The sequence below is a fragment of the Ptiloglossa arizonensis genome, chromosome 2 (genome assembly GCF_051014685.1).
Source record: "Ptiloglossa arizonensis isolate GNS036 chromosome 2, iyPtiAriz1_principal, whole genome shotgun sequence".
NCBI lineage: Eukaryota > Metazoa > Arthropoda > Insecta > Hymenoptera > Colletidae > Ptiloglossa > Ptiloglossa arizonensis.
In genome coordinates this window covers 31,015,468-31,155,256 of record NC_135049.1, presented here as the reverse complement: position 1 = coordinate 31,155,256, position 139,789 = coordinate 31,015,468, and the positions used below count along the sequence as shown (strand labels likewise).

General features: G+C 49.5%; 8 protein-coding genes and 1 long non-coding RNA gene across 17 annotated transcripts; 3 read left to right on the top strand and 6 right to left on the bottom strand.

The window, feature by feature from the left end:
• Window positions 1-4,049: 4,049 nt before the first annotated feature.
• Window positions 4,050-13,933, bottom strand: Net (atonal bHLH transcription factor 8-like protein net). Of its 2 annotated transcripts, none has more exons than XM_076305248.1 (2): window positions 13,060-13,933; window positions 4,050-5,849 (listed from the first exon to the last, which is right to left on the bottom strand). In XM_076305248.1, the coding sequence occupies exons 1-2, from the start codon at window positions 13,109-13,111 to the stop codon at window positions 4,519-4,521; spliced, it is 1,383 nt and encodes a 460-aa protein (XP_076161363.1). In that variant the 5' UTR covers window positions 13,112-13,933; the 3' UTR covers window positions 4,050-4,518. The 2 variants fall into 2 exon arrangements, with proteins under 2 accessions (XP_076161363.1, XP_076161364.1); XM_076305249.1 differs by lacking the exon at window positions 13,060-13,933 and adding an exon at window positions 5,928-7,734.
• On the bottom strand, window positions 7,781-10,175 carry LOC143143585 (uncharacterized). Its single transcript, XM_076304975.1, has 3 exons — window positions 10,092-10,175; window positions 9,383-10,046; window positions 7,781-8,766 (listed from the first exon to the last, which is right to left on the bottom strand). Exons 1-3 carry the CDS (start codon window positions 10,173-10,175, stop codon window positions 8,648-8,650), a joined length of 867 nt encoding a protein of 288 aa, XP_076161090.1. The 3' UTR covers window positions 7,781-8,647.
• A 20,558-nt stretch (window positions 13,934-34,491) lies between the features above and the next one.
• Window positions 34,492-43,054, bottom strand: LOC143143685 (putative inorganic phosphate cotransporter). Of its 2 annotated transcripts, none has more exons than XM_076305246.1 (8): window positions 42,719-43,054; window positions 39,463-39,725; window positions 38,560-38,805; window positions 38,378-38,462; window positions 37,935-38,152; window positions 37,699-37,848; window positions 35,184-35,316; window positions 34,492-35,078 (listed from the first exon to the last, which is right to left on the bottom strand). In XM_076305246.1, the coding sequence occupies exons 1-8, from the start codon at window positions 42,741-42,743 to the stop codon at window positions 34,633-34,635; spliced, it is 1,566 nt and encodes a 521-aa protein (XP_076161361.1). In that variant the 5' UTR covers window positions 42,744-43,054; the 3' UTR covers window positions 34,492-34,632. The 2 variants fall into 2 exon arrangements, with proteins under 2 accessions (XP_076161361.1, XP_076161360.1); XM_076305245.1 differs by lacking the exon at window positions 42,719-43,054 and adding an exon at window positions 40,476-42,230.
• A 640-nt stretch (window positions 43,055-43,694) lies between these two features.
• Window positions 43,695-53,733, bottom strand: F (espin protein forked). Of its 5 annotated transcripts, none has more exons than XM_076305242.1 (12): window positions 53,532-53,733; window positions 50,465-50,590; window positions 49,673-49,916; window positions 48,487-48,697; window positions 47,674-47,849; window positions 47,487-47,556; window positions 46,348-46,529; window positions 45,510-45,753; window positions 45,032-45,429; window positions 44,746-44,921; window positions 44,498-44,688; window positions 43,695-44,406 (listed from the first exon to the last, which is right to left on the bottom strand). In XM_076305242.1, the coding sequence occupies exons 2-12, from the start codon at window positions 50,549-50,551 to the stop codon at window positions 44,154-44,156; spliced, it is 2,232 nt and encodes a 743-aa protein (XP_076161357.1). In that variant the 5' UTR covers window positions 50,552-50,590; window positions 53,532-53,733; the 3' UTR covers window positions 43,695-44,153. The 5 variants fall into 5 exon arrangements, with proteins under 5 accessions (XP_076161357.1, XP_076161355.1, XP_076161356.1 ...); XM_076305240.1 differs by lacking the exon at window positions 53,532-53,733 and adding an exon at window positions 53,006-53,503; XM_076305241.1 differs by lacking the exon at window positions 53,532-53,733 and adding an exon at window positions 53,006-53,502 and having other exon boundaries at window positions 48,487-48,676.
• On the top strand, window positions 52,460-55,561 carry LOC143143688 (uncharacterized). The gene is made up of 2 exons (XR_012991218.1): window positions 52,460-55,079; window positions 55,185-55,561. It is a non-coding gene; the product is annotated as an uncharacterized LOC143143688 (long non-coding RNA).
• Window positions 55,562-55,864: 303 nt separating this feature from the next.
• Hgo (homogentisate 1,2-dioxygenase) lies at window positions 55,865-59,159 on the top strand. Its single transcript, XM_076327686.1, has 8 exons — window positions 55,865-56,002; window positions 56,069-56,204; window positions 56,800-56,936; window positions 57,005-57,191; window positions 57,289-57,468; window positions 57,542-57,765; window positions 57,834-57,960; window positions 58,589-59,159. The coding sequence occupies exons 1-8, from the start codon at window positions 55,985-55,987 to the stop codon at window positions 58,918-58,920; spliced, it is 1,341 nt and encodes a 446-aa protein (XP_076183801.1). The 5' UTR covers window positions 55,865-55,984; the 3' UTR covers window positions 58,921-59,159.
• Window positions 59,160-59,305: 146 nt separating this feature from the next.
• Window positions 59,306-62,440, top strand: LOC143155222 (uncharacterized). Its single transcript, XM_076327685.1, has 9 exons — window positions 59,306-59,742; window positions 59,930-59,990; window positions 60,106-60,252; window positions 60,329-60,559; window positions 60,646-60,939; window positions 61,045-61,146; window positions 61,231-61,379; window positions 61,465-61,861; window positions 61,944-62,440. The coding sequence occupies exons 1-9, from the start codon at window positions 59,575-59,577 to the stop codon at window positions 62,153-62,155; spliced, it is 1,761 nt and encodes a 586-aa protein (XP_076183800.1). The 5' UTR covers window positions 59,306-59,574; the 3' UTR covers window positions 62,156-62,440.
• Ret (protein kinase receptor Ret oncogene) lies at window positions 61,788-87,754 on the bottom strand. 3 transcript variants are annotated; one of them, XM_076327683.1, is made up of 19 exons: window positions 87,067-87,754; window positions 74,908-75,108; window positions 74,710-74,840; window positions 74,491-74,626; window positions 73,899-74,152; window positions 72,864-73,035; window positions 72,124-72,221; window positions 70,590-70,870; window positions 70,340-70,534; window positions 69,857-70,035; window positions 69,226-69,435; window positions 69,045-69,147; window positions 67,491-67,662; window positions 65,786-66,090; window positions 65,286-65,475; window positions 64,881-65,010; window positions 64,444-64,645; window positions 64,014-64,192; window positions 61,788-63,935 (listed from the first exon to the last, which is right to left on the bottom strand). In XM_076327683.1, the coding sequence occupies exons 1-19, from the start codon at window positions 87,116-87,118 to the stop codon at window positions 63,514-63,516; spliced, it is 3,612 nt and encodes a 1,203-aa protein (XP_076183798.1). In that variant the 5' UTR covers window positions 87,119-87,754; the 3' UTR covers window positions 61,788-63,513. The 3 variants fall into 3 exon arrangements, with proteins under 3 accessions (XP_076183798.1, XP_076183797.1, XP_076183799.1); XM_076327682.1 differs by lacking the exon at window positions 87,067-87,754 and adding an exon at window positions 86,254-86,795; XM_076327684.1 differs by lacking the exon at window positions 87,067-87,754 and adding an exon at window positions 86,254-86,795 and having other exon boundaries at window positions 61,788-63,911.
• A 20,842-nt stretch (window positions 87,755-108,596) lies between these two features.
• On the bottom strand, window positions 108,597-137,450 carry LOC143155197 (ras-related protein Rap-2a). The gene is made up of 4 exons (XM_076327639.1): window positions 137,173-137,450; window positions 111,287-111,397; window positions 109,728-110,151; window positions 108,597-108,923 (listed from the first exon to the last, which is right to left on the bottom strand). Exons 2-4 carry the CDS (start codon window positions 111,379-111,381, stop codon window positions 108,624-108,626), a joined length of 819 nt encoding a protein of 272 aa, XP_076183754.1. The 5' UTR covers window positions 111,382-111,397; window positions 137,173-137,450; the 3' UTR covers window positions 108,597-108,623.
• Between the last annotated feature and the right edge of the window lie 2,339 nt (window positions 137,451-139,789).

Genomic DNA, 139,789 nt, shown 5'->3' with positions numbered 1-139,789 from the left:
ACATCGTAATCTCGAGGGATTGGCGCGCGTTACACCCCCTCCGTTCCCCCACCACTTCTCTCTTTCTCTCTCTCTCTGTTCTCGTGGTTCGTAACGTATCTACCGGGGCCACGTGTGTTTCGTATCGCGACGAAAACCATGCATCGACGACGTAAGAATCTTCGAGGGAGGGGGCGAAGGAATCGAATCGACGACGACGACGACGACGACGACGACGACGACGACGACGACGACGACGACGACGACGAGTCGAGTCGAGCCGAGCCGAGCGTCTCTCTCGGTGGAGATTGTTTTGCGCTCGGCTGTATACCGCGAATCACGCTTACCGGGAGACTGGGAACAAGGTCCGGGAGTAGAAGCAAGCGTGTACGCACGCATTCGCGTAGGTCGTTCGACGTAGCGGCCGGCGACCGGCGACCGTCGACCGGCGACCGGGGGACGGTCAGCTGGCGCCAACGCTCTGGCAACCTCCCACCGGACAGTATTTCGCCTCGTTAATCTTGCTTTATGGTCACCGCTCTACCTAAATTCCGCGACTGTTTTCGTCCGCGGTGTGTGTTCCGCGCGATTCGCGACTCGTAACTCAAGACCCGGTACGTATTTACGCGCATCTCTATCCCCGTCTGGTTTTCGTACATCTTTTTCATCGACGATGAAGACGAGAGCACGTCGAACGACTCCGTGTCCCGCGATAAAGATAATCGTCGCGACAAGGGGTGGGTCTTTCTTCTCCCGTGGAATCGACCAGTCGGGATTCATCGTCGTCGATGTCGTTGTCGATATCGTCGCGAGTACGAACCAGCCACGGGTCAATCTCGTTCGTCGTTCTTTGTGCGCAAATGGCTCCGGCCGCGTACTGGCTCGATCCGAGCGGTCGATTATTATTCGCGGCGTGTAACCGCCGAAAATTAAGCGATGCTCATGAAAGCGGGTAAACGCAGCTGCGCACCGCGGCAGGTGTCGGCGCGCAATTTCTCGCCGTGTCGGATCTACTCGATGCGGTGTGAATGGCCACGAGTAGACGCTGCAGGCTGTACATCGCGGCCCGTTTTTTCGTTTCCGATTCCCTCGCGTCTCGAACGTTCGCGTGCGTCTCGTTCGCGCGCCTCAAGGCCGAACAAACGGGCGAAATATTTTTTCGGCAATTATTTTTCTTTCTCGTGCCAGCCAGCCAGCGAAAAGTAAGTAAAAGTTTTCACTCGAACTTCTTTCTCTCTTCTTTGGAAAAAGAAAAGTCACGAGCACGGAACCGCGTTCGATCGAAAGTTACTCGCGAAGATATTACGCGAGTCTTTCGACCACGTGACGCGACCATCGGATCGCGTGCGAGCAAGGTGGGAACACGCTTCGAGAAGCTGATCTAATCGACCCAACCGTGGAACAATGACACGGTATTTTATTCGCGCGTTAAAGGGGAAAAATGGATAATGTTCGAGTTGCTTTTTGCCCGTGGCGTGAAAAGTACGCGTCAAATTGAAACTCGTTGGATCGAAGTACTTACGTAGAAATTGAACCTACTTTTTAACCGTACGGCGATAACTCGAGAGTACGAGTAAGGTGGACCGCGGGTCGCGTTTCGCGAAAGGCCGATCCAATCGGTCCAACTACCGTGGTACGACGAGCGCGACGAAACGTCGCGATTACGATAGGAGCGTTGACAGGAAGAGGAAACGAATCGGACGAGGCAAGGGAAACGACAATCGCGAAAGCCGGGAAGAAAAACGAGACCACCGGGAACCGAAGGGCTGCGATGCGTTTTTGCGTTCGCGACTCCTCTCTCTCTTTATCTTTCTTTCTCTGTCTCTCTCCTGGCGCGGCGCTACACGATGCCCATGTTAGGGATACCCTTGTGCCCGTCGCGTAGTCGATCGAGCGCATGCAGCGTCCGCGCGACGCCGTGGCACGGACGAGTAGGCCGCGAGACGCGACGAAATGCGACGAGACGCGGAGAAACGCGGGGCCGACCGAACCGATACGATGGCCAAGCATCCGAGGCCGGTTTTCGAGCAGGTAGCTCCACGCGAGTCGACGTCATTGCCACCTGCTTCGCAGGATGGTCTCGGGGACGAAGCAACGGGCGAGCAAGCTGCTAGGAATGACTGCAATCCCGCCAGCCCGGAAGGACGGAGAACAAAAATCGAACAAGAACCCCCTTACTCAATTTTCGAACGAAAGTTCGCGATCCTTTCGTACCACCGTACGAACACCGGGTCCCGACACCGAGATCGCGCGCCACTCGACCGGGACGACGATCGCGAACGTAATTGCGGTTATCGAGCCGGTAACTCGCCACGTTTCGCTCCGCGGAGACTCTCGAGAGTTACGTTCGATTATTACACGATAGGACTGGAGATAGAAAAGGGATTTCCAAGTTTGGAAATTATCCAACGATATTATCGTTCTCCGATCCACGTTCAACGAGACTTTTTCGATCGATTCGGCGGACGTTGGTCTATCGGAATGTTACGAATCCTTCTTCCTCTTCACCCTGTACAGGTGTATTAATAAGATCGTTTCGTCGATCGTTTGTAAATTTAGCTCTCGCAACGTCGCAGCAGGAAATACGAGACGATCGATGACGAGCAGTCGTCTTTAATTAGCGGGTGATTTTATCCTCAAAAAATAGACGAGGGACGCGATTGGGAAAGTTTGACGGGAAAAATCGGTGAAATTTCCTACCGAGTATGAGTTTCTTTTTTTTTTCTTTTTTCGTAGGACAAACCGTCTCTGGACGCGTAGTTCGCCGATCGATCGACGCTCGTGGATTCGACGCGCACGGTTTTTCACGGCTGTCGCGTTTTCGCGCGCTCTTATCGTCGCGCATTAGGCGTTATTCCGTCGCGGTACTGATAACGAACGCGATTTCGCGCAGGTAGAGGTTACACTCGAAGAATCTGGCCGCAACCGGTTGCAACCACCGACAGACGGGTCGGGATCGAGCCAGCTTCGTCGCGCAACCGTATCTTTCGTCCCGCGAGTAAGATCGCTCGGATTCGACGTTGGAAAATTCGTCGTGTCATTGTTGTGGACATGGATGAGGTATTATTTGTGTGTTTTTTTTTTGTTTTTTTTTATCGTCGCTAGTAAGACAGGTACAACAGTGTTTTGCGTTCGTCTTTCGTTTTATTTCGTCGAACTATGCTGGAAGTGGGCACGCGCGCCCTTAAAATCGTTTTACAACTTAGAAGGATACACTTGAGCGCGCAACGTGCTCGGTCGATGCGCGAATCGAAAGCAGACGCGCTGCTAGCCCGATGCGTGCGAACATACATACATACATGCATACATTCTCTCGTAGCGTTCGCGAGCGCTATAATCCTCGACTTGCCCGCGATAGAACGATTTTCGGGAGAAGAGGGGAGGAATTTATTTTTCTTTTCTTTTTTTTTCGGTAAAACGTATTCTCGAGTTCGGAGATGAAAAATCAGAGAAAACGTTGCCCGATGGGAAACGCGTGCTTTAATTTTGTAAACGCGGAAGATGTTCCGCGCGCTAGACACCGAGAAACGTTAGCTAGAGTTCTAGATCGACGCCACGTGGCTTTGGTTTCGAGATATCCCGTATTTTGCGTATTTTTCCAGGTAAAATGTCCGTAAATGTATCAATCAAGTTCACTTTCCTTGGTCGTCGACCCCCGTATCGAATCTCGACGCTTTCTCTGAAAATAAGTATTTTTCGATATTCCTCGTTCTCTCCCAATAGTCTTCGTACGTAGTTACCGCGTTGAAACCGATTCCACCCGAGATACTTTCTTATTTACGCGTTCAGGTGTATCGGCGTATCGGTCGATTGGCAACGCGAGAGATCGCGCGCATTCCAAAGGCTGGGGAGACATCGGATAAAGTGCAACGATAGTTGACCGGGTATCGGTAATTGACACTTGCCGAAGAAGCTCTGAAAATTAATATTCCTAGCGACGATACTCTCGAAACGTCGAAACAATCTCCGATCCAAACATTCCCTTAAAAGTATCCATTTGTGTTCTTAATCGCGTTCGTGTAACATTTTCCTCTTAAAAGTAACATTTACGAGTTCATCCATCTAAACACTTTTACAAAGTTTTCGATATTGCTTCTTTCGACAGGTGTATCGACTACTGGAACATTCAACGATGTTACGATAAACAAACGGTTGGGTTTCACGAAGAACCAAAGAGAAATGAAAATTTTCGCTAAAATACTCTTTCGAACGGTCAACCACCGGTACACTTACCTCGCTTGCTCGCGAAAGCTCAGAAATTCTTCAATATATATATACATATATATTTCTTGGAATTGCAAAGTGGGCGCGATAATTGAACCGTCGTCGGTCGTCGAAAATGAAAAAGACCGATCGGATCGAGGGCCTCGGTACGATAGCTGGTAACGCGAGGTAAATCGAGGATAAGCTATCCGACACTCGTTTTGTCGCGGATCGGTGGGTTTAGAGGATACTGCTGCGACAGCGTTGGCGGTGCGCGTTAATTTGTACGTTGCAGTCGCCGGGCGATTATCTCCCGGCCAGCGTGGGCGGACGGTTTCAGTCTTCCTTCCTCTTTCGGAGCTTGCCCTCCGTTTGGATAGTTCTCGATACGAGATCCACGCAGGCACCCAACGACGCGCCGTTGGTCGGTTCACCCTCGGGCGTGTTTACTATCTTGCCGAGGGTCATGATGTAACTGCAGGCGATCCTGAGCACGGAGAGTTTCGAGAGCTTCTGATTGTGAGAGTAGGCGGGAATCGCGCGCCTCAGTGTGTCGAAAGCGGCGCTTATCGTGTGCACCCTCGTTCTTTCCCTCGCGTTCGCTTCTATTCTCCTCTCGCGGGTCATGTTCTTGTAGTTCCTTTGTTGGCCCGCGGTCGGGTGTTGCCTCGGATGACCGGTCTGGGGATTCGACGTGGTCGTCGTCGTTGTCGTGGTGGTCATCGTCTGGGCGGAATCGCAACCGTTCGCACCGGACCGATGATTCTCCGGACGATTGAGCAGCAACGACGACGAGGCGAACGAGGAGGAGGACGAAGACGAGGAGGAGGAAGCGGACGACGAGGCGGACGATACGTTTGCGCGTTCGACGGAGTAGGAGCAGGCTCTCTCGTAACTGCCGTTCACGGCCGGATGGGAGGGTACCCTGGTGGCGATCTCTCCCCTGAGGACGAGCGCCAGGGGTTCCTCTTGCAATCTAGGATGCGTGGCGGGGAGCACCGCGGGTGTCGATATCAGAGACAACGCGGAATTCTCGGTCGTCGTCGAAGCAACGACCAATGGGTCCTTGGTCGAGTCGAAATTTTTCGATTCTCGCCTCTCGGCGCGCGGTTGACGATTTTGTCCGGATTGTCGCAATCTCGGGGGTAGATCCTCGCGATGTTGGCTCTCGTACTCCTCCGTTTGGATGTTTCTGTCTCCGTTCTCGACGCGGTCGAGATCGTCCTCGTGGTTCTCGTGGATTCGACTCGAGAGACTCGGTCCAGCGGCCGGTAACGCGCTCGACGACAACGAGGACGCGGTCGTCGATTGCGCGGACACCGTGGTCTGCTCGGCTCGAATCGGTTCCGAGATTTTTGGATCGGTGCTCTTTCGCGAGCTGCTCCACGGTCTGAACGGGCTCGGCGATCGTGCCGTTCTTGATTCCTCTTCGTCCGGCACGATCGCTTCCTCGACCCGCTCGAACCTTCTCTTTTTCAACGGCGCCGTGCACGGTTCCTGGATCTTCCTAGGTTCGGCCAGTTTCCTCTTGTTTCGCAACGAGATCGGCGTCACCTGCACCTCGACGCTGTCCTCCGAGGCGCTCGGCGAATGGAGCCCCGACATGTCGTCCTCGTCTCCGCCGCTGCAGAAACCGGCATCCCTTTCGGAACCAGCCATGACACCGGCTGAAATTCAAACAAATACGAGCGTTCGTGAGTGCCAGGTAGTCCACGAGTCGATATTCTAGCGTCGGATAGACCTACGATATTCAACGACTCGCGATCGTCGACGTCGTTAGACCCGATCATGGAACGGACAAGGGAGGAGAATCATTTCCGGGTGGTTTTTTCGTCGGTGAAAATTTTATCCGTAAAGACGCTCCGAAATAGTCGTTGACGAGTTCTCCGCTCTTTGGACTCGAGTTTCGGTATTACGAGGAGAACGCGAAACTTTGTACGATCGTATCGACGTAGTACGAGTTCCCTCTCTTTGACTCGCGATTCTTCAACGACCGGTTGCGAACGACAGATAACGCGAGCGTGTAAAAATTCGATCGACGATGAAAAAAAAAAAAAGAAAACGTTGTTCGTTTCCGGTGTATTCGGTGCCAAGGCAGATCTATTGCGAGCAGCGCGCGCGGCGGTGCTATCTTCGATGCGATTCCGTGGACGAGATGATTTCGTCTCGTCTCGTCTCGTCTCGTCTCGTCTCGTCTCGCCTCGTCTCGCTTCGTCTCGCCTCGTATCGCCGAGGAGACAGGATGTTTTCAGGTTCGGTGCGTCATCCAACTGGTACCATCTGGCGCACAGGTCTGGCCCGAGATTATAATACGCGTAACCCTCTTCTCTTTCCGCGTCCCTCGCTCCGTCTTCCTCCCTCTCTTTTATCCGTGTTATCGGTTTCGCTCCCTTCGTCGGATAGACCGCGCGTTTGTTCGTCTATTTGTCGCTCGCGCGCAATCTCTTTCGTTCGTTCGTATCGCGCGACTCGATTGGTCGAAATCGATGAAAAAAGAAAAAAAAAAAAAAAAGAAAATATTCGCACTTCGCCTACCGGAAACTCGCGCGCCGTTCGCACCGATTTGTAACACTCGACTCGAGGAAACGCGAGCCCGTACACTCGTGCGATCTACTCCTCGATGTAAACAAAATACAACGAAATATACAATCGGGACGTATTTACGACCGTTTCTTGCGCGCCGAGTAGAGGCGAGAGAGATCATTCCCTCTCTCGATAGTAACATAAATATTCCTGTCGTCGGCGCATGGTAGAAAATCATCGCTCAAAGTAGCGTCGGAAATATCGTTAACGAATAGGTTAAAGGTCGCGCGACGCCACAGAGAGTCGACTTCGATCCGGATTAGTACGAATCGACTCCGTTCCGACACTGGCCCGGACGTGCGTCGCGAATCGAGTACCGTCGCTCGAGGATTCACCGATCGTCGAACGTTCGTCGCTAATTAACCGCGAAGATGAAAGAAACACGAGAAACGATCGCGTATCGAAAAGATCGACAGGTATCCGTCGCACGGTGATCTCGAGAGGCACGAGTCGTCTCTCCCGTGGCTTTTTCGCGCGCGATTCCGTCTCGCGGAATTTTACGAAAGATCGGATTCGTTCCTGGTGCGATAAGCTCCTGATCGTTGCGGCGCATTTGTATCCGTACGGGCCGCGTCGGTGCGGCGTTAAATTCGCGAGAGCGCGGTGCACTCGAGGCGTCCCAGTTCCTCGATCGGAATCGAAGAGAGAGGAGGAACGTTTATCCGTTGACCCGTAGTCGTCGCGTCGCGCAGCGTGCGTCGTCTTGGAAGTGTAAGTAGCGGCGGCGGCGGCGGTCTATCTCGATTCGTCCCCGTCCATTTAAACGATAGGAGAAGCGAAGCGCGGAGGGGAACCAAGACCACATGGCGCTGGCGCCAACCGCCGCTCGAGCCTCGTTGTTCTCGTTTTGTTGCCTTTTGCGGAGTCGGACGGACGCGGGGACGCCGCGCGTCTACGATTCTTAGGCTCGGGATACGTTCTCCTCCCAACCGGCTGCATCGATGCCAACGTGCCTCTCGACCTCGACGTGCCGCGATATCCCGTCGACGATTCGATGATCCTCGAGCGTTCCTCCTCGTCGCGCGTCGTCGTCTTCCGAGCGCGAGGAACACGGTGAACCTCCGCTTCGAACCGGCCCGCGCGAACCTTCCTTCCATAGAAGGAAAGTTTGTCCATCGAGGCTACGGACGAACCGCGAACTGGAATCGGGTCCAGTGTTCAAGATCGATGCCCGTTCTCCTAATAGAAATTCGCGAACGAAGCTGCGAACGACGCCGCGACCGCGCACGGGACTGGAATTGGGCCGAACGTTCGTCGAAATCGACGCCCCGATCTTCCTCGTATGGAAACTCGCGAGCGTTTGATATCCGCGACACGTCCGGATCACCGAGGATCGTGCGCGAACGGCGTGTTCAGCATCTACGAAACGTGGGATCGGTGACGGGGTCGGTTACGGCGCGGTTTCGGGGACTTGTCGCGAATCGATCGAAATCGGTTTACATAGCTCGGGAAAAGAGGCGCGATACCGGAGGGACTGCGTCGAAAGATAACGAGCCGCGCACCTGGCGACAACGTGGGCCGCGCGTCTACGGAACAACGCTTATCGAGGCAGCGATAAGCGGTTCTCCGCCTTCGATATCGAGCATCTGCTCGAAACTCTCGCGCCGTGGAAATCGGTGGGAAGCGAGTCGCCCGCGCGTGTACCTGTATGCGCGAATCATCGTTCCCTTTTCACGCTCGAAACCCGCGGGTGGAGAGTTTCGCGACCGAGAGAAAAGATTATCGCGCGTTACCAGAAGGGACGTTTGTCCCGAAAATACAATGTCGGCGGTACGCGAAACGAGTGGATGGAAAAGTGAAACGACGAAGGAAAGTAACTAGAAAATGCACGACGTACGTTGGTAACCGCACCGCTACTGGTACTTCGACCACGGTGCATAAATTAGCGTACAAGGAACAACGTATCGTATCTCTTCGAAACCTCGAGAGCAATTCCCAACAGCTCGTTAGTCGTCTCGTCGACAATTAACAGCTGCCCGTCTCCATTTATCGACGCACCCGCTGGAACACCGATACGAACGTGATAAATCATTGTAACGCGTTTAGCAATATTACGGGGATACGCGCGAGCCGTACGAAACGCGTGCCGCGGAAATACCGTTCCGAAGAAAACAATTTTTTCAATCCCTACCGAACGTAGCTAAGACGATCCAATCGTATCGTTGGAATTCCCTCGATACCGAACAACATCGTCGACTCGTCCTTGCGAGCTGTTTGCGATTATCGGTGTCTCGTTTTCGTTTTCACGTACCGAACTTTGTCGATGGAAAACGGTTTTACACGGGGGGACACGGGGTGGATCTGGAAACTACGAAACGAACAATATTTCGATCGATTCGCGGCCGTTTCGTAGAGTTCGTGCTACTCGTCGCGAACGACGAGTAGATAGAAACTCGTCGACGAAATCGAGGAACGACGTCTGTAATCGTGCGTGGCCGCGTCGGTGTCTGGCCGTGGCTCGAACGCGCGAAATGTCGGTTACGTCGTGGGAGAAAACCGGTCTATTTCCACGGGATCCGGCCGAAGCTGATCGAAAGGACACGTGTCTCTGGATTACGGCTCGCGAATATCTCGCCCGCCACCTTTGTCGTCCCGTTCGGCAATTGTTCAAACAAACCGAAATAACCGTGAACATCTGTGTAAACTCGCGCGAAGCTGCGCATCGTCCGACCGCGCGCGGTTGGATATCTCTCGATCGTTTCGTCTGGAAAACGAAGCAACGGATACCCGTGACAGACGCCATACGTTCGCGGTTGCGTTCCTTCGTTTCGACGCGGCCGCGCGCTCGCTTCTACGTCTAAGCTCTCGCACCGTGTCTCGTCCACGCTCGATCGTAATCGCGCGAAACGTTCACCGAGTAGCCCCGTGAAATCTCGTCGACGATCGAGCGAACACACCAACCAGGGAAAGTTCGAGTCGGCGATAAGTTTCGAGAAAGCGTCGGATCGCGGATGACGTTGTTTCGTCGCGGTCGGTATCGCGAGAATCCGACAATGGGACGTTTCGCGAGGTCGAGAAACGATTCTCGAGTCGCGAAAGGGTGGGGGGAGTTCGACGAGCGTACGACGTAGGAGTACTCGTCGATACCGATCGGCGTTCGCGAGCACCGATTGCGTCGTAATAAGCCGGCTCGCGTAGACAAACTCCGTCGCGCCGCGGAAGCTGTCAACACCCGTTTCCCTTTCTTCGGTACGTTGCGTCCTTACGCTCCAGAAATAGTCGAATGTAGCGTTTGTGGATTCAACTGTCTCGAAATAAGAAGGAGATGGAACCGCGGCCAACTTTCGCGGTGATTATAAATAAACGACGTCGATCGGCCGGCTGGCCGGTCGCGGGAACGAGACGCAGGCGAGGAAGAAGTCGCGACCGTAGTCGCGTCTAGACGCGTAGACGCATACGGCGAATGCCATTCTCTCATCCACCCCCACTTTCCGCTCCGTAATCGAGAGAAACATCGCGATATCGATCGGTTGGCGCCGACACCTGGCCGTGCGTGTATCGAAATCGGTGAAACCATCGACGAAAAGTCCGAACGGAGTCGTTTCGCAGGCGTGCGCGCGCGAGCGCGAGCGTTCGCACTCGCGGAAGAGGAAAACGAGGAGCAACGGAGCGCATCGCGTCGCGTCGCGTCGTATCGCTTTGACCCCGAGGAGGAAGAGTCGGCCCCGATGAAAAGCGGAGGCGGAGGGCGAAAGACGAGAGAACGGACGAGAGGAGAGACGCCGCTAGCCAGATGGTCCACGCGCGAGTTTAAATCGATATCGTTGGTTGCGACAGCGGCCCGAGACTACCACGTTCGGGCTTTTCACGACCCGATTCGTCTACTCGAACCGCGCGCGGCGATTCGCGCGTCGAACCTACCGAAACTCGTCGTCGTCGTCGTTGATCGCGAGCGGATTTAGAATTCGACGTCGTCGGGTTTTCGTGTACCGTGCAAGGTCGCGTAGACACTCGGTGCGACGCCGGCGCGTTCGAATGGTTGCCCTATCTCTCGAAAATAAGATCTCGAGGCGCGCGCGAGCCGTACAAATATTTGCTTTCCCGAGCGAACGATCTAGCCGCGAAACACGAACGAACGACGGTCGCGCCCCGCGTTCCGAGAATATCGATAGCGCGCGGCTGTGACCGCGACGCGCGAGATATCGACCGGTCGCGATACGCCTGAACCGATCCGGGCGCGCGCGTACCGCTTCTGAATGAACCCGAAGAGTGCGCGCGTACCGATAACTCACGGCCAGCAGCAGCAGCGGGAGATGCGAATCGCTCGCCAAAAGATAACCAGAGCCACCGAATGGTCTCCTCTCGCCTCAGCCGCGACCTTGTCTCTCGATCTTTCCCAACGATCGGTTGTTTCTTTTTTTTTTTTTTTCACGGATCGAACGCAACCGTTTACAAACTTTTCCGCCTCGTCGTCGAAAAGAAGCGGGAGAAGACCAACGAACCAACGGAACGAGCGAGTGCGCGCGCGCGTGTGACCATCGAGATGGGAAAAAAATTAAGGAAAGGAAGGTGGCTGCGAAGAAGGTTGGCCGCGAAAGACTACAGGTCCAACGGAAGAGGTCCGGTTCAGGTAGCAGGTGCGACTTTGCGCACAGGTGGGTGGAAGGTTCGGCGCTTACCGCAGGCACCCTTCGTCCCTCCCTCCCCGCTCCAACCCTCCTCTCACCGCTTCGTTCCTCCCGTGGCGGTCTTCCTACCTGTGCGTACCTGTGCCACGCACAATAGGGTATCGATTACGTTCGAGAGACCGGTGACGGTAAAATCTGGTTTAACTGGTAATCGCATTCCTGGAACTATCTTAATTCCGGCGTACCGAGGACCGATTTCGAGGGTTACCCGCTCGAGAAACGCTCCTTCTCTCCTCGTCCTTGGAGATCTTTCCTTTGTTTATTCGTCCCCGATCGATCGTACCGATAAGCGATTTTTCTTCGCGGGGAACGATCGCGGCGACGATTCTCGTTCGTTCGCGATCGGCCACGGCGTCGATAAACGTTCACCGTCGACGACGACGCTCGAATCGATCGTCGCGGAAATCGAATCGCTTAGTCATTGTTCTCATACTATTTAATCGAAGGCCAAAGGTGTTCGGTTGCATCGCGAAACTTTTTTCCGTTTATCACCGGATGCGATGGCGACGATCGTTCGAATTACGAGAAACGGCGCGCGTCACCGCCGCGAAGAAGAACGAAAACAAAAAGGAAAAAGAAAACGCGATCGGAGAAAGACGTTTTTCCGCGGTGCAAGGTCGAAGCGCGACGACGACGTATCGCTCTCGTCGATATCGCGCGGAAGAACGGATCGAGCGTAAAAGAAAGAAAAGGAAAAAAAAATAGAAGAAAGAAAGTTCGCGAGAAACGTGGAACACGGTGAACGGGCGATTAGACGGTGAGTTTCGAGTTTGGTCAAGGGGTCGTTTGTTCCGTGCGAGTCGGTTCGCCTGCTGGCTCGTCTGTGCGGCAACCCACGCTGGCGCCGCCGCGCCCTATCTCTCTCTCTCGCATCCTCCTTCTCCATCAGCCGTCACTCCTCTCTCCTCCCTCGACTTACCATTCCTTACCGTCCGCGGTCTCCCTCTCAGCTTCTCGGACGTAGGTATATCTGCTGACGCACACACGTACACACGCGCAATTTCTTTCTCTCCCTTTCTCTCTCTCTCTCTCTCTCTCTCTCTTTCTCACATTCGCTCTCTCTCTGTCTCGCGCGCGCGCTCTCGCTCGCTCTCTCTTTCTCCGTCCGTCTAGGAGACTCCGCGCCCGTCTGTTTCGCAGCCGCGCGACTCCGTTCCTCCGTGCTGCTGAACCAGTCGATCTCTCGCTCGGGGACGGCTGGCGCCGTTCATAACAATAATTATCGTTCTTCGCGACTCCCACCAGACGGACTATCAATCGACCGAACGGCGATTCTATCGCGCCTAACGTTTACGGTCCTCGCTGGCGATCACCAACGATCGACGAACTACGAATCTCTCGGTTTTCGATCGTTCGCGAAACGAGACCAACTTTTCGCGCGATTCTCGTCGAAAATTCGCGTACATGTAACAGCGATCGGTTTCGTGTTCGAAAAATCGTCGCGATCGATCGACCGACCGGTGGTCAAAGACCACGAGGTCGTCGGAGAGGTAAACGATTTTAGAGAATCGAGAGATCGCGTCGAGGTTTCGTCCAGCGAACGTTAATCGATTCCCCGATGCAACGCGAATACGATATCGTACGGGAAGAGATCCCGTCCGCGCGCGCGAGAGAGAGACAGAGAGATCTTTCGTTCGTCGATTGGATCTTTTGTTCGAATATTCACCTTTTATCAAAGCGGACAGCTCGGAGGTAGACTCTACCACGTGATGGGTCATTTTCGTAGTCGATTTGCGTGCGCGAGCGCGCACCAACGACGCTGGTTTAAACACCGTCTTCTATTCTTGATCACTACACACGCACTGCTACGGTGATGCACCAGTTTCGCAGGATGAATCCCATGGACACGTGCAGCGGACAGGTTTACGAGCGGTCGACGCGTCTGCCGCGTTGGCGTGTCCGAAAACCCCCCTGTGTCTCTCGGTGTTTTCCGTCCAAGCGCGGTTGTGCGGGTTTCGATCCTTGGGACGGGTAATCCAAAATATTCAGAGTAGTCACTGAGAGAACTAATCGCGACCGACGATGTTGGCTCGTGTCCAAAGACTGGAGAAGTCGAGGATCGCGGAAGTGCAACGGGTTCCTCGCTCGATCGCGGTCGACGATGTACTGACTCGCCTCGTGCGTTCGAGCCTCTTTCATCGGATACGCGTGCGAGGGAGTCCCGACTGGCCTGCGACTTTGCTGCCTCTAACGTTACCACTACCAACGCTACCCGCGCTGCCGACGTTGGCGCTGTGTCGGCTGCTACCCGCGTACGGCCCGACGACCACTACCAATGCAATGACCGTCGTTTCTTTTACCGGCCACGGGACCACTACCGAGAACGATGTAGCTCAGCGTTAGCCTTACTACGTACCTACTACATACTACGATAAGGCACGGGGCAGCGGAACATCGTTGTATCGTCGTGGTCGCCGTCGTCGTTGTTGTCGTCGACGTTGTCGTTGTCGTAGTCGTTGTCGTCGCCGTCGTCTCTGTACACACGGAAACTCGATCGGCCTAGCGCGACACGGAGGAGCCTCGAGCGTGTTGTCCGGTCCATGATTCAACGGGACGAGGTTCGTTAGAAAGGATCCCACGAGAGCGGTGTCGTCGTCGATGATGGCGCGCGGACGCGGTGTTGGTGGTGGTGGTAGTGGTAGGTCGCGTCGGTGTTGGTGTTGGCGTTGACGGTGGTGACGGTGGCAGGCCAAGGGGTCGGGAACGGGGGAGAGGTGTGCGGCGCGCATTGTTGGCGGCAAGAGGCAGCGGGGGCCGCCAGAACGGCGCCAGCCGGCCGAGAGTTTGACTCGGCTTCTCCGAGGCGTTCATCTTTCTCCCTCCCTCTTATCGTTCCCGTCCTCCCGGTGTCTTTCCTCCTGCTTTCTCGGCTCTCCCTCTACCCTCCCCCGCACCGTTTGCCGCTACGAGTGTCTTAAACGTTCTCGATTCGATTTCGAGTCGGCAGCCACCCGCGGCGGATCGTAACGCGCGGGACTCTGCCGCGTCGCATCCTCGTCTCGTCACCGATAGAGGCCTACGCGCGTGGAAGAAGCGCGAGTTTACGGGACACGCATCGACCACCGTGCGAGAATCCCTCTTTGGTCAACGAGGCCGTTTACCCATGCCGTTCCACCGGAATTTCCAAACGGTTTCTCGTTGCTCCTTTTGCCCATTGTTTTTCTCCCACCGACGGGTGAACCCTCGTACATATTTCGGCTTCGCTCGACCACGAACCAAACGAAACGGAGAAACTTTCCGTTTCCATCGTACGATCGACTCCCGATCGTAGGTGGTTAAAACGTCCCCGTACCACCCGGGGGCCTCCCTTTTGCCAGTACCTCCTCCTCCCTCTCCACTCTCTCTCTCTTTCTCTCTCTCTGTTTCTCGGACCGGCGGATGGTTTTTACGGCCGCCGCGTCACGTGTACTTGCCCACAGGGACGACAAAGGGTCGTCGTCTCTTTTCTACCCCCGCTGGACTATTTACGACCCGAAAAATCCTTCGAACGGTCCTGGTTTCTCGATCGTGGTGCGCCTCGCGCTGCGTATGTTCGACATCTGCCGGAGACTTAGCTATCGTACTTAATCCTCGCCTCGAACCGGTCGGATCAACGGTGACGCGCTTCGCTCTAATCCGATCTGTTAATCGTACCTTCGTAATCTTACGTTCGCCGAGGTTTCTTCCGACCTGAATTTACGGCCAAATTCTTACACATTTCTCGACACCTGGATCTGGGCGAGTTTCGTCGATTCCACGAATCGTGAACGCGTCTTCCGAGGAACGGTCGGTTTCTCGGGCGAACCTCGAGGAATTCGCGATTATTCGATTCGTATCGAGTTGGTACGGAGAAAGGTCCATCGAAACGACGAATATCGAACATCTTCGCAACGTTGTAATCGCACGGGTACTTTAAGAGTACGCGCGTCGAGTAAGGTAGCGAATTACAGTGGTATTTCCCAAAGAGTTTTCTACGAATTTCGATCGTCGAGATCGATACACTCGATAAGGTAACACGTTCGAGTGATATCGCGCTCGCTATCGATCGTGCAACTGTCCTCGGTACGGGATCGGGTAATAGTTTGCTATCGCGACGCGCTCGCTCGTCACGACCGCAAACGATTGCGTTACTTCGATATCTTTTTTTTTTCGTCAAAAGCTGACGAGTGACAGTGACCGGCGGCGTTCGCGTGTCACGGTTCGCGGAACGCGTGCTTCCGTCCCCGACGATTCGTTCTCGAAAATCGAGAATAACTTTCCGCCTCGTTTCTCAAAAGTATCGGGGGGATTACGCGCGGAATTATAATTAGAACGTCCACGGCTCGGTACGATTCGCCGCGCGAGCCGGTGGCCGAAAAATTCGTGACAAAAACAACCGCGTTACCCAATCGATCGGTCGCCTTTATTAAAAAATACCGATAAGAAAATATACGTCGAACTTTGGTGAAAATTCCGAGAACGTTCGAACGGGATTCCTTTCCAATCTAATCGGTTGGTTGGTTGGTGATCGACCCGATTTTTGTCGGGCGATTAACCCTAATGCGTTTCTCCTCCTTTTCTATAATTAAAGTTACAATAATAGATACGACCGGATGCTCGTGTTTCTTTCCTTGGTCCCCGCGTTGCATTACAAACTTAAAAACTTGCAATATTCGATCGAAACGCGGATGCACGATAAAACGTTCGTTATTCTGCACAAATTTATTGCGAGCGATCGCGACAAGTGCAATATCCGCGATCGATACCAATATGCAAAGTTCGGTTATAAATGGATTATTTTTAACTAATTTTATACAGAGTATTTCGGGATCGATTGATTACGATAATAGCCGATTGATAACATTATCCGCGATTATAGTAACCGGATTTCGTCGTATCTGGGCCATTTTTGCCTCGTAAATCTCGAGCGCGTAATCGAAGAGATGATCGGTTCGAGATTAAGTTTCGTGTTTTTTTTTTGGCGAAGTTTGGTCCGTCGTTCAAAAATTCTCCTCGTTACGACGAAATCGTGCACGAACGTGAACGAAAAACAACGAGGAAGATGGCTCGCGTTCGCAGGGACCAAGAACCCCTGGTGCGAACGCGTTCGTCCGGTATCTGCGAAGCATATGCGCGGATAGGGGTGCGTTAAGGGTATTAAAGAGAAAAGGCGAGCTGGCAGGCCATCGGATTTGTCGGGATGCGTGTTGGCCAGATGCGACTAAACGGCCCAAGGAAATTCCCAAGGGCACCGACCGACCGCCCTCGCGGCCCGAACGTATTTCGGAAACTCCAACCGGTCGGTATTTCCGCATTCTTACTGAATATTTACTAATTGCCGCGATTCACTTTCGCCTCCATCTGCGACCTAGAACAACGACAGCTCCGTATACGGAGAAAACCCGGGCCAATAAACGCCCATATGGTCGCGGTGGAACGACGGGGCAATAACAACGAGACAAACGAGTTTTCGTAAATCCGTCGCCGGGCCTCGAGGAATAAGAAGAGGAGTAATAACTTGTACCGTCGTAAACGTTTACAATATCGCGGTGCCTCGCGCAGCTGTTCGTTAGAAGCGGATCGATCTTTTCCCAAGTCGAGCACGCCGCAACGATCTCGTGACTCGTACGTTCGATCGTTGAACGAATATTTTTATTCTGGTACCGAACTGTCCCGTTATTTACATCGGTGTCCGGGTGGTTCGTTGGCGATGGACGATCTTTCGTGAAATTCTTTCGGCGAGGAATCAAAGATAAATCACTCCGAAAAGGATCGCCCCGAACGGGGATACTCGTTCACGAGTCGACCGAGGGGTATTTAACTCGTCCGTAGCTCGTCGATCTCCTCGCGAAACGACGTATCGCCGTTTACAAAGTACGGGCGTACGACGCGTTCGACGAGTCCGATTCGTCGCATCTATCGTGCGTGAATCTCGCGCGATAAGCATTCTGGCAGGAAGATGCTCGCGATGCTCGGACGCGATCGGTGTTCCGCGTACGTGTACGCGGTAGTAACCTGTCCGGCAAGTTTGGCAAGGGTCCTCGGTTCTCCGAGGGCGTTGCGATTTGTCAGTCTCCCCACTGTCGTAACTAGCGGCACACGCACCTGCCGTTGCCTCTTGGCTGCCAGTCGCGCGCTAATAAATCTTATTCCTCGGCCCTTTTCGACCGAGTCGTCCCCCGTCCATTTAATTGCTCTATCGCACGGGATCCGAGAGACGAGAGAAGCGAACAACGAGCACCGCGCGAAAACTTTATCGATTCCCTCGGAGCTCCGCTCGATTCGGGCTCGGCTCGAGCTAGGTTAGGCTAGGCTAGGCTAGGCCAGGCTAGGCCAGGCGCGTGTTTCTTTCCGTTCGCGAGGCGATTAGCGGTAGTCGCGCGTGCGCCCGATGCACGTTTACGTGGATACGCGCGAACTACGTCACGAGCGGCATGTGCGTACTTTATAATCTCTAAATATTTGATGGGCGGACCGCGCGGCTGCGTTCGCATCTGCGCCAGTGTCAGCTTCAATTATTAAAGCTTTGCCATATGTCCCTCTCCTCTTCGTTCGATACATACGCGCTCCCCTTCGCCGTGCACGTCCCGTTTCGTTTCGTCTTCCTTCTCCCTCGATCCCTACGACCGATAGCCGCCGCCGCCACCGCCGCCGTTTTCTCGTTAACTCGATTGCCACGCAATTCGCCACCGGTGCCGCGCGCAGCAGCGGTTCCGTCGAGGTAAGGATTCCTCGACGCTCTCCTCGTTTCCCGCGATCTTTTCCGCGAGGTTCTCGACAGACCGAGTCGTCCGTACGGCCGAGATTGTTTCCATCGGCCGCCTACTCGAGATCTCCACGCCGCCTATTAAACCGAGTCCAATGTATTCGCGGCGACTATTATATTTCGATCTCCCCTATCTTATTATATCGCGCTCGTACTTGTACCTCGTTATCTTTAAGCGTTAATACCCCTACAAACATCTCTATTTGCATACTTGCAGCCTCTCTTGTACGCGCTCGATTCGGTTACCGGGCGATAATGCTGTTGCGTTACCACGCCTCGAATACGGCTCGGTTATCTGGTCTCGGTGTATCGTTAAATATCGAAACCAAAACTCGCACCGACCGACCGTGGACTTACCCAGATCGGTTATCTCGCGCCAAATTCGGTTCGAGGATCGTCGTACGTTTCGAAATTTTACCGAGCGTCGCTCCGCGATCTCGCGACTCTTTCTCCTTTCCCTCGACTCTACCCGGATGCGATGGCGTTCGGTTCGTTCCTCTTTTACAGAGTTCCGACAAGCCGATCGTGCACGCACATTTCTCATCGCGGTGCGTTTGGTCGAAACGCGTCGAGAACCGGACGCGTATCGACCGCGGAACGAATAAACGGAGGGAAACGAGCGTTGCCGCGAGTTCCTCGAAGGGAAACGGATCGGTCGCGAGTTTCGTTGCTTCCGCAGCTGAGGTTTCGCACAAATTGGACGGCGTCGCGTCGCGTCGCGGGCCAGACGGCGTCCGATAACGCGACGATTGTTCCACCATCGGCTCGCCTTCTGTCTCCGCTGGACACGAGGGCGTTCTTTCAATTACCGCGACCGGATGGTAGGTCGACATCGCCTGCCAAGGGGGACAGTTGGATACGCGCGCGGATAGATCGACAGATATACGCGCGCGTTGCATCTGTGCTAAAAATGCTCGGCCTAAACGCGAACAGGAGAAGAGAGATACGGGGGAAGCGGCCCGCGTCTCGACCGAGCGGAGAACGAGAGAGCGAGCAAACGAGCGAGCGGGAGAACCCGCCTGTACGGAATTTGCTCGTGAAATTCGATCGGTTTCGGGACATCGTGGAACAGATCGGCCCGATCGTCAGGGAACCAACGAACGAACGAACGCGCGACAGTATCCGCGACCGAGTTTCTTCCGATGGTTGTCCCCTTACCGAGGAAGGCGAGTTTCTCTTCGAGTCAAGGTTGGCCATATTTACGCGATTACGGTCGATGGCTGTGAAGCAGGCAGGTGGCGAAGGCAAACGCGAAACCGAGAGAACGTGCGTGCGTGTCATCGAGACGGCCGAATTATTTCGCGTGGATCGCGAGTCTCTTCGCACCTGCCGTTGTCAAAAACGACCAGCCTTCCGGCCGCTGTCGACTCGGATCTCCTCGCGGTTCCGCTCGATACCGATCGATCGTCCCTGCTTCCGACGAATTCTTTCACTCGCTCTCGCTCGCATAGTTTTCAACTTCGCGCGAATCTCGAGAGAAGTTTGTCTCTCGCGCCTCCGTTGTAGCTTCGACGTTACGACTCCCGAGCGTTTCTGTTTGCAGCCTCTTAGGCTCGGTTAATCGACGCTGTTACGAACGCTCTACGGTTGTTTAAAATGAAGGAGTGAAGGAGTTCCGTGGTCGATTAGCTGGTGGTCGTTTTCCAGCGTTAAGGAGCGATAACTTTCCAACTTTTTTCCACGCTTCCTTTTTTTTTCTCTCGGTTTATTTTTTTCCACGTCGCGATCGACGGATAACAACGAACGAACCCTTTTCGATAACCGGGTGTAGCTCGTTCGATGCGTTGACAAGCGCGTTCACGACGCGAGAACGCGCTCCGCGAAGGTTCGCACAGACACGTTCGAGGCGGGCAGAGTGCGGCGCGGACCGACCGGTGTCTCGAAGCGTCTTCGTTCATCCTTGGAATTCGAGGAGGTGTACGCGTGTGCTTTCGAGGGCTTTGGCCCGTAGGGAGCTAGCATTAAAAGTTTATAGTAGTAATTTGTAGCCGTTCAAGCCCAGGGAGAGATCGGCGAAGGCTCCCACGCTTTGCCACGCAGCTATGCGATAATGGAACGAAGGAATCTCGGTATCGTTCGGTAGTCGACGGAGGCGATCGGCGCCCGTTTTCTCGGTGTGTGTCTCTCCCTCTTTTTCGTGCGGCGTCCCCGTCGTCGTCCTCGTCCTCGTCGCGTACCCGATCGATCGGGGGATCCCCCATCGCGACTGAGTTCGCGTCGTGGAATCGCCGGAGATCGCGAAAAAATCGACGAGTAACGATCCGTCCACGGTCGTCGACGAGCGGTGGGGCCAAACGGGGGACCGGGCGGGAGCCCGCCGGGCCCTCCTCCTCTTATCGATCTCGCGCGTCCCGACGTTCGACGTTTCGTCCGTCCGTCCGCGGCTCGTCGTGTTTTTCTACGAAATTTACACCGACGAACCGTGGGAAACGTTACGGGACGAGAGTAGTGTACACCGCTCCTCGAGCGGTCCGTGAGTACCCACGACGCGTTTAAGCGGACAAACAACCCGATACCTCGTCTTCTATTTATCGCTTACGTACTCGACCCTCGGGAGTACCATTTACCGACTACCGTGGTACACGCTCCGCCACGGATTTTTCCGTTCGCGCGTACACGAGGTATACTCGACCGTTATACCGCGTCGAACTGGCTGCCACGCTTTTCGTCCCTTTCGGATTTTCCTCGACCCTGTTTACCGCCGAGCGGAACCGGATTCGCGCGACTTCCAAACGATCGATCCACGGTTCTATTCAATTTACTTCTTTCGATCGACGTTCCTCGATATCTTTACGCGTTCGTTACAACATCGAAAATACCACATTTCCCCATCGAACGTATAACGCATTGCGTACGGCGCACGAGAGTTTCGAGCAATGTGCTCAAAAAATTTACCCATACGGACAAAGACTTCAACCTTCCCGCGTTCTTCCACGGTTACCGTGCGCTGAACCGTCAACCGGAAGAAAAATGTCCCGAAAGTAACGGAATCTCTGCTTTGCTCCAACTCCGGAGAATAGCGGAGCATCCGGTACCATTCGAGGGCTTTGACTAGGGAAAAACGGGACCGCGTTGATTCCGTGTGCACGGTCTCTCCGCGGTGTGTTCGTGTAGGGGAGGGGACGACGATCGATCTCGCTCGATGGGATCCCCGAAGACAAAGTCCCCTCGGGTACGGAGCAAAACTCTGGATCGCCTCGATGGCGGTATAGACGGCGAAAGAAGAACGTCGCGACGGCGTCGGCGACGCGACGGAGGGAACGAGCCTCGCCGGGACTCAACAGGTGGGTCGATCGGGAGCGGGACTAGGGGGAGAGAGAGAGAGAGCGAAAGAGAGCGAAAGAGAGCGAAAGAGAGCGCGAGAGAGAGGGCGGGAGAGTGGAACGGCCTAAGAGCATTCTTAAACGACTTTTCTCCGAGCGCAGCCGTACCGCGCTCGTATTTCATCTCGCGCGTATACGGCGTCGTTTATTTCTCACGTTCTCGAAGCTCGAGGGCTTCGGCTTCCTGACTTACGGTCCTTGAAATATCGCGCGCCAATTACCTCCTACCGGCGGGTAGGAGCGAATGTAGGCGCTCTCGGGCCGTCGAACCAGTTTCCTTAATTTCTCGCGTTTACCATTATCGCGAGGTCTCCGTGTGTCCCGGCGAGTCGCGACGTTCGCGATCGTAACGTATTTCGCTCACCTCGATTCCTCTCGCGGATCGATCTTACCGTTCGTCTATCGTTCCAGGTGCACGTTCGGTCCGTAGCTCGTGTACGCGACGGAAGCGATTCGAAACGAGGAGAGGTAGAGACCAACGACGACGACGACGACGACGACGCCCGTGAGCCCTTTCGAGCCCGACTCCTCACGGTCCAAGTTACAGGTTACAGGTGCACGGAGCCTGGGACCGGGCCACTCGTTAAACACGCCACGATGCACCTGCCGCGCGGCATCATTCATTGCCTTTATTTCTCTACCCTCCGCCGCACCCTTCGCCGCCGCCACCACCGCCACCGTCGACCCTTCTCCACTGTACACCCTTAGCCCTGCCTCTGTCCGTCGCTTTGCATTCTCCATTCTGCGTCCTGTACCCTCGGTCGTCCAACCTGTCTCCGCCATACTCCGAATCCCCGTGTTCGATTTGTCCTCTTTGGGAAACGATTCGCGCTTCCAATCCGAACCGTTCGCGTTTCTACACGGTGGGCTCCTCTCGGCCGTCTTCCATCCTCGAATCCGATACTCCGTGGCGTCTCCGTGGCGTCTCAGCGGCGTCTCCGCGTCGTGTCTCGTTGCCCGCCCGAGGATGGGTTATTTCGGATTGGCGGTCGTTTAACCGTGCCCGTCACCGAACGGGGAATTCGCGAGTCTTTCTTTCCCTTGGACGAGAGGGACCCGTGAAAACGATCTTCGAATCATTTCCAACGGAACCGACGGTGCCGCCGTGGCCCTCGTCGAATTATTTTTAACGCGCTGAAACCGTTCGACGACGCATCGAATGCTCCGCGACGACCGACTTTCCCGCGAAGCAACGATGTTTGCCGCACCTCGTCGTCGTGGTCTTCGTCGTCGTGGTCGTCGTCGTTGTCTCGAGCCTCGGATGGGACCGTAAGTACGGTGCCGGGAGATTCGTCTCGGTCGAGACCGCTAAGGCGTAGACGACTCGGACAGGTGTACGGGAAAATACGAATAGAGGTTTAGGGTATCGGTTACAAAGCTCGGCGAGCGGCCGACCCTTTATAGTCCCGGTCGCATCAGGACCGTATTGTTCGACGAGGAAAATTTACGAATGCCAAGCGTGCGGGTGGTGCGAGAGTACGCGAGCGTAACGAGTCCCCGGGCGCAGGTCTGATTTATGCGAGGCCGCAAGGAAAGAAACCCAGCCAGCCCCTCACCTGCCCGAGAGAATATCTTTTTGCTCGGGACTCTACCTACGTCCCTGCTAGGCACGTCCTCTTCTCGTCGAGCGGATTTTCTCGTCGAGAGTGTCGTCGACTCGATGTCCCGAGGAATCTTTCGTTCGTCTTCCTATCGACTCGTTACCGGCATCGAGACCGTCATCGTCCGCTCGATGTCGCTGAGAACGATCGACTCGATGTTGCGAAGAATCGTTTGCTCGAGAACAGTCGTCTCGACGTCGCTGGAAATCGTCGACTCGATGTCGCTGAGAACAGTCGACTCGATGTTGCGAATAATCATTGACTCGATGTCGCTGAGAACAGTCGACTCGATGTTGCGAGGAATCGTTGACTCGACGTCGACGAGAACAGTCGACTCGATGTTGCGAATAATCGTTGACTCGACATCGCTGAGAACAGTCGACTCGATGTTGCAAAGAATAGTTGACTCGATGTCGTCGAGAACAGTCGACTCGATGTTGCAAAGAATCGTTGACTCGATATCGTCGAGAACAGTCGACTCGATGTTACGAAGAATCGTCCACTGGTCCCTTTGACCCGTTTCGGTCGTTCGGGTGAAACGAGGGAACACCGCGCGAGATTCGTCGCTCGGAGGACGACCGCGCTTGTCAGGGACAAAACGTGTCCAGGTGCCCAGGGTGCTCGAGGTAATAATGGCGGTGTCCGAACGACGGTTCGATGACCCAGGTGGTAAAGGAATTGTATACGGTGTCACCGATACCCCAAATACGGCCGGCGGAGTCATTGTTCGCGGTGTAACCGATACCCTCTGGTTCCGAGAACAGACCGATCTTCTACCTGTATCTCTGTCCGCATAATTGCCCGGTCTTTGCGCACCTTGCCCTTTGTGTCGCGATTCGTCCGTCGGGTTGCACCCCACGAACGACGGACGGATTTCCTCGTACACCGAGACATCGTCTTGTCCCGATTCGTTTCGAACAGATTCGGGGAAAACTTATTTGCGTTGCCTTTGCGACCAACGAAGGAAAATAAACGAAGCTCCAGTCTAACGATGTTTATCCGACCTGGCAACTCGGTCGTTCCGACGTGACGTAGGACGAGGAAAGGACCCCGAGTGGTAGACTTTGATCGTACTTTTTGTCGGATAATGTTGCATAGATCCCTAACGATACGCGAAAGATATTGAGTAGAGTTGTATAGAAGGCACAAACGATTAAAAGTCGTTCGAGGTGACGTGGAACAAGGAAAGGACCTCGAGTGGTAGCGCGATACGCGCAAAGTATGGGGTAGAGTCGTATCGAAGGTACGAACGATTAAAAGTCTTTCGAGGTTTGCGAGTGCGAGGCGAAACGAACGAGTGGAAAGGGCATTTCGCCCCCGGGGAAATGTACGTAATGTCGTTGCAGGGTTTTGAAAGCAGCAGATGGGACGATAGGAAGTTTTCCAAACGATTGCTCGGTGTTTAGAAAACCCAACGTGTTCGTTCGCGAGAGGATCGCGCAAGATCGACCGGACTCGTCGAACCTGGAGGACCGTTTCTCCTCGCTGGTCGAGCTCGGTTCTACTCGCCGAGATTTCGGAGCAACCGATTCGCATCGTTCGCGTCGAATTCGCGGCTCGTAGCTGGGAAGAGACGGCGATCGAATTCGCGAGGCAGTCGCGCGTAAAATGTTGCCCTTATTGTTGCGACTATGAAACACGATACGACCGGCTGGCGCGGAGCGGGTATGGTACTGCGTTCTCGAATGCTTGCCAGCGCACGGGACGGAGCGAGACGGAGCGAACGTGCGCGAAACAGGGCGCGAGAGAGAAGGGTGCGAACGTGGGGAGGGCGAAGTTTGGTCTAAAGATTACGAGGCGCGACATCTGGCGCCACATGCACATTTAAAAGGAGCCGCGTACGTGTGATCGGACGATGGCTAAGAATCGCTCGCGACGTCCTCGCGAATACGCGTTCCCATTCTCGAGAGGAATCTCTCTCGTAAAGAGATCTCTGATACTTCGAGAACCGAAAGAATTCGACGGTGTCGCGAATTGCAACGGTAAACGAGCGACAGGTACGCGCGATATTTCGCGAAACGAGTCTCGAGTTCTAGAGACGATCGAGTCCGTTGCTCGTCCATCGAATCGCGCGCGAGTACGCTCGGACACGAGGGCACGAGCGCGTGCAACCGCGCGTAACCCGCGATACTCGGTCCATTTCTATTTCACCCGCGAAACACCTGGCGATAGAGCCGGTTACCCGAGCGAAACAAAGAATTAGCGACACCCGCGAGAGAGACGGGACGCACGTGCCCACACGGATTCTAACTGGAGAGATTTCGACCGGTTTCACCGATCCGAGCCACGATCTTACCGTTCGTAATCTCGATGAGATTGGGAAACGAGATCGAAAGCCCTCGATCGTGTATTATCGTTGCTACAAAGGTCGACGCGATAGATATACCCGGTAGCTATATTGACGCGTAGATGTAGAACTTGCTCACGCTGTACGTACGTGTTTCGATTTCTGCGTTGCGACGGGTGTTCGATTTTTGTCGATGTCAAGGATTTTCGAAAGGTAGATCCACGACACCGTCGAACGTGCAACCTTTCGCGCGATACTTTGATAGTTCGTTTCGTTTGCGTCTCTAGGTGGAAAATGTTATCGCGTCCCCCTTGCCCTCGTAGCAACCGCGACGATCGGTGTCTCGCGAAACAAGGACGCGTTGCGCGCCACGCGCCATGCGACGCACGACGTCGCGGCGCCGACGCCCAGCTGGCATTTTCGCCGAAAATTCTGGACGCGCGTCGGGCCCCTCGTCGAAACGGTCTCGCTTCGAAACGATCGTTTTTCTCCTCGCGTCGCCTTTTATCCGAGATCGGAGTGGCGAACTCCGTTTTTCGAACTTGACGATCACACGAAACGCGACACACGTTGAATAACGTTCGAAACTCGACCGAAGTAAAAGAGAACCTCGACGAGTGGACATTAATTCCGACGAAGATTTATTCCGATACCTCTTCGAGGCCTCAACGTTTCGGGAATCGATACGGATCCGGATTTGCTTCAGAGTTTCCCCAATCGGTGGCTTCGATCTCCGTCTTTGTAAATTAAATTCGGAGGGAAATTTACAAACATCTGCATATTCAAAATTCGAAGCAAATCCACCGAGGGGAAGTTCGTGAGAGGTTCGTTCGGGAACCGGTGGGACAGCGTCTACTCGCCAGGGTTGGAGAAAATCGGTGAAAGCCGAGGGAAAACGCATACTTACATCGACGCGATCAAAATGCGTTCCACGATTACGCCGCGCTCGAGTTGGCCGATTCCGTCCTCTGTGAGGTCGACGGAAAATTGACATTGCGTAGATCTATGTGGAAAATGTGATGCCTACTTGTCACAAGGACCATCTTGTTGTTTTCGACTACAGCTAATTCGGTGATCGATAAAGGAGGATCTGTCGGTCAGGGATCGGGAAAATCGGTGAAAATCGAGGGAAAGTACGATGTATCGAGGCGATCGAGACACGTTCCAAGGTTCTCCACGATTCTTCACGATTATCCACGCTCAATTTAGCCGGTTTCGTCCTCTGTGAAGTATACAGAAAATAGACAAACGATAATCGATCGCTACATACGTAGATCTATGTGGAAAACTTGACTTCTACTTATCACAAGGACGATCTTGTTGTTTTCGACTACAGCTCTTTCGATAATTGATAAAGGAGGGTCTGTCGATCAAGGATCGGGAAAATCGATGAAAATGGAATGAAAGTACGATGTATCGAGGCGATCGAGACGCATTCCACGATTCTCCACGCTCATTTTAGCCGGTTTCGTCCTCTCTAAAGTGTACAGTAAATAGACAAACGATAATCGATCGCTACATACGTAGATCTATGTGGAAAACTTGAATTCTACTTATCACAAGGACGATCTTGTTGTTTTTGACTACAACTCTTTCGATAATTGATAAAGGAGGGTCTGTCGATCAAGGATCGGGAAAATCGTTGAAAATTGAGGGAAAGTACGATGTATCGAGGCGATCGAGACGCGTTCTACAATTCTCCACTCTCGATTTGTCCGGTTTTGTTCTCTCTGAAGTGTACAGAAAATTGACAAACGATAATCGATCGCTACATACGTAGATCTATGTGGAAAATGTGACTTCTACTTATCACAAGAACGATCTTGTTGTTTTCGACTACAGCTCTTTCGATGATCGATAAAGGATCTGTCGGTCAAGGATCAGGAAAATCGGTGAAAATTGAGGGAAACTGCGATGGATAGAAGCAATCGAGACGCGTTCTACAATTCTCCACTCTCGATTTGTCCGGTTTTGTTCTCTCTGAAGTGTACAGAAAATTGACAAACGATAATCAATCGCTACATACGTAGATCTATGTGGGAAATGTGACTTCTACTTATCACAAGAACGATCTTGTTGTTTTCGACTACAGCTCTTTCGATGATCGATAAAGGATCTGTCGGTCAAGGATCGGGAAAATCGGTGAAAATGGAGGGAAAGTACGATGTATCGAGGCGATCGAGACGCGTTCCACGATTCCTGTACGCTCGATTTGGCCGGTTTCGTCTCCTTTTCCCGGCTTCCTCGGAACGTTCTAATTTCGTGCCGGACACGTGCCCGGATGGAAACAGATGTATACCTCTCGCGCGTCGTATAAATACATCGGTGCTCTACTCGCTCGGTGCTTGACTAACCGGCCGGCCCAGCCGAATATCCTCGTCAGGGACTCTGGTGCACGAGTCGACAGCCGTGCCTTCGAATCGATATAAAGTTACCGTCACGGCTGGCGCCAGCGTGACTGCGAGATTCCAGCGACTTGGATCGCGTCGTCGCGCTTTCTTTCGCGCATCGTTCTTCACGGTACGAACGCGCTCGAGACACTTGCTATCGACTGGAGAGAGCACCTTTCGAGAATCGGGACCTCTACTTTTCTCGCGTATCGCATCGTCGAACGGAAACACCACCGATCGCGCTGGGTTCATTTCAATTTCGACGATGTACAGCTGGACTGCTCGAAAAAGAACCCCGAGGGCGTGGTCCGACGCCGTGACGAGCGAGCGGTGGGGAGTCGAAGCGCAGTTCCGCGCGATTCCCCTACGAAGTACACGAATACCGGAACCTTGCATAACTCCTAAGTAATAGCCACCTGTGATCCGCCTATATCAATTTGGAAGCGGTAGCCTCCACCGGACAGGTGCACCTGTTTTCAGGTGCACCGAGAAATTAACCTTTCGAATTTAATCAGAATACGCGCGCACCGAAGAAGCGCGCATCGAGCGTCCGGTTCTCGAAGCGTTGCTTCGTGACCGTCAAAATTGAATTCTCCTCGTTTCGTAGATAACGCGGTAGCTCGAGAGTCGAACGAATTTTTTGTCCCTCTCGACTCTCGCTCTTAGATCGTAATCGTAAGTTTGTCGCGTGTTTGAACTTTTCCGAGCTGGAACGAGAAATTAATTTCCCGGTGGTCGAAGCGTTAATTGGACGCGTTAAATCCCGCGTACGGATTGAACGCGACGCAATAGTCGAGAGGTGCGTGCCACTCGAGAAGGGCAATGGATCCCGGACGCGGGCATACGATCGACCGAGTACACTCGTCGTAAAGTTTCCAAGAAACTTTACGCCTACGTACCGCGTTCGCGAGCTCGGGCTCGCACTCGCGGGCGCAAGAAAACCTGCCACGAGCGTCCCTCGTTTCGTTTTTCCTTCACTTCGGATCTCGTGACGAGCATCGACGTGCCCCGCGTTTCCGTTTCCAACCGCGCGCCGATGGAAAAACTCGCGCACGGTGGTTCCGGCTGCGAGCCGCGGTTGTTAGGCTTATCGCTCGCGTTTGAAAAAAGGGAAACGGAAGGGGGGTGGTAGACGGTATACCCGTTTACGGGCTCGAGGCGATTCATCGCTGCGCGTTAAAATCACGAAAACTCCGAACGGGGTGCAGGCAGCGTAACGCGAACCGCGGATGGTGTTTCCTGGGTGCAGGTGCACGGGCCCCGTAGACGCGCGTCGATGCATCCGAAGTCTTAATTAGTTTCGGGGCCCGAACGAGCTGGATCGCGTTCGCGCGATAAGTTTCGCGTTTTTGTTCCCGTGAGCGAATCGCGAACGGTAAGCGCTTTAAAATTGTGCACGTCGAGCGGGCAGGTGATGCCGAGAGAGCGCATCGACGCGACTAGGGAGTGTCAGGTGTTTGCGGCGCGTTCGTGAGCGCGCAGTACGTACCCCGATCGTGTAACGGGTGTCCCTAATTTCGCGAAATGAATTGTACCGGCACGGTTGCCGGGCATCGACGATCGTAATCGCGATCGAGGCTCACCCTCGTCCACGGTGACCACCCGTTGCGCGCACTGGAATCTCCCCTCGTTCCGCGAGGGGACCCCGCTAGGACCGAGTTCGCTTTTCGCGATTCGCGAGAGAAATATTCTCGTACCGCGTTAACGATCGAACGAGCGAGAGTTCGATTCCGTTGGTAGCTCGAGGAAAGCTGCGAGCTCGTGGAACCGAGAGCACGTTTCTTTTCGTCGAATCATTTGTCGGTCGTTGTGCAAGGGAAGTGGTCTCAATTCGCGACCATTAACGTCCTTATCCGCCGGGACGATCTCAACGAAGGGGCTGCTCGTCGCGTCAGGTGCAAATTTCGATAGAGGCTGAGCCAGCAACCGGCCGGCCGGCCGGCCGACCGGTCGTTCGAAGCGAGGAGGAAATTTCAAAGACGAGCGTTGCGACAGGTGGGACGAGAGAGTGTTGTACATCGACTCGCCGCGTCCGTCCCGCGCGGCCCGGGCCCCGTAAAACCGGAAGTTGCTCGAGCACGCGAGCATCGCCGTGGATCGACGTACACCGGCACGCGTCCTCGCCCCGTGAAATTGCCACGAATACTAATTCGACGGCCGGAACCGAACGGAACCGAACCAACGACGAAGCGCTCGCTCGCTCGCTCGCTCGCTCGCGTTTCGCGGATCGATCGTCGCTGGAAAATTGCGTGCGAAATCGAATCGCGCGCTCGCCTTCCACCGGATGTGGCTACGCTCCCGATCCGCCCGACCCCCGTAATGGTTACGGTATCGGAGCGCGTGTGCGAGCACGCACTCGCGCGTGCGAACACCGCTCGCTGGAACCTCGAGCCCCGGGGGCGAACCGTGACACCGATGCTTTAGCGTCGGCCACCGTGGAAACGCGTGAAAACGCGAACGAACCTTTACGATCCAATCGCGGACAGGATTCTCTCCGGTGGTAAACGTTTCGCGTTCGATTCACGAGGACGATTCAATCCGAATGTATTAACACGGTGTAGAGAGCTACAATCGAGAGACAAGGTTTGGAATTCTTTTTTAAAGAAATTGCATCGATTGACTCGCGAAAACGTTACGCCGGATTCGTGTCATTTATTCCGGTGGTAAAGATTGCTGGTTGCTCGTCTCGAGCTTGTTTCGCTACGATACGATCTTTCGCGACTCGTTTACCGTATTAGCGAGCGATTTCCCTCGCGACGAACTGGTCGCACGGGTTGCCTATCGTTGGGCGCAGCTCGGTCACCGACTGGCGCCCGTGGCGCGAGCTCGGGTAGCGAACACCGGAGAATGCCGATACTCGACGCGTCCCTCCCACTCTTTTTCTCTTTCTCTCTCTCGTGGATACCGAACGATCGAACGAGCGCGAGAGAAACGCGCGCGTTCGAGGTTGCTTCTGTCTCCTCGCTTGGGAGAAAACGGTTCGCGTGACGACGGCGTGTGCCCGCGGGGGCGTTCGTTCGTTCGTTCGTTCGTTCGTTCGTTCGTTCGGTCGCTCGATCCTCTCTCGAGTTCCCCGAATCGCGTGCGGAGCCGCGAACGCCGAGCGAAGACGTAGGTACCAGGAGGCGATTCCGAGGAAGTTGCCGCGGCAGCGGGCGGCAGTCGCTTTTACCACGCTCGCTCGAGAGCCACGGGGCGAGTACGGGGCGGAAGAGTGCGCGGCTTAAACGTGGGCGGATCGAGCAGCCAGTCGCCCCGGGTGTTTCTCACCCGCATACCTCGCATACGTGCCGCTCATCTTCGGCCCTTTTCTCTTTCCCCTTCGTTCCTTCCCCCCCGACCCTGACCCCGAACCCGAACTCAACTCCACCTTCACCACCGACTCGCTACCGCCTCCCGCTCGATTCCCTTCCCACCGCCGCGTTATTCCCTTTCCTCCCTTTGTTCCTCTGTGATCGCTTTCTCGGGATCCATTCCTACGGTTCGCCTTTTTTGCATATCTTCCTCCGCCCGCGGCTCTGCTTCTGCTTCTACGCTTACTCCTCCCTCCACTTTCAGCGGTGGTTCGCGTTCGCGTTCCTACTCGCCTGTCCTTTTCCCGTATAGTCCGTTGTCGCGAAACGCGATCCCGTATCGTTAGTCTCGACGCGTTCTCGCTCGAGTGCAAATTGCGCTTGCTCGCTCGTCGCGAAGCTCGCACGATTTCGTCCCGAATATCCCGGAATTGCCGGCGCATTCTTCCGAAATTACTGGCCGGTAGATTGCTCCAAGTTCGGGTTACGCACGATTCCGTTTCCAAATCGAAATCGAAGATGGAGAGAGAGAGAGAGAGAGAGAGAGAGAGAGAGAGAGATAGAGAGCGGGAGAGAGATGATGATGATGACGAAGAGAGAGCGAGAGGAAGGTAACAACGGCGATGGAAGCAGAAGACGGGTCGAACGTTGGGCCAGTATCGCCCCGAGGATGTTCCCATGAGTCGGGGGCGGCCAGGGCAGCAGTTCGCTGCGCTGAAAGTTGTTCTTTGGCCACTCGAGGGCATCGGCGTCCCTCGAGATCGGTGCGTGCAACCGGCCATTCTCGAGCGCGTTATTACGAGAATCCTTAATAATCCCCCTGAACCCGCTCTTCTTCGTGTTCCTGCGTTCCGCGCGGAACTACTGAGCCAATTGCTTCGAATAAATTGCGCAATTCATCGTCGCGACGGCCAGCCGATTTTCTACTCCGGTCTTTCGCGGTCGAGGCGTAGAAATTGCTAATTTTCATTTTAAATGTTCGGTACGCTGTTCTTGATAAAACGACGAAACAACTCGGTGGTTTTCGTTTTTAAATAAAACGGTAAAATTTACGAAACTGTCGCACTTTTTTTGCTCAACGACGGGGACTACCTTCCGAACATCGTGACAAAATTAGGGGGTAAATTAGTCCCGGCGTTCCCCCTCGTTAGTCGAACGAAAGGGAGTGGTCGTGCTAATTTCGTCGCATTCCTTGTCGAGAATCAAAATGCAACGGGGGACCGGCCGCCTCTTTCCCTCGGCGATTGTCGCGACGAAAGTCGAAGCAAACCGACCGACTCTGTCACGGTGGCGTCACGTGAAACGTTTCTCAAGCTACACGGCGTGAATTCGTAGGAAAACGTTTCGTTGTCGAAACATCTGCGACCGATGCGATCAGGATCGCATGTAGCCGAGCAATCGTGGCAGCTGGCGCGACGGTGGCAACGCGAACGTCGCTGCGACGTTCGGTGGGAAAGGTAGAGAGCTGAAACTCGCCGCTCACGTTCCATTTACTATTAGAGAAACGAGCACGAGTTCGACGCATCCGAGTGTTTTGGCTATCGAGCAGCGTGGAAAGATAGCCGTGGATTATCATGCATGTGCATGTTGACAAAAGAAGTTTAGCTTGTAAAGCTGATTAAACCTTAGTTAATCACAGCAAAGCAGGACAGCATTGGGTCGGAGGAGGCAGCGTGACGAGCGTTGACCAACTCGTTCTCGTGTTTCCTTGGTAAACGCTCGATCTAGCGGGCGGTCCCGCGCGGCAAATTCTCGTCGAGGTTACCTTCGTTGCTCGTCTACTCCCCGGTTCTCTTCGACATAGCGATTGAATTCGGTACTACAGTCCGCGAATTCCACGCATTCTACCCTTCCCACCTGACAAGTCGCCCGGCTTTCCGTCCAATCTCTTTCCCTCCGACCGGCGTTGATACGATCCCCGTGGTGGTTGGTCGGTTTCGACACGGGGCTTCTCTTCGCGTCATGTTTCCTGGATGTCCCGCGCGCACGCAACATCCACCGACGAGGACGTTGCGCCATTCGTCTTGACTCTCGTCTGCTTTCGCCGTTTTCCTTCGTTCCGTTACTCGTGTTTCTTTTCGCCTGGTCGAACGATGTCTTCGTTTCGAATGCTTTTAATTTAATCGCGACTACGTTTGTTTCTTCAAACCTTGTACTTATTGACTGAAAACCGCCGACTCGGTAAGCGTTTGTATACTTTCTTCTTCCAGATATTAACTCGAACGCCTGAACCTAACCTAATCTACTCTATACCGTTTTAAACAATTCTGTCCTTACGCATGGAATGCGTCACCGCTAAGTCGTAGTAGCGGTGAACGTTAAAAACGTATATATTCTCGGTAGAATATATATCGATTTGCAAGACCTTTTTGTTTACGTACAAGTGTAAATAAATATTTATACAATTATGGAAATATATATTCATTCTACTCGGGATACGTTTCAATAATTTCGATAAAATGTGGAAAGATTTTCGTATCGAGCGATAAGATTAGTTTAGAAGAGTTCAATTGCGAATTATTCAAATCCATCTGTCTGGCTCGACGGCTGAAACATTAAAACGATTGCGCACGCGACTCGGAGTGTCGACCAGCGATGCAAAATAGCTCTCGGTTTCTCCTTCTCGATCCCTTTGCGACGCGTTTTCTCTGGACCGCACTACCGAGAGACGTTTGTAACGTCAGAGAACAGAATGGAAGACATCGCCTGTCCGAAACTGAACTGTAAGGAGACGAGCAAACAGGCGGACTCGACGTGGAGCGAAGAAGAGAGGTGGAGGTAGACGCCTTCGGTGCGCAAACGCGCTTGGTTCTTCGTTCAGCTGTTCTCCTGGCACGTCGGTGGAGCGCCGCAGCGCCACGCGTCACGGCGAACATCACCGCAACGCGCGGCGCCCCTACGCCGGTCATCGCGACGCGGATGCGCCGTCGTGTGCTTTCTCCGCCTTCCATTCTCCATCCTGCGGTAGCCGGGCGGCGTCTCGCCTGTCTCGTTTCACCGGCCCTTATTACTATATACGCACGGTCTCACCTTGTCGCTGGTTCTTCCGATCGTTGCTATATCGATCACCGAAATTACGATAGATGAAAAAGAATAGTCGGGCAATGGTCCAACGATGTTACATAAAATTGAAACAGTAACGAGTAAGAAGGGACAGGCAGCTGGCACATACGAGATCCCGTTCGTGCAAGAGGTATTCGATTGTTGCGTTGATACGGACATAATTTGCTAAATTCAATGATAACTCGATGAGAAAGTTTATCGTTAACGATATTATCGGCTCTGGGTAAGTGAATTCAGCGACTGCAGATGGAATTATAAGTTGCCCCGTTCGTCAGGGCGCTGCTGATCAGCGATACGAACGATGTACAGCCGCAGTTTTAATAGGTTAGTGTCGTTGCTTCCGCACATCGTAGGTAAGACAGGAAAGAAAATTACTCTTTCATTTGGATAACGATCATTTATAAATTACGAACGCCGTTTCGCATCTGTACGAAAGAGGAACATTTTATAATACAGTTACAATTGTCTCGCTTTAAATTACCTAATGTTTTATTAACGTGGATATGGATACCTTTGTTATCGAAAGAAAAGATCAATGGTGCGTTTGCGATTGTTGCGTTAGGAAATAGTTTTGTCTTTCAAAGGTTCGGACTCTTCGCGATCGTGAGCACTTTCGACGTTTGCCCTCTTTTGGTCCTCCCCCTCTAGGGGATTGTTCCACTTCTGTAATTCTCCGGTGCCGAAAATTGCAAACGTAAGAGCCCCGAAACAATACGTGCACGCTAGGATCCAAAAGATGATGGTCCATTGGGCATAAGTCTGATTCTTGTATGTTATAGTGCCAACCATGCAGCTACTCAAGAAGCCGCCTAGAGAGCTGAACGTATTCGCCATGCCGAAAATAGTTCCGGAGAAGTTTGGCGCGATGTCCAAACCGTTTCCCAGATAACCCGCCGTCACGGCGCCGTTGATGGTCAGGGCGATGGTAAAGATCGCCACCGATGCTACGCGATCGCATCCCTGATAAGCTTGTACGATCATCAACAGTCCTGGGGTTATCACAGCTGCGAAATACGAGCAACAGAGCATGGAAAGGTTATCGTTGAAAGGCGGTCGTCTAAAATTTCCCGGGACAATGTATCCGAGGTATTTATTACATATATACATACCAATGGTGGTAAAAAGTTTTCGAATCGCCGTCACAGAGAGCTTCTTCTTTTTGAGCAGATAATCGGCCAGCGAGGACATTGCTACGGCAAAAATGTATTTGCCGAGGTAGGGCAACGAAGACAGCAATCCATTCTGTAGAGAAGTAACGGAGACGTATGAAATTTACTTCTCGACAACAAATATCATTTTAATACATTTGACTACATAAAAAGAATATTAGTTTAATATTTTGTATACGTTATTTAAATAAAATATGATAAATGTTTTTCATATGAGTTGGAATTTATTCTTAAAACCTAATAAAATATATTTCATAGATAATATTTTAATTCTTGAATCGATAACCTGTTTTAAACTATAAATATACATAACAAAGCGATACACTGAAATTTGTCTTTGTAACGCCAATCAAATTATTTCATAAATAATAGTTTGATGCTTGGTTTCGTAATCTACTCTCAAATTAATTATCATCAAGGATATGCAAGTTTGTATTTATTCATAAATATGGACAGTGTAGTCATCTAGCGGTGAACGAATCGAACTAATTTTTTATCTACGTTCAGCACCCTGGCGTCAAAACGCTCAAGCTTGTCGAGAAATAATTCCTACTTTTGATTTCTAGATGGCACCACGTAATAGTGTTACAGATTCCTATTCATTTTATTTTTTATTAAACATATAAACAGTTTTAAACATTTGAAACGTATACTATATTAACCAAAGCTCGTACTTGGACCTTTTTATGGTTAGTTTTGTTTAAAATCATATTTTCTTTTTTCAAAAAGGAAGTACCGTTGACAGAAATACGATATTAATTTCTCCACGCTAGACGATGCCATCAGTTTATGACTAACCAGGCTACGGAAAAAAAGAAAGTAAAATATTTGTCGGACTTAAATTTAATATTACGGTGCTTGCATTATTAATGTAAATGTATTATTAATAGTAATTATTATTAAGGATATGTCAAACCATTCTTGGAAAATAGAATTGGTGTTCCATCTAGCGGTGAACGAATAGAACTAATTTTGTATCAAAATCCCCCTGGCGTGAAAACACCCAAGTTTGTCGGGAAATAGTTTTTGTTTCCAATGTTAGATGACGCCACGCATCTATGACCAGTTAATTTTTTTAATTATTATTTAACATGGTTCTCGTGTTATTACACTTTCATTAATACACTTAAATTAACAATGAAACCATTATAATATTAAATTTAAGCCGAAAGAGTATATTACGTTCTTTTTTTCTATAGAGGGATTTGACATAAACTGGTGGCATCATCTAACACGAAGAACTCAATACCGTACTTCTCTCAACGGTACTTTCCTTTTTGTTAAAAAAAATAAGATTTTAAACAAACTTACTCGCGAAGCCGAGGCTCAAATCAGAACTCAGGTTAACGTAGCATACGCTCGAAACGTTGTAAAATTATCTACGTGTGTAATAAAGAATAAAATCGGTGAACAGAAATCTGTAACACTATTGTGTGGCGCTATCTAAAAGTCAAAAGTAGGAACTATTCCTCGACAAACTTGGGCGTTTTCACGCCAGGGTGATTTAGATACAAAATTAGTTCTATTCGTTCACCGCTAGATGGAACACCAATTCTATTTTCCAAGACAAATTCTATTTGTCAAATCCAAGAATGGTTTGACAAATCCTTAATAATAATTACTTTTAATAATACATTTACATTAATAATGCAAGCATCATCATATTAAATTTAAGTTCGACAAGTATTTTACTTTCTTTATTTTCGTAGCGTGGTTTGCCATAAATTGATGACATCGTCTAGCGTGGAGAAATTAATATCGTACTTCTTTCGACGATACTTTCTTTTTTGAAAAAAAAATAAGATTAATTATAAGAGGTTAATCATATAGAGGCCCAAGTACGAGCTTAGGTTAATATAGTATATATTAACCAACGCTTCAAACGTTTAAAACAATTTATATGTTTAATAAAAAATAAAATGAACAGGAATCTGTAACACTATTACGTGGTGCCATCTAGAAATCAAAAGTAGGAATTATTTCTCGACAAACTTGAGCGTTTTGACGCCAGGGTGCTGAACGTAGATAAAAAATTAGTTCGATTGAATGACCGGTAGATGGCTGTACCATTACCATTTGTTTTGTAAATAGATGAAAGATTATTACTCATTAAATATATATTATTGCATTTTTCGAACGAATTTCAGCATCTCCTCAGAATGTTAACGCATACATCGTTTCAAAAATTAGCCCCGAACCACGTAGCAATATTCAACGTATTTCTACTCGAACAATAGGTACACGAAGGCGTCGAGAAAACCCAACGATACGTATCGAATAAGTAATTATAAATCTTAAATGACGACTTCGATCGAACTTCAAAGCAAAGAAGAAGGGGACGTGTTCGACGTGCTGCAATCGCCTCGAGCGCGACGTATGAATGGACTTTGCGCGCACGTGTATTTTAGTACACGTTCAAGGCCAATGTCTTTAACAGGAACGTTTATGCACCAACCTGTTTAATGTTAAAGTTCAAGATGTATTTCATGTAGGTCGGCAGTTGATTGACAACGGTGAAATAACCGAACACGCTGCACGCGTGAGTCACTATGATTGCCCAAACTGGTGCCGAGAGCAAAATAGACTTCCAGGGGACGGGTAGTCGCTAGGATCGAAAACAAAAGGAAACGAAAACGATGCATTGATTATACCGGCCGATAACACCGACCGATCGAGGCTTCGTTCGTGTACCTTGATGGTGGTGGTCGAGCCGATCGCTTCCTCGATGTATCGACGTTCCTCGACGGAGATCCTCGGATGTTGAGCCGGCGAATCGTACACCAGCGGGATCCATGCGATGTTCCAGATGAGACCGATCGATCCGGTTACGTAGAAAACGGATTCCCATCCCCACGAGGCGATCAAGAATCCGCAAATCGGCATGGTTATCGCCGCACCGAGCGACGAAGCTGCAACAACGGGCGATCGATTCATCGGGAGTCATCAATTCGAAGGAAACGACTCGAGAGTGATCAATCTAGATCTCTGGCTCTTCTCTGAGCGATTTCTCGCGTCGTCTCGATATTACGTAGCAACCCCTCGTTAAAGCGTCGCATTCGTACCTCGATGAAACGTCAAAGTCTTCGAATGTACGTTTCAAGGAGGTGTGGCGATAAAGACACGTGACGTCTTACCCATCATGTTGGAGACGAACTTGCTGCGCTCGGTGGGTGGTATCCATCGGGCGGTCATGGGTTGCATGGCGGGCCAGGTAGCACCCTGTGTTTTCGAACCATGATTTCGGAGTCGTTTGATACTTTCGCGTGAACGAGCACGGCGCTAATCTCGACGAAAGGCGATACGAAGGGAAACGTACCAGCATGAATCCGAGAATCGTTCTCAAAGCGGCGACCATGATGTAACCGTACGTCGCGGCCACTGGGGTGAACAAGGTTATGACACTGGACACCAGCATGCTGTACCCGAACACCCTCTTCGGGCCCACGATCTCCGCGAGTCTACCGCCAGGCAGCTCCGTGCAGATGTAACCCCAAAAGAAGCTACCCAATATGAAGTTGACCTCGTATTCGTTCCAAGGATATCTCGTCTGGTGTATGTCTTCCTACGATAAGGTGGATTCGTTATCGCACGGGGCAGAAGGATTAGGCATGTGTCTCGTGAAGTCGATGGAACAGACATCTGGTAAAAATTTGGTAACAAGGTATTGTATATTTCCTAATCCTGGGAATCCCGCGCGACTCTCGGGAGCTCGAGGTTAGATCCGGGTTATCCCGCGCGACTCCTGACCTCCCTCGAGAGATCAAAGAGGTCTTTGGAAAATTCCCCTCGGGCTCTAACAATTTTTCTCGGAGCATCGACCTACACCTCTCACGAAAATTATTTCAACAATTCCCCGAAAGGATTACCCTGCGAGTGATTATCCCGAGCGTAACGGTGAGACGGAGAGAATAACATTCTTACGTTCGAAGTCTCTTTTTCGAGAATGCAAGATACTCTCGAGTACACTGTATCCCTAAGTTAGTCGCATTTAGGTGCACTCGCGCGAGAATCGTCCAGGTGGAGAATCGTCCTCGGACGAAAAAATGTTATTCTTTCTTCTCGACCGATTTTGCATTTACTCGAGCATTTACTCTCTAGAATTTTCCAATTTTTTATTCCGACCGAATAATTCGTTGGAATGATCTCCCGGTAGCAGCGGGGTTGGGTCTCGTCCCGTGTTTACGATACATTCGTTCCATCGACCGTAACCGTGGCGTACGTGTTTCGGCGACGGCGACGAGTCGTTCCCGTTAACGGCGTCGACGACGGTGACGATCGACGTCGATCCTCCGGTAATCGTGTCATTATCGAGCGTAGCGATCGAGCACTCGCTCGAGCCGCTCGGTCCACTGGTATGCGAGCTATGGTTAGCGGGTATCACCATCGACACGATCGCGATGGTCAGGTTCACGCGTAGCATGTAGTTCAGCATGAAGCCCAGGATCACCATGATGTTCAGGACTTGTCTGCACGTCAGCCATTCTGAAAGTGAAATCACGGTAACGCGACATTGCGAACGAGTACGATTCAATTTCTAAATCGTGCCCCGTTTTCTCATTCGTGCTACGAAATCGTCAACGTGCGTCTCGGTTGGTTCACCGGTTTCCACGTGTCGCGTAACGCGATCGCGTGTACGCGCACGCGCACGTTCGGATCACCGCGGCGGTAAACAATGTTTACGTAAGCGGTCTATCTTCGTCTTTGGTCGCTGGACGTACGATTTTTCGTCCCAACTTCCGCGCGAGACTCGCGTTCGCGCCGCGACGGAACTTTTACGAAACGCGAACACGGTTTCCACGGGCGATTATTAATAAACAACTTTAACCTTGTCGCTCGTTATCGGTTACGACCGCGTCAATGGGAGCAACTCGAAAGGTGAACGAGAGGACGTTTTCCACGACGAATCGACCGCGATTCGTCGCGCGTGATACCACCGGGCGTTACTAAAAGTGCTTCTTGGATATCCGTTCAGCTGCAACGATCGACAATCTTTCGGAAACATCGTTTCGCGTTGTTAGCAGAGATTTAATCGACGTTGGTACCACGATAACTCGATGAAATTTTTATTCGTTTAGAAATCCTCTTCACGGGGTAGAAGAAAAGCTTCAAGTGTGATTTATCGGGAAGAAGAGACGCATTTCGAGGAGAACGTTGTTCGCAGCGATAGATCTGTTCTCCTTGCAAGAATATGGAAAACGATCGCACGATCGTTCGTAATTGGTCGATACGTACCTGAATCGTTCGAGAACGCGTTCGATCGGTGACTTCGACGAGCGATACGAGCGACGACATGGTCCGTGGAGTTAGGCGACCAACGTTCCAACCCGAACGCGACCATACGATCGAATACGTTGCGTTCGTTGATGTAACGCAATTGGCCGGAAGGTCGAGCAGGTATTCGCGGGATTAAATATGCTTTATGTTACATTACGAAAGACGCGTGACGCATGATAGAATCGCGGAGAATCAATTACGACGATGCACTCGTAATCGACGAATCGCGGCAAGGGTGCGTACTCGTTCGTAGATATCGCCTCGAATCGACGACAGAGAGGCGTTTCGAGTCGAGTGATTTATCGTTGGTCGAGCGTGAAACTTGAAAAATATCGTTTTGCGTTGGAGTATCTATGCAGTTACGGTTTCGAAGTCTGCGCATCGTTGTCGATCTTTTTTCAACAAGCTCTACGCAAAACTTTAATCGTCAATATCGTACCTCTTCTGTTTCCTTCGGCGAGGAAATTCGAAACGATTGTTTTTCTTCTCGATTTTCTTAAATACGAGACGATAACTGTATTCCCAAGCAGGACCTTTTCCAGATAGAAGAACGTTCCTCTTAGGTTACCGGACTGATCGTAAGTACGGTTGAAACCATTTCTCTGAGAACTACGCGTTTCGAAACGAAACGTATCCGAATTTTGCGTTGTTCGAAGATTCGTTGATAAAGGAAATAAAACATTTAACGAAATTGAAACGCGAATCGATGCGCGCGCAGAGTATACGAAGTGTAAAGTTTACTCGTGATAGAAAAGAAATGACAATGTCTAGAAAACCATCGCGAACCAACGAAACGCGAGGTTGGTATCGACGGTTACGAGTCGATCGAGTGTCCCGCGGCTCATGGAACACGGAAGCGAGCACCGAGCGATTGCGTAGGGTCTTGATCACGCCATTCATTAGATTACGGAGTCCGCGAGTCAAGAGTTCTCGCTATCTAGAACGGATGTTCGTTGTCGAGAGACGGGGTGGCCGCGTGAAACCCTCGACGCGATCCATCGTCTTACCGAATTTAATTCTCGCCGACACCGATAAGAGGAAGACTACCGTCTCGTTACCTCGTACAGAGAGAGCAACAGATTTAGAACCTTCTTTCCGCTTTAAAGTTGCGCATTAATTTTATCGTTCCGCGCCATTTGTCGATTTCAATTCTCGCGCCTCACTCTCTTCGTTCCTTTTGCAATTCCCCCGATTTAGAAATCCTCTCTCGAGATAAAACACTAATCTTTTAATTACAGACAGATTTCGAACCTTCTTTCCGCTTAAAATTTGCGCACCAATTTAATCGTTCCGCGCGATTTGTCGATTTCAATTCTCTCGCGCCTCGTTCTCCAAATCTCCGACTTAGAAATCCGCTCTCGAGATAAAACACAAATCTTTTAATTGCAGCCAGATTTCGAACCTTCTTTCCGCTCAAAAGTAGCGCACAACGTAATCGTTCCGCGCGATTTGTCGATTTCAATTCTCGCGTCTCGCTCCCCTCGTCCTCCGGGCAATTCTCCGACTTAGAAATCCGCTCTCGAGATAAACCACTAATCTTTTAATTGCAGATAGATATCTCTCCTCGAGTTGCGCTCTGGTTCGTTATCGTGGCCGTTTCTTTCGAGTCGAATATTCATTAGCGCAGCGAGCGACAACTCGTTGATTTTCACGAGACGTCGAAGACCATCGGCCGCGAATCGTTCTTACGCGACTTTGAAAATTCATCGCGGGCGACCTTCACCTAGAACTCGCGTTCGCCGCTTCCTGGCCCGCTATTTATACGCGTTGGCGAGCGAGCGAGCTAGCGCACGTCGTCGTGGTCGTTGTGGTCGTAGTCGCGCCACGCGGTCGTTTCGAGCGTAACGCCGCGCGGTGGACCGGTGGAGCACGCGCGCGACCAACGACGCTTCGTCTCGAAAGCGACGCGCTGGCACGTAGCATCGCACGCGATTCGATCAGGGTCGGAGCGCTCGAAAATCGTCCGCACGCACCTCTTTATCGAGCGTAGGACGCGCTTCCGTGAACTGTGAACCGTGCGCGATAATTTCCACTTTTAACAACTGCTGCCCTCCTCGAGAGCGAGGTTGAATCGAAAGCCGAGCAAAGTCCTGTTCGATTCGGCGCGCGTGAAAACAGCGCACTCGCGCGCTTGGACGTTCGAGAACGAGGGTCAAGAAGGGGGTTGTCGATCGAAGGAAAAGCGGAAGGCGATCTCTTACCTCGTTCGTTCCGATCGGTCGCCATCCTCGAGGATCCGGAGAGAGAGAGGGTGGTTGGCTCGTTGGAACCCCTTGGCGAACAATCGACTCGCGCGAACGATCGACCGGCGAGGAGAGAAAGAGCGTCGCGAACGTTTCGGGGAGGAGTCACGGGTAGAACGAGTCTCGATTACCGTCGAGAATCGACGAGAATCGGCTCGTCTATCGTCACTGCGAAATGTTACTCTCGGTCCAAGATCGCCACCGCGTACGAATCGTGGCGCGATGCTGGCAACTGTCCGCTCCAACTGCGCGACGAAGCTCGCAGTGCCAACGGCTTGCCGCCCGATTACGACAGCGCCGATTACCTCGACGTACTACCGAGCGGCTACTCGTAACCACGCGTCCACCGTCGCCTCGTGTCGGTGTTCCTATTTGCTAGCCGCGGGCTGTAGTGGTAACGCGTGTTCTCTTCTCTTTCACGATCACCCACGCAACGCTCGAACGCTACCGCGAACACCGTATGCACACCGTCGCACCGTTTTCTTCTGCGTAGCGAAGCGGTCGTCGTAGCGTTTCGTCGCTCGAGACCGAGAAAACGCACCGCGACGCGTACCACGATAGAACGTGCGCATCGAACGTGCGTGTCGCTCGCGTCCCCGTTTACTTCTAGACCAGTAGGGAAGCCCTGCTTCGGCGAACCACCGTGGGACTCGTACGAGGTACCGCACGAACCTTGGGCCCTCCTAGGTACCGTTGCAGCGCACCAGACGGTTTACGGTTGCGTATACCTGCTCGGAAAATCCCGATCGTCGATTCGTAACCCTCGTACGCTCCGATTCGTTCCGTTCTCGATGCGTCGTCTACGCGTCGAAAGAAAGGCGGGGCGACCCAGAGGGGGCCGTTCACGAATTTTCCGAGCCGAGAGGGGGTGGGGGAACACGCGCGCCCACGATATTTCTTCGCGTTCGGAATGTAACGCGGGAAAGACCAGAGATTCACGATACAAATTTTACTCGACTCTATGTACATGTTGGGTTTCAGTTTCTCGTTGAGGAAAGATGCGCGCGCATCCGCAACGAAAACGCACATTTTTCCTCGGCGGGTGCGCACCGTGCGACGCGTCGTGACGTTTCCTTCGGGCGGCGCGCGGCTCAACGGGTTTTAATAAGATCCCCGAGCGCGTGGTGGGGATGCGGGCGATCGGACCATGGCCTAGACTCGCGGGCCAGCCATGCGGGTTGTCATCCGATACCTCTCGAAAGAGACGAGACTATGGAAGGACGACGAGGACCGATGTGTTCGAACCTCGTGCGATCTTACCCGAGTCGTCGAGCCGCGCGCCCCGTCTCTATACAAAAGTGGCAAGAAGTCGCGGTCGCGCCGACGACAGCGTCGCAAGCTCAACCGTCGCGATTACAAAGTTCGAGTCGCGCGTTTCCGCGAACGGAAGGGATCAGTCCAAGATGTTCAGTTTGCTGTTCGTTTTTCGTAGTTGGGCACGCCACGGTATGATCGGCGCGACGTCCTCCTCCTCGATTTCGCTCGCGTTTCCCGTTCGATTTCCGAGGCTCGTGTCGCATCTCTTCTCCTCGGGTTCCGGTTTCTCCTCGAGTTGATTCGCTCGCTGTGGACTCGGCGAGACGTCCCGTTTCTGCGATCCAGCGGCGTCCACCTTCACCGCCGGCGGACCGAGTACCTGGTTCAGTCTGCGACCGAGAGAACACGGTGAGATCAGTCGCGCGATAAATAAAAAAAAGAAAAAAAGAAGAAGAATAAATCCCGCGCGACTCGTCCCACCTTTTTTCCTCGTGGTCCTTTTTGGCGAGGAGCTGCCTCTTCCACGCGGGGATCGCCTTTTGCCGTCTCTCCTCGTTCTCCCTGGCTATCTGCTCCTCCAGCTCCTTCTTGGCTCGCTCGGCTGCCTTGCGAGCCAACATTTGCCGTTTCCATATCGGTATCGCGTTCCCGGAACTGTCCTTCTCCGGAATCTGTCGAGAGAGCGGGTTAACCCGGACAACGTTGCAAAAGATCGCGTTCTCGGTTACCTGGTCGACGAAGTTCGAGACGCTGAACGCCTTGCTGATCTCCGACATGAGATTCTGTTCCTGCGTTTTCTCGACCTGGGCCATCTCCACCTTGAGTTTCTTAATGCCGGGTATGTCCTTGGTCCGCTTCAGTTCCGCGATCAAATCCGTCTTCTGGACGAAGAACGGCTCTGAAACTGAACAGGGGAAAGAAAAATCGGGGGTACTTCCTTCGACGAACGGTTCGCGTTCTCGCGCGATAGATTCCCGTTCGTTTCCCTGTAAACGGGGACGGTGTTGAACTCACCGTTGGTCATGGACGCGCTGCGAGGCGGCGGCGCGGAGAACGTTTTGGTAGCGTTCATTTTAACGGTGGTGCGTCGCAGCTGAATGCTCGTCAGGTCTTGGATGCTGATGGTGGCGAGTGGTTGGGGAGTTTTCGACATCGAGTGCTCGGCGTCGGTGGATCCACCGACGCCGGCGCCGCCGCTGGCACCAGCACCGACGTCCTCGCCGATCCTTCGAGATCTCTGCAACGGAGACAACGGCGGCGGCGGAGGACCGACGTTACCTTCTTTCTCCTCGTCCCCCTCCCCCTGGTGGCGTTCCTCCCCCTTCTCCTCGTCCTCGTCCTCCTCCTCCTCCCCGGTGACGATTTCCCGGCGGTAAACGCTTCTGCTCTGTATGTCCAAGTTGTCCACCGACCTACGGACGCGTACACCTTGAACGTGGACGCTCGACGTATCGCGCGTACCGCTCGTGGCGAACGACGCGTTCTCACCGACCTTGCCTTCGAGAGACTGTTCTTCGACGATGCCTTGCAGATGCTCTTCAGGTACTCGGACGGCTTGAGCAGAGTGTTCGAGTCCGCGTTCGCGAACTTTGGCGGTATGAACGGCAGCACCATGTGCCTGTTGACCAGGTGGGACGTTTGACTCGCCTTAATTTCCTCGGTGTCCGCCGGTGAACTGGCAGGAGGTACTTCCGGCTCTTGATGCTCGCCGCAGGATACGTCGGACTTGTTGGTCGCTGTTCCGAAACAGAAGCGGGTAGGGAGAACGAATCGTTGGTACGTCGGGGCAAGTGAAATCTAGGTAAGTGTATTATATGCCCGATGAGCGCTATGGTCTAGTAAGCTATATGCCCGGTCTTCGCGATCCACCGACCCCCGCTTAATTGTTAAGGCGCGCCGAGTACGTTAATTCGGCCGATCGTCCGAGCCGATTAATTCCGTGGCCCGTTCCCGATGAAAATTTCATCAGGAACCGACCACCCGAATCTACTGTTTCGCGAACGACCTCGCTCACGGCGTAAACCGTTTTACCAACGCGGAATCTTCTTCGAGACACTGCGCGCGCGCGGAGTACCTCTTTTCGATATTTCGAAATTTTCAGAAACTCTTAGAAGGACTTACCTTTTTTCGGGCGACTTTAGAGGACGAGCTTTGAAATTCTTAAACACTAGTTATACGTTGCTCGAGTCTGCAAATTTTCGTAGAAATCGGAGGAAGGTCCGTTTCGCGTGTGTTCCTCGTTAGCGCGTCACAGTGGGACCGCGTCGTCGTAATTAATCGTAGTTTTAATTCAATTTCGTCGCACGACTCCATGCGACGTAATTGCTCACCTGGTGATACGGGAGGTCCGTTCTCCGTCCTTCCATCCCGATTCGTCTCGCCAGGAACAGCGTCCTTCTTCTCGTCCCGGGCGATCGCCTCCGTGTTCTGCTTGGCGTTCACCAGGAGCACCACGACGTCCTCCCTATCCGGCGGTGGGGGTGGCGGTGGTGGCGGCGGTGGCTTCGCGAAACTGAGAAAGACGCGCGATGGAAGGGAAACGGAGTACCGTAAGCTCGATTTTTGCTAATACCCGTACGCGCCAATCCGTTGCGAACGGAACGGTGTCCGCGCGAGAGCCATCGAACCCTCGACCGACCGCGCGTTTCGGACCTCGCTCGATCCTCGCGATCGATCGTGGTAACGGCCGTTCTGAACTTTCTTTCGTGCAAACTATCGAGAAACATTCGTCCTTCGAGAAGGGATCTCTCCGATCGATCGTGGCGTTGAAAACTTTCTTTGGAGCAAACTAGCGAGAAATAGTCATCCTTCGAGAAGGGATCTCTCCGATCGATCGTGGCGTTGAAAAGTTTCTTTGGAGCAAACTATAGAGAAATATTCGTTCTACGAGAAAGGATTTCTCCGATCGATCGTGGTATTGAAAGGTTTCGTTGGAGCAAATTATCGAGAAATGTTCGTCCTTTGAGAAGGGATCTCTCCGATCGATGCGTACCGATCTCACGATCGATCGTGGCGATGAAAAGTTTCTTTGTAGCTAACTATCGAGAAATATTCGTCCTTCGAGAAGGGATCTCTCCGATCGACGCGTACCGATCTCACGATTGATCGTGGCGTTGAAAAGTTTCTTTGGAGCAAACTACCGAAAAGTATTCGTCTTTCGAGAAAGTATCCCTTCGATTGACGCGCACTAATTTCCAGATCGATCGTGGCGTTGAAAACTTTCTTCGAAACAAACTACCGATAGATACTCGTCCTTCGATAAAGGATCCCTCCGATCAAAGCGTACCGATCTCTCGATCGGCCCTGGCGTCGAGCACTGAAAACTTTCGTAGCCACGAACCCTCGAAAAATATTTTCGAGAGGATCCTCCATCTCGACGAACGCGCAACGATCGGTTGGAATTATACGGAACGTTCGATCGTTTCTTATCGATTTTCCGTAGCAGTTGATTATCGTTCGTCCTACTTACCTAGCTCCGGTGCTAGCCGGTTTAATTTCCTTTTCGCTTTCTACTTGCGAGCCGGTCGAGTCTTTTTTCTCTGAAAGTCAATCGCGCAGTCTCGTTAAAAATTTTTCTCCTTTTTTTCATTTCTCGTCGCGCACGTCGCGATCGAGCCCGTTCGAGACGAATCGAGCGTCCCGATCCGGTCACGTACCGTGCGGAAATTCAGCGTTGATCTTCCCGTTCTTGCCGATTCTTTCGTTGCTACTGTTCCGCGAGAGCGTGGGGGTTGACGCGCTCGACGAGAAGCATGGAACCTCGCTGCTCACGTTCGACGACTCGCTCGCGCTACTCGATCTGCTGTATCTCCGATCGGTTTTCTGGGAACGACTGAAATCGGGCCTCGATCGTTTAGCGTTCGTTCACGGACCGCGCTGGAGAACCGCGTCCGTCGCGTTCGACTCGCCTCGACCAACGAAAACCGCTTTCGACGCGGCGACGATCGACAGAGATCCGAACGTGTTACGAATTTCTTTCTTCGCGACGAATCGAACAAGCCTGAAAACACGATCGAACCACCGGAGACGAGTACCGATTCCGTATGAAACGCGAAAAAGTATATTTCCAAACGCAGTCGTGAACTCGAGCCTCGACCGAACCATCGAGTCGCGGTAAAAGCAACGAATATCGATCGAACTTCGATCAAATTGTAATTGGGTATCGCCACATGCCCGGCCTTATCGCGTATTCGATCGCTGGCTGGCTCGTTCGCTCGCTCCGGTTTTCTCGAAGCTAATTAATCGTCGGCGTTACCCGGTACGGCGTTATTTGGACGGAGGGAATGTTCAGCGGCGCGAAAGGAATTTTCGAGTTTGCCGCTTCGATCGGCGGCGAAGTAGAGTTTTCTTGCCGCGTCGGTGCGCGCAATTCGCGACGCGATAACGGCGCGCGCGTTACCATCTCTTAGCGGTATACAACTCGCGAGCGTTTTCAGCGCTTAGACGTGAGCTCGCGCGCGCGAGCGTACCTGCCGTCCGACGCGTTGTCGGGTAGCCTTTTCTGCGCAGCTGTGCCAGTTGCCTCTGGTTCCTGACGCAAGCAGATCTGCTCGTACGCGTGCTCGTACGGCTCGCGAATCGCTTCGGATTTAGCCGCGTAACCGTTTCCACTGGTCGGTCGGTCGAGAACGCCGTTGTTGATGTGCACGTCCACTTTCACTGCAATCGGACGACAGAGGCCTGACCGTTCAAAAGTTTTTCGTGTACTGGCGATTCAACGCGGACAATTGTGTTCCCGCGACGTCCCATCGGGCGGTGGAGTTTCGGCTCGAAGCGTCTCGCCGGTACGAAGAGAACGCCGACCACGGGATACACGAACGCGACGATTAGTCGCGCGAGTCGTACGCGAGCCGCAACGAGTACGCGTTGTTACATCGGCGCGATATCATCGATCGCGTAGATAAATCGACGAACAACAGCCGGAACGATGTATCACTTTGAGATCTCGAGAGCGACTTCTATCGAACGGCTGGTTGCTTCTCCGCTCGACGACTAACAGCTGACCGTCTCCGTTTATCGACGCATCTAGCACGAGCCCCGGGGGCAACGCTGTCCCGTTATTCCTGTTCCGATACGATTAAAAAGGTTTTCAGGCGTTGGTCGTTACAGCGTGCCGTGTCCTTTTCGCGAAAATAGGTTACACGGGATATCCCGATACCGGTAAATAAACAGATTTTTCATGAAACGCGGAAGCAACCGATCGACACGCAGCCCGGGGCTCCGGTTGCCCGTAGCGATGAGCGGTACCGATGGTACAATATTTGTAGCAACTTGTTGCGCGTTGTTTTCCTCGCGGACGTAACAACCTGTTGCACGGTAAATCTTGTCGAAAGTTACGCAACCTCGCGCACGTATCCAAACGCGTTCGTACGGACGTAGCTCGTCGTTGCGCGTATACTGCTCCTGCGGTTCGAGCGATCCTGGTAGGGTTCGGCGCGACACGTTTCTCGTGGTTTCGACGCGAGTTATCGATCCTTCGAGCCGAATCTCCGCGCGAATAAGTATTACAGTTTGCGCATCGCGGATGGTCCGTCGTTGGGAACAACGCGATACGGGTTTAGCGCCATTGGCGCGAGCGAACCGTGTGTATACGTCGATGCGCGACGACGCGTTGAGAGAACGGTGAAGGGGTGATATGTGGGACGTGCCACTTACCAGTCAAAGTCTCGTCTTTCCTCTCGTAGTGGCGATGCTTGCCCGTGTCCGAGAACAGACGCGTTATCCTGGTGTAGACCAGATCGTGGGGACTGTGCAGGTAGAAGGACTCCGTGTCCTTTGGTTTCGCCGACTCGCCGATGTACGCGCTCATGGGATTTATGTAGATACCATCGCGGGGCCGAGAACCTGGCGGATGCAGGAAAAACGGCTCTTGAAACATGCCGCAGCCGCGCAACGAGCACTGAAACCAACAGTACCGGCAACCATTATCGGACACCGCCGCTTGCCACCGCCGTCTCGCATACCTCTCGCACGCTCTTCCGGAAGAGTGATCGCGCGCTCGCTCGAATCAAACATTCGGCTACTGTTCGTACCTTGCTTTCGATCGAACCAGAACCGATCGAACCAGAACCGATCGAACGAGTACCGATCGAACGAGAACCGATCGAACGAGAATAGTTCGAACGAGAATACTTCGAACGAGAACCGATCGAACGAGAATGGTTCGAACGAGAACTGATCGAACGAGAACCGATCGAACGAGAACGGTTCGAACGAGTACCGGTCGAAAGAGAACCGATCGAACGAGTACCGATCGAACGAGAACCGATCGAACGAGAACCGATCGAACGAGAACGGTTCGAACGAGAACGGTTCGAACGAGAACGGTTCGAACGAGAACGGTTCGAACGAGAACCGATCGAACGAGAACCGATCGAACGAGAACAGTTCGCTACGATCTCTCTTCCCGTAAACACTAACGATAGAAATTATACAAACGCTACTAGCCTTGTCGATGGAACTTGTCGTGCAGCTGCAAGTGGTCGCGTCGCTCATGTTCTCCGAATATTCCGAACCAGAACGATCCCTGGCCATTCTGCCGGTGACATTGGTACGATACGCTTCGCTCGTTTCCTGCGGAACACCGCGTTTACCTTCTCTGTTAATTTTGTACGCGTTTTTCCCTTTCGTCTCGATCATTCCCAACCACCGAGCATCGAGTCGAATTTCACCGATTTCGAGCACCACTCGAAGATCGTTCGATCGCCAACGGTGCTTTTACCGTAAGTTTTCCGCGATGATTATTGGAGTGGAGAAGCAATTAAGATAAATTGATTCCCTCTCCGTTGGTAATTTCAAAGATACGTACGCGGTCCGTTTCGTTCAACGACCAGGATCGTACGAATTTAACGATGGATTGAAAAATATGTCACGGATATGACTCCGCGATTGGCGTTTCGTTCTTTTTTCCTTTTTTTTTTTTTTCACGATCGAATACGCGACGGTCTCACGAAGGGAGCGTCACGCGCGTACGCGTCGCGCGGTAACGAACGCGTTAATCTTTACGCGATCGATGCGCGTTACGTCGATCGTTTTCCCGGAAAAGAAATTTTCCTTTTTGTTTTTTCACTCGCTTAAGGGAATGTTCGCGCGTTCAATTTCCCGCCAGGTCGCCACGAATTCCACGCGTTCGGGTTTATTTCTTTTCCGTTTCTCGCGCAAGACCATCTTGGCGAAACGTACGCCACGCAAGACTTCGTCCTTTTTAACGTTCAATCTTACGAAATAATTAGAAAACTGTCGCGACCTTGTGCAACGAACGGGGGACCGAGTCCGCGAAGCAACGAACACCGTTGCGTCGCGCAGCGAGCAAAATGTCGGAAACTTTTGGCACGGTCGAACAGCGAATCGAGCGAACGGCCGATCACCGGCCGTAGATTCGGTACGCGGCAACTTTCTACGCGGAAGAAGGAATTAATCTTTATGCCCCCATCGGCGAGATAAATGCACCGATAAAGCGGCGAACGTAATCGCGATTGCAGGAGGGTTACGGTTATGCGCGGTTACAAATGTTCGCGCGGGATCAAGTATTTCGCGAATCCAGAAGAAACGCGCGTTCTTGTAAATGCAACGTTCCGCGTTACCGTGGGGTTCGTTAACGCGAACAAAAACGATACGTTGAATCGCAGCCACGTTGAACGTCAGCGGTGGGAAAGAAATTCCTTGGAATTATCGAACGTTTGCACAAAACTGTGCAACGATTACGCGACTTGACGCGCAATCGAAAAACAAAGTGCCGGGATATTCGTCCTAGAAAATATTGCGCAATTCAATCGTTTCGCGTTATTTCGAAACCGTTCGTCGAAGCGACCTCCACGAATCGATAAACGGTGAAAATGTATCTTCCTTTTTCGTATCGTTCCCGTAGAGAATTCCTCTCGAGACGAAACCGCGTACCTTTTACCGAGCGTTTCGAGCACGACGCGACGCATCGGAGAAATTACCTTCGGAACGATGACACGAGGATCGCGGTGCTCGAAGTTCTGCTCTCCCGTGTTCGATCGCTCGACGAGTCAAAGTTTCGGAAGAACGCGCGCAACAGTTTCTGGCACGGCTCGATATCAACGACACGACGAGGTTCCTTCGCGGCGACTCTCACGGGACGGCGTAATAATCGCGTCGAGGTTGCGCACGAATAATTCCCCGTTTCCACGTGCCGCCCTTCTTTTTCGACCGGTGGGCCGCTTACGCGGTGAAACCGTGCTCCGCGAGATTATTTACCTTCTCCGGGGACCGTTTCTCGAAACGACGCGGGCAACTACGAGAAGCGAGCGATCGTCGCGGTTACCGCGCGGTACCTGAATCCGGTGGAACAAGATCGCGCGGAACGAGCGCGATGGCAACGAGAAAACGACGAGTCGGTTCGTCCACCTTTCCCGGTAGTATTGCGCGCGCTACACCGCGAATAACGACATGCTGGCTGAATAACCGGGTGAAGGACGCAGGACGAATTCGCGAGTACGGGACGAACGTCGTCGAGCTTTTTTCTCCGTCGAGTCGAGTCGAGTCGAGTCGATCGGCGGGAAATAGCCGAGTTGAGTTGAGTCGAGTCGAGTCGATCTCTCGTGCTCGACCCATATGGAAACCGCGGTGGCGCGATATCGCGCGATTCGCGGCGCACGATCCACTTGGAAATGGAACGGAAACTCTTCCACCGATGACCCGGCTCGAATCGAGTACCATTTCAACGATGGATGGTTCCATCGTGGAAGGTTCCTCGGTCGTTCTAAATATCCTTCTCGCTGGCCTTTCACCGAAATCTCCGCGTTGCGACGGATGAACGCGCTCGCTCGCTGACTCGTTGGTTGGTTGTTCCGCGCGTCGAGGTTCGCGTTTTGTTGGCCGCGCGTAAAAAAAAAAAGGTTTGGACGCACCGCGGTGGCGTTGCGCGATGCATCGAAACGTTACCGTTATCGATTCGCGGAGGGTGACGAGGATCGTCGAAACGGTCACGGATCGTATCTCGTGGCGGCGTTCTGGTTCACTTACGTGTACACCCATGCAAAACCGGGACGGTCGATCGCTGGTACCGCGGGAAGAGATCTCGACGCGGCCCCGATCATTCGTAAGGGACGCGAGGCATTGGAACGCTCCCACGTCGAAATCACGTCGCGGTGTTGGGTTCTTGTTAGTTCTCGCGCGGCTCTCGATTATTCCCCTCGAGCGAGTACGTCGGCGATCTCTCCTCGAACGCGCACTGTTGTTCGCAAAGCGACCACGTCCGCGCGCGAGAGGATGCAAACTCGTGGGCCACGGCGTCGGTCTAACGGTCCGCTCGCCGAGTGGCTTTTATACGCGTACATACGAGTTTTTCGGCCGGCCGAATCGAAGTTTTTCGTTGGCCGAAAGCGAGAACGCGGGAGACCGGTCGTCGGACAACGAACTCGATCCGTGCGCGGTAAGCGGCAGACCGAGACTCTCTCGAACTCGGGCCCACCTGTTCCGAGCGAGAGCCGGCCAACTGGTCGCGGGTTCCCCGCGGAGGTAGGGGTACGCGGCTGGCTCGTCTAGCTACCTAGTTACCACCGATCTTCGAATCGTGCCGTTCCATGCCGTTCCGTGCCACGTCTTGCCGCGCGCCGTTCACCGGTCCGCTCTCCTCTTCTCCTCTCCTCTCCTCTCCTCTTCGTCTTTCCGTTCGCCGCTCTTCGCCGCTCTTCGTATCTCCCGACCGATGCGTTCGGCCGAGGTCCGCTGAGTGCGCTAGACTCGATTCCACGAGCATCCGTGTCGAGCTTTAACCGGAAACGAGCAAACCGGATCGAAAGTTTCCGATCACCGGGACGAGCCGGCGCCTCGCTACCGTAATCATCGTCGACGATTCCCTTCCACGCGGATCGATCGATTTTTTACGATCGAGCCCAACCTCTACCTCTACCGAAAAATCCTCGACCGCGCGTCGGAAAACTGCGCGCCGGATTTCCGTTACTTCTCTACCGAAGTAGGGTGCGGATGGAAGGTTGCTTCGTCGTCGGAGAAAGATTCCTCTCCTCGCGCGTACCACGGTTAACTGTAAACTGCCCCCACCTTGGATTTTTTTTCCCTTCTCCCTCGGATCGTACGCTTCTCTTCGTCGTCGCTCCGCGCCATATCGAAACGCAAACGACTCTTTTAACGCGGCCAATTACGCGCAATTAACTCGGCCCGCTCTGCTCGTCTCCCTGCGAAGAATTCCGATACGCGAATTCACCTCGATGGTACGGTATCGCTCCCGGCGATTACTTACCAACGAGATCGCCGGTTACGACTTTGGTCTCGATTCCGCGAGATCGACGAAACGCCCCGGACGAACGAACCGCATTTGCCTTCGCGGCGCGCGAACGCTCGGACCGTGACACGCTCGAGTTCCATCCAAGGACCAGTTTTCGCGAGCGAAAGGAGCGAGAATCGTTTTGCCACGCCGACACCCAGGGATCACTGTCGCTCTTAATTCGTGATCGTTTTCCCGCGTTCCTCTCCCGTTCGATCATCCTCCGTTTGACTGGACCGCGAACCGACGATTTTGCAATGAAAATCGCGTTTCAATTCGGAGGATCCAAGGACCTCATCGGTCGCGTGTACCAGAGGTTCGTGATCGTTTTCCCGCGTTCCTCTCCCGATCGATTATCCTCCGTTTGACTGGACCCCGAACCGACGATTTTGCAATAAAAATCGCGTTTCAATTCGGAGGGTCCGAGGACCTCATCGGTCGCGTGTACCAGAGGTTCGCGATCGTTGTTGCGACGCGAGATCTTTTGCCGCGCAGATCAACGTGAGTCATTTTCGCGAGGTGTTCTCCTCACGGATCTTTGGAAATTTTCCGATCCGTTCCGATCTCGCGGAAGGCGAACGAGTTTTCTTCGAGCGACTAGCTAGAGCTTCGTTACCTCTGGTCAACGATATCTCTGTGTCGTGCCTCCCCCTCTCGCCAAACAAGAGGGGACGAACGAACACGCATTGTTAGCCTCGAGTCACAGCGGCTAGAAACACCCGATGAATCGATATCGACCCGTACGTCTCGACGATATCAAAGAAGGGGAGACAAACGACCCATTGTTTCCGTTAGGCTCGAGTTACATCGAGCGTGAGTTCCGCGCGTACCGTCCATGGCCAGTATCGCCCTTGGCACTGGGCAAACGGGCCACTTGCCCCGGACGAGCCACTCACGGTTATCCAACTTTTCCCTCAGAATCCCATCGATCAATGATCACCAACTGTACAAGCATCTCCGCCTCGGTGTTTGGGTATCTAACGCTATCGTGGATTGTGACTCGGAATAACCAATCCTTTTGTGTTTTATCAACATCCTTGCCTCCGGTCTCGGGCAACACTCTGGAGTTTAACGTACGATTCTGTCAGGGTTGTGACCTCTGAGACTCTAGTTACAGGGAGAGTGTAACGATTTTTCCTGTAACAATTCGTACGATCGTCCTTTCAACGGTGTTTGGTATCTAACGTTATTGTGGATTGTGACTCGGAATAACCAGTCCTCTTGTGTTGTTTTATCAACATCCTTAACTTTGGTCTCGGGCAACACTCTGGAGTTTAACGTACGATTCTGTCAGGGTTGTGACCTCTGAGAACGTAACGATTTTTCCTGCAACAATTCGTACGATCGTCATTTCAGCGGCGTCGACCATCGAAGAGGAGAATTCAACGTCGCGACGCTATTGATATCGCGAGAAGACGCAAAAAGGCGTCGAGGGGCTCGCCCCGGTAATTAAGAGCGCGAGGATAAATTATCGCGGCGCTTGTGGAATTTCTCGCTCTACAACGAGATGGTTGTCGACGGAACATTTCAACGTGCCGTGCCTTCGTATGCACGGACACGCGATTGGTCGATGCACTTGGTAAACATGTTTTTCCTATGCATAGTAATAATCGTGTCGCGATATTGCATATCGGCTAAGGTCAACTGGTACGGTTCGCGTATAAAAGGGCGCGACAGCGAAAACGAACGTCTATTACTCAAAAGGAGAACGTTACGCGATGAAGGACGACTTGAAGGTAGGAAGACGGTCGTTGGCAGCTGCTGAACATGATTAATCCATTTTTTTTTCCTCTTCGTTTCAGTATCTAACGGGGTTCGACTGCGAGTTTTCGAGCGAGGATGAGCGGTGCCCCGAGGCTCTGCCGGTTGGTCGGAACAATCCTCAAAAGTGTCCTTACGGTTTGTACGCGGAGCAACTGTCCGGTACAGCGTTCACCGGTGAGTGCCGAGTACTTCGTAATGACGGAGAATTTGTACAACGTGCACGGTTGACGAGATGTCCCGCGAAAGGTGTACGACCAAGAAACTAGAGAGACGTATCGAGATTGAGCGAGGGCTTCTTTCCTAACCGTGTACAATACGTGTATATATTTTTCGCGCGACCGTAGCGTTTGCGAGGGATCCGTTCGTAGTCGATCACCGTTTCCTGTAACCTCTTCTCCCTTAAGTTCCACTGTAGACGATCGGAACACTCGTCGTGTGACCTTCCTTCGTTCCAAAGACGATCTCGTTTCTCGAATCTACGAAAAAAATATATACGTATATACAAATTCCCCGTACGAGTGTCATCATCATTTTTTGTTTGCTCACACAGTATGGTCGGTGGAAGTAAGACAGTGGTAAAGCCAAGGCTTTCGAGCGACCTGGTTTCTTCGATTCTCGTTCGTGTTTATAGTGTTCTCCATTCGCGTGCAGGCACCCTTCTTCTTCGCACCTCGCTCGACTTACGTGTTCCACCGACTATATCGAAAAGATCTACTTACATATTTCACGGCTCGTCTAACGTAAACCGATAATGTCCGACGTTTAACAGCCCCTCGTTCGCGGAACAAACGTACTTGGTTCTATCGGATACGACCTTCCGTCGTGCACAAGTCCTTCGTACCGATCGACCACCCGGCTTCTCGTTTGGTCTACGAATGGGACGCGATTCGACCGACACCGAATCAGGTATGCCCAACGAGACTCCTCGTGTTCGTCGACGATCGACTATGGACGCCTCTCTTCGTACATTTCAGTTGAGGTGGAAACCGTTCGACGTGCCGAGCAGACAGACCACGGAAGTGGACTTTGTCGACGGTTTGCATACAATTTGCGGCGCTGGCGATTGTCGTGCGCGCCAGGGCGTCGCGATCCACATGTACCTCTGCAACGCCTCCATGAAGGATAAAGCCTTCTCGAACGCCGACGGAGACTTCCTTATCGGTACGAAGACTGCACGCGTAACGAACTTTGCTTTCAAATATACCAATGAACGCTGTTTACGAATTTTTACGATCTTTCAAACTCTCGTGCATCTCAGTGCCTCAGCTGGGATCGTTACTGATAACCACGGAATTTGGCAAGATTCGTTGCGAACCAAACGAGATATGCGTGATCCAGCAAGGTATGCGATTCAACGTGACGGTATTCGGACCGTCTCGTGGATACATTCTGGAGGTGTTCGACGATCATTTTCAATTACCCGAGTTGGGACCGATAGGTAAACACGAATCGTTACACCATTTCATCGAGCGGAAACGCGCGAGTTACAGCGCACGATCGTTTTCGAACAGGGGCCAACGGTTTGGCGAGCCCGCGGGACTTTCAAACACCGGTCGCCCATTACGAGGACCGTGAAATCGATTACAATATCGTGTGCAAGTACCATGGAAAGCTGTTCGTCGCCCAGCAAGATCACAGTCCGTTCGACGTGGTGGCCTGGCACGGGAATTACGTCCCGTACAAGTACGATCTCGACAGATTCATGGTCGTTAATTCGGTCTCCTTCGATCACTGCGTAAGTACGCGATCAATCGAGTCGAGGACTACGATCGATTAAAGCTGAGTATTTTCTTCCGTCGATAGGATCCTTCCATCTTCACGGTTCTGACCTGCCCCTCGAAGAAACCTGGGACCGCAGCGGCCGATTTCGTGATATTCCCACCCCGTTGGTCCGTACAGGAGCAAACTTTCCGGCCGCCTTATTATCATCGTGAGTAGAAAGTCGCCGAGCGACGCCTCTACTCGAGCGCAAACGCAAAGAGGGAACGAACGAACGAACGGCCGGCCGGTCGGCCGACGGAGAAATTTCGAGAGTGTCCGCTGCGTAAAGCGGTTGTCGGTGCCGTGATCTATAATTGAAATCGAGATCGAGCCCGTCGCCCCACCTCCGTTCCTTTTCTTTTCGCTTTTTCGCTTTCCAGCTGAAACGCAGATAACGACGCCGACCGTCCCCGTCCTTTTGCCTTTCTACGATGATTCGTTGTCAATTGCACGGCTCGGCGACGAGCTTCCCTTCTCGATGCATATCGTCACGCTCGACCGATTCTAAAAATCGGTTAATCGCAAGATACCGGTGAAAACTCGGAATTTTCTCCGCTACCTATATCGACCTTTTTCCTTCGCAACGATAATTCTGCCGTCTCTATCGGCCGGGAGACGTGTAATCTTTTTCTTTTTTTCCTCGCAACGTCCCGTCCCGTTCGCTTGTTTCTCTTCTTCTCGTTTTTGACCGAGCCACTTCGATCGTCGCGGAGAGAATCTCGGCCGGACGAACGTGGACGTCGTTCTGGAAAGGAAACGTGTGTCAATGTATTTATACGAGCGTTCTTGACCATCAGGAAATTGTATGAGCGAGTTCATGGGCCTTGTAAAGGGACGGTACGAAGCTAAAGAGGAAAATTTCCATCCAGGCGGAGGGTCGTTGCATTCTATTATGACGCCTCATGGACCGGATGCGTGTTGTTTCGAGACCGCTTCGAATAGCGAGCTCAAACCCGAACGCATCGCCGATGGGACTCAGGCTTTCATGTTCGAGACTTCGTACAGCATGACGGTCACCGAATGGGCGACAAAGTTGTCCAATAAACTCGACGTCGATTACAACAGGTGCTGGGAAGGACTGAAGAAACACTTTGACCCGAACGCCAAACCTAAAACATCCGTTCCCTGAAAATGAGACTCAATTTCGTAGTTTTAAGCAGTTACGGTGCATGGACGTTATCTAGTTTTTTACTTTATCGTATTCGAGATGACTGGCCTGGGTTTATAATGATTTCTTTCGCAACGGATGATAAAAATACGAACCAATTCGTTGATCCATCTTTTATAATTCTCGTTATTGTAAGCCGATGCTTGCCGATTACGAGCTAAGAAAAATCATTTCAATAAACGATACGGAAAAGAAAACGATATTTACCAAATTAAATTGTACGATTCAAATCCAGCTCGTCAATGAAAATCGAGATTAGCTACATCGCACACGTAACGCTTCCTTTACATTTATGAGAACTTATCGGATCATCTGGACAACGTGAGAAGCTTTCGATAATTGTAATTTTTCCATTTCACAATTGTTTGTCGTGAGAAAAGGTACGCGCCGCTGGATAGCTTATCATGGACAAGCCGACGCTTATCATGGACAAAGGTTAAAACATGCGAGATTGCACTTTTCTACGGTAGAGTGCGTTTTCTTACAAGATCCGTACCAACGAGCGTCCAATGCTCTTTTCTTTCAATTGTGTTGGGGAAATTTGTGTCGAAAAATGTAGACTCTATAGTGTCGTGTTGCTAACGAATCAAAGTATAAAACAACTGTTGATGCTCGATGCAACATAAATATGTTCATGTCTATAAAGTCTACGTTCGGTTACTGTCATTGACTCGTAACTATAACCTTACGATGTGGAGCATCGTCAATTTGGCGATACTTCTTTGTTACTTCGGTAGGAGTGTTGCAGCTTCGTATTGTTATCCAGACTACTGTCAGAACTCGGTAATTTTTATCGTTTTTGTATGCTACTATCTTCCGTTTCCACTTGTTCTAACTTTTTGCAACCGTATCGTATTCGTAAGGTGATATAAAAGATTATATGTTCTCATCTAGAATTCGACGATTTGTATAAATTTTGACTTTAATCGGGCTTGGTATTTTTCTTTAAGCACTTTGTTCATTTTTACAGACGAATTTAGCTCCTATATCCGGTTTCCAGTGTCTACTCACAAAAGTTCATAGGGGTAGAGGTACAGAATTATTATTAAATACGACTGAGCATCGACTATGTGGAATTCGTATAAAAAATCATTTATGCCTAAAGTATAAGGATCGTAGCAGGTAATAACTTCTTTATTTCGCTAGATTGCGCTAATCTTACCTTCGAAGGCTCGAGTCACAGAGCACCGGTAGACGACACAGCCAAATTTAATCTACGTGCTTACGTATTTGAGAAATCTCAAGTCAAAGTCACTGCGTTCAATTTAAGCATTACCAATGCAAATTTTCACAGTAAGAATTTAGAACAGAATAATTATCCTATATGGCTGCAACTCGATACTACATGTAATTTTCTACGACAAAATAGGATTAGCTATACAGTATCGAAATTTACTGAACGAAAGTCAGTTGACTTGTAGACACGTAGAACTTTCGGGGAACAAAACACATCCTGCCCCAAAGGAATTATACGTCTCCTGCCCGTTCTCCGACGATTCTTACGAATCTGTACCATATCGGTTGGATTATTTGGTTATAGGGAAAACATATAACTATAGCAAACAATATATTTTCAATGTACCTGTGCATAAATTTATCGGTGAGTGCTAAAGGCTGAGTTTGGAATAGAAGCTTTTTGCCAGAGGATTGGTATTGTTCGTTCGAATGAAATTTTTTGCTTTGCAGGAGAAAGTGTAAGCATAAAAGAATACACACCCTTTGTATATATAGATGTATCCCACGCGCCTCTTCAGTCGTTACACGTTCAATCACTGCCAGAAATATATAACGTAACAAAGTATAGAATTTGGTTGATAAACAACAACACTGATACAAATGTTTTCTCAACAACGTGCGAACAAAATGTTTCGTACGACTTCACAGGGCATACGGGTGTGTTTTACTTCAAAGTCTCCGCCATACATCCAGACTGTGGGGAAAATGGATGCGCGAATAGTACCACACCTTTTATCATTATACGTAAGTGAAATAAAATTAACTATATAGGCGTACATTAAGTTTTTTCGTTTAAATGTCATAAATTCGTTGAACGTTGCATTACTCGTCAAGCTTTTTATTTTATAGAAGAACCATCCCATCGTCTCCTCATTATGATTATCAGCACTGTATGGATACCACCAGCGATACTGTGCGTGCTTTATCTTCTTTACAAGTGGTACAGAAAGGGTAATGTTGTAATATAGGTTTCTAGAAGACGTTTTTTTTTCTATTATATTTATATTCTTGCATCGCATGCACGTATCATTTTAGGAGGATTAAAGGGGAGAAGAAAAACTAACTGTTTGTTAGTTTATTCACCTACGCGTTTGACACATATCAACGCGATGCTAGAACTAGCCAAATATTTGAGAAATTCTAACATTTCCGTGATGGTCAATGTCACGGATACCACAACGAAAGTTAGTAAGAGAAGCAACAACTATTTATATCTACCGGCAGCTGCCTTCGCGAAGATTTTAATATCACAACTTTGCATTGACGCAGGATACCGAAGATTGGTGCAACGGTGCTTTTCGAAGCGCAGACGTCGTTCTTGTTGCAACTTCTCCACCGCCTAAAAAGCATGCCGTGTCGTTCATTTATCAAAATAACAATGATCATTTTTTACGATTAGTCAAAGAAAATCAATTTCATAAAGGAAAGAAGTATTACGTTGTGCAATTGCCATACTGCACACTGAACGATGTACCCAAGGAAACGAGACACTTGAAGAAATTTTGTTTGCCGAAAGAGCTGCCTAAACTCGTAAAAGTCATTCATAAAATGCAAAACGCGAGAAGGATTTTCGTGTCCGACAAGGAGTTTTTAGATAGCGTGAAGTTAGCGAAATTGGAGATACTCGGGGAAGATACGAATATGACGAAAGAAACACGAGAAACCGGTTAGTTTCTTGTAGATAGGATTAATGTTCGTTCTTTTCTCGCAGCATTGGATTTTAACGTCTTTGCGTGCTACTGTTCCAGAAAATCTTTTAACATCCGAAAGTGGAAAAGTACCAGACACGGGTAATTCCATGGCGACGATGTCGGAAGGTAATTTAATACTTCGGTCTTATGCTACGGATATCAATAACTTGAATTTGTTAGGAGAAAGCGGAGAGGGCGAAGAAATCTTCGCTCGTAAATCCTCGCCGAGCAACACTGGCGCGTTTTGCGTCGACGAATTAAACTTGTGATTTTATATTTTACAGTACCTTCTTTTTTTTAACGCCCGAGAACAAATTTATCTTACGTAAGAGAGATTTTTAAGAAGTAGGATATCTTATACCTGTACCAATTTAATAAACGAGGTAACTTCTCGTCACTATACAGTTCCTTGTGTCCAATTTGTGCAATTACCAAATAACTGTTCTTTTGATGGATTTATTGTGTGTGTGTATATATATTAGGTACAAGAAAATAACGATGGCACGATAACAGTTACGTTCACGGTATGCGTCTTCGCTAAAACTAGTCAACTCTTGAAAAATAATAAGAAGTATAGAACGCGATACAAACTGAACTTGTACGCGTACATTTGCGCGATAAACGATAACTAACTAATGTAATGGAATGCTCTGCTTTATACATAAATACAAAAGGGACGTATTTATTCGACGAGGTATGGAAATGCAGTCTTCTTTGGATATGATTATATCGACCAGCAGTCGTATTTCAATTCGCGCTTCGACAGTTATCGAATCTCTGTCGTTAAATCGTGTTGTTCAACGCCGCGAACACCGTTCTAGCGTGTACGCGAAAGCAGGAAGCACGTGCGTTAAGAAGTGCATTTTATTCAATTGGAAGCTTAAACATTTAATAATTTAAGACGAAACCCTTTGGTTCCTACGAACCCGTTTCTCGATTAAATTTCGTTTGCTTAACGTTCGCTTCTAACGGATCGTTGTACAGCTGTCGAGAATATTGGAAGATGAAGTAACTAACAGAGATGCGTGCAATTCGAAAAAACAATCGTCCGGTGGAACGTTTGACAAGTTCCGATCGCTCGTATAAATTAAACTAGTCGTAAACGACGAAGCGCGGGGAAGATCATCGACGTGGAGTTCGCAAACGATTCGAACATTTCGGACAATTTATCTGCCCAAGTTTAGGTACTTATGCGTTGTTCTACCGTTGCGTGTTTTCGACAGTAAGAGTATCAGAGTACAAAGGCGTGCTGTTTGCATCGAAATGAATCAGATACATCTAAGTAGACGAGATAAGTACTTTTTCCGATATAGTACGATATAGGACCCGATACACTTTATACATAAAAATAGGCTTTTTCGTCGTCGGCTGTTATTCGTATTTAATTATAACGGATCCGTTCGCATGCAACGCGACATCACGATTATTATCCTGCCACTGGTGTACCGTGCTGTTCAGTTCCTTCGAATCGTAAAGTCTGTTCGATGGGAGCACAACGCGGGTTGAAGTAGCTTGACCCGAAAGTAGCTCGGAAGTAACTCGAAGTGGTTTCGTTGCTCGTGGCACGAATACAAGTTTCCTTCGCGAATTCGTCGGTTTTCATCCGTCGAATTTCCTCGCCGATTCTTCAGTTACCTTCGCTTCTCTCGTTGCCGTTTACGTTGGCGAACACGAGAAGATCTTCGGTCTCCGCGGATTTTTTGCCCTCCATGTCGATGTAGGATTGCGGTCGTTCGTTGGTAGGCGTCACCAGATCGTTTTCGCTGTCGCTGGTGACGCTCGCGTTTCGAAATTTGATCGGGCTTTCGTAGTGATTCGCGTGCAAGCTCGGGGGTCGGTCGTTCACGTACGACAACTTGACGGACTCCTCGGGGAAGGAAGCGACCGGTTCTTGCCAGAGGGTGTGAAGCTTGTCGATTTTATCGCACTTGGTGACCGTCTCGGAAGACGGTTTCTCGAGGTAGTTGACAACGTCGGTCCTCAGAGCGGTGATCTCGCAGCCGTCGGTGTCGTCGTTGCCGGAACCTGTGCCAACGAAACATTTGGGAACTATTAAGAGCCTTCTCGGTGCTCGTTAACGGTCAGCGATTTTGGTACGGAAACGACGAGAGAAAGGAGGATACGCACTGCTCGGACTATCCAAGGCATGAAGGGAGGCGAAGTAGGCCTGATTGTGGACGGTTCTCGGATTCAGATCCAAGTATTCTACGCTATCCTCTAACATTCTTTCCCAGTGACTGGTGAGCTCTTTGAAAGACGGCCTCATTCCAGGTTCTTGATGCCAGCAGGAGACCATCAACTTGTACCTACGGTTATCAAAGTTGGATCAAGCTGTCGAAGATTGCACTCGGTTCGCTCGCAAACGATTGTTAAACGGTAACGTCCAAGCATTTGATTATCGAACATTGAAATTTATTTCGATCCATAGGTTTACTTTACGATACCGGAGCAACGTTATCTGTAATTGCCGAGGAGGATCGATAATAAACGATCGTTCAAATCCTTGGAAGGACATTAACCGTTTTCACAATTATTTTCCACCGAGTAATCCACTTACAACTGTTGCGAGCAATTCGCTGGCCTCTCCATACGGTATCCGGCTTTGAGTAGGTTGTAGAGATTGTGTACATCGACGCCGGGGTAAGGAGAGGCGCCTAAAGTGACCAACTCCCAGAGGAGGACACCGAAGCTCCAAACGTCCGACTTGCTGGTGTATACGTGATCGGCCAGGGATTCCGGGGCCATCCATTTCACCGGCACTACGAGCCAACCGTAAAATCTTGGATTAAACGAGGATTCGAGAAAACGAAGATTTAGGCTCGCCGCTCTCGTTAAAACTCTCTTATGGCAAATCCTTGGAGAGTTACGAGCCGGAGCATCTGGACGATACGTTTTCGCCAGCGGGGTCGCGCGGTTACCGATCGATTTCAAATTCTCGTACGAGTTTTTATTCCGTTTGACCTGCAACTGAAATCAAAGGAAAGATTCACGTACCTCGTCCTTTGCTACGTTTCAGGTACGCGTCGTCCTCGTACACGTCGCGGGTCAACCCGAAGTCCGAGATCTTGCAAACTTTTCCTGTAGCGAGTAGCACGTTCCTGGCAGCGAGATCCCTGTGAACCAGCTGAACCGAAAGGAGAGTTTCGTTAGTCTCGTTAGACTTTGTTAAACGTGTACACCTCAAGAACGCGTTAATAGGTAAGCGTCGATGGTAAACCGACATTGCAATCCGCGATAAAACCAACCGATCATCGGTTGGGTTCACGCGCACTGCATTTTTTCGAAAACGTAGACTCCGATGTAACTTGGTCGTTACTCAAGCCTCGTTTGCAACGTGAATTTTCAGCCCGATAGCGATCCAAGTGAAAGAACCGGTAAACGGTAGTACGACGTTGTTACCTTAATGTCGGCGAGATAGGCCATTCCTTTGCTGATCTGCCATGCGAACGAGAGTATATCGCGAGGCGTGACGGTGTGCGTCAACGTTGCGTTCGCGTCCCGCGATTCCACACCAAGGTTGGACAACGAGGAGCAACCGCCGCCGGATCTCACCTCGGATTCCAAGTGTCGGCTGCGTCTCAAATAATTTCTGGAAATTGCGCGCAACGTTTAATATCGAACGGGTCGAGCGTGCAGCGACGCGGCCATTTTTCATTCCCGCGTCTCGGTTTTGGTATTTCGTCGGGAGTTTCTTTCGCGCGAAACCCACGAAGAATTTAATTACCGCGATGTTACGAGAACCATCCCTCGCCGGACCGGTTATTGTCCCGACGCCCGACGGAATTCCGCAATGCGAAATACCACGGTTCGTTGACGCTCCCGCAACGATAACGACGCGCGGCCGACGATACTCGTCGTTGTTGCCCGCGATACGCGAGTATACGAATTTTCACGCTCACCGCAACGATCCGAACTCGGCGAACTCGATGATGAGATAGACCGGTGCACCCGGTGTGGTGCAAGCGCCCAGTAGTCGGATCACGTTCGGATGTTGGGCCTCCTTCAACAGTTGATACTCCGAGAGCAGATCCGCCAACTCGGTGGCACAGGCGTTCTCCTTTAGGGTTTTCACGGCCACTGTCGTAGGACCGGACGTTCCACCGATGTCGATCGCTTTGGCACGCAGAACACGACCGAATTCACCTTCGCCCAGCACTTGCTCGATGGTCAATCGCGATCGCGGGAACTCCCATTTCGGATCGGGCTGTCGAGAATATCGAGCAATCTTCGCTAGCAAATATTATGGTACCCGTAGCACGAGGAAACGTAATTCGTTCGCGATGTAGACGTTTCGACCCTTAATTCGGATCTCGGTCGTGGTAGGTGTGTACAAAGGGTGTCCCGGAAAGTTGGAGCCCTACTTCGCGTAGGATTCATTGGAACGAGCGGGAAAGGTTACGAGACGTTTTTACAGGCGAAGTACGAACCATCGTTTGAACCTTCGACGACCGAAGTTCTGGAACGAGTACCGTACAGCGCGTATCTCGTACATGCCCTACGTTTCCAGCATCTCGCCTACGTCCGTTAAATAATGTAAAAATGAAGCTAGGAACGAGTACGCGCGGCTCGTTGTAACGCCAAACGAACAAAGTAGTTCTTTCCTTACTGTTGGCCGAGTGACATCGTTCATCCGTAATATCGTAGCACCGGTGTGCATTATGTTTACTTTCCTCGACCTAACGAAGCACTCGATAAATCGTGGCTGGACACGGAAGTCTATTTTAGCCCGTTCGAGGCTCGTGGTTGAAAACCTCTTGCAACTTGGAGAGTAAAGATGTAAGCGTTCGTGAAATTTCACCTCGCGTTTCCTGGAACACCCGATGCGACTGAACAAATCGCGCAAGAACATCGTCGTGCGAACGGCGTTTATCGAGTATCGTGCACGTTCGAGAATCGTGGACAAGCGCAATCATCGATAAGAAACGGTCGTAACGTCGGTACTCGGTCAACGAAATGGACGAGCTCGCAAAAACCGCGTGTCCACGGGAAATTGGGAAACTTGGTGAACGCCTCGCGAGTTAATTCCACCGCGAGCAAGTTTCACCGAAATTCGAGATTATCGTATGCATTCCCCGTTCGACGCCGGAAGCACTGAATTACCTGCACGGTTTCACGCGCCGATGGTTTCGCGGTCGTACGCCGAGCAACGACGATGCTGTGCAGCTCGTAGAAAGAACAAAGTGGCTACAACTCTCGCAAGTTGTCCGCGCGAAACGGTCAGCTTCGAAATTAGACAGAAACGGAGGGAATAAATTGCGCACCGTTGCCGAGGCCTCGTTCGATTCAACGCGCTCGACATTCGAGGAAAACTGAACTTCTCGTTGCAACGTTTCGCAACACCGAACGCGGTAACAATGAACCTGTAGCTAGAATATGCAATAGTGTTAACGACCTCCGTGCAGCGTTAACGTCTACACCGCTCAGTGGGTCGTAAATAAATTAATCGGCGACCAATTTCATCGTAACCGTGCCGTACTCTTGTGTATTCTCTGCGTCCACGGTTTGCTTTTTCTTTCAATTTCGTTCGTTCGTGCTATTTTTCTCGCCGCGATGGAAGCTCTGAAACGTTTCAAAGAAACAGAGAGAGAGAGAGAGATCGCTTACCGGGCAGGTCTTGGGGATGAGTAGGTGACGATTTGCCGCGGTAAAGGTGTCCAATCCGATCAGCAGTCCGTCGCCACGGTCGATGTAATCGGAGGGAAGTATAGCAACGCCGTTCGAGTCCCCGTTAGCTGCTCTTCGTTTGCTCTCTCGACGCGCGCCCTTCGTAGCCATTCTGAAACGCAGTGTTTCCAGCTCGCGTTAATCCCTCGCGTACGGGCTTCGTATCTCGTACGGATCGCATTAGCGACCCGTAAAGCCCAAACTTTGAAATTCGACGAAAAAAAGAAATATTAACGACAATCCTACCGGCTAGTTCGGAAAGTCATTTTCCAAAATGGAAAATATGTAATTCGATGAAACGTTTATACGCCCTAAAAAAATCGTGTTTCATTTTCACCAAAAAAAAAAGAAACAAAATGGCTTTTCGTACAATCCGATATAATAAGCGTCGATTATAGCCACGAAGCACACGAGAGCTCTGATCGTTGAACGGCTCGGTCCGTTCCCTTTTTCTTCGTAATTGTTAGCTTTTGAATTGTTCGTCCGGTACACTCGCGATCGTTACTGATAAAATAGGAGTCGTATGCGTGTCGAACTCGGACCATTCGAACGGACGCAACGATCTAGACGGTGCAACTTTCTCTTCTTTTTACCGAGCGCGTAACGAACAAAAACGTACCAGTTTGCCTACCGATACGGTGATCCTATTTTTCTCGGTTTCGACACGGATGCGCAACGACCAGACGAAAAAAGAATCGTACACCGCCAGGTTGCACCGTCTCGCGTACACGAACGATAACGCGACCGCGATAGGAGGATCCGCAACAAACGGATACCCACCTTTGCATCTCGCGATGGTTTTACGCGTCGAGCGGGATAAAACTCGAGCTGCGGCGGCGGATACCGTGGAAGAGGAGTTTAAGCGCATTTCGTGCAAACGACGGGGAAACTTTTTTAATTTCGCGCGGCCGGCTCGAACGTTTCTCGCCCGTTTACGTTTCGCGACAAGAGTTCGAGGGATTGGAATCCACCGTTGCGCCGGTGGATCGTTTCGCAACTTTCATCGCCACGGTCTCGCTGCTCGCTTACGCTTTCACGGCGTTGAACGAAGGCGCGGGCGCGTGTCCAAAGGAGACCACCGGTTGCTCGACCAGTCGCGGCCCGTTGACAAAAGGAAGGTCTGGTTCGAGAGAAATCGATAGTGCAGCACCGATAACCGTATCTGTCGCGGCGCGTCACCGAAATATTCGAGAATCGCGTATAGCCCCCACGTTCGCGCGGTCTCCCCCGTCGTCGTCGTCGTCGTGGTCGTTTGTCGTCGATAGCTCGTTCGTCGAACGAAACGATCAACGACTGTTCGTACGTACAAGGGGCTCGTTCGAGAATTATCTCTAATTCGGCCAGCTGGGATTCCCCCCAGCTGTCGGGCGTACGCCGTGTATTTTCCTCTCGCAAACATCGCCGATACGATCGTTTCGACTTCGATCACGTTTCGCTCTCTAAACCCCGGCACGAGAATTTTCAACGCCGCGAGCGAAAAATCGAATCGCTTACCTGCATCTAGAAGCGACGAAGAAGCCCACGATCGAGATCAGTACGAAGAAACTACCGCCGATCACGCTTATCATGCAGAAGGGGCCGCAAGGTCCGATGGATGCTGAGGGGGGAGATTTTTGTTCTTTTTAGTAACTCGGCCTGTGGAAAATCAGAGTAATCGCGATAACGATCGTCGAACCTTTTCTCGCGTCCGGCACGAGGATCTCGTTCAAAGGGTCCTGCGATTTAACGTCCACCGTGTCTTTGTTGCCCTTCTCGTGGTTGTTGTTCCGTCGTGGGAGACGCTCGATGTTGCAGGTGCACTGCAGCACATCGTTGCACGCGCAGGTTCCCACACCGCTCTTGATTCCGCGGCCATTCTCGTGCGTGTGGGCGAGTAGCACGTCCGCTGGAAAGTCAAATTTTGTTCCTGTTACATTTAACGGGGCACGGAAAATATATTTTTTTCTCTCGTTCGGAGACAGGAACGAGAAACTGGCGCGAATCTTTGTCCTCCAATCGTCGAAGGGATAAAAATTCGACGAGTCGACGCGCTATCGCAGAACTTTGATATTCGCTGTACGATTCTGTGCTATGCAGAAACTTTCGTATCTTGTTATCCGCGATACCATCGAACGGAATCGTTTCGATACAGCTTCGCGACGAATCGGTCTTTAACCCCGTGGAACGATAAAGAAGATACCGTACAAGGAAAAATTAATCCACGTAAATGCCGGGAGAACTACTCCTGTGACTCCTGGCGACAAAAGTTTCTCGTTCTCGTTCCAGAGAAAATCGAGAGAAGAGAATTTCGTTGTCGAGTCGCTTACACTCGATGGTACAATCCTGGGGGCAAATGCGCGGGTCCAGTTGCTCGAGCTCGTCGCACTGGTTGTCCGGGCAGTGGCCCAAGTCAGGGGAACAGGTCGGGTAATGTTCCGACATGAACACCTCCTCCTTCGAACGGTTGTTGTGTCTCCACACGCACTGACCGTTGTAGGTGCCCTTGCTGCAACGTTACCAAAAGTTTCCATTTCGCGTCGCGTTAGTGGACCGGGGATAAACGAGACTCCCGAGGCATTAATGGACCCTTTCGTACGTAGCTCGAGAAATACGGGGCGGAGGTGAGAGGATGGGACAAGATCGAGGAGGCACTTAACATCGATGGAAGAAATACGAGCGCCGCTGGAATTTCGAATTTTCGCTCGCTCGGTGAAAAAGTAATCTCGCGGGAACGGAGAGAAACACTTTTCGCGCAGACGTTTCGTATAGGGGAGGATATCCCGGGAAACGAGGAGGGGATGTGATCGTACCTGAAAAGTCCGCTGGCGACACCGCAGCTGGATTCGCAGTCCTCCGGCGTTTCCGCGTTGGCGCACGAATGCAATCGCCCGAACTCGGTGCGATTGCACGCGTCGACCTTCGCGGCTGACACGATCGTCAAGTTGATCCTTATGGTCTTCGGAGCCAGGCCCGCTCGATCCCTACCGCTCCACTTGATCTTCAGCCTGTAACATCGCTGGTTAAACACGGTCAATCGTCGATCGAGTCGCGTAGACTTACGTCGTGTTCGTCGGTTCGGTCTTCAGCAGATTCTCGTCGGCCACGTAGACGATACCACCTTTCTGGGTGACACCGAACGCGTTGGATCCGTGGACGCTGAAGTTCACCGAAGACGGCAACTCGGTGATCGGTCTCGCGACTCGCGAGTAACGAGAAGCCTGTCGAGCGATTTTCACGCTCGAGGGATACGACAATTGTTGTCTGCTCGGCACCGACGACACCGTAGTAGTCGTTGTGGACGTTCGGTGCTCGGGCCCGTAGAAGGTCAAGGTGATGTTCAGCTAAACGGGACGAATCGTTTCTCTGGTCACTTTTGGGAGGAGATAGCCTCCAGGAGTTCTTTTTTTATCGATTTTCACGGTTTATTCACCGGTGCGAATCCTCGGTATTCGATGCAACGTGTACAGAAAGGACGAGCGCGATTCAGGTTCCGCGCGAAACGAATCTTCCGCTAAGCTCTTTCGAGAGCTTTCTGTACGTCTTGGTCGACTCCAGATGGTTCCAATATTCCTGCTTATACCATAACCGGATTTCCAACTTGGAACGACGCGTTGAACGTCCGAGATCACCGGGATCGAACCGATTCGAGGAAAGTTCCGAACTTGTTCTTTTTCGTTCGAACGAGTCGTCCACGTTGGTGGAGAAAAATATTCGAACAGGAAGTTCGGCGCGAAGATAATAAGGAGGTTCCGCCCACGGTACGACCGGTCGCGCAATTTTCACCCGAAACGATCCCATTAATTCCCGCTTAACCCCGCTCCGTGGAATCCGGGGTTAAAACCGCGCCTCGCCCACCCGACACGCTCCCGGAGCTTTCGCTGTCTAATTGTTTAACGAGCCGCGATTATACCGGCGGATACGAACGAACAAACGGTACAAGGTGCGTTTAATTGCCTCCTCTCGGTTGTTGGGATAATTTCGTCGAGTTCCGAACGGACGACTGGCCGACTGGCTTGACGCCGAGCCACTCGAACGATATTTCCATCGAGAGGGAACGTTTGTCGGATGTTCGGAAAGGAAACCGACCAAGGGTAGAACAAGGGGGACGGCTGGAGGGGAAGTTTTCGAGGAGGGTTACAGCGAAACGGGACGCATCGCTTCGAGAGATTTTCTTTGAAAGCAACAGTGGCCAAGGGGGGGAAAAAGAGACGAGAGAGACTCGTAATTGATTCGTCGAGGCTTCCAAGTTCGTCGATGACTCTCATCTCCCGAGTTGCTTTTGGCAATGGTCGATCGGTCGAAACCACCTGACGTCCTTTTGCGCGTTATCTACCCCTCGCGTGCACTTTCCGTCGTTGTTACGCAGGTAGAGACCGGTCGGTCCTTCGGTATCGAATCCTCGTGAACTTTCTTTTGCACCCGTTCCGGCTCGATCGCGAACGCTGGACTTTTCGAACCGCGGGTATTGTCTCGTCGTTCGTTCGATCGGGGTATTTTCACGGGAACGACGGTTTGTAAAGTGAAAAGAGCACGGTACACAAGGGACCGGATTTACCAAGGATTCGCAAAGATACGTCGGTGGATCCTTACTCACCGTGTTCTCGCCGTATCCCGGTAGAAGAGACACGTCCTTCACTTGCAGCGTCACGCGATAAGGAGACTTTGGTAGGAGGGTGGTTTTCGCGGAAATCCCTGCAACAGACGAGGACGAATTGCTCGAGCGGCGGGTTGGATTAGATAGAGATTCGCGCGGCGGCGAATGCTTCACCCGTTTCCCGTCGCGTATACGTGACTTGGACGGTCAACGATTATCGGTAGCTCGTCGCGTGGGACGTCGCGATGCACGTTTTTTTTTTTTTTTTTTTTTTTCTTTACATCGTCTCTACCGTGTTTCGAGTCGTTGCGATCGCGTGCATAATCCTCTCGACCCGTTTCCTGCGATTATTAAATACTCGCGAAGGTAGAGTCGAAAACTTCGCGTACTCGAAAAGTTAATTAGGACACCTGTTCGTCTCGTGCGAAACGTAATTGTCCGGTTTAATTAGTTTCCAGCTGGTTCTATGGCCTCGTATTGGCAAAAGTGTATCTCGGTATGTAAATGTCCGCCGTGTGCGTAATTAGTTGGCTCGTTGGTTCGTAAAAGGTACGTCGGGGTTTTCAGAGACTCCGCGGCGTAATACGTTGGACTGGTTCGACGAGAGTGAAGTGTTTCAGCGTGTATCGCCGTGTAACTCGGTTTCGAGAAAATCGTTTCTCGAGTAGGTAATTCGGAATCGTTGTTGCGTCCTCGAGAACGATCGATAAGAATTCGTGGAACGGAAAGGGGATACTCACGCGTAAGTATCGCGGTGTAGGGGACTCCCTTCGGAGCCTCGATCGGCAGAGTGTTGTAGGTGACGTTCAGAGCTTCGTGGACGTCCCCGAGAATGCGTACCACGTAACGATTGCTGCTCACCGCGTCCGCGTCCTTCAGTATCAACTTGTTGTCGTCTACCAGTTTGTCGCCCTGTGGAACGAAAAGTTCCGTACGTGTCCGTACGAGCGATACCATCGACTTCGTGTTCGATGTTCGGTTACCAGTGTTTCGAGACGACTCGACTCATCGAAGGAACGCGTTAACGGTTTCGGGGGACCGGTAGCGTAACATTTCGCGATACCCTCCGATTCGTGTTCGCCAGGGGGCATCGAGCGCGTTAGCGAGTTACGGGCGTTCCTTTTATCCGCGGCGAGGAAAGGGCGAACACGCGAAGCTGCGAGCGACGAGACGAGTGAAAAGCTGCGTAGGGTAGAGACGGTTGTACAGACAGACAGACAGACGGCCGAAGGAAAAAGAGATCCGAGCTTAATCAAGATCAGCCCCCGGAGCCTTTTTCTTCCTTCTCGCGCCCGGGTCCTTTCACCCGTTCCTCGAGATTCTTTCGTCGTTTTCCGCGTCTTTTCACATCCGCTATCCAAAACAATGCCGGAAACGATCGCGAGAACAATGGCGCGCTGATTAAGTCCGATCTCCGGCGTTGCGACGAGATCGATCCGCCCCGGCGATTATCCGTAAACGTGGACACGATCTCTTCGAGATTCGACGACGATCGACCGGCCGCGATCACGGACATCTCTCGGGGAATGCTCGCGCTCGATGGAAAATATTGTAAAAATTCTTTTACGGACGCGAGGAGCTTGGGGATCTCCCTCGAGCTACTAGGAATCGTCTTATTATTTTGCACGAGCGTACCGTGGACGTTATTAGGGCGGTGCTAGAAATCGTCTCGAGTTTTACGCGAGCGTTCCTCGAGCTCGAATCGTCTCGAATTTATAGCCAGCGTTCCTCCATCGAGCCCTAAAGCGAGTATCGCTCGTAAAAGATCGACTCACCGCTCTAAAGTCCCGAAGCGCGATGGTGATGGAGTCGTTCCCTTGCGCCATGGGTGCGTTGTCGTCCTGATCCAAAATGTCCACGTCCAGGACCTTGATCGGGGCGTATTGGTAACCGGTGGTACCCTCCCAGACGACGCACTGTACCTGAACCGCGACTCGCGGTCCCGGGCCCCCCGGTGGGCCCAACGCGTCTCTGTCCAGGGATGCGTTCGCGAACAGCGTGTCGTTCGCCACGTGAAAGTACTCCGTGCCTGAAAACGATCGAGCCGTTCCGAAAACTCGTGACCCGCTTTCACCGGAAATTTTGCTCGCCAGGGATCCGCGAGATGGAAATTTTCGAGCGTCGCGTTCGCGTTCGCGTTCGCGGACAACCGAGGTCGTCGATTAATCACGCGCTGCGGAGATTCGCGGATCGGATAAATTGCACGGCCGTTCCGCTTCTGTCGCGGTAGAATTATTAATTTCCCTGGCAAGCAAAACACCTCGCCTTCGAGGGAAGAAACACCGCGCCGATTCGAGTCCGGTCGGCTCGAGCCGACGCGGATTCCGATAATTGCACAATTTTCGCGAATCGAATATCGTCACTTGCCATTCAACAGCTTGTAACCGATGACGCGGAAACTGGGGCAAATGTCGGCGTAAACCGACGGTCCGAAGCTACCGATCATCGTGATCGGTTGGTTCTCGTAAATTCGGTACCTCGACGCGTTCCAAAAGCACATGTCCTGCAAACAAGCGGATGACACCTCGCGTTACACACGCTACGTCCCACGATCCAACGACACCGACGAACGGCTCGCGTAATTACCTGTACATAGTCCGTGCAATTAATATCCTTCCCCTCTGCCCGTATCGGTTGAATTTTGATCTCCAAGACGGCTTCGTTGCTGGCCTCGTTCTCCCTCGCCAGGACCACGATCGTGTCGTATCCGGACGCGCCTGCGCGACCGAGACGAAAATCGACGATAACGATAACGCACCGACGTTCAACCGTACGAAAGCTTACCTTCCTTCGTTGGACCGTGCAGCAACAGACTCCTCGTTTCCGGATCGATCGAGACGATCTTCTCGCGCGGTATAGTGACGCGGTAGCTCGCGTTCCTCGGTTCCGTCGAGTCGTTCCGCAGCGTCCGCAGTTCGAGCAATTTCACGTTACGCGTCAAGTGCGGCAACCTCACGGTCAGATCCGACTGGGGAAAGTACAGCTCTGAAACAAGGATACCGTACCGTGGCTCGCATTAAACACGTAAATCGGTGCGCGCGAGATATCCACGGAAACGTATCTCCGCGGTCGCATCTCGCGAAACCGCGTCCGAACGACCTACGGTACGCTCCGCGAACTTTATCGCCGGTGATTTACCTACCCGTGTCCGAAGCTCGCGTTTAAAAAAGAATAAATGAAAAAGAAAACGAAGAGAGATAACGGTCCTCTAAAAGTTCTCGTCGATTGAAAGCCGAGTGGAAAGCACTGGAAGTTTTCGCGAAATAGCGAACCGTGCCGTCTCCATCGGCTTTTTTTCGGGCGAGATAAGACCGACGGTGGACCGTTCGTTACGCGGGTCACGTTTTTCGATCGAACGAATCGCGCGTTACGGCCCCCGATATCCGGCTGCATACGATGTATTGCGCGTCGTAACGACCGCGCGATACGGAATACGTTTCTCCGATGGAAACCGTTGGAAAATTTGCGACGCGACGTCTCCCGTCGGTTCTCGGCCGACACGCGCCGATGTAAAGTGTAAAGTTCGTAACGGCGACGGGTTCACGCACGGTCAGGTTCGTGGAAACAACCTGTGTCAAGGTGAACGTTTAATCGATACTCGGAAGGCGGTTGACGATTTAGCTACGGTACGTCGAGATCTCGCGCCCGGTGCGACCACGATACGATCTCACCGACACTCGGTTACGACGAGTTTCTTTTCGCGGAATGGTTTCGCGCCCGACTGTATCGCGAGCGTTCCGGGAACTCGGGTTCGTCCGTTTCACGGAATTTCGGACGTAGCGTTAATCGTTGGTTCGGCGACGAATACGCTCTTTCCACGTCGGAAAAAATACTCCCGTGGGCAGGTTGGCGCGCGCGTTCTCGCGATCGATCCGTGGGGACGATCGCGTGCAGCTGGCCGTATTTCGATCTCGCGGGCGACATTTCCAGCTCCGTGTACGGGGCGGTTCGCGACTCGAGAATTTCTACGAGCCGTTTACAACCGACCTTAAACCATTCTCCGAGAGCCACCGGTCAAAAACGATCCGAATGCACGGAACTCGATACTTCGCAACGCAACGAGAGGGCCAAGGATCCAACGAGGCAGTTTTCATTACCGTAATAACTTTATGGAAATGTACCGCGCGACGGGCCGACGAAGACTCGTGGAAAGCGCCAAGGTTAAAGTTGTTTGCCTCGCGAGTTTCTTTTCGCGGTATCCTCGTTGTCGCGTAACTAATAAGAATAATACCAGTCGACGGTGTCCACGATCATCGGTGTCCAAGGATATCGATACGGCGCCGGATCGATCGGGAGTCGTCTCTCGTCGACCGTTCAAGTTTCTCATTAACGTCCAAGCCCTGTCGACAATATCGTCGAAACGCGACGAAATTGCAAACACGAAAATCGAGCGCAAAAAATAATCCGCTCCAGACGGGGCACGCCCGAAAGACATCGATATTTACGCTCGGTGTACGATATTGCCGCGTCGCGGAGGTAAACCGTTCCCGGCGAGGGGCAAGGGGGGACCCTGGAGGAAGATAAGGGTGCTCCGGCGGTCGAGAGCCATCCCCGATGATTCGACTGCATTTAAGCGAGTTTACGAGCGAACGAACGTATTTCGTGAAAAGGGCTGGCAACGAAGATATTTCGGGTGGTGGATTTTTCGAGCGACGAGAGGGAGAGGGGTGCCGTGGGGGATCGAGGGGTAGGGAAGTTGGGACCGGGGACCACGATAGGGGAAACCGGTGGAAAAACCGTGCAGCCGCCGGTACGTCGGTCACGCGAAACTCGAGTTAAATCCAAGGTATCTCCTCCGGACGCGTTGCGTACGTCGTGCACGCGGCTCTTGTGGCACGTTAATACGATCTCGCTTATGGCTTAACGTGTACGTACGCGAACCGAAGTTCTTCGCGTGCTAAGCGCCGCGCTATTTGCATATTTACGAGCGGACCGAGCTGGAAAGATCGCGAGATTCGACGCTCCGCTCGCGAGTATCGGCTCGCTTCTATTTCGGTCGACGATGCTTAGAAACAAATACCGGTGAGCACGACCAACGAACGACTCCTTTGGGCCGCGTTTCTTTTCGCCCGGTCGGCTACTCGTTATTATCGACCGACCCGCGCCGTCGATTGCCGCTCTCTCGATCCCCTGTCGTCTACCGAGTGCTCGTTAAAAGTGGTAGAAACAACAGGGCCGGGGACTATTAATCTCGCGGTATCGAAAGCAGTCAGCCTCGAAGTCACCGTCGACTCGGAGACACGCCGCGCGGACCGAGTCTCTCGTAACTGTCCACCGTGATCCCACTTTATCGGCGGCGTCGGTCGTTAGACGTCGAGGATCCAAAGACGAACCTGGAAAATCCTGTCCCCGCGTTTTCGATGTTTCCGACCCGAGTCCCGTTCAATTTATTAACCGATGCGTCCTCTCGAGCGCGATACGCGAGCACCACCGAACGCGTACTTCGTTGGACGAGCCAGCGTCGAGCTCGGTACCGGTGATAAAATTTCGAAGCTGGCAGCTACACGGAGGACCATCCACGTCGGTGGGCAGAAAAATGGGAGAACACGGCCGGAGGACGCTTCGGGTGCGCAGGCACGAGATCGTTGCACCTGGAAACCCTATTCGCACATCGAGTTACAATTCCCGAAAACAGAGACCGTGAACACGATACGCGCAGCCATACAACGGCTCTCGAGGCGCAGCCCTCACGGTCGGCGATCTCCAAGGACCTTCCGCGTTTGGGGTCGGACACACGGGGCTAGACCCAACGGTAGACGATGGGAATCACCCTAACTCGTGAATACGGACAGTGTTTCCCCGAGGATCTACTCGCCGCGACGAGTCGAGTCGCGTCGAATTGAGTCGAGTCGAGTCGCGTCGCGTCGCGTCGGTGCGCGCGCGCAGTGTGTAAATTGATTCGCCTATCGGGACTCGACTCGGCCTACCCAACGAGACGTATAATTTACTCGCGCGGAGTTCTTCGTTTTCTTGCCTTCCGATTCCCTTGTTTTCTTTTCTTAGCCTCGCTTCGAGCGACGAGAATCGAACACTTGCAAACTTCGACGTTATCGAACGAACCTTTGTACTTTTACCATTGGAGGAAATACGGGTATCGGCGATGCTTGAAGCGTTAATTGTGTCTGTGTCGAGAAAATTGAAAAAAAAAAGAAGAAAGGCAATGAGTGTATATACCTTGGATGGAAAAACTAGGGGGGTTTTCACGCGGTTTTTCGGTAAAGAAAATAAGCGTGTTTGCTCGCGGTCGGAAGGTCGAGAGAGAATGGAGTCGTTGGATTAAAAAATAAGAGGGGTTCCTCGTGCTGGCTCGGGTCGAAGAATAGGTCCCTAATTCCCCCGTGAAGGAACGGTTGGTACGAGTCGGAGTAGCCGAGGTCGCGTTTACCAAGCGACTCGCGTTCCGGAGACGTTCGCGTTTTCGGTCCGAACACACGTGTACAAATTGTACCCCCGTGTCGAAGAAACGTGTTTCTTATCGGCTAATAACACTTGCGAGACGGATCGCTTCTCGACGATCGGTCTGGGTAGCACGAGCCCCGAGCTGGGGAGGGGCGAGGATGCATCATCCGCACGCACGGACACCTGCGCGCATGTGGCACCGATAAATAACGGCGCGCGTTCGCTGTCGTTCCTTAAATTATCTCTCCTCGTTTCCTCCTTTCCCGTTTCTTACCTTTTTCCCTCCCGTTTCCTCGATGACCGACGCGCGTTTTACGGGCGCGCCGAATTCGGAAATAGCCCGACTAAATTTAGGTTACTTCGACACCCCGGCGAAAGATCCGACCAACTGTTAAGCGCCGTAACAACGAACTTACGACCTTCTTAAAATCTTTCCCGATTTTTATCACCTACTCGGACCCGCCCGCTTAAAACTGTCCGTCAGCGCTCCCGCGTAACTTCGATCCACGAGAAACGATATTTATCGTTCCCTTCCGCGACTCGCGCGACTCCTCTCGCGACCGTTTCTCTCTTCGCGAAAGACCATCGATCGACGAACCTTCGGTAAACCACGACCGTGCACATCTTTCACCCACGTTCGGTTACCAGTTTTTTCGACCGTTCCGTAGATCGATGCCAAGCGTACGTCTCTCGCGCGGATCGCACCATCTACGCCGTATCGAACGCTTCTTTAATTCACCCTTTTATGCCCTATTATTGGCGCACGGACGGGTTTGCCTCGAGACCGTAACGCAAACACATCGGACCAGTTTTACCGGCAATAAGGTGCCGGGAGCTTAATCAAAGTTACGGTAAATATGGCCTACTTTTTAAGAAGTCGCCTCCCAAGCGACTTTATCGATCGAGAGGAACCGATCGATCGAACGCTCGCGAGAAATGTTCCGCGTCTTCGATCGTTTCTTCGTATTCGTACAATCGTGCAAATTCGTAGACGTTCTCCCGGTAACTCGCGAAACCGTTCGAACATTCCGAGTTCGTAAAGTCGGGGAGATCTCGCGCGTGTTAAATACCGATATTACCATAGCTCGATGGTATCTCGTTTGTATTCCCGAAATTACCGGGCGGCCGGACGCGTATCGCGATTCGAAAGGCTGAAAGTCTTACCGATCGTCGAGCAACCGAGGAGCTTAAAACGCGCGATCGAGTTACGACGACTTAACGTTTGCGCAGTTGTATTCTTATTAACGTGCGACTCGTGCGGCGCTGGTTCGATCGCGGTCATACCGCCAGCGACGAATACCTAGCTAAGCGATGTTGACAAGGGTCAACCGCGTGTCGTCCGACGCACTGTTTGCACGGTATACATACATCCCGTGTTATAATGTTGCGGATGCAACGTGCAAACGATACACTGGTCGACAAACTGCGACGGTTAATTTTCCTTTTTACGGCGCGACGCGTCGTTCATTGGTTCGTTCGTTCGTTCGTTCGTTCGTTCGTTCGTCGATGGTAGTTTCGCGACGAGGGAATTTCTTTCGTAAAATCCGTCCATCGAGGTTCACCGCGAGTCCGTTGAACCGCGGGATTCCACGATCTCACGTGTTTCACGACCCGTTCTCGATACCTCCCCCCGATTCTTCGAAATCCTCGATTTTAAGGATTCGCGTTAAGGCGATTCGATTAATTAGCATCGGGTCGTTCGAACGCACCGAAGTATACAACGTGCTCGATCGATCGGCCCTAATTAGCCTCGCGGTATCAGATTTGCGCGTTCTTCCCGGTTCGGAGTGGCGTCGCTCGACAATTCGTCCGGCATACGGGTGGTTTTCCAGCGCGCCGCGACGCCAACGGTCGATAGAAACGTTATCGGTCTTCGGTTAACCCATTTACACTGAAAGTGAAAGATTCTTTTTCGCGCGTTTCGACGGTTCGACGACGAGTACGCGTCTTTGGTCGATCGCGAACGGTATCGGTTCCCTTATCGTCGAAGTGATTCAAGTGGAAAACCACGCGGTATAGCGTCGGGAACGTTCCTTCGATGGTTCCACCGTGCGTACCTACGTGGAACGAGAGTTACAAATCGGTTAAGTGGAAACATTGTCGCGTTGTAATATCTCGGTTGGACAGGTTCGCGCCGGAACGGTTGGTAGGTGTCTTTAACGCGACAACTTTTCGAAACAAAGAATCGTGGTCTCTCCGCCGGGAGGCGAAACGAGGCTCGCGTAGCCCGCGTTGGATCTGCATTTAATTAACGCCAGCTTTAAGAGGCTCGGGGGCCATTAGCATACGCGTAATACTCGTCCACCCGAAAGGAACCACCGCAAACTTACTTTCGACGAGCCGGGCGTCCGTCTTCCCTCGCGCGACTCTCTCGCCTCCCCGTTTAGACTTTTAAATTAGCCATTCGTACGTTAATCGTCCTATTGAACGGTGTTGCTTTCGTCGAACGAAAAAAAGGAAGGCGAGCGTGCCAGGACTCGCGCGCGAAACACGCTGGATAAAAAGGTGGCTTCGAAACGGGTGGAACGTTCCTTGTAATTTCAACGAGCGGCGTACTCGTCGCGGTGTCCTCGCGTCGGTTAACGACGCGCTCCTCCCGCTGAAAACGCGCACGGTGGTGAAGTTTCCGCGGCGAAGATCGCGCGCCTAGAATCCTTCGAAGATTCCCAAGAGTTATCGACAACCTGTCGCGTAACGCGAATCAACGAATCGATCGACGCGCCGAGCGGAGGACCACCGTTGAAAAGAAGCATCGACAAAGCGGTCGTTCGTACTTTTAGTATTTGGGTTATGGGGTGTGGCAAAAACCGAGAGCCCCGTGGGATCTCTCCACGTTGGTGTCGGTTCACCTACATACGTTCGCCTAACGCTATTCCCGGTAAACCTTAGATTAAATTACATCGTTACAATCTATTACGCGGGGAAACGCGCAAGAGATCCCGCGACGCTATCGCAACCTTCTGGATGTCGCAAATTTATCGCGATTCCGCCCCTTCGCCCGACACCATCGTCGCGCCTTTTATTATACTCTCGCGCCGCACTCGCGACGTCTCTTTCGCGTAATAATAATTTTATTAAAGGGAGACACTTCGAACGCTGCGGCGTGGATCGTGTTCGCGACGAACGATAAACAGTCGCGCGAATCACCGAGACGAGACGACGGTATCGTCACTTTGAAGTTGTCCGGTTTGGGAAAAGATCGATACTATCGCGCGAAAGTCGATTGTGTACGGAGCTCGGGGTATTAGGATCCAAAGGTTCGCGTATCGTGGACGTTTTCGGAGCAGAGATCGACCGAGCTTGGTGATCTATCGCTCGGTCTCGGCCATGCTTCGCGATGCGTCCAGGGAAAGATAAACGATCGTCGTAAGCAACACCGTGTTCAATTTTGCGAAACGACGCGGTCGTAATCGGAGACGCGGCGTACGCGAGGAACGACGTCCGACCAATCACACCGAAATATCTCGGTAAACGAGGCAAGAATCGTTCGCATTGTATCGCGAGTAAATAAACAGCCGGTGCATGGCAACGATCGGCGAACGATTGGCGCGCAGGTATCGCCAGGGAAGGGATTAAAATAGCGCGACGACAACGCGGGAACAAAAGCTAGGGAAAAAAAATCTACCCGTCGGGATTACGCTGATTGTCGTCGTTCTCGGAGGCAACGAATCGACGAAACGGCTTACCGCGTGTGCTCGCATCCGTACACGTGAACGTGAACTGCAAACACGGGGATACACCGGGTCGATACGATTTGCCCCACGGTACTCCGGGAAACGTTTACGATCCAACCAAATGTCCTTTCTTTGTGCAACTCTGTCTCGATGGAGATTCCAGAGATTTCGAGGAACGTCGATCGTTTCCATCGGTTCTACCGCTTCGAGAGACTTTCGGCTCGAAGACGGATCAAGATCGAACGGAAACCGCTACGAAACGGTCCGCGAGGAAATTGAAAAATGCGAGTCGAATTCGGTAGTATTTCGTTCGAAGACGGATAACGACGACACCTGGTTAACGTTTGTCGAAGTACGAAATTGAGGTACCGGACTTGAAATCGAAAAATGGGTGCAAGATCGTTCCTCGCTCGGAAACGGAGAATCGGGTTGGTCGAGATAATTAAAGAGTGGTATCGATCGTGGGCTAAGAAATGAAAAAATCGCGAACAGGATCCACGGTTCATCTATTAAAAATGGAAACGTACAGCGAGTTAAAATTTTACGCGTATTTCGCTCAGGTATAGAACTCGAACGCGAACTGGAATCTCGAGCGTAAACTCTATCTATAATCGCGGAATTAGCGTATTGTTCATCGGCAAACGGAGCTCGCGTTTCCGAGAATCGCTCCAAGACGTTCATCGGTAATGTAAGAATCGATTCCCTTCGGCCAGCCCGGTTGAACCGCGTGCGTCCGCAGCCGCGCATAATGCACGAACTATCTCTCTCTCTCTGTTTCTCGCTCTCTCCCGTTCGCTCGCACCCCCTATTTCTGATTACGAATCGGTAGTTGCAGCAAGGGCGAGGGTTGCTTTTAAGACCCGTCTTGATTAACGATTTCGGGGCTGCACGCAACGTTTGACGTTCGTATTTCACCCGCTCGCGACCTTAACGTTACCTTTTCGCCCCCACGAGGAGGGTAACAATTTCGCAAAGTCGTGGTACTTTCTCTGTACCGCGAGTGGCAAGGAGGTTCGAGAAAATCGAGAACCCTCTTGAAACGTCGTACGATTGTTGCTTGTCTCGATATTGATTCTTAAAGATCGGCGAGAAATCGACGTTCGCGTGTTATTTCGGTCGTTCGAACGATCTCGTCGGTGTCTTGGAAAAACGAACGATCGAGCGATTAGTTTCGAAAGTGTCGTCCTGGACTGATTGATTTTTCAAGATCGACGAGAAATCGACGTTCGCGCGTTCTTTTGATCGATCTTTCGAACAATCTCGTCGATGTCTTGAGGGAACGAACGATCGAGCGATCAGTTTCGAAAGTGTCGTCCTGAACTTGATTGATTTTTCAAGATCGACGAGAAATCGACGTTCGCGCGTTATTTCGTTCGATCTTTCGAACAATCTCGTCGATGTCTTGAGGGAACGAACGATCGAGCGACGAGTTTCGAAAGTGTCGTCCTGGACTTGTCTCGAGACGCGGTAATTATTCGGCGCGGACGCATGCGGGTACGAGGAGATGTTGATCGTACGCGCGCACCGGTTCCGCGATCGAAGCTAGTTCCATAGTCGGTGGTTCGCTCGCTCGCTCGCTCGTTCGTTCGTTCGTTCGTTTTATCGACCGGTACGTACGGTGAACTCTGCGATTCGAGCGTGTCGTGCTCGCCCGCTATCCACGTCCGTTGGTGTATTGTGTAACGCGCTCGAGCCGAGCCGAGCCGATCGACTTTTTTTCCGCACCGGGCCGAGAATTTGCACGCGAATGGAGAACCGTTCTTGCGAACGACCGATAAAGGTGTCGCGTTCGCGTAGCTCGGTACTACCTCGACCCGATCCGTTCTCGTCGGCTCGATCGAATCCTCGCTTTCGAGCGAGCCATTCGTCGCATTCTCTCCCTCGACAAAGAAAACCATTGTACCCGAATGTAAACGGGGCCTACCGCTTCGACGCGTCGGCAAACACGTCGGATTTCGCGAGTCGCACAATCGATTCGTTTTTTTCTATTTTTTTTTTCCTTTTTCCTTCTTCTCCTCCTTCTTCTTTTTCACCTCTCTCCTCCATTTTATCGCGTTACGCATCTTTTCCAACGACGCTCGAACGAGACAACCGTTCGTCACGGGAAAAGGGTAAAAGTTCAAACGAAACCGACCGATCGATCGCTCGTATCGCGCGATACTCGCTCCGGGCCGGCGAGCCCCGCGAAAAATCGATCGACGAGGATCGTTCGGTCGGGATCTTCGATCGTTCGAACATTTTCAAACGCGATCCGCCGCGATCGCGTGTTTTCCACTCGTTAAATTGTCGGTTCGCATGCTTTTACATTTTCACGAGATACCGGCGCGTACGCACGCACTTGGAATTTTGTAATTACTCGAGCGCAAACGAACGGGCACAATGGCGCGTAAATGAATTTACCGGTAAGCAGCGTTTGTGCCCGACTAATGTCGTAATTATCCTCGCGAGGCAGCGAGGATAACCGCTAAACATTTAGTTAGGTTTTAATCCCGGCTGCGCGTTATCGAGTGTAATGTTTTCCGCGGTGGTTGCGGTTCGCGCGGTGTTTTAATTCGTAATAACAATGAACGCGCGTGGATCGAGAAGAACGCGGTTACAAAAACTATGTAAGTCGTTTCATCACCCTCTATCCTTACCGTACAACATTCGCGTGAATGCTTTTCCGATGAGATATTCCACCGTGTCGAGATAACACCGACACCCCGTACGTACACGGTAAGCTCGAGATTTGCCCGGTTTGAAGACTTCGGAAGGTACGATCACGAGCGGTAAAATTAACCGGAAGGAACAGAAATATACCCGAGTGGACAACGAAGGATATCGATCGTCTCTTTCGCACGGTGGACGTTACGGAGCGAGAAATCGAAAGGTTCGCAGGATTGTTTGTTTTTTTTTTGTACGCGTGATCCCGCGTCGGGAAAAGTTCGAATTGGTTTCTCGTCGCACGAAAACGGTCGTCGGGAGACTCGACGGCGCGAAAAGGGTACGCGGCAACGTGCAAACTCGACCGAAGGGCAGTATCGATTTTTAGTCTACCGTGGAATCACGCGAGACCGTGGTTGCACGCGACATCGCGATATCGCGTTTTCTGATTACGGTCAAGTGCGAATGTCATCGTCGGTTCAACCTTCGCGTGGGCCCGTTTGTTTCAAAAATTTGACCGAGAAACCGCCCGTACGATTCCCGGAAGAACGTCAGGTACACGTCCATGGAACGTACCTAGTCCGCGTTCACGTCGGAAAGTTGGAGAGAACAGGGCCACGGATGGAAACCCGGATACAGCGAGCAGAATTTTCGGAAACCGTTTACCGTGCACGAATTAACGGTCAACAGCGGCGCTACCGAGATAAGTTTACGAGCGAGGCTATAGATTTTCCTCGAATAGTCGACACCGACGTTCACCGCCGGTCCTTGTTGCTCCTTTTTGGGTACGTACGTTTCCATGCACGTTGGAATCGCGACGGTTCGTGCAAGATGCATGAAAATTCATGGATCGATGCCGCCGGACGAGTTAATCCCGAAACGATGGACTAGATTTTCGGTCGCCCGTTGCGGTGCAACCCACCCGACACCGGATCCGCGTTTCGTTTAACGCGTTCTTCGATTCGTCTTCGGCTCGAAAATCCCTCGAACCGGCGGTGTTCGTATTTTTAACTTCACGGATACAACGAGACGACCGTGGAAACACGGGTGTGTTCGGTATCTATTCGAACAGCTTCGATTATGGAAAAAGCATTTATCGCGAGGACGCGACGGGTCGGCGAGGACCCATGGGAACGAAACGTCGGTGTCACCGAGGAGAACCCCGCTGCGGTGAAAGAAAGAAATAGAAAAAATAATAAAGAAATCGCGCGCAAATTGGAGATACGTACACCCACGTGTCATAGGCTGGAATTACGATACTCGTCCCCGGCGATTCAATTTTTGTTTCCAGAAACCCGATCATTTTTCACGCGACGGAATAAAGAGAGCGCGTTACAAAAGCGCGAAGATTAGCTGTCGCGTTGTTGCCCGTCTTTCGATGGAGGGACGTCAAACGCGCGGCCCGATCCATTACCTTTTTCAACCCGTTTGAACTTTCCATTATAAGAACTATTATCTTCGAGGAGCATTAATCTTTTGGTAACTTCGGCGCCTGGTTAACACTGTTTCGTTGGTAACTTGTTTTCAGTTTTTCCATCTATCTCTCCCGTTCCTTTTCTCTCCTCGTATTCCACTTCTCTGGACTCGTTCATCGTCATACACGTGTACATTTTCTTAAATTTACGCTTCTCTTTATTTTCTTTTTTAGTTTCTTGTTCCACGTTCACCACGTTCCTTCAATTTCTGTTCGTCGAGTCTCTTCGTTTCCCTCGATCGTTTCCATGCTCGCGAATACATTCTTATCACACAACGGTGCAACGATGGGAGACCCGTGTTTAAATCATCGTCGCTGGTTGCAAAATAATTTTCGCGTATCCGGCGCGGAGCAGCAACGTGGAAATTGGCCTTCGGGCCAAAACGAATCCGGCGCGTACCGTTCGACGGAATTTCGTAACGAGTCGAGGAAACGTCACGGCACGAGGCTCGTGGTCGACGCGGAGGTTTCGAGCCGTAGGGAAATTTTCGCGACGATTCCCCCCGGTTCGCTAAAACCGTGTACGCCGTGTCGCGCAACGTTTAGCATACAATGCCGCGCGACGATTAATTTCTCATGGGCTCGATGACGTGACTTTGCGAAACCGATGCGACGGTACCTGCGCGAGTCTCCGTTTCTTTTTCCAACGTCACCGCCAGCGAACCGCACGCGGCAGAAATACCTGGTGGGCTCTGGTCGCGGCGATAAAAATAACACGACGACAAGACGATTATATCGAAGATATCGACTTACCGGAGCCGGATGCCCGTAAAGGTATCAGCGAGAGTAACAGAAGTAGCATCATGGTCGGTGTGGACCGGTGGTACGGTCCCTCCGCGATCTCTCGACGAAACGATCCCTCGAGTTCACTGGCTACGCATCGTTTCGATCGTGGATCTCGATTTTCTTTACCCCGATTTTCCTCTTCTCTTGTCTCACCGTGTCGATCGCACGTCTGGATCCTCCCCTGTTCTCAAATCTCTCGTCGTGCGTATCGCGCGCGGTTAACTCGCGGGTAAACGCGAGAACGGACACCGTGGTTCCCGCGAAGTGGCGAGCATCTCGCGGGGGGCTGAAACCGTGCCCCCGATGACGATGGTTGCTCGCGAGGAATCGAAACGCGTTTTACCAAACGGAACGTCGATTGTTGGATCGCGCGGGCGAACTACTGGCCGTGGTTCGACTCTCTCTCGAGGTTAATCGGTGTCGCGAATCGCCGAAATCGCGGAGGCGACGTAGTCGCGGCGTGTCTCGCGTCTACGGCGAATCGGCATCTCATCCTGTCGCGATCGATCGTTCTTTCTTTAGTTTCTTTTTTCTTTTTTTTTTTTTCGTTGCTTTTTCGTTTATTCTTCTCTCTCGCGCTGGGACTTTCGCGGTGACGTACGTTCGCGATGCGAACGAATAACGATCGGGATGGATCGGCGGACGCGTAGCGACGTTACGGCGTTCCAGCCAGCACTGAGGACGTCGGGACGCCCGCCGTTATCAGAGAATTTTCAGCGCGTGCGCGCGTACACGCGTGCGCACCCCCGAGCACGCGGCCCGAACCGAGGGATTCTCCCTGCGATCGGCTCGCTCGGGGAATAGGGGAATAAGGGAATAGGTGCGACCCTTCCGCGCGTCCTTCGCCACGCGCCCGTTGTTCTAATTATTCCTTTCCGCTGACTCGCTAACGCGCTTAGAATTTTTCAGCCCCGTTGCAACCGACAACGCCGATTTTTCATCGGTCTCGAACCACCCCGAGCGATACACCGATCGAAAATTTATCGAGGATAACCACCGGAGGGAGTATCCACACCCTCCTACTTCGATAATTGATTTTTTGTTCCATTTTTTTTTTTCATTGGAATCTCTTTGGAAAATTCCACGAATCGCTTGAAAACATTCGCGCGTGTTTTTCTGGAATGATCAGGGGAACAAAGTTACCACCGATTCTCGATTATTGTGGAATATACGCGATAACGTTAAAATGATGAAACTCGAAAGGTCGGTGACGTCGATGCGGACCTTTTACCAACGAAAGTTCGATACACGTAAACGGGAACCTTTTCTCGAACCGATGCATTCATCGATCGGTTTTATCAACGTAATCCCCTGATCTAATTTCGAGTTTTGTTTTAAAAGGTAGACGTACGCGCGCGTTTAACGCGGTCGGTGTAAACGGAGGGTTAGGTCGGTGACAGCACTTTAAACGTACTCCGCCTCTTTTGCACAATTGTCAACATATTTTACTCGCTTATCTCGTCTGTACGTACACTTTTACAACACGTGCAACAAAGTCCACAGACGGTCGTAGGCGTTCCGGCGCCCTGGGACAAAAATTTCAACACGCCCTTCGTCGGTTTCGTTCTTTGCTTTACGCGGCACCTGGATCGAAGATAACAATTAATTTCGCGCGACTGAACGAATTTTTAGATCGCGAAACAACGATTCTCCTAGATCTCCGCGAATCCAGATCGCAGCGGTTGTTTTCGCTCGCGTCTTATCCGTGTCCGTGACTTTGTCTCGGACTGGTGACGCGAACAGGTGGCAAATCGTTGACGTCGAGGCTCGTGTCGACGACAACGTCTCCCCGCTGATTAGATCGAAACGTTCGTGGTTGTCGACGACGAGTCGTTCCGTTTCGGAAATCGAGCCCTCGGTTTACGCGGAATCGGCGTCGAAGTGATCGTCGAGTAACGTTGAAACGCGAAATCGACTCGGTGTCTCGTTTTCCACACCGAGCTGGAAACGATCGAGGCGCAGCTTTAGCCCGCGCGATATCCTTGATTTAAAAACTCGCGTCCGTTCGGTTCCTCGGTGCCCGCGCGTTAAAGCGTCGGGACGCTTCTCGTATTTCGTGATTTACGGAGCTGTTAGCGTGGAATACACTTAACGAAATGATCTCGTTTCTCGGTCTCCACCGAGCGAATCCGGCCGTCTCCGAGATTGCTACACCGTCACCATGAATATTTCCGCGGCTTTCGAGAAGATGAATTTCTAGCCTCGGACGAACGAACCGTCTGGTAAAGATCGGTTCGAAGGCTGACGCGCCGCGCAATAATGGGTTAAGGTCGCGGAGAACGCTCAATTATTTATTTGTTTCGCGAGCCGAGCGTCCTTTCGCGAAACCGAGAGCGCGGGGGAGCTCATTTAACCGCAAAATTTACGCTACGCGAAAAATATACGAGAACCGTCACTTTATTATTCTATCTAATTTTGTCTATGCGCGTCCGTTCTATGTTATTTTCAGCCTCTTTCGTGCACATTGTAACCCGTCTTTTCTTTTCTTCTTTTTACGTTGTATTACCTGTTACTCCGACAAGGAACTAGCGTTGCGCAAAAATAATAATAGAATCGATGTAATGGGTTGTTCGGTAAGTTTTGGAGTTCGATAGAACTTATCGAACAGTATGGTACTAGATTGCTAAATATCGAATATTACTATACTTGTCGAACAGTATGGTACTAGATTGCTAAATATCGAACAGTACTATACTTGTCGGAAAGTAAAGTACTACATTGCTAAATAAGTTTTATCGAACGACAAAATTTATCGAACAGTATAGTACTAGATTGCTAAATATCGAACAGTATAGTACTAGATTGCTAAATATCGAACAGTATAGTACTAGATTGCTAAATATCGAATAGTATAGTACTAGATTGCTAAATATCGAATAGTACTATACTTATTGGACAGTAAAGTACTACATTGCTAAATAAGTTTTATCGAACGACAAAACTTATCGAACAGTGTAGTACTAGATTGCTAAATACCGAACAGTACAGTACCAGATTGCTAAATAAGTTTCATCGAATGACAAAACTTATCGAACAACCCAGTACGCGTCGAAACGATGCTGGAAACAGCACGACGATCGAGAACGAAGAGATTCGTGTTTTGGCATGGCGGATGGATCGAGGTCGCGCGGCTCTTCCCAGCGCTCTTGGCCAATTACGTGAAATCGTTGGATTAATACGAAATAAATTATTTGACGAACGATAAATTGGTTCGCGGGTGTCGGTGTCCCCCGTACGTACGTCGGCATTTTCGTTGTATCTTTTCGTCCGTTGTCGCTTAATCATTTTCGATGGCGCGGGAGGTAGGTAGGGAGCGGGACTTCTTCGTCGAAGAAATGGACTTTCACCCTTGAAACGATAACAACGGGACACAATGGGCGAGGGGTGCATTTCAATTGATCCGTCGCCTAGCGTTGGAAGGGTTCGTTGACCAACATTATCGTTACTATATACCTAGTAACGTGCACGCGAGCTCGCCGAATGCCTATGAAGAATAATCGTTTCCCCGTTAAAGTCCTTCGCGTCGCTCACGATTCGCTCTGGAGGCCACGGTTCTCCGCGATCGCGACTTCCGGTGCTGCCTGACGTTTCGACGATTATCCTCCTCTATCGCGGAACCGATCGCTGGAGGTACAGAAGAAAGTAACTCGGTATCGATCGGTAGATTTTTAGGTATCGGATGGTTAGCAACGTTACGAAACTATTCTTCAAACCGAAATTCACTCGCGAGTCTCCTCTCGACGCGTAAAAATGATCTCTCCACTATAAAGGTAAGGGGACAAAATTTGGAAAATTTATTCTATCCTTTTTATTTTTTTAAATTTCTCTCGTGTGTTTACCGGACCGCGCATTTTACGTATTTGCGTATTCTAATATGGAAAACGGATGCAAAACGAAGAATACATTTCGTAAATATATACTTCGCATCGGTACGTTTCATAGATATACGTATGTATAATAATATACGGTGCTTTTTTTTTTCAAACGTTCGCGTAGAAATTTTTCGAAACGCTCGAACGATCCGCGCGTTCGTTCGAAAACGAGAAGCGAAAGTTCAAGCGGAAACCGAGTACGTCTCGTTAACGGGACGGAAAGACGGACGAGATTGGTGTTTTCACGATACCGGGTAAAATGGTCGTTCGTCCTTGGTGGACCGAGAATCGTCGATGAGTCAGAGGGTGGATTCGTCCTTTTCGTCTCCTAAGAGGAATCACGCTCCTTGCCGCTGCGTCATCCGACGTTCGACCGTGCATATTCCCCTGGGTGAGTACGGCCAATCGATGAACCCGCGGCTACTTTCGGTCCTCGAACCACCAATCGCGTTGCTACGTCCAATTTTTCGCGAGTTAGGAAGTCTTGACGACAGAGGCGTCAACGACTCGCCAGGAATTAGAGTTATCGATCATAAAAGCACTTCCTTGCAGACCACGCGCACACCTAACGCTTACTATTCACTGGAACCGAATGTACTCTTCTCTCGGACAATTTTCGCGATGTTCGAGGTAAGGGAAAATTCGATTAAAGTCTATTCGTATTGCAGATTTTGTCGAAGATACGATTATCGATCCGCGACGTTCGCAGCGTGTACGTTTGTCGTGGTATAAGAATATCTACTTCAATTTTAGATTTAATTCAATTTCGAATTAAATCTAAAATTGACAACGACTCTACGAGTCCGGCTCGATGAAAATTCTATATTTATGGAAATGAAAATTTTTCTAGAGAAACTGTTTCAGTTCGTCGTACGTCTTTCTCTGGTTCACGCGCGTGAAAAAATTGCATCGCGAGTCTCTGATCCGTGGACGATGCTTCTTTTCTCGCGACGAGGAAACGACAAACCCTGAGGGGGATGAAAGTAGCTACAACGACGCGCCAACGTCTTTCCATTTGCGCGTTTTATGTGGCATTTCGGTGACACGCGATAAGGGATATTAATGAACTGTTTCCGAAGCCAACGTTGTCGCGGTAGATTTATCTACGGTTACGAATATCTGTACAATTTTCAATAATGTCCATCGGAATTATCGACCGCTTCCTTTGCCAAAAATTAATGACCATGGAAGCGATACACGCGTATCGTTGCCCGAGTTTCGAGATTAATAGCGTCGAGTGCAATTATTCGGGTTTTCCGCGTTCCGCTTATGCATCGAGAAACCGATTCATTTTCAATGCACTTTAATTCAACACTGCCACGCGTTAATCGTAGCGACATAGGAGAAACTTCGAGGTTTGCAAAGGCTACGAATATACCCTTCCGTGAGATTAATTACCCCTGTTAATCGCGGTTACTCGTGAGAAGGAAACGATGAAACTTCGAGAACCTCTTCTTGCAATTAGTTGCAAGCGTGGGTGCAAGTAGTTCTGCTCCTTTTTCTTTACCAAGAGAATAAATACATTAACCGAGGGTTCTTGTTTCCGAAGGCGAAGCATACAAATTTAACATATTGCACGTAGTGCTTGAATAATGTCAAATGTTTGGAAAGGTACATTTTATGGCTATCTAGTTGTTATAAGTGCGAACTGGAGTGTAGTTAGAAAGCATCACATGAGAAATACAGGATGATTGTCGTGTGGGGATGTATTTGTGTAATTCACACTCAAAATGCACTGATACGTATCCAATGAATAGTAATTTCATCGTTGAATAGATGATTTATTCATAAATATGGACAGTGTAGTCATCTAGCGGCGAACAAATCGAACTAATTTCTTATGTAAATTTAGCGCTCCTGGCGTAAAAACGCCCAAGTTTGTCGAGAAATAATTCCTATTTTTGGCAGTTGATGGCGTCACGCAATAGTGTTACAGATTTCTGTTCAACGATTTCATTTTTTATTACACGTACAAGTAGTTTTAAACGTTTGAAGTGTTACTATATTTATCGAAGCTCGTACTTGAGCTTCGACTTCACGATTGGCTTTGTTTAAAGTCTTATTTTTTTAACAAAAAAGGAGGTACCGTTGAGAGAAGTACAATATTGTTACTCACGTTTTTGCATCTGACTCTACAATATATTATATACACAAAGGAAACGATATTACAACGATTTGAATTTTATTAGTCGAAATAATTATTAGCATAATCTTCGTTTAAAAGTAGCTTATGTCATTTTGGTGAATTATTTTTTGTACGCAAAACAATATTTCAATTAGATCCACAATTCGTAGGAGATTATGGAAATTATTATAAATGCACAGAAGATTTCTAACAACTGCTTGCAAAATCACTTAATAAGTTAATTTTTTTATACATTTAGTCCAAGTGGCGCTATCTGTGACTATTAGGCCAAGTTTGTCTAGGAATGATGCCTACTTGCGTGACTAGATGGCGACTTAAGGACTATATTCGTATTTTGGTAAGTTTAAATTGCTTTTCTGAATAAATAAACTACTGATTATAGTACTTTAGAAACCTCAGTGGAATTAATTCATGCTATAGAATCACTAACGATTGAAAAATTCCATAAATTACCATGAATTTTTATACGATATAGAAAAATGATTCTACGTTACAAACATACGATAAGAAATATGTATATTTCACAGATTAGTAATACAGTTTAGACAAAATTAAACGAATTCCCGACAACAGCTTGCAAAATCACTTAATAAACTAATGTTTTTGCAGATATAGTACATGGAACGCTATCTGTGGCAATTCGGCCAAGTTTGTCGACGAATAATGTCTATTTGCGTCATTAGATGTACACACTATTACATTGTAGCAGGTTTAAATCGTGTTGTTACATAAACAAACAACTAATTGGATGTACTTTAGAAACCTAGGTAGAATCAATTGATGCTATATTTATACAAGTTATTTATTACTAACATATGCAAAGTGTATATTTATGTCAATCAACGATATAGTATCAGAACGTTTCAAGTGTTATTAAATTAAAACATTATTTATGATGTAACTTACTAGTAAAGTATTTATTAATAAAACAATCAATGATTCGATAGTACGAAGTGATTCATACTTAGTGTTTCAAGTACACCAATTACCTCGATAAATATTCGTCGTTCGCAACACTGAAGGTAATCGCGATCGGTAAGTACTCATCGAATGCAACGCTATTCTAGAATTAAATGCAATCTGCATTCAGATCTCGCAAAATCAAGAGCAAGCGCGCTCGATATTCGTTCGCAACACTAATTGAAACTATAATTACTATTTGTATAGCTAATTTCAATCGCGATTGGTATTTGTTCGCAACCCTAATTCAAATCGTGACGATTTATCGTCCGTGCATCTAATTGCAATCGCGATTCTTTCTCATACGCAACGATAATTCCAATCGTGTCTTATCCCGCCAACTTCGTTACTTTGTATCTGTGTCTCGTGTAATATCAATACATGCTGTTTTTTTTCACTCGCTCGAAGTTCAAATGGGAATCAGTAACTAACAGTGGGAGTGTCAACATTCAGTCAGCGACAGAGGACAGGATAAGATGCGTCGAGAGATGTAGGAGTATGAAAGTAAGTTAGCATTAGTTTTCTACCATATTCGTTTCTAGTCATTCCTAATGCTCTTGTTACTTCCTATTGGTGTTTCGTCTAATGTTAATACACTCTAAATTATAAAATTAATCTATGCGTGTGAAATAATTAAATCTTCTTGGTGTCTTTATCCACGTTCAAATTTCAAGCGGAATTCAGTGACTTACAGTAGAAGGTCGCCATTGTATACGCGACAGTCGACAGAGTAAGACGTGTCGAGAGACGCACGAGTTTGGAGGTACGTGGGCATTAGTTTTCTAGTATTTAATAGTGTCTAATCAATCCTAATACTCTCGTTACTTCCTATTGGTGTTTCGTCTAACATTAACACACTCTTAGTTATAAATTTATTAACGCGAGTAGAAAAATTAAATTATTGTAGTGATTTTTCTTCTTCCAAAATTCAAGCGGAATTCAGTGACTTACAGTAGAAGGTCGCCATTGTATACGCGACAGTCGACAGAGTAAGACGTGTCGAGAGACGCGTGAGTTTGGAGGTACGTGAACATCAGTTTTCTAATATTTAATAGTGTCTAATCAATCCTAATACTTTCGTTACTTCCTATTGGTGTTTCGTCTAACATTAACATACTCTTAGTTATAAATTTATTAACGCTAGTGGTACAATTAAATCATTTTAGTGATTATTCCTCTTCCGAAATTGAAACGGACTTCAGTGACTTACAGTAGAAGGTCGCCATTGTATACGCGACAGTCGACAGAGTAAGACGTGTCGAGAGACGCACGAGTTTGGAGGTACGTGGGCATTAGTTTCCTGATATTTAATAGTGTCTAATCAATCCTAATACTTTCGTTACTTCCTATTGGTGTTTCGTCTAACATTAACATACTCTTAGTTACAAATTTATTAACGCTAGTGGTACAATTAAATCATTTTAGTGATTGTTCCTCTTCCGAAATTCAAACAGACTTCAGTGACTTACAGTAGAAGGTCGCCATTGTATACGCGACAGTCGACAGAGTAAGACGTGTCGAGAGACGCACGAGTTTGGAGGTACGTGAGCATTAGTTTTCTGATATTTAATAGTGTCTAATCAATCCTAATATTTTGGTTACTTCCTATTGGTGTTTCGTCTAACATTAACACACTTTTAGTTATAAATTTAATCATCGTGAGTGAACCAACAAAATTGTTTTCGTGTTTCTTCTCTTCATTGTAGAGTGCGGATCTTTATATACATATTAATTCGTATGTTCGATTTAAAATGTAATTTCGTGCAAAATATTTCGTGTTCACTTATTGCTTAATTATAATAGGACAGTGTTTATTTCGATAAATACGTTTCAAATTTATCGTTTCTTTTGTTACAGAGTGCTCACTACAGACGGATGCTATGGTACTTCAGGATCAGTTCACGGATTATTGGTAAAATATTCCAAGTAGTAAGAATAACATATGATATTTTTTTTTATTCTCATTGCATATTTATAACATGTATATGTATATTTCATTTTAATTATATGTCACTTGAGTGTCGTTTATCGCGAGCATATGTGATTTCGGATTCGATTAGTGCAAGAATCAAATAAGAATAGATTAATTCGAATCTTATTTCGATTTCGTTGCGGGTAACAATTAAAAATTTTAACAATAAACTAATGTTACCTTGTGTCGATTTGATAATTGGAGTAACTCGTATATTACTGGATTTCGGTCGCGGTTTAATATTTTTCGTTTGCACGTAATGTAATCGATGTTCCATAAAATTATCTCTACGAACTCGTTGCAATTGTGTTTGCGTACGCGTTTCGGATGCGAGTTTTTTTACGCGTAGCTGCGAATTTACGTGTCTTTGGAACACGAGTACCAACCGATCGACTTTGATCTTTGCAACGAGTCTTCCAATATTTATGAAAATCGCGATATGTATTTCTCGTCGAGAATGAACACGTTCGCAACTCTAATAACGAAAACCCTCTATTGAATAATTGCAAATTAAACGAATTTGAGCACGACAAAGTGCGAACCATTAAGTACAAGCAGTATTTTCTTTACAAACACTCGATAAACAACTCCTCCCTTCCTCCCATGTTTTCTTTCAGCAATTTTGACGGCCGCGCGCAATGCGGCCAGTAGACTCAGTGTTTGTTTAAACACGTAGATTTGTAATGTTTTCCGGAGCAAAGTGGCTCCGAGTAGAGTCTCGTTCAGAGTTTAGGTACACGCGATGTAGATTCAGTGTTTCTCGCGTATCGTAAATTCTCTCGAGAGCGTCGTGGCTCTCTTTGCTCTTTCAATCCCGTCGATAGAATCACTTTTGTTCGCCGGCTTTGATACTCGGTCGCGTTGCTAATTTAGTTTATTTTTTTTATTTTTTTTCTTCTTGTAATATCTAAAGTGAATCGTCACCGGTATTAGAGTCGGTGCATCATTGACTCAGGAAGGGTCTCGGGCAGTCCTCCACCAGCAACCAACGTAAGTATCTATCGCCACTGTTCTTAAATGCATGCATATCAGCCCTTGCGGTTTACTATATCTGTTTTCTGATTTTTTTAGTTCCAGGGTCCAAAGACTTCCACGATGACATCTGGCTGGGACATCGTGCCGGGCTCCACCACCGAACAACGTAAGTACCTATCTGTCAGCACTAGAATTGAAACCATTTTGAAACTTTAGAATCAGATCGTCACGTTTTCTGTTTTTTTTTTGTTACAGATCCTCCACCTTGGGTCTACTACGATGACACGTTGCCGAGGTATTCATCTGTTCGTGTTCTACGATCGGTGAGTCGCATGCAATTTTGTATTCCTCCGGTCCCCAAACATGTCGTAGGACGAAAGGTCCGAATCGACACGGGTGACCGGTTGTATTTATATTTCTTGATTTCTGCGAGTACAGTGACCGCGAGTATATTTACCATATACTCGCGAGCAAAGATATTTCTCGTTTTACTTGTACGTATTTCTTAGTTGAGGTTGTAGGGCCTTCTTGTATACCGCGTTTTTTATACCGCGATATAATTATTTAGCGAAGAAGTCGGATACCCTCCGACTTCGCAATTCTATCGATTAGTATTACGCGAAAACGATATTGTCGAATATTCGATTATCTTATATATTGTTCGAGTCTCGCGTTAGAACATGATTCGTGTATTAACGTTTATCCGTAGCTTTTATGCTACATTTCGTATACAAGAAGGCATTTCGCGATGGTTAGATTTCCGAGTCAAAGTAACAGACTTGTACACAATTTCCCAACTTTGAAAGAATTTACTTTGACGACGAAATCGACCAAGGGTTGTTCAAAATTTTCAATTATTAAATATTTTATCTTAGAATTTCTCGATCAATTTTTTCTTACGAATAATTCTCTTGCGAGTAACTTCTTTGCATAGTAGATTTTTCAATTTTCTCTTGATTTTTCACAAATAAAAGTCGAGTCATTTTAACGGAACGAAAGAATACTATCTCGTTAGATACTAGTTAAGCTAACCACACGTTTCTAGTTGAGGATTTTCAGCATGATTTTTCCGTGTTCGTTGCCCGAACTCGTTCAAGTGCCCAGGTGCTACTTGCTCGAGCGAAGGCAACGGGCACGATGACTTCTTAGTCAGTAAGATTAACAATAATAATATACATGTGTGTCTGACAATGCGCTGGCGTATCGTGCACGACGTAATTTCCACACGTGTGTGTGGTTAGGCTGTGGAATTGCGTCGTTTCGCGAAAATATATCAAAGAGACTACGAATCAAAGAATACTCTGTATTCTTGTAATACGACTACGTCGTATTATCAATGATAATAACTATCTATATTAACTTAACTTTTGCTATTACATTCACGCGACAATTGTTCACGCGACGATTGCTCTCATTAAAGAGCCACGCGATAAATTCTTACGCTCGTTACGAGTAGACGTACGCAATGATCGCCAGCCATTGTCAGACAATTTCAGGCACTTGGTATGTACCCTTAGAGTGTGCATGTGTGATAAGCTCGGGTGTCGGAGGCGTCCCGGGGACGCCTCCCTAGGTTAGGCTAATTGCACCCGGGCGTTACGAATGAGAACCGTGGAGTGCTTGTGTTTGAGAGAATGCCTTTTGCAATTTTTTAAATATAGGTCTAGGTAGGTCAGGTAACTTACCTTCTGGTATGTGTGCTAAGAACGGGTAGGTAGGGCCAGGGCAGGTCGTCGCATTCTCAATTCGGGTAGGCGCGTTTTCGCGTGACGTACCTGCACCTGTAGGACGATTCGAAGAATTGATAGCGAAGCTGGTGCAAACGATGAATATCGTTTGCATCTAGCGTTGCTTTCGATTCTTCGGGTTTCTCTGCTTTAATTGTTCGCGGACGCGGTCGCGTCGAATTAGGGCCTCGAAACGAACGAACGCTCGAAATTCCATTTGTTCACGCGTGCATTGCACGACCAACGATTTCTGAATCGTTTGCACGGTCGCACGCGTTTTGTACGCGGTTTTCGCGAAACGTAGGGCTTCAGATCGGGCAATGCCGCCCGAAGAGAGAAGAGGCTGTAAGCCGAAGAGGCCCTAGACAAATTGTCTCAAGAGTGGGCTGCAACGAATGGCTATCCATCTTCGGATGTATCCATCCGAGGATGGAAAGTCATTGCTATTACTATTTTGTCACTGTACTCGCACGTAGTTGTATAGTAGTTAGTTTGTTTGGCACGTGTACACTTGCGTGTACCACGCGTGCCGTGGCACCTCATCCCCCAATGATATTGGGCAATTCGCGGTTCGAATTAGCGTTGCGAACAAGAAACGATCACGGTTCGAATTAGCGTTGCGAATCAGAAAGAATCGCGATTGCAATTAGATACATGGACGAGAAATCGTCACGATTTGAATTAGGGTTGCGAACAAATGATGATCGCGATTTGAGTTAGCGTTGCGAATGAGAAAGGATCGCGTTTGAATCAGTGTTGCGAACAAATACCAATCGCGATTACAATTAGCCGCACGGACGATAAATCGTCACGATTTCAATTAGTGTTGCGAACAAATACCAATCGCGATTCAAATTAGCTACACAAATAGTAATTGTAGTTTGAATTAGTGTTGCGAAGGAATATCGAGCGCGCTTGCTTTCGATTTTGCGAGATCTGAATGCAGATTGCATTTATTTCCAGAATAGCGTTGCGTTCGATGAGTACTTACCGATCGCGATTACCTTTAGTGTTGCGAACAACGAATACTGAACGCGGTTGTATTTGTATTTTCAATTAGCGTTGCGATATCGATTGATCGTGTTGCTTTGAATTAACAACGCGAACGGTTCGCGGTTTTTTTTCAATTAGTGTTGCGACTCACGTAACGCCCAAAACATTGCCACTGGAATCACTGTTGGAATCACGAAACAGCTGAATCAGCTGTCCAACAGGTGATTCCCCGCAGTCTGGAATGACTGCACTCGACTATTAAAGTTAGCGTTGCGTATTATTTAACACACATCGGTGCACGGTATTCAATTAGCGTTGCGAGCTATCTATAAAGCGCCCTAACGTGGTTGCTTTCGGGAGTCTTTTCATTTTGCTTTTTACAAAATATATATATTAGCGTTACGAATAACGAAGCACCTCGCGCGGTTTTTATTGAGAATTTTTTTCATATTTTGATCAGTTAACTTCACGAATATGAAAGCAACCTATTTGGTTGCTCTCGGGAGTATCTTTCTTTTCTCTCATTATTATATATTTAATAAAGTAGTGTTGCGAAAAAAGAACGGTCCACTCACGGGTTTGTTTGTATATTTGAGAAGTGGACCATATTGCAAAGAAATTGCAATTGTCGCGTAAGTCGAGCGTTTGTAACTGAAAATACTGCTGAAACGTAGAATCGTGACTGAAATGTAATTTTTTCCAATTATACATATTTATTACACATTTAATGTATTTGTATAATAATTCTGGTACGGTGCCAGTAAAACAATGATGATAAATTTAACAAATTAGCTTCCACAATAGAGGGTATTCGTTACTAGGGTTGCTACGGGATATATTATTTTTGCAAGCGCGGTTGATTTACAGAAAAAATTGGTATAACAAAGTAGTGTATTTACTTTATAAATATTCGAAGTTCCTTGCATCGATCAAAGTTGACTCGCGATCGTTGCGTAATTTAATGAAAAATTAAACGACTCGTACCGAAAAAGTACGCAAGCTGCAATTCGATAGTTTGTATTGATAATAAATTTTCGAGTAGAGTCTATATTATCGCGTCGTTAACGTTTACTTCTGGATGCAGAAATAATTTAGATCAAATCCGGTAAAATATGATTATTCCAATATCAATGACGTTAAAAATATTTTTAAATCGGTACATTCTCGTTAAATAATATATAAAATAAAATTGAACGAGTGAAAATAAAATGTGTACATTGTTCGATCGTGAATAGTACGCGCAGTGAAATGTCTACTAACAAATTTCATTTTCAGCGATTTTTTTTTTCTATGTCTACTAATCCATGAAATAAGTTTTGTTTTAGGGTATCTATGTGTGCATATTTTGAATTGGGACTTTAGATAAGCGCAAAGAAAAATGACAAACGTAAAGGAATCGAAAATGGAGTGTGAGAAGTTCAAAATGGAACTTAATATAGCCAAGAGTAAGAAAAGATGAAACTTATGACATTGTATCTAATATCTCTCAGTTTATGTTTCAGGGCAACCTTCGTGCCACCAATCACCAAAACAAAAAGGAAACATATAATGTTTCCTTGTATTTTTCTAGATATTTCTATTAGGTAGGATGTGAATTAAATTAGATATTCAGTTAGGTAGGATAAGAATGAAATTAGATATTTAGTTAGGTAGGGTGTGATTGAAATTAGATATTTAATTAGGTAGGCATTGTATTTAATATCCACAGTTTATATTTCAGGACAGTCTTCGTAAAACCAATCACCAAAACAAAAAGGAAACATATAATGTTTCCTCGTATTTTTTTAGTTATTTCTATTAGGTAGGATGTGAATGAAATTAGATATTTAGTTAGGTAGGCATTGTATTTAATATCCACAGTTTATATTTCAGGACAACCTTCGTGTCACCAATCACCAAAACAAAAAGGAAACATATAATGTTTCCTCGTATTTTTTTAGTTATTTCTATTAGGTAGGATGTGAATGAAATTAGATATTTAGTTAGGTAGGCTCTTTTGGTAATTTAACATTAGCTTTTATGTAGGGAGGATATTACTATTAAGTGCAATCGCTTGTTTAGGAAGAAATCATTAGAATTTAAGTAGGTAGGTTTGTGCTCCACTTTGCATCGATTTTAGTCATAGTTAGCCTTTTCAAGGCAGATTCTTTTGAAAACTCTAATGGTTGTTGGTTCTTCGAACAACGATCTAAACACGATCGTTGTTGAGTCGATTATTAGGAAAGTTGAAAATAAAAATTCTTCATAAATGGAGGGTGGTTGGGTAGGGATAGGGTAGGTCTCTATACGCAGCAACCTCCACGTGGTGAGACCTGGGCAATCTATATTATTCGGTATTTAATTATTAATTGTATCACCGGTAGCAGGGTAATACAATTATTAACTACATACAAAATAATATGAGCGAATAGCTGCGGTCTTTCTCGTAGAATTTCCACAAATCTAGTTCGATTCTATTCTACATCGGTATATCTAGGGTAGGCAATGTTTCATTCAACCTGTGGCTGATACTTTTAAAGCTTTAAAAATATTCTATTTGTAGTATTTAAACAAAATATTCCATTATGTGTTTGATCCTCACGCAAAGTCTTGATTCAGATTCAAATTTCAATCGTTTTCAATGATGTACCGAACGGTAAACTTAGTTTTAATTTTCACCGTTTATAGCGTATTTTTTTAGCTTTTTATTCGTTAGTGGCGCTATCTGTGGCTACTGGGCCAAGTTTGTCGAGGAATGATTCCTACTTATGTTGCTAGATGGCGACACAAGGGCTATTTTTACTTTTTAGCAGCTTTAAATCGCTTTTTTACATAAAGAAACAGGTAATGGGATTATTTGAGGCACTGCTGATGAACCAATTCATACTATAGGATTAATAGTAACTGAAGAATTGCATAAATTATCGTTAATTCTTATATTATATTGGAAAACTATTTTATCAATAAATTTAATGTAAAAAGTACACGTAAGGGACCAATAACACAGTTTATACAAGTGACAGAGGATTTTCAACAATTGTTTGCAAAATAATTTAATAAAATAATTTTGTTGCTGATATAATACATGTGGCGCAATCTGTGGCTATTAAGCCAAGTTTGTCGAGGAATGATTCCTACTGGCGTTGCTAGATAGCGCCTCAAGGACTATATTCGTATTTTAGCAGTTTTGAATAGCTTTTTAACATAAATAAACAAGTAATTGGAGTGATTGAAACACTAAGGATGAATCAATTCGTATTATCGAATCACTGTGTGTTTTATTAATAATTACTTTACTAGTAATTTACTTCATAAATAATGCTCTAATTTGATAACACATTCTGACTCTATATTGTTGATTGACAAAGTATATACATTACATATGTTAATAATAAAAACTTGAATAAATATAGCATCAATCAATTCTACCTAGATTTCTAAAGTATTCTCAATTAGTTTTTTGTTTGTATAATGTATCGATTATACCTGCTAGAATGTGATAGTTTGGCCATCTAGTGACATAAATAGATATTATTCCTCGACAAACTTGGCCGAATAGCCACAGATAGCGCCACGTGTACTATTTTTGCAGAAAAAGTTTATTAAGTAATCGCAAGCTATTATCGGAAATTCGTTGAATTTTATCTAAGCTGTATTACTGGTCTGTGAGATACATTTCTTATCATATGCTTGTAACGTTGAATAATTTTTCAATATCGCATAAAACTTCATGGTAATTTATTGAATCTTTCAATAAATTATATGTTATATAAAAAAGCGATTTAAACCTACTAAAATACAAATATCGTCCTTGTTTCGGCATCTAGCGGCCTATATAGAAACTATTCTTTGACAAACTTGGCCCAGTAGCCACAGATTGCGCCACTTGTACTAAATGTGTAAAAAAATCAGTTTAAGTGATTTTGCAAGCAGTTGTTAGAACTCTTCTGTGCATATATAATAATTTCTATAATCTCCTACGAAGGTATAAAAATTTCATTTTAGTATATATTATATGCATAAATGGAAAAAAATCTTCATACTAGATTATATATATTACAATAATACTTTACGATTATGAATAATAATAGTTTAAAAGTTTTACAATAGAAGTGTGGATCTAATCGAAGAATTGTTTTGTGTACAAAGAATAATTTACCAAAATGACGTAAGTTACTTTTAAACGAAGATTATGCTAATAATTATTTCAACTAATAAAATTCAAATCGTTGCAATATCGTTTCCTTTGTGTATATAATATATTGTGGAGTCAGATGCAAAAACGTGAGTAACAATATTGTACTTTTCTCAACGGTATCTTTTTGTTTGTTAAAAAAATAAGATTTTAATCAAAGTTAATCGTGAAGCCGAGGCTCAAGTACAAGCTTCGGTTAATGTGGTATACGCTTTAAAAGTTTAAAACTATTTATATGTGTAATAAAAAATAAAATCGGTGAACAGGAATCTGTAATAGTATTACGTGGTGCCATCTAGAATTAAAAAGTAGGAACTATTTCTCGACAAACTTGAGCGTTTTGACGCCAGGGTGCTAAACGTAGATAAAAAATTAGTTCGAGTCGTCCAACGCTAGATGGCGGTACTATGACCGTTTGATTTTTAAATGAATTAAAGCTTATGAATTTTCGGAATATTATTCATTAAATATGTACCATTGTGTTCGAAGATTGAGTTTCAGCAGCTCCATTGTATTTTTACACATATGTCGTTTCGAGAATTAGTCTCAAAACACGTAACAATACTTTACATTTCTCTATTTAAACGACAGTTATACAAACACGTGCGAAATTCATAATTAAGTACATAAGTGCATAAGGTTCGTGATCGAACTTTAATGCGGACAAGAAGGGGACGTATTTAACGCGCTGTAATCCTCAAACGCAACGTACGTATGGACTCTGAGCATTCGTGTACGAGTATTTTAATACATATTCAAGGTCGACGGTTCTAATAGAAACGTGTGTGCATCAGCCTGTTTAATGTTAAAGTTTAAGATGTACTTCGCATAGGTCGACAATTGATTGACAACGATAAAATAATCGAACACGCTGCACCTGCCCATTACCATGATATACCAAACAGGTGTCGATGGAAAAATAGACTTCAATGGGATGAGCAGATGCTAGAAACGAAACAAATGGATCTTTGTTTATACTGGCCGATAACTCTGACGAATTGAGTCTTTATCAATTTACTTTACTCGAGGAAGTCGTAGCCGATCGCTTCCTCGATGTACCGATGTTTTTCAACGTAGGTTTTCAGATGTTAAACGAGAGAATCGAACATTATGAAGCAGAGCGATGTTTCAGAAGAAATCGATCGGTTCGATTATGTAAAAAACGGATTCCCAGCCCAACGAGGCGATCAGATATAATAAATTATGTAAATCGGCATGGTTATCGCTGTGACCAGCGACGAAGCTGTAACAACGATGATGGATTCGCCGGAGGTCGTCAAGAAACTAAAATTTAACCAAATCTGGCCTATAAATCAATGGCTGCAATCTTATATTAATGCACATTGTGTTTGAAACGTTGTAAAATTATCAATATATAATATAAAGCAGAGCTGGACACGCGACAAAAATGTTCAGCATCGATTATTATAATTGAGTGCTGTCACCCTGTCACCATGTATATCCTTACTCGGATATTTTATCGAGGAGGGCGTTACCTATATTTAATTCTAGAAGTTTACAACGGTTTGTATTTAACGGTATTTTATTAAGAAAATATTAAATTAGATCTAAGTGTATGAGTAATCTGTGATTATGAGCAATTATAATTTATCTTTAACTTATTTTTGTTCGCTTCCTGGTTCTTCAGTCCGGTCACCTCTTCTCGTTGCATAAGCAAGTGACCGGTCGTGTAACTGGTCAGAATGGTCAGTCGCTGTCTCTTCTAGTACATCCGCATCCAGAGAGAACATGTTGCGAACACAGGGGCAGGTATCTTTGCTGATCCTTGTGGAAGTCATTTATTCCAGGATAAGACCCTTTCTTTGTCATCCCTCGTGAGTCAGGCCCCCCTCATCTTCAATCGGGCCCACTGAGAGGAAATGGGACCGACCTAGTAGGACCAACTCCACGGTACGCCTTTTTCAATTTTACCTCGTTTTGTTCGATAATATTAGGTTCTTCTTAAAGTCATTTCGTTTTCCAAAATGGAGAATATATAATTTAGTAAAATGTTTATACACTCTAAAAAAATCGTATTTCATTTCTCACCAAAAAAAACGAAATGACTTTCCAAACAAGCCGATATAATTCCTTGGCAGAATTAAACGAGGAGATCGAAGGAACTTCGATTCCTTCCATCTTTTCGGTTTGGTAATTTCGTTTGTATTGAGTGTCGAGGGAGATCGATGGAATCAAAGTTCCATCTCCGGGTCTCTACTCGTAGTAATGATGAACCTGGTAATCGGTATCACTCGCGATGAACAGTAATTATTCGTCGCGGGTAGTACCGAGTTAATTGGCTGTGAATGTAGAATGGTTGTTCAATGTGGAAGAATAAGAAAGATATTTTAACATAGAAAAAGCTTTCATATCTATAAGAATGAATGAACAGATGTAGATACAGGGAAGTGAAACGAATACAAATTTTGTCGAAGTTGGCTATGACACCCGTCTTTTATTTAGTTTCTGGTAATGCAATGATACAAAGTCCAGGGCTTATTCTACTAGTGTTTCATTACCTTATATTTTATTTGAAACTACTCTAGAAATTGTCACAGTTGCATAGGGTGTCGGCCGACAAGTTCCATGTAATGTAGATCTAGTGTTTGCACGTTAAATTTTGGAGATTCGCATCTTTGATGTTCGTTCGTTAAGTCGATTGATCTAAACAGCATTAAATCTAAGTAACACCGAGTAATGTGGTTTGCAAGTTCAGGTAAATGCATAATTCAGCAAAGGATTTATATACGTAGATTTCGGGAAACTTCGACTCGAACGCGGTTCACATTTAAATAAATTTTCTTCTCTTATCGTGATGTGCGACATTTCATAATCATTTAATACGCAGATATAACGGGCTCGCCCCGTTATGTATATTTATGTAAAATTATGCCCAATGTGGGCTTCGATTAAACGAGATATCCACATCACAATGTTTTTTCTTTCATTTATGTACATAGACTTTCTATATTTATTCTAACGAAATAGAATATATATATATATATCTGTATGTATAACGAAGTATTTATATAGTATATATGTATATTAATACAAAGATGACACTCTTTCAAACGACGTGGTTATATATCGTTTAATAATTCAAAATAATAAATTTTGCGTCTAATCTTAAAATCAGCAATCGTTGCGCAAAGTTTTGTTAGAATTCATCGATAGCTGTATCGCCATTCCTATACATCGTGCAATAGTGCTAACGAAAATTACAATGTACAGATCGGTTCCTTTTAGCATTTATCGTGCACAATAACACTATTTAAAAAGCTATCTGCGATCGAACAGAGTTTTGTACGCTGTATTTAGTTTTAGCCGAACGTTATTGTATTTACAGTAACTCAGGCTGGGGCAAGGCAATCGTGTACAATAATTTTACATATATGTATTTATATATATCGTAATTGACAAATAATTCGATATTTCGCGTAAAGAGGAGAGCGGTATATACATTTTGCAATACCTCTCCTTAGAAATCGATTATTTCACGAGCAACGAACGTAGTGTTTGTTACGATGCATCAAGATCGAAACAGTCAAGAGTACTTTTCAAATAAATTGTGTAACTGTGCGGTACAAGGAGCAATATGGGCGGCTGCTTAATGCAAATTCAATCGACTAGCCAAAGATACTTTATAAAATGTTTCTCGAATATTGCGTCTGTTCGTAACGATTAATACGCTAGGGATTGGGCAGTGGGAGACAACCCTGAAATAGGATATTTTCATAGGATACTTTGGAACGTGTAAAGATGGGATACTACGATTCTATAATTCGGAATAATTTCGTCGAACACGGAGTATACATCGTTTGGATCGGTTACAATTCATAGTTATTGAACCTGCAAGTCGAATAAGGGTATCGTAACATTATACTTCCTACATTGTAAAAAGGAAAGAGTACTCTGGTCTTCGCGAGAGAAGATCGAAACAAAATTTTTTTTTCATAAAAAGAAGAACATTCGTCAAAGTGGAGGATCGTCGCTGTCGGCGCGAATCGACAAACGTCGACGATGATCATCGTTTCGATCGCGTAAGTAGCACAAATTTCGGGACATGCTTTTAGTCGAAGGCGAAAAACAGATACATCGAGTACGTAGACTCGCGCTAGACACATCGAATTGCTGAACATTAACTTATCATCGTGTTCGTTCGTCCGTGGAACGTATACAAGGTTTACTAACACCCTCGGTGAAGTCTCTACGATAAATTCAATTCTCGATTGTTCGCTCTCGAGGAATAACGTTACGGTACGTTCTTCGTACGTTATTGTACGCGGAACCGTCGAAATCTTAAAATTGTTTCGCAATCGAATAGAGGCCATCTTCAGAGTAAAAGTTCATCTAGAAAGTTAAATCGCGCGCGGGAATACGATCAGAGGAATACCGATCCGGTTCTTAACGTCGAGTCTCCCTGATTCTCGAACGATCGAAGAAGAAATTGCCGCGTTTCTCGCAAGGTTGGCTTCGTTTTTTTTTTCTCTCCCCCGTCACGGTCGTTCCTGACCGTTTAATTCCATTTTGGGGAACGCTTTGGACGTTCGATCGCGGCCCGCCGCACTGAACAAGCCGAAACCTCGAACGGGGAATATCGATCGAAACCGGTAGGAATTAATCGGGGCATAGTTCTCTCTATCTCTCTTCGTACCCTCGAGCCCATCCCCCGGTTCCAATCATCGGAAAACGTAGCACTGACTCCTTACGAGAGAATGCAGGAATTCCTCTTGGACTCGGAGCGTTCGCGGATCTGCTGCAAGTACTGCAGCTGCGCCGGGGACGGCACGTGAGCGCTGCTGCTGCGTGAATTTAAATGCTGGGGCGGTGGCAACGATTGACGACGACGTCGTCGCAACGCCGGGCTCAAATTGTACTTTAGTTTCGCCTGGATCAGCAACTCCTTGAACACTAGCGAGATGTTCGTGTTCTCCTTCGCCGAAACCTCCACGAATCCGTTCTCCCATTTCATGGTGACCAGCTCTCTCGTGCTCTCGGGATCCACCTGGAACGACCCGTAGGTTATTAGCGCGGAGAGCCGTGTACGCGATTGATTTCGATCGATCTCGTTCATCGTGTTCGCGCCAACTTGAAATCGAAGTAGAACGTAACCCCGTGGGGCGAGTTTAGATTCCGTTCTCGATCGAGGACGGTTTCAGCGATTTTTAAGTCACTTCATCGACCAAGGAACATCGAAGGTGTGTAGGATTGTTCGAAAGGATCGTTGACGCAACGATAATTGTAATTTTTAAAATGAACAGTGGAGAAGTATTGTTAACGAAGGTTAACCGTTTAGAGTGGCTCGATGTGACTGGAAACTGCATAGATTGAGGAAAACGACTTTTAAGTTACTTCGTCGATCAAGATTTCAAGGAACATCGACGATGTGGAGGATTGTTTAAAAGGATCGTTGACGCAACGATAATTGTAATTTTTAAAACAAATAGTAGACAAGTATTCTTACTGAAGGTTAACCTTTTAGAGTGGTTCGATGAAACGATGGAAAACGATGGAGAAAATTGAAAGAAAGTGTCTCTAACTTTCGAGTAAACGATTTTAGCCAAGGCGAGGAGGATGTTCTAGGTAAACAGTGATAGTACTCTCGAAGAAAGTAATAAATATTTATTAATCACTGTAAACGAAATTACAAAAACGTTTTCAATGATGGTAAATTCTTTTCGTCCCGTGATTTCGGGTGTGCGAGGACGTTCTAGCTCGGTCTTGGGAAACTTGCTCGCGAAGAGGCAATGCATCGGGAAAAAACTATGATCTCGCTGTGCAGTTGGAAAAAAGTGTAAGGAAAACCTACCTCTTGCTTCGAATCGACCAGATCGACTTTGTTGCCGACGACGACGATCGGTACCGCGCCCTTCGTGCTGCAGATCTGCGCCTTGAGTGTCTCCACCTCGAGGAACGTGTTCGCGTCGTTGACGTCGTAAACGAGGATGAAAGCGTCCGCGGACTTGATCGAGAGATCTCTCATCGCCGGGAACTCGTACGAGCCGGATGTGTCCAAGATGTCGAGCGTGAGCTGTATCCCGGAAACATTGAAATCACCGTGATGCATTTCTTCGACCGTTCGCTTGTACTTCGGCGTGAATGTGTTGTAGAGGAATTGATTGATGATCGCCGATTTCCCAACCTTCGCTGCACCCATCACGACGATCTTGTGCCTTATGGAGCTCTCCGCTGGTTTTCCACCGCCGCTGTCCGATTCCGACAGTCTCTCGTTTCTGAAACGATATCGGTGTCACGGATCGGATAACGATTAACCAGGAACAATGGAGGGTGTAGAATCGCTGGAAAAAAATGTCGATGGATGCACCGTTCGGGTCTTTGTCTCAATCGCGATCACGTGTTGCCGTACCGTGGAAACAAACCAAAATTAAGGGTACGAGCGAAAGAAATCTCGTTGCATTCCTCCCCGGTAACCCCCTTTCGTTGGTTGCTGGCTCGAATCAGGCCAGACGGTACAAATAAAAGAGGCGAAGTGTTCCGCGTTTAAGGGGACAACAGCCCGGCGAAGAGAATAGCGCCAATGAACGCTAACGATCTCTTTCACCGACGTCACACGTTATCGAATACTCGTTTTGTGCGCGGCTGTCCTAAATTCGAGCCACTATTACTTCCTAGAATATCTCTTCCGGCGTGGCGGAGAGCCTCTACCTACTCCGCTACTTTTGCATGCACCAGATAACAACCGTTCCTAAGTATCTTCGTCTTCGCAATCATCCGCGCTTATTACAGGAAGGAGTCACCCGCGGTTATTACCGACTGCACAAAGGAGGAGCACCGAGCTTCCCTTTTTGCGAAGAGTCGTCGCAAAATTAAAGCTCGGTTCGCTCCAAGAGGGAGTCAAGAGGAGGCCAGGACCGAAGAGGAGTGCCCCGAAGGAGAAAAGCCGAAAGAGAGAGTAAGTGGTTGAAGGCCGGAACGTGTTTCGCGTCGCGCGGATGATGCACTTTTTTTTTACCCTCGAAAATGCTTTGCTCGTTCTCGGAGGGGGTTCGTGCAACTTTTCTTTTTTCGTTTAGAATCAGTTAATAGAAATAAGATATTTTCGCGTCGCGCGGATGATGCACTTTTTTTCCCTCGAAAATGCTTCGCTCGTTCTCGGAGGGGGTTCGTGCAACTTTTCTTTTTTCGTTTAGAATCAGTTAATAGAAATAAGATATTTTTGCGTCGCGCGGATGATGCACTTTTTTTCCCTCGAAAATGCTTCGCTCGTTCTCGGAAGGGTTTGTGCAACTTTTTTTTTCGTTCAGAATTAGCTAACGGAAGTAAGATATTTTCGCGTTCGAGGAGAAAGGGAAGATTGAATTATTTTACGGAAAGCGTTCGAAAACGCTTGCTCGTGTATTCGCTTACCTAGCGTGCTTCGTTGTTCCATCCTCTTGGCCCTCCTTCAACGACGACGGCTGTAGACTGAAGCGACGACGAAACTGATGCCGACCTTTCATCATTTGTGCCCAGGTATCTCTACAAGGGAATGGAATTCGTGAGGGCAGTCGTGTCGTTGATGCCGGTCGATCGTAAAACGTAGAGAATCGAGAAAAGAAAGGGCCGGTAAAACGTTGCTTCGGTGGCGTAATGTATTCGTCGTTAAAGCATCGCTTTCTTACAATTTTTACGAGCGGCAAACGAAACCTTTGCAGCACGGTTCGCGAGTAATGGAGGTGGAAAACGACAGCTATTACAACGTCACAGGGTTACAGTTCTTTTGCGAGGTGAGGTAGAAAAAGGTTACGAAAGAGGAGAGACGATACACCGTCCGTATTACATTAGAAGCGATCTCTTTGTGCCTCGCTGTCCGTCGCGGACGAGCCTGCTCTCCGATATTCCACGAGAGAACGTCTTCTTTAACAATAAGTGTTTTCAAACGTGTTAACGCGCGCTTTGAGTCGTCCCCTGTTCTTCTCGCTCGCCCGTAACCTTTGCCCTTGCGTTTCGAAATTAGCTCGCACGGTGTGTCGACCAGAGCTCGAATCGATCGTAAAGATCGCCGCGAAGAAATTACGGGAACGAGCCTGGTCGTTGATATACTTGTATATTTAACGTAACCACTTATCGCGTGCTAGATAAGTATCGGTAAATCTTTCGCTAAAATTTTTACGCTTCGACCGAACGATAAAACGCAACGTCTCGGTGGTCCGTGGATCGTTCATCGTTGAAACTTTGGAACGATCCCCACGAGTCGTGTTGCGCAGCGGGTGACCAATGGAACCGATCGATCCACCTACAGATAGACGGATAGATATTCGCGTTTCCGCTGATAAAGCTGGACGAACCACGCGCGTCGAATGTCATATCGATCGGTACGCCCGGCTTAATAGCGCCTCGGTGGACGATGCCTCTGCAAAAACAGAGACACCCGAGTTCCTTTGCTGGACTCCTCGGTTCCTTGAAACTGGAAACATCGGGCAACTGTAAGTAGCGACGAAGCAACGGGCGATTCGTAATCCTTTGGAACAACGGGAACGCGTTGCCTACTTAACGAGACATTCTCGGAGTTTGGAAAACGGACGCGTCAAAGGCGCGTACGAGTTTCTCGCGAGCGGAGAAATAACCTTTGTAACGCGTTTCGCGACTCACGTTTGTTTCTCCGAGAAGCAACGGGCTCGACGTCAAATCGGATTTGTCCGCACCGATGAATGTTCACGATCCCTCTTAACGCGGGCTGAGTCGACGTTACGACGCGAACGGTAGCCTCTCGAGACGTTCGTACGAATTTGCAAACAACCGCGAAAATAATTGGTCCGAGCTTACGCGGAAGAAACGACCGTTCGCCGGAGGTTTAACGACGCGGATAATCCGTGTCGGTGGCTCGTCGCGATTGCGTCCTCTATCGCGGGATTTTCATGCAGGCATTTTGTTTATCCTCGGTTGTACGTCGGGCTCGGTCCCGAAGGAAAAATCGAATTCTTTCGCGGACTCTACTCCCGGGAGCCTCGTACGAACGAGCGTCAACAGTTTCGGTACAATCGGGAGAATTGTTGTTTCCACGAGAGATTTAAACCGATTTGGGCAACGAGCGATTCGACGAAAACCGGGTCCAGTTTCGCGGAACGAACGCGGATTCGTTAGACGGGAAACTGGGGGAACTTTTGCTCGTGAAAAACGTTCGAAGGGACCGTGTTTCAATTTATCGGAACACCGACGATCGATTCTTTCGCGTTCTCACGGTTGTCGGGCGTTTAGTCAGGGTCGTTTCTTCGATGGGACATTTGCACGGTAAGCTCCTCGCGGAGCCCAGAGGCGATCTTAGCTACCAACGCGTGCAACTTGCTCGCTGTCGATAAATTATACGGGTCTCCGGAGACCCCGTTAACGAAACGCGGGGATAAGATTAATAGATACGATTCTATTACAACAGGACCCCGGGACTCTGCATCGGCCGTATCCCCGATGGAATTGTTCGTTAAGCGGTAAACCGAGAGCGAACACGTTCGTCCAACAGCTGGAAACCGTAATTTACGGGTCCTTTGTTCCCGACGATTCGAACGCGACGAGAGGACCGGTTATTCCGAGTCGGGTATTTTTTACGGGAACGGAACGAAAAAAATTCGATTTTTCGTCAAGTTGGTGGTCTTCGTAGGACGGTCGACGGCTTCTGTCGTATTTCGCGCATCGTTGGCTCCGATGGGAACACCGGTGATTGGCGTGGACGTGGATGCACGCGCGACAAATCGAATCTGGCCATCGTGGAACGAGGATTTTGAGCAACGTGCCGTTAATATCTGCCGGAAGCACGGAACGACGGCTGCGGGGCGGGCCCCTTTGTTCCCGTTCGGACGCAAGGTGTGACATTTTCTAATCTCGGCCAGGTGGGGCACCGATGTTCCCCATGGATAAACACGTAAACTCGCTTCCGCGAAACGTTTGCAACGGATCGATACTCGGCCGCGTAACGCAGTCTCCCACCGCGATAAGCGATACGCGTGTTTTACAACGACCACGGGACCAGACGTACGCACTCGTCGGAGAACAGGACTACGGAGATCGATAGAACCAAGCGATAATTGCCAAGCAACCGTGTGAAAACGTTGCCGATATCGTCTACGAATGACTCGATCGAACTCTTTGAACGCGGTGCAACGCTGGCGACGACCGTACCCTTCGTAGGGCGCGTCGGATGGAAATTATCCCTTCGTTCGAAAAAGACGCTAGACGGTTCGTCCGACAATGTATTTTTATCGAACCGATTTGTTTTTGTCGCGCTTATCTCGCGTCGCGTCTACCGCAATTTTTCAATAAAAAAAAAATAGAAGTGTACAATCTTCGAGTCGAGTGCATTCTAACTCAAAGTACGTTGCGCTGGGTCTTTTTTTATGGAAGGGTTATCAGAATTGGTAATTGTCGTTCCGGAATTGATCAAATACGCAAGAGATGCGTCGCGTGCACGAGATGGTCGGGGATGGCTTTACGAGTAACCGTACGCGGAAAATGTGGAAAATATATTTCTTCGCGTTATCGAGAGATGTTGTTCGGGTTTCCGTGTTAACGGACTGTTCTGTTTCACGGCGAGTAACGTTGACACCGTGAACGATACTACGGTGGATCGGTTAAAAATTCGAGGCTCGGTATCGCGGCACCGCGAAGCGTTTATAACAACGAGCAACGGTCTCGGTGTGCTTTAAGGCAAAGTCAGACGGAAGAGAAACGAGCGTCGAGAACTTTTACGGTGGGTTGCGGGATTAAAGAGCTCCGCGACGAATGGTGCGTAGCTCGCTTTTCTCCTCCGGCCATTATGAATTACACCTCGAGCCCGTCACTTGTTAAACTTTCCTCCGCGTTAATATTTTACGTTTGAAATTCCCATCTCGACCCTCCGTACCTCTGGAACGACGCTGCTGTCGATGCGATCGCGGTAGGTACCGACGTTATCGTCGAACGCGTTTTCGGTCGCGATCGGTTCTCGAAACGATAAAGTAAAATTTCACCGATTTCCGGCAAACGGCTCCCACGTACTCCGTCCAAAGAGCGTTTTAATCTCCGCGTTTATTGCCTCGTAAAGCCACGAAGAACCGGCATCGACGCGGCCGTATCGATCAACGCTTCCCACCGATATTGCTGCCATAAACTATCGAAACGCTCGTCCGACTTTTGATCCAGTTCCTCGAGAATTTATAACCGACGATTTGCCGCGGGCCGCTCGCGTGCCTCCTGAGCGAAACGTTCGCGCGAATTTACAATTTAAGAGCTGGACTTTGAGATTTTTACCCACCCCCCAGCCACCCCTTCGATCGTTTCGTTCCCCTCCATTCTTGTTCGTTCGTATTCGCGATTCCGACCGGTCGATCGAGCGATATAAATTACCGCGATTAGGAAACACGACGATCGAGCGCGCTAATAAATGCGCCGCGATTTGTAATTAACTATAGGGAAACGATATCGCCCCCTTGGGAGACTCGTAATTACGGTTCTACGACTCTTTGGGAACATTTCCAATAACGGCGAGGCGTGCTTATTATTAGCCACGTTGCCGCAAAAGCGTTCGTGCGATCCGCGATACTTACGAGTCCATTGGAATATTAGGTTCCCGGCGCAAGGTCGCCGCGAATTAAAGAATCCAATTCGAAAGGGTGAAATAATTGCGTCGCTCGTTTCTTCGTATCGAACGATGATTCGACGCGAATTATCTACGTCTATTTCCTTCCTCGATCATCGCGAATAGGGGAAAGACCCCACCGACGAGATAATTCCGGTCAATTTACCTTCTTTGGTTAAGGGTAGAGTTTTTCTTATCGACGTAAATTTATGCTCTCTCGGTCGTACGTATTGGACACTCGTGGCTGTCGTTCGACGTAGAGAGAAAATTCACGTGCGCGTGACTCGTTGAAATTTCGCAGCGTTTGTCGTACGAACGATACCGCTTTCGAATTTCCTTTCCTTACGAACCGTTCTTCCCGTACATCGGAAATTCCAAATTTCGTCTTCGATTAATCCTCCGTTATCCGCGGTAAGATCGTGGATGTCTCTCTATAGAAGGGAACAATCGAGCTCGCTCCGCGGCGGTGTGCAGTCTCGAAATTGAATGAGCAGAAAATGGAAGGAAGATCTCGCGAGCGAAACGCAGCGGAGCCGGTAACGTTACGGCTTCGTTCGTGTAATCGGATGCATCTCGGGAACCCCGGAGTTTCTCGAAATAATCCGAATTAAGTCGATTCGGGAACCGGTTCCCCCGTTTGCGTCCCCGGTTTCATTCTTCCCGGCAAATCCGCTCGTTACGGGTCTCCGTTGAGAGTTTTTTTTCAAAAATGTATATCCGCGCGGGACGATACGTTGTTTGTCAGGATTAGGACACACGTTGTTTATGCGGGTATCGCGGATAGGTTAAAATTATGCGGAAGCGGGTGATATACTACCGATCGATATTCAGATTATCCGAAAAAATGATGCGGGTAGGCTTTCCGTTCCATCAAGTGGCACACCGCGTCGCGATAACGTCTACCGCGATTTATTGCTAATTCGACGAACCCGTTTCTCGTTTGTTCGTACCAGCGCGGTCACCCTGTTTCGCTCTCGTAAACGGAATATTTCCGCGCGCGTGTCGCGTTTCCTCGAACTCGACAACGCCGATGGAGGATTCGTGCCCGCGTCCACGCGTCGTTTTGAATTTACGATGCATTTTGTAATTAATAGGGGAAAAAAGGAGAATTTCCGTGGCCGCGCGCGGCCCGATCGAACCGACGTGGCTGCCTTTCGCGCGTCGTGGTTCGATGTGTTGCCCCGCTCTGACATTAATTAAATCCAACGACTGCGTTAATGGCAACGTTAACGGGTCGCTGAAAAAGTCGCCCGATTGTTTTCCGATAGAGTACGTCGCGTCGGGTTAACGTCGTCGATTCTACGTCGAATCGATCCTCCGGATGCGAGTGGCTGCTCGGCTCGTACCTCGTCTGTACGGGGTGTTATCGTTAGCGAAGGAAATAGAAGGATACAACGTTATTTAAAAAATTGAAACCATCCTTTCGAATTCCATGGAATACGATCTTGAAAGACAGGGGTGAAATTTTATCTTGAACGCAATCGAGTGACGGATGGCGAATCGAGAAGCGAGATCTATCGGACACTCGCTGCGTTTCGAAAAAGTTTCGGGACGCGTTCTCGCGGCGAATATCGATTTTTTCCGCTTCGTGGATTTGTTCCGCGTTGTTCTCCATACGCGTGATTTACGACGAGTTCGCACAACGGGTCACGAGGCTATCGAGGGCTTCCGAATGGCGAACCGTGCGAGTAATTCCGATCGTTCCGCGGGGACCCGAAGAGTTCCGCGAGTCGATTCGCGAGAGGGCTCGATTTATTCTCTTACGCGAGACGCGTAATCGAAAGCACGAGTTTCGCGGCGACGTTCGTGAAATCGTCAATTTTTGAATCTGTGTTGAAAGATCACGAACGTGGATATATAATATAGCCGGCGTTAATTAACGATCGCGTCTCGGTCGTTTTCTTTTCGCGCCAACGGTCCCGGTGCCAAACACTCGCTTTTGTTTGGCAATGATTCTAATTACCAGCCCTTGACACTCCCATCGCGGCAACAAAGCTTTCAAGGAATTTCTGATTATTTAAGATTTCGCGAAGAGAAGGCCACCGAGTCTCGTTACCGGCTTTTCGTCGAGAAACGAAAATAGCCTCCATTATCCCGCCCAGCTGCAGCCTCGGGCCAGCATCTTTTTAATTAAGAAAATTGCGAACCGCCGTATACATAGTCGTACAGGAATAAGAATCGTGACGCAACAGTGTCGATGTTCTTTTTCCACGAACGGACGATGGAAATTCAAACGAGATTCCGATCGAAGACGCTCGCGCCCCCGTAAAACGATGTTGTCGCAAGTATCGGTGGGTGTACACGGTGTCTCGCTCGAATCGCTTCGATTTTCGGGACACGACTCTCGGTCGGTACACTCTCGTAAAATTTCACGAAGCGTTCGTTCCCCGTTCGGTGGAAATTTTTACGCAACGCGAAAGGGTTCCTCGTACCTATAGACTCTCTGAAAATCTCGCGCTATCTGTCGTCGTAAAGCAGTGTTTACCGGTGGTAAACACACGTACGCGCGGTATAAATGCCCGGCCCTAGCGGAAAATGCTTTTACGAACCCCGTTCAACCTCGTAAATTACGCGTCTAGGGTAGAGGCAACAAGTTCGCGACAGTTTCTCGGCTACGCGAGGCACTTCGCGCGACCCGACCGATAATCGATCGTCTTCAATTTCAGTCAACTTATCACCCTTACGCACCGGTTCGTTACACGAATCGCCGAGTAAAACGACGGAGACCCATTTTTCTACCCTCCGCGCCCCGAGATATCATTTTCTCGCCGATCGTTCGCGAACCGGTCGCGGAAATTACGCGAATCGAACGAAAAGGTTACGCTCTCGTGCTATCCGAAACAACATTTTCGAACGTTCCACGATACGCGAGAAAAAGTCTCGTTTCCCGTTCGAGAACGTTTCGAAACGAAGGAGGCCTAAAGCCTCGATCTCCTCGAGAGGAGCAACGAGCTCGTCCTCGAAGTTGCGCGACTTTATCGAGCGTATCGCTCGAAAAACAAACTTTCCGTTCAAGTGTCGTGCACGGTTGCCAACTCTCGAAGCCGATCTTGCGATTAATCGGGTATCCCGGGACGTAGAAGCGAAGACCGCGGACGAAATTGCGAGACGCGATCGTCGCTCGAGGGGGATCGTCGGGACGAGTAACAGGATGCATCCTCCTCGTGTTCTTCGGCGATATTTTCCTCGGTTTGCTGACTCGGCCGGCTTATTCCGAGTACGACGTCCAATTCAACCCTTCGTTGGACGTAACGCGAGGGGGTGGGACGATCCCCGCGGTGACGTCTCCCTATATCGGTAACGCGTCGTAGGAAAGAGCAACGGGGTCGACGAGGGGCGAAATAAGAAAAAGGGCGGGAAGGGGGCGTTAGTCGAGTCTCTCTCCTCGACGGGACGTCGGAATCGTGTCTACGTGGAAGAGGAAAGGAATAGAAGAAGAAGAAAAAAAAATGGAAAAAGGAAGCGAGGAGAACCGAGAGGGAATCGCGCTCCCAGCGCGTCGACATCGTCGTCGACGTCCTCGTCGTCGACGTCCTCGTCGTCCTCGTCGTCCTCGTCGTCGTACCTCGACCGTCCTTGCTTCTGCTCGTCTGAACTGGATCGGTGCAATACGACGAAACCCGACAGCACGGAGCCGCTCGGTTCCGACGACTGACTTCCCTCCCGGTCGTTGCTCCACTTTGCTCGCACACGCATTCCCCGGGCCCACCCACACGACCACCGAGAGCCGATACCGAGTCCAATGCTGCGCTCGGCTGGTAAACACACGCCCGCGCGAACCGCTGTGCTTGCACGGATCGCGACGCGTGGAAATTTGCTCGGTCATTTGCGTTCCATTCCGGCTGTCGTCCACGCGCGGCCTCCTTTCGTTCGTTCGCGTTCCCACGTGCGATTTACTCGCCGCGAAAGGTATACGCGTCATTTCAAATTAACGAACGTACTTTCGGCGTGCCTTTCGAAATACCCGATAGCGTTCCAACGTGCCCGCGAAACATTCGATTTCGAATCCATTGAGTTTCTTTTACGGGGAACGCTTCATTCGTTGCGTGTCGTTAAAAATTTCGATCCACGCGCTCGATGGTAGAATCAACGAATGTACTTTCGACATCTTTATAATCGATCTTACGTTAGCGGGGGAAAAATTACGTGCGAAAAGTTTTCGTGCGAAAAGTTGCCCCCGGGTTTCAGCCCTTAACGATCTCTACGCGAGAACATTTGATCGCAGTGTTTATCGCGCGTTTCGCTCGTAGCGATTACGAAATATACCCCCGTAAGGTACATCGCTCGTCGAGGGTTCGAAGTCGTCCGTAGAGGATATCTTTCGGATTATGCGAGCCGGTTGCCAGCAGCCTTGGCCAGCTTCCGAAAGGCGACCGGTTTCGTTGACCTTAATGCGGTGGGTAACCGCGTGTCGTTAACGGGGTATTTTTCGAGGAGTAAATGGGGTTGTTGGCGAGGTCAAAGCCGTGATATAGAGTATAGCGGTCAACAGCTTTGGGAAAAGTAATTTCGCTTATCGTTCACGGTTCTTTCCCCCCTTGCGATTCGGGATTACGAACCCGTGGTCGGGGACCCTCGCGGAGACTTACGTGGTCGTTCTCTCGCGTTCCCTCTCGGGGGTTCGTCTCGCGGTAACTTCCCTCTCTCGATCACGGTTTCACCAAACACGCGCCCCTAGGAAGCGAGAAACCCGCGGTCTCGGTCGTCCACGTTGCTCGTGTGCACCACGTTGGCTACACGTACGTAGATCGTCCTGGAACAAGGACGTTTTGGGAGCACCGAAACACACTGGCTGGCTAGCTGGCTAGCTGACTCTCGCCATCCCCTCGAGCGCGCGGCGTCTTGACACGCAAGAAATTTACTATTGCCTTAGAGCGACCGACTGCCGGTCCAACTGGGACGTCCGGGGCATTACTCCAGTTCCGGACTGGTGTTTTGGTCGCGGTGACGCCCGCGGCCATTGGTCGTGCTCGCGTCGTTGATCTCGAACGTTAGGATCCTCTTTTCTCTCGAACGAGACTGCTCGGCCAATCGGCGACGCGTTCGCCATGAGTTACCGCTCGTCTTTTTTTTTTTTTTTTTTCTCAACGCGTCGAGAGATCGGCGTCGGTTTTCGTTGCGTCGCGTTGCGTCGCGTTACCCAGCGTGCATGCTCGCGACGCGTATTTATCGGCCGGACGTTTGTCAACGAGATTTGCGCGAAGATCGTCGCCAGGTCGGTTTTCTTGCGTCTCGCGGAAGTATTCTAATGAGATGGAGAGCCGTTGCTCCAGTTTCGGTTGGCCTGTTTCGATACCGGGTGAACGAACCGACATTTTCGTTTCGCGTTAACGACGCGGAACTCGATTTTTCAAGAGAGACTCTTCGACGATCGTGAAGCATTCGATCGACGAGATCGAACAGTTCTCTCGCATCGTTACATTATTCGGCAAGTGATCTCGGCGCTCGATGGTACGAATTTCGGTTCCACGCTTTTGAAAATCGTCAACCGTTCCGGAAAGCTTTCGATTTATAAATTTCTGATCCGGTAGGTCGTCGAATTGGCTCGCGCCATCCTTCGTCTTCGACGTTGACAAATGGCAGCGACGGGGTGTATTCTTTTCGTTTTCACGAGAGCGTAGATACCGTGACAGGGTACGAACGCGACAGTAAATATCGCTCCATTCGTATCGATGACCGGGGAAAAGGTACCTTTTCGCGCCGAGTAATTCGATGTTTCCTTCTGGTCCGTGAAAGACGGTGTAATACCGACAGATTCGGCCGCGCCCGATGGAGCGAATTTTACGAAGACGTAAAAATAACGGCCGAGAGATGTACGTTTTTTATCGGGATACCCGAGAAAAAGGTCTCGATGGCCCGTCGTACGGCGTCGATCGGTGATACCGAAACAAGGACACCGAGCAGGTCTAGCAAGACCCGTAGTTCGATCGTAATCGAGAGAGAGAGAGAAATATAGGAAGATAGAAATCGAATACGCGGACACGGTGCAAAACGCGCGTACGAAACGCGACCAATCGACGAGACGCGTGCAGTTTCGCGGCGTCTTCGTCAATTCCGCAAAACCCTTCAAGTGCAACGACACAGATAAGAGTAAGTTTTCTAACCAGTCACTTGGATATGGACTAATCCTGATCTTCGAGAGTTTCAAGGAGGTCAGTTGCTCCCATATTACAAAGACCCTCTTAATGCATTTGTCGGACTATACGCGTACCTATACCACTCGCTTCGTACGCTCGAATACACCATTTCGAATTGTTTATTCGGTTCTTATCTCGCCGAGATTTTTGGCAAAGATACCGCTGTATCTTTCCCCAAGAAATTTGTACGTTAAATGAAACAGAGAACGTGTCTCTTTTCTTAAGCTTCCACCGAATTGCTGTTGCAATTGGCGCAAGTACGCGCGCATTTCGTTCGGAATCTCGCGTGGAAACGTACGAGGTCGTTACTTTCGCGAGAGTGTCTTCCTCCGTGAATGGTGAGTTTCCCGAAGCAAAAGTCAATGGAAGAGACGAGGTCTCGTTTCGCCGCGATAGTATTTCGCGTTCTCGTGGCATCTTTGGTTCCCTCGATCGAAATGCTCCTATCTTAATACCGGTCTTTACGAGAAACGGTGTACCGTGTCGGGTAAACACGTTGCCCGTGAATATAGAATAACGTCCAGGAAACGGTGCCGTTCACCTGCATTCGCTTGGAGCACAAGGGGATCCACACGTGACACTTGTTACGGTGTATTTGGGTTAAGCCGCGATAACGCAGGGCGACGCGACGTACGATAAATACCGAGTGGATCGCTGCCACGCATAAATTTCTGATATCATTAGCAGGTCAGTCGAGCACCGTCTCCTCGTTCCTGGCTCGGCGACCAACCTCTTCCACGTTGTTTGGTAGGGTAAAAAAGAATTATCATATTTTACGAACTGAAAATGTACGGCGCCACGCGCTCGTTAAAGCCGGCGACCTGTGAAATTTTCAAATGGCATCGCGATACCGTCGCGACGACCAAGAAAATACAATTGAATACGATGACGAGTAGGCGGGACACGGCGACGATTTTTCACAGCCGAGCGGAGCCTGTACCCTTTTCCTTGACATCGACCTCTCTGCTCCGCCTCGTAAAAATGCTTACGTGCTTCGCGAACGCTCTGTAAAATAGTTTTTTCCCTTTTTTCCTTTTTTGCGGAGAACGTGCAGCTTGCGGGGCGGTGGGCGTTGCACGAATCTGCCCTTTATTCGCTACGGTAACAGGGTCGTCCGAATCGAGATGGCGGACCGAGAACGTTACTCGACGCGCACTTGGATAATAAATTTCGTTTCTCGGAGCAACGTTCGTTCGGTAACTACGATCTTTTCGTCGATGTTTCTCTATGGAAGCATTTTATCTCGGATCTGCGTTGCAAACCGTCTCGCGCCGGAGAGCCTTTTATAGTCTTTTGCGCGTCAGACCCACGGATGTGCGACTCGAGATATTCCGTAGATGTTTCGACGAAAGGTCGTGTATCCCGTAACGATCGAATTCGACGCGAGTTTCGTTAACGCGATCGAAACGTTGCACGGCTGAACGAGACTTTAAATTGTAGCTCGTAATCCTGTTAGGGGTGGCAAAATTGAATTACGAGTCGACCACGGTGTAGATTACAAAATCATTTTCTCGGTTAACTGGCCAGCCCGGGAAACGGGGCTCGGAGGCATCGCCTTATGCTTTAATATTTATGTACCAGCGCACACGTTGAGGAGACTTTAATGCCTCGGAACAAGAAGTTAAGACACTGTGGAGAATATTTTCCTTCCACTACCGTGACACAAAGGACTGTCTAAAAGTCATTTTCTCGATTCGGTCGACTCTGTTCGACACGCGGCAACGTTTACCCTCGATCAAGGGCAAAGTTAAATTTCATTCGTTCCCCTTAAACTTTTCGCGTAAACACGAATCTTAGTGTCCGTTTTTCGTTATCCATTTTTCCGCGACTCACGTTCGGTATGGAATCCACCAGTCCTCTCCGCGTCTCTTTGAACGTTCGTCTCTCTTCCACGCGTTCGATTCCCTGCACGCAACCGCACTGGATTTCAATTTCCACGCTTATTCGCCAACTTTGCAGCTGTCTCGATGCAAAAGAAAACCATCGCGACGAACCGAGGGGATCGAGGTCGACGCTGAAACTGGAAATGTAAACCGGATCGCGAGCCAGCCCGGAAATATTCCTACAGGACCTCCGGGTACAGGGGATAGACCGGTGTAGAACGCGACCAAAGACAAACGACTTTTCCCGACGAGATCCATTCGAAAGAGTAAACAATGACGCGATCGCGAGCCGAATGTACAAATCCAGCGCCACGGAATTTCGTCTCACGGCCGATCACGGAAAAATGGATCTTCGACTCTTGTATAAATACCGATCGCGCGAGTACGTTTCGGAGATTCAACGAGAGAAGCACGGGTTGCTGGATATTGCTTTCCATGTGCGTCGAATATCGTCGCGGAGAGTTCTCGTCGAATCGGAGCGTCTTCCGGAACGCGATGGAACGGAAACGCGTAGGAAATTCGCGTCGCGAGACATTGTCGTGGAAGAATTCCAGGCAACGTGGGAGTCGAATCCGAAAGTATGAAAGAGATCGGGGAATATTTTCTTAGACATCGATGAAGATCGAGACGTTACCGTACCGTGGAGCGGAAAAGAAGCGCGGACGATGACAAACCGCGCAATTTCCCGCGACGCGTGAAATCCATTCTGAAAGAGGAATCGTCAAGCGTCGCATTCTTCGCGCGACCTGTGCAAATTCCCCCGCTCTGGAACGTCTTTTTTTCTTCTTTTTTTTCTTTTTGCCGCGCGAGAGATTTATTCGACGACGGTTCGCGCGCACGGCCGGTGGTATGCGAGAGAGAAGTCGAAAATCGTGTCTCGTGGAGAAATTCCGTTCGCCAAATGATAATAGATTCGTTGGTTCTCCGTTGGAGAGTACGAGGGCGGAGTTTGACAAATGACGTGGACAAGTGCGTCGCGCGCTGGAAAACCCGACGAAAATGTTCGTATCGCGTGCACCGTTCCTCGCCAATCAAATATTTACGTTCTTTAACGAACAGTTTCGACGTAAAAGAAAAAAAAAGAGCATCGAGAATTCGACCAGTGGCATCGAAAACGGTCGTTGACAGTTTCTTGAGAATCAATGTTACGCGAGCCTTGACACGCGACCATTATTCGCGCGAGTTCAATCGACGCGCATTCGTCGAAAAATTGCTCGCTCGATCGCTCGGTGAACAAAGCGTTCCCCGCGTTCGTTGGCGGGGATTAATCTCGAGCGACCGATAAACGGTACGCGAAGCTTTCTTTTTTCTTTTTTCTTTTTTTAAATTTATACAGCACCGGTAATCGAATTCATTACGACACCAGGAACAGGCGCCCGCGAGAATTTAGGAGGGATAATAACCCGAATCGAACCGATTAATGATTTCGATTGGATTTCAACAATCGCCGTTGGCAATTAAAGTGTTAATAGATCACGATGAAACGTATTGCCGCGGACATTTATATCGTTCCGATTTATCGCAGTTTATCGGAAAGACCGATCGATCCGTTCGAGCGATGTTCGCGCAGACGTATCCGCATAATTTCCCTCGTGCGTCGAACAATAAATTATAGCGCGTACCGTGAATCGTGTTTAATTAGCGTAACGGTGAATTATCGATTGTACTCGCGGAAACGAGATTATCGAAATAAAAACAAGAAATCAAACGATGTGATTTTTCCGCCGGCAGTTATCGAGGGTATAATTGTGTAATTATTTACCGATTTTACGTTATTCGGTCGAACGAAAACAAAGCGAGGCGATATTAAACGTTGAGTTCCCGTCAATTTGCAAATCATTCGGCAATAAATTATTCGACGAGTGGTTCGTACGTCGACGGGCGGGACCGAGCGAATTTACGGTGCTCCGTTTCCAATACGATTCTTTCTCGGGCGCTACATCGAATTTTCATATTAAGGTTTCTCAGTTTAATCCGATCTTATCTCCCGATACCGGAATCCTCTGCTTTGTTCACAGACAGTCGTGAACTCCTTAACTCGCATCGACGTTCTATCGCAGCCCGGAATCTTAACGCGGACAAGTTTCCACGCTATTACGCGACATCGTATTTTCCACGGAGATATCGGGGCTAAGGCGAAAGGGAATTCTTTGGAAGATATGCAAATCGCTTCGTCGATTTTCTAGCGTGTCGGATATTGGATCGGTAAACGTTGAACGATAACGCGAAATAATTGCCCGGTTTCCGTAACGAAATACATAATCGCGTTTAATACTTTAATGCGATCGAGTCGAAGCCGTTACGGATTTCATTTGTTGACATTTTGTACGTTCGTATCGACCGTTGTAGGAAAACGAAACACGTGCGGGTTTTCACCGGTTAATGTGTACCGGAAGAATGAAAAATTTTAAGCGAACGGATCGGTGCATCGTCGGTGACAACTAAACGGTTAAAGGTTAGTTTGGAAAATTTTGCCGGTAGTTTTTCCACGATGCGTATTATTTTCTTTCGCGACCCATTCGATGCATTCTATCGAGTTTTTCTCCCACGCCAAGGGCCGAATGGATTTTCCAGCCGTCGGCGATCTTTACGATGCATTAAACGTCTTAGAAAAGAAGGAAAGTAGAGTTTTTTCCCTATTTATCGGATCGGTGCAGCCACTCTCTGCGTCATCGATGCGTTTTTAATCCCCACCCTATAGACAGCCGCTTTATCGGATATATCCATTCACCGCGCGAAACAGTAAGCCCCGGATACGAGCGACGCGGAAAAAGACGAATACCCTTCAAACGTCGAGTCGGTTGTTTCACGGTACGGGAGTACACTTAATCCTTGCAAAATGTTGCGCGAAATACCCCCTCGCGACCGACCGTAGCTAGATAAAATAATTGTTCTCCGTTGGTCGGGTCCGTGCCGGTTTTTCCTTTTTAAATACCATTTCCCATCGGTGTCTAGTTTTGTCGGATAATCCGTACACGCGATCCGGCGTGTTAAACGAAACGCGAGATCCTCGAGGTTTGTCGGAGAACGTATTTTCCAAGCCGCGTACGAATTATCGGATCTGAATGGGCTCTGCTATCCGTTTTCGATTCGCTTAAGATCGGAACCGTCGAACGTATCATCGACGGCGTAATCAATTCGAAAAGCAACGGCTGGAAATTCGTGCCACGGGTTCCCCGGTAATATTTCTCGCTGGGTGGGAGTAATTGAAAAGTTGCACGCGACTCCGCGTGTGCACGGTAGGTGCATTAGAAGAGCTGTTGCCTCGACCGTGCACGCCGGAAACTATCGTCGTCGTCTTCTCGTTCGGTGGCTGATACTCTATTCGCGTAGTAATCCAACCCGCGGAAGCGAATGGTAAATCCGTCGTAAATTCAAAAATCCAACGTGGAACGCGTTCGTTTTCCGTACCGCGGGTAATCGAAGTAAGAGCCCCCCTCCTCCGCGAGGATATACCGTGTTTGCACTTTGGAAACTTTGTCGGCGAGTTACTCGTACACGGTGGTTTCAGTTTTTTTTCTTCCTCGTTTCGTAGCGGCTCGATCGGTCGGGTTTCGGCAATTGAAAAGCTACGGAACGTTTCTGGGTTAATTGCTCTTTAATCGACCGCGCGGTTTCGTCTCGGTGAGATCTTTTATCTCGAGGAACGCTCCGATCGCGAAGCTACGTTCAACGAGACACGCCCCGGCTCGTGTGTTCCGTAAACGTGTTTACGTCTCGCGGAATCGCCGCGAAATTGAACGAACGAGCTGGTGCGGCTATTTCTTGTTGCCACTTGTGCCCGTGTACGAGCGACATCCTTGCAACGGACTGGTAGACGAGCGAAGGAAAAGCCAACGGAACGCAACACGATCGTTCTTCACTGACAAACTTTCAGCAGCTGGCGCGCGACAAATGGCCCACCGTCGCGTTGATTCGGAACCGATTTCTCATCGCGCGAATTCCTCGCTCGGAATTTCGCCGGTGAGACCGTTACGTTGCGAAACGTCACCGTGACGGTCTAGGAAAACCGTGGCGATTACGCGCGACCGGCCATTGTACGCTTCGAGATAAAAATCGTTTCGCGCGGCCGCGTCGGAACTCGAGTCATCGTCGATCTTCTCGTTCGTTTATCCTCGCGGTGGTAAAATCGAGGAAAATTTATCGCTACCGTGGAATCGTAAGAGCTCGTGAAATTTAACCGTTTTCTGTTGGATACGTTATTTAAAATTATTCTCCCAACGACCGCGCGTTAAATAATTTCTAAAAACTCAGATCGAATCGCGCTCGCCCGGTTTCGGTCCGTCTGGCGATTACGAGAATTTACGACTTCGATTAAGCGGGCGGATTTCGTTGTCACTCGTGAATTTTATTTATAAGATCTCACTGGCGGTGGACAAGAATGGGATCGTAAGACCGGCTATAATGTATCGTAACAACCGATACACGGGGTGAAATTAATCGCGTGTCCGCCGCCGCTATAATTAAACGATGGATAAAAAGCGAGGAGAAACGAGCGCCCCGATTGTCGAGCGACCGTTATCGCGCCGAGAACAATCGCGACGTTTTCCGTGACGGACGAAAAACGCGAGCCACGAGTTCGTTTCTCGAACCCTACGCGCGTGTCCGGTCGATTTTCACGGGAAGCGGGAAGCTGCGAACGAAAACGAAGCATTTTATCTCCCCGACTGACTTAATCGCTCGGCTTTCGTCGCGCGCGTAGCATTATCGCGCGTAGCACTATCGCGCGGAGCACTATCGCGCGGAGCGGCAAACCTCGAAGCGTTTCCCCGATCGAGGCGACGCGAGGTGACGCGACGTCCGAATAGGAATGTCACGGGGCTGGATAGAACCTCGACGTAAGCTTGGATCGTTTTTCATCGGGCGAAGTTTCGCGCGACAAATTGTCGTCGCTATCGGATCGGTCCGACAGAGAGATCTCACGGGGCCGAACCAACGCCACGGGGAAATGCATTTGCATAATGCGATAAAGTAGGTACACGCGTCGCGTCGCGTCGCGAGTCCGTTCCGGCGTATTCGTCCACTTTACGAATTGCACGGAACTTTTGAAAACGTTCCTCGAAGCTCTGCCCGAGTGGCTTATAAGAGGCAGCTCCCGTGTGACGTAATTCGAATCAAAGCGAGGCGGTCGGATTCTGTACAATAACCGTCCTGTTGCGAGCAGTGTAGTTCAACTACTACAATGGGAAACGAATAATGTACCTAGAAGGTATTGTTCGCCCATCCCCCGACGGTTTTCGCGGCAGAAAGAGGCTAGGCTGATTTTAATGCATTATTTAACGCAACGGCGATAGAATGGCTATGCTAACCCCCGAGGACACACCCTTGTTTGCGCACGAATACATTTTCATCGTTGAATCGGTTCGATGCACGTGCTACTCGGGAAGTCTCGTGCACTCGGCCGGCGACGTATCCGCGATATTCATTTCGAGGGAAACCATCGTCGTACGAGATAAAAGGAATATTCGTCTACGGAGATACTCGCCCACCTTCGAAACGAACCTTCCCACCGGGTTCCTCGCCGAGCGGAACGTTTCTCGTGCTGGCGCAGCTTCGTCGTATCTTTCCAAAAATATATCTTCGTCCGGGAGCGAAAAGAAGATATTTTACCCACGTAATATCGCAGAATGGATTCCCGGCGGTTCGTTTCGTTCGAATTTTAGGCAAACGCCATTGAAATCGTTCCCACGTCTTCGGGGGCGTCTGGAATCTCGAGACAGTGAAATCCCGGATTCGAGGCACGCGGTCTATATAGGATTCGATTCGTATCGAGGGGAACGCGACGAATCTATGCTCCCGGGACTTGTAAATCTCTTCGGACGCGAGATGACGCGAAAAATGTAAAACACGATACGAGCTCGTAACGCGCGGCATTAACGCGTCGAAACGCGTCCCCGCGAACTCGATCCCTCCCTTGCGATTTACCCCTCGATGCTTTTTTCGTAGTTACCGCCAATTCCGCTCTCGAGATTTACATTTCGATTCGAGTCCGGAGCGAAAAATTCCAGCTTCGCGGTGGAAACTTTTTTTGCGCCACGGGGAAACCACCGCCTCGACGAAATCCTCCAAATCGTCTAATTAATCCGGAGTGTGACATTTTTATTTCAATATTTCGTATACATACGTTTACAGTTTCCAAGAGTTTAAATTCCAATTTGAATCCCGAGCCACCAGAGTGGAAAAAATACGGTAAATTAGACGGCGACCGAGACTCTCCTCTCGAGTCGAAAGCGTTGAAATTTACAGGCGTAGGTGAACAAAAAATTGAGGTTGAAAACCAGGAAATTTGATTTCTATTCCCGGAGAAAAGAATGAGAGATATCAGCGGTCTTTCATCATCGTTTCGCGGAAATAGAAAATATTTGAGATCGAGTTTCGTTTCGCTGCTGTACGCCAACGGCTGGTAAATCTACGCGAAGATCGGTTAGGTAACTAGACAAGATGATAACCGCGGGCGAAATCAGATACCTTCTGTAACCATCGTCCTTCGAATACACTGTACATTCATCGTCGTTGCGCGACGAAAAGAAATTATTCTTCCAGAGCACGTACGGTATATCTCGTAGAAGCGCCTCGTTGCGAGATTTTATACATTCCACGGACCGTGCCCCTAAGTAAACATCTCCGAGTACGTTCACTGGCAAATCTCGAAGAATCTGATTTCACCGGCAACCTAAAATTGATTCGCTCGAGCTTCTCGGGGACGAAACCGTTCCCGACGATAAAATCTTTTCGTTCGTTCGGCTTAATTAAGAAACAAGATTCTCCCAACCGTAACCATCCGCGCCAAAAATATTAACGACCGATCGCCTTCCACCGCGAACCGAGAGAAACCGAATCGCGCGAACGAAAATGCAACATAAATCCAGACATTGCCCCGACAGCTCGGAAGCGTACAAGAAACAGGATAAATTACCTCGAGGAAAGAAACCTGGTCTCGAAAATATAGTACATCCAGTCGCTAACGAGTTTGCGATCGATTGGATGTAAAACTGGCGCAAGAGGAAGAAGACTGGTCGGTTTTGAATAAAGTTCCCCGACTCGGTCCAAGTCGGTGGTCCCGTGAAAAGCTTGTTCCAGGTTTCCAAAGTTCGATTTCTCGGATTGGAGGAGCACTTCCCGTAACCTTGGAGACGCATCCAATTCTTCGTTCGCCGTGACATTGACAGGTGGCATACGCTCCGGACGTAAATAAATTCCCCCGAATCCTATCGGTTCACGGTCGAAAATCACATTTTATCCCCGACACCGAAGTAACAATTGGATCCTCCTACGGATCCTTGGGAAAGAATTCTCGTTCCCGCGAACGTAACACGGCAATCGACTTCGCGTTCGTCCCAAATAAATTGCTTCGATCCCTTCGAGTCGATGGGTCGGGGGAACGAACAGGTTGTTCCAGAATTCGAAAATTTGATTTCTCGGTTATCACGGGGAAAGCATCGTAATCTTGTTCGCGATCGATAGTGCGCTAACAGCGTTCAACTTACGTATCGCCCGTTGTGTTTGCCTTCTTCCACCGGCATATGTTTCTCTTTGCTCTAACTTCGATTAATCAATGGTACGTAATCGATGCGATCGGAGTCTTATATTTCACCCCTTGTATTTGTCTTTGCCCCGAGTTGGATCGATGCAACTACATTTCACAGTAGGGATGTACGTGTGCGTTGCAAGTTCAGGTAGCGTGTAACGGGTTCGGCTATTCGTAAACACATTTGGTCGTTAGTCAGATTCGCGTAGCTCGAGAAGACCCGCGAAGCCATAAACCGACACCACCTGGATGGTACGGCAAGGACAGGGTCTCGTTAATCTGGGAAAAACCCTATGGATATCGCTCCGTGGTAGAATTTATCGACGTTACCCGCGTTGCCCTCGACTCGTTTACGAGAGGGCTAACGAACCGATGATCGTATCGAGGAAGTCGTTCCCATCTTTCTAGAAATAAAGCGTTTCTATCGATCGGTGTACTCGTATACTCGTTTAAATCCAAATACAATTGTAACGTTCGTTTGAAAGTGTACGCTCGATTAACGCGCAAGGATATTATTCTCGGTAAAATGAAGGTTCGAGTATCCGTCGAACGAGGTTCGTTTATTTCGAAGATCGAAAGCTGCTACGAACTTTCGAGCGACAGTGTACAACTTTCGAGATCAACTCGGTTCAACCTTCCTCGAGTCAACGAATTAGCGAGTTACGATGCAACACCCGGTTCAAACGGCATCCCCGAATAAACAGCAACGACACGAATCGGATGCAATTCGTTTCCACTCCACCTTGCGCCGTTAATTCGTCGTAGAGACATCTCGAGATTCGTATCCCACGAGAAAACGCTACGGAGATCTTGCGCGACACGGTTCCTCTACGCGTTATCGACCGATGGAACACGCATCTCGAACGAATCTCCACGAACGTTGTTCACTGTTCAAAATTAAAATTCGATCCTCGAGGTTGAATCGGCTTCGTCGATTGTTAAAAATTGCTCGCTCCCGAGCCCCTCGACCGGAAAACGGCCCTCCACGGACAAAGTTCCGTCTTTTCGTGGTCGGTAATCGATAGCGTTCCCGTGTAGGGTGCAGGAAGTCAAACATTATTATCGATAGCCCCTTGTCCCTCGTTCGGTTGCGTCGGGTGTGCAACGTTGATTGGACGTGCACACGAATCCTGCGGGTTGGAAGAGCGTTCGCTCGTCGTGACTCCCAGAGACGTTACGTTCCAGCGGTGGAATTGTTTTCTAGCCGCTGCAGCGTCCGTAACAAACCGCGTTTCAGGGATTTCATTGTTCGGAGCTAATGCAGCCGCGACCGTATTGCAATTAATCGTTAGCGTCGCGGACAAACGTTTCGCGAATTTGTATTCCGGGGTCCCGTTGTTGTTGTTAACCGCGGCAGAACGTTCCGCGAAACGTCACAACGCGGATTCGTAATTAATTCTGCCCTCGGTCGCGATCAATGGTGATTTCACAAACCCGGTCGTTGGAACTGAGTTACGGATACTCGGTGAAAAAAGTAATCGAAACGTACGTACGTAGGTACGTACGCGAGCGATAAGAAACGTCCGATGGGCAGCGTGGGCGTGTTTCTTGCTCCGACCGATTGTTGTAAGTGGATTGTAGAATCCGGAAGGCGTTATACACCGTCCGGTGTAGCAGCGTCTGCCGTTTACCGCAACACTGTTCCAAGCCCCAGCGTTGCAAACGCAATTTGCCGAAACGGTCGTACCGTAATATCGCACGAAATGACCTATGTAGCAGAATGACATTACCCGGACCGACCCGACCTAACCTCGTTACAATTTACCTTGATCATTATAGAAGCCCGCGCGTACCGTCGTTGTGCCTAGATGCAACAGATGTCCGAACGAAAGCCCCGCGTTTATCGTTGCTTGGTTCGATTTAACGAATTTCCTCGGCGCGGAAAAATAATACTCGCCGCGACGAGGTGGTACGAACGGGTCTTCGTGGCCGAGAGCCGTGAATCGCGGTGCGGTGCGTCACGCAATCGGGCCGACGGGACACGCGGTGGAAAGTGTGGAACCGTGCGACAAGATTCGATAAGAAGCCAAGCGATAGGAAGAACTTAGGCCTCGTTACGCCGTTTAACCGTTTCCTCCACCATTTTGTCTTATCTTTCGAAGCAGAAATTACGAGCCGTCCCAATTGCGTCATGCAACCCTTATATGCAATTCAGATAGAAATGAACGGTTACGGGGAGACATTGATGAAACTGCCGTCGGATAGCTAATTTCTTTCTATTATTTACGGCCGCGTATGCACGGTACGGTCGCACCCAAGATCCTAACTACAGGAAACCGGTAATCTTGGAACCGTTACGGTTGTCTCGCGATACATCGATCCCTTCTAACCGAGGCGAACCGAAATCTAGAATCGAGATTAACGTTCGGATTTCACGTTACCGCGACCGATCGTACTTTTTGAGGTAATCGTTTCCAGAGACGGAGAGAGAGACAGAGAGCGTCACAAAGCAGTCCACTATCGTAAATTCAGTTCCATTGAACGTCCCCGAACAAATGGGTCAAACGGGGTCAGTATTTTGCGCGACTAATTGAGAATTATGGTTCGCGGTGCGGTGGTCGAACGGTCGACAACTACAAAACCGTGTGAGTGGCGTGTTTTCGCACGTGCTCGACGGTTAGGTGGCTGACGACACCATGAACGTCTCCTCCGGGCGTCGGATGTTATTCAGCTCTGGCCGTCGTTGCGCAAACGTAACGGGGTAAAACAACTTCGAGGGAATCGCCGGAAGTGGGTTGGACAAAGAGAAACAAAGTTCCCTCTGGATGAAGTTCGAGCCTAGCGGCTATGCTACGAGAGGAAATGGGAATAAGCCGCGTGGGCGAATATTAAACCGGAAACTAATTAATTTGAGAGGGGAAAAACGAAGCGTGTGGCGCGCGCATCGCCGACGACAATACTCCGGATAACGAACGACATTGAGCTCTTACACGGGGGGTATCGTTACGACGCGGAACATAATCGACGTGACGCTGAAAGAGAGATACCTGCGCGAATCGACGAGAATCGTGTTCTTTCGGTTTCATTTCCGACGGATCGTTGCTCACCGAGCGGTCCAATCTCGTAGACCTACCCCTACGCGTAGAATCAATTGCCAAGTGGAACGAAGCGATAATCGACGATGGCTGAGTTCGAGTCGGTAGCCAACCGACTACGGAACCGTTACCCGGCCGCGACAACGTTTGCTAGTGCAACGGTGTATTCGAGAGAAACGAGAAATAGGAAAAATCTAATAGCCATTCTGATCGTTGCTCGAAGAGGATCGTCGGTACTCGGAGAGACTCGTTGGAAGTTGTCCGATCGGGCGATACTATCAGCCTACGCGTAGAATCGCGATCAATTGCCAAGTGGAACGAAGCAATAATCGAAGAAGACGCGTACGTAGGAAACGTTGCCCGCGCGAGCGTGGAACTGTTACGCGCGCGACGACCAACTCGAAGCAACGACCAAGTTTCAAAGTACGGAGTGGACTCGAGCGAAACGGTGAAATAGGAAAAATCTATTACCTCCTTGAAGGTGTTCCACGAACGACTGGCCCGTTACTCGAACAACTCGTTCAAAGTTCCCGTTCAAGTGATACTAGCTGCGCGGCGATGATCGTATAAAAAGTTTGCGACGGACTACCGTTTTCGTACACACGAGCCTGGCCGCGTCCTACCTATTTAAAGTTGTCGCGAACTTCCCACCGGCCAATTATCGATGTCTCGGCCGTGCCTTGAACCCTGCCGCGGGATAAACACTTCTCCGAAACCGATTTCGAAGTTTCCTCGGGATATCGTTTTCGAAACGGAAGCCGTTTTTCCACGGGGCCGTGGAAATTCTTGAGAATTGATCCCGCGAGGTAGGCACGGATACGCGTGTATCTCTCGCGGATAATTTCCTCCCTCGAGAAAGAAGCGAGTTCGGAATTATCCGGAGCTATTTGCATGTTGGGCGTCCGCTGTTCTCAACGCGGTCGTTTGCTCTCGGCGCTGCGTTATCGTTTCGGGCGCGGAATATCCGGACGTTCGAGGAACGGCTGTTCGAGATTTCGCGCAGCGAAGAAACGTGACCCGAAAGGCAACCGTCTACGATCTCGTTCCGTTACAAATTTCACGAGCGTCGTCCACGAGGACGCTAACCACGAAGGACAATACGCGAAGGAAATTGCCAGGTTCGTTCGCGCAACAGCGAGCCACGATTGCCGTACTCTCGAGCAACCGATGTTCTCGATTCTTTCGTATCTGCGGGCGAGCGTATCGTGTCGGTCTTTACGATATTCCAAGGGAGGGTGAACGACGTTTCTCAACGGCTGTAAAGACTTAAAAAGGATCCGCGAGCGAGCGATCGTTAGTTGAAACAGTCGCGTAAGTTCGTCGCGTGTTTGAGAAAAGGAATTAAAAGTTGGAGCGACGGTTGGAATCGTTCCGCGGGTTCTATTTCCTACGAGTCGTAGCGAACGGTCTGGAAACACACGGGCAATCGGTGGCTACGAATCGTACGAGAACGTTCTAGAATTGGCCCGGTGTATCGAAATCGAAACGTCACCGGTGGAGATACACGGGCGTTAAAAGTGGCAACGCGTGCGGCAGGAAGGTTCGCGAGTACTGCGGCAAAGCCGTGGCTCGAAAGGACTTTGGTAGACGGTGCAATCTACCGCGCCATTTCCGACAGCTGACGGAACAGTTGCTCAGATAAGGCCGAAAGGAAATGAGGAAACATCGATGTGCACGAAGACGCCGGCTGCGTGCCAAAAACCCTGCCACGCAATCGTCCCACGCGATCGAAAATCGTAACGCTGTATCCCCCGCGTCGACTCGACCGCGGCCAATTGTAACAAGGGGGTTGGGGCGTTCCCTTAACGTTCGTATTGCCCTCGAAGGACGAGATCCACCGAGCCGGGAAGACACCGTCGAGCCTTTTGCGACGGATTTTCGAGATTATCGTCGGCCAGCGTGCACTCGGTTTAATAACGGTGAAATTTGTTACTGCCTTCGAGGCGATAAGCGAAAGACGGTAGGAGAAGGTTGGGTGGGGGTTGAATCGTTATTAAAATAACTACAAAGAGCCACTTGGCTTTCGCGTAAGCCGTGGCGCGGCTGTAAACAAACTTTACCTACCTAGACCAGTCGGATGTTTACCATCTTCCTCGTTCGACGTTAATTTTGTTTCTGAGACGAGAAAAGCGACGCCTCTCTCTCCCTCTCTCTCTCTCTCTCTCTCTCTCTCTCTCTCTCTCTCTCTCTCTCTTCTTAGATTCTCGCGACCCACCCGATCCGATTTTACGACGCGAATCGAGAGCGCTCGTAAAGACGTTCGCGAGGAAATTGACACGAAATCGAACCGTTGGAAAAATCGTTTCCCCGTGAAATCGAAGCACCCAACGCCCGCGCTCGCCTCGAAATCGCGACGACACACGGGGTGTTCGCCCACCTGGAAATCCGTGTGGGAAGATTAGTGGTTACGGTTGCGGTGGTCAGCGCAGCGAAAACGCGTTCTCCACATTGTCGGCTTGCAGCAGCGTTAAGCGTTAATATCCAATCAGACACGCGTGACGTCCTCGAGACTGGCAAATTACTTCCGATACGAAACCGATTATCGGACCGAGCGAGTCACGGTTTGCGCGTTCTATCGAAATTAACGCCGTAAACCGCGAAAAGCGCCTTACCCGGTCCGCCAGAGGGGGTAACGTTCCTCGAATCGTGGAATTAAATCAACGGTATCGCGCGACTCGATTCAAGATCCGGCAAAGTTTCGCGGTTGTCGACGATCGTTACCCGGCTTAATATTCCGTGGAGCAACCCCGTTCGGTAAACTTACGTATTTGCGGCGTAGTTTCGAAAAGTTTCGAGCACGCCCGGCTCGTTTCTGAAACCAGTGTTTTCACTCGCGTGTGCGCGGATATTGTCACTTTCGTCCTGAAACTAAATCGGAGCAATTTTCTTCTCCTAAAAGGGGACAAGCGGTACTAAACGTTGGTCGACGAGACAAAAGTTCGCGATCACGGTACTTTCCAAAGTATATATTCTCGGACAAAGGGAGATCCAATCCTGTTGTCGGTTGTCACGGAGCGATCTTTCGGAAGCTCTCGTGTCTGGCGCGTGTCGATCACTGTCACTTTTCCGTACCCGTACCGGCTCGATGCGAAGAAGGAAAAAAAAAAACGCGATCGTGCTTACCTGTACGAAGTCCTCCGAGAAGAAGAGTGCGACGGCTCGGTTAACAGGTGAACACCGAGTCGGAGCGCGGGAAAGCTTCGAGTGGCTCTTCGAATCCGCCGGTAACTCGCGACGGTGCGGGAATGTCTCCGGTCCGCTTCGAATCACCGCTCGTGTTGCCTGGTGAAACTCGACGAATCGCGTTCCTTGTGTTGGTTCGCGGTGTCGCCAGGTGAACGTGGCTCGTGCACGATCCGTAACTCGATGTTGCCCTGAGTGCCTGCCAGACGAACACAGCGTTGCGGACGAGCTAGCTCTGTCCGGTTCTTCGATACCGTGCTGGGTGCTATCCTCGATGCTTTCGGTCGGCGTCTGCGCTCTCGTAACCTTCCGACCTTCTCTTCCACCTGCACACCCCCTACCGTACGCCGGGCGTATTTTAGACCGCAGCCGTGCCAGCTGCCGGTCTCTCTTCCTCCTTGGTGCTCGCTCCACCTCCGTTGGCTCTGTCTCTCTCGTCGTCGTCGTCGTCGTCGTCGTCGTCGTCGTCGTAGGTTCACCTGACTCCCAACTAACTCGCGAGCACCTGACGGTGCACCTGAGGTAGGGTCAATGCTTCTGCTCGTTTCTTCGACGAGCCGACGCTTCTCGGGACATCGAACGGTAGCCGAACGATGCTCCGAGGTAAATATTTTCACCCTACGAAACACACGGTCAACAATCGCAGGTGGTTGCCGATTATTTCGATCGATCCGCGATCGAAACTTCGACGACGGTGCTCCGTTTCGAGATTGCAACACGGTAACGCGACGCGAGTGATCAATCATCCGTTGGTTCGAGACTCGGTCGAATCGCGAGATGTTTCCGATGGACCGTACCGTGAACACCTTCCAGGAGGACTTTTGTCGTCGATCGTTCGAGCTCGTTGCGTCGACGACTCGCGGACTACTCGATTATCCGTTTAATGCTAGGTCGCGAGTTCCTCGCGTTGTACGATTGATCGTAATCGCGGATCAAATTCTCGTGCGTTTCGCGCGCGTCTCGACGAGGTGTTGGATGAATTCTCGTATCTCCGATACGAAGAATCCGGGGAATAATTCGAGGATCGCGATCGAGTCGTCGCGATGGTCCTCCGCGGGTCTAACGCACTCCCGAGCGAAGGTTTCGACGATATCGGTGACACGTATCCGTGTTTCGATCATCGTCCCTCTACCTTGCGCGCGTTCCGGGCGCAATCCGACGAAGTACGCGAGATGGAGTGGATGTTTACCTCGTATTTTCGATGGTATTTCGCTCGATAGCAGAGACCGAACAAATATTACCATCGTCCCGTCGCAAACACGCGTTATCGCTCGTCTCGTACACCCGATTTAGCCCGATCCTTCTCCTCTTCGGCAATATTCCAAACATCGGGTAACCGATCCAGGCTAGGCTCGCTTCACGCGCGTTTCTCTCTTCTCTCTCTCTCTCTCTCTATGATCGTGTACCCTCTTTAAATAATGCATTCGATGGGCGCCGATACACCGACGCTCGCCAGTTTCTCGTCTCTGGAAACACGACGCGGCGCGAGCTACGGTCAACGCTTCGAATGCAAGCCCGTAGGCCGCCTCGAATTCAAGCCGCGTTCCGCGAGAACCTATTTCGACACAGCTACTCCATTTACGTGGACAAACTAATCAAACTTCGTCGGCAGACGAGCGCGAAACGTGGTCCATCCTCTCCGGGCGAAAGAGCGCGTATAACACGGAACGCGTACGACGACGACGATCGATCCTCGCGAGTTCTCCGTTTCCTCGTGGATTTCTCGTAATTTACGCGCGAGAGGATCCAAACTTCCGAAACACGCGTCAAAACCTTATCGTACACACCTATTCCGCGAGCGCGATTAATGTTCCATCGAACGCGAATCGGCAAAAAACGCAAACTTTTCATCGTCGGCCAAAAAGTCTCCAACTCGCCCCGACGACAACACGGACGGAAACATCGCCCGGATTCCCCCCTCCAGAGGTATAATGGAAAACGAAAAAGCAGACGTTGAAAGAAACAACAACCCAACGACGGATACGACACCGACATGTCCCGTGCCAAGACAGTACCAACTACGATAAGACCGACCGCGAGAGAAGAACGAAACTAAATCCGGATCGCGGGAAAGGGCAGAAAAGTTCGCGACGCAACATTTTTAACGACCGTTACTATATCGCGATGCGAACTCAAAGGAAAGAGAGTCTCTCCGCTCTAACGTGTGTTCTTAACCGCGAAGTTTTCGGACCGATGGGAAATTAAACCCTCGAGAGAGTAACCCTATTCTTTCTCGGTTGTCGATACGATCTTCCGGATCTCTTCGTCGAGAGATCTTCTTTGGTTCACTCTGCTGGATCTGTGCACCGAGCGGCACGGTCGTACAGCTTTTGAATATCTCTGTAGAACTCAGACACAGGAATATCGTTAAACTTGCACTTTACGCTAATCCGAGTGTCTTCGACGGAGAGAAGACAGCCGCCCTTTCGAGAGAAATTTCAACTTGGATAATGGAAAATAGTCCTCGGGTGCCAAATCCTTCGAACACGGGCCACGGTTCGGGATCGGTACAGTTTTATTTGTAAAAAAATTCCTTAACAACGACCGCGTTACGAAA

Coding starts and splice junctions, on each gene's coding strand:
- F (XM_076305240.1), bottom strand. Junction 49,917..50,464: donor CGACAAGTTCCATCGACAAG/GCTAGTAGCGTT, acceptor TGTTGGTTTCAG/TGCTCGTTGCGCGGCTGCGG. Junction 46,530..47,486: donor CCGGCTAGCACCGGAGCTAG/GTAAGTAGGACG, acceptor CGTCTTTCTCAG/TTTCGCGAAGCCACCGCCGC.
- LOC143143585 (XM_076304975.1), bottom strand. CDS start 10,175: ATGGCATTCGCCGTATGCGTCTACGCGTCTAGACGCGACTACGGTCGC. Junction 10,047..10,091: donor GCGTCTCGTTCCCGCGACCG/GCCAGCCGGCCG, acceptor TCACCGCGAAAG/TTGGCCGCGGTTCCATCTCC. Junction 8,767..9,382: donor AGATGTTCACGGTTATTTCG/GTTTGTTTGAAC, acceptor TCGGTGTTCCAG/CGGGTGCGTCGATAAATGGA.
- LOC143155197 (XM_076327639.1), bottom strand. CDS start 111,381: ATGATGAAAGGTCGGCATCAGTTTCGTCGTCGCTTCAGTCTACAGCCG. Junction 110,152..111,286: donor GGAACAACGAAGCACGCTAG/GTAAGCGAATAC, acceptor ATATCGTTTCAG/AAACGAGAGACTGTCGGAAT. Junction 108,924..109,727: donor TGGTCGATTCGAAGCAAGAG/GTAGGTTTTCCT, acceptor GGGTCGTTCCAG/GTGGATCCCGAGAGCACGAG.
- Ret (XM_076327682.1), bottom strand. CDS start 86,308: ATGCTCCTCGAAGATAATAGTTCTTATAATGGAAAGTTCAAACGGGTT. Junction 65,476..65,785: donor GCCGAGTTCGGATCGTTGCG/GTGAGCGTGAAA, acceptor CGCAATTTCCAG/AAATTATTTGAGACGCAGCC. Junction 65,011..65,285: donor CCTATCTCGCCGACATTAAG/GTAACAACGTCG, acceptor CTTTCGGTTCAG/CTGGTTCACAGGGATCTCGC.
- LOC143143685 (XM_076305245.1), bottom strand. CDS start 40,581: ATGGTCGCGTTCGGGTTGGAACGTTGGTCGCCTAACTCCACGGACCAT. Junction 37,849..37,934: donor GCTCGACCACCACCATCAAG/GTACACGAACGA, acceptor TTTCGATCCTAG/CGACTACCCGTCCCCTGGAA. Junction 35,317..37,698: donor TGAACTTTAACATTAAACAG/GTTGGTGCATAA, acceptor ACTTCTCTACAG/AATGGATTGCTGTCTTCGTT.
- Hgo (XM_076327686.1), top strand. Junction 57,192..57,288: donor CGACGGAGACTTCCTTATCG/GTACGAAGACTG, acceptor CGTGCATCTCAG/TGCCTCAGCTGGGATCGTTA. Junction 57,766..57,833: donor CGGTCTCCTTCGATCACTGC/GTAAGTACGCGA, acceptor TTCCGTCGATAG/GATCCTTCCATCTTCACGGT.
- LOC143155222 (XM_076327685.1), top strand. CDS start 59,575: ATGCAACATAAATATGTTCATGTCTATAAAGTCTACGTTCGGTTACTG. Junction 61,380..61,464: donor TCACGGATACCACAACGAAA/GTTAGTAAGAGA, acceptor GCATTGACGCAG/GATACCGAAGATTGGTGCAA. Junction 61,862..61,943: donor GAAAGAAACACGAGAAACCG/GTTAGTTTCTTG, acceptor CTACTGTTCCAG/AAAATCTTTTAACATCCGAA.
- Net (XM_076305248.1), bottom strand. CDS start 13,111: ATGACCCATCACGTGGTAGAGTCTACCTCCGAGCTGTCCGCTTTGATA. Junction 5,850..13,059: donor GCTGTCCGCTTTGATAAAAG/GTGAATATTCGA, acceptor TTTGAATTTCAG/CCGGTGTCATGGCTGGTTCC.